Below are 144,179 nucleotides of genomic sequence, written 5' to 3' on the forward strand. Positions count from 1 at the left end.
CCCATTATAGCGCATATAAAACCGTTTTCAAGTACAGCTGATTTATTACTTTGTCATACCCTGGAACTAGTAGTCCTCTGTAGCTCAGCTGATAGAGCACGGCGCTTGTAACGCCAAGGTAGTGGGTTCGATTCCCGGGACGACCCATACACGAAAAAATGTATACACGCATGACTGTAAATCGCTTTGGATAAAAGCGTCTGCTAAATGGCTTATTATTATTAACTAGGGTCCGGAGTTTTTCCTGGTTAGGTTTGCCTACCAGATCAGGAAAAACTCTGGGGCCCAGGAAAAAACTCCTGTGGTGCCACCTTTAAAATCACCACACAATGTTACAAATTAAGAATTATAAACTGGGTGGGTTCGAGCCCTGAATGCTGATTGGCAGACAGCCGTGGTATATCAGACCCTATACCACAGGTATGACAAAATATATTACGTTGGTAACCAGTTTATAAAAGCAATAAGACATATCGGTGGTTTGTGGTATATGGCCAATATACCACGGCTAAGGGCTGTATCCAGGCACTGCGTTGCGTCGTCATTAAGAACAGCGCTTAGCCGTGGTATGTTGGCCATATACCACACCCCCTTGTGCCTTATTGCGTAAACATGTCATATGTATGGTCTACTATAATTTTTTTGTATCTCGAAATTTTGACTTACATATCTCAACATTTTGACTTAGTATCTCGACATTTTTAAATGGTATCTCGCAAATTCTAGATATTATCGACTAAATATAAACTAGTCCCATCTTTTGTCTTTTTGCGATCATGCGTAGAAGCATTGGGGACTGAAAATTGCATTACTCAAATCGTTCAACGAGTGTGAGCTGGCTAGCTTTCTGTGAGAGAAGTTCAGACTTCAACTACAGCTCCCAGAATTCAACAGCAATGCAGTAGGTGTATCCGGTGTCTTAAACTCATTTTACTTCCTCCCAGACATAACTACACGGGCAGCCTAAGAAAGAAAACGTAGCTAACTTTTAAAAGCAGTAATCAACAAGAGCTTATGGAGCATATTTTCATATTTTACAACAAAATCGGGGCATGTTGCTCGACGTGACTGAATATAGAAAAATCCGCGAAAAGTAAAGATTGAAACGCGTTGGCCGCTCAATAAAGTTTGTGCGAGGGCCTGTATAAACAACATGTCGTCCGCCTCGCAGGCATCCTCTAGGCGGCAATGGTGCTATCTCTGCGATCTGCCCAAGATGCCCTGGGCCATGCTCTGGGAATTCAGCGAAGCTGTTTGCCGGGGATGCGTGAACTACGACGGGGCAGACAGAATCGAGCTTCTAATTGAGACGGCCAGGCAGTTGAAGAGCAGCCACGGTGTTTTGGACGGAAGGTCCCCTGGCCCTCAGCAAGGCAAACCCAGCTCAGGTGGGCCAATGGAAGGAGGGAGGCAGCACGCAGAGCGTTTAGACAGGGGTAGGGGAGAGTATGGAGTTTCCCCCCGCCTCCCCAACGGTCTGCACAGAGCTGAGGATGTGAGTATGTCAGAGGGGAGCAGGCAGAGCCCCAACACCAGACGGGCTATGGCTGGGGCTGTACCTGCTCTACATGGGACAATACCTCATGCTTTGATAGCCCAGGGGTTAGTGGGGCCCCCTCACGGCTTGTTGGCCCCTGTTTTAGGCACCAGGGCTGGGGGCCCACAGATGGCTGGCTCCTCTGGCCCTATAATGGGTGATGTTGGCAGGCGTCAGGTAGGGTCAGCCATGTCGCTGGGAGCTGGCGCCTCTGCTCTGGTGGGTCTGGAAGCAGGCTGGAGGAATGGGGAGGTCATGGCTGAGCTAGCGGAGAGCGCCAGGAGCCGGGCAGAAGGCTGGCCCAACCGCCCCAAAGTGGTACGAGAAGTCCTGGTGACCCTCTGTGGCTGTGCCCCCTTCAGCGTGCGCTTCAGGAAAGACCACAACTTGGTGGGGCGCATCCTCGCTTTTGAAGCCGGTGCTGGGCCTGAGTTTGAGCTGAAGGTGTTTGTGGAGTACCCCAGCGGCTCTGGAATAGTCTTCTCTGGCATCACGGAGCTGGTCAGGCAGATGTTCCGCGACTCTAACAAAGATGCAGGCAAAGCAGTGAACTCTGGGCTGCGCTACGTGGAATACGAGAGACGGCAGGGCGCCGGGGACTGGCGTGCACTCACTGAGCTCCTGAGCGACGGCGTGCGTTCATTTAAGGAGCCACCGATGCCCGAGGTCCTTCCACAGTCGTACGCAGACAGCGGCATGCCAATGGCGCCTGCCGGCCGCTCTGCACCTCCAAAGGGCGCTGCACGGCGACGCAAAGCATCCCCGGGCTCAGAAAACGGAGAGAGTGAAGGAAGGCCCATGGGGGATCACCCAGCCAGGGATCCCTGGCCTCGAGGTGCCTATCCAGGCATGGAGCCCCTGGGCACAGGCATGCCCAACCCCCAGGACGGCCCGCCCCGCTCCCACAGCCAGCCCTCACCCATCTCGGCGCTCATGGGAGTGGCCGACAGCCTGAGCTCCAACCAAATGTCCCGAGATGGCCCCGGCATGTCCTCGGCCCACTCCTCCGCATCTGGCCGCCCAACCAGCGGTAGTCCCTCTTCAGCCTCTGCCGCAGTCTCCCAGGCAGTTATGGGCCAGGGTGCCCAAGGGGGACCTAGCACCACCAGCGCCGGGGAGTCCGGGAGCGGCACCCCAGGTGCCCTGCTCTGCTGCACCCTCTGCCGAGAGCGTCTGGAGGACACTCATTTTGTCCAGTGTCCATCTGTCCCGCACCACAAGTTCTGCTTCCCATGCACGCGCGGCTCCATTCGCAGTCAGGGCCCTGGAGGAGAGGTGTACTGCCCCAGCGGCGAGCGCTGCCCTCTGGCTGGATCCACCGTGCCCTGGGCCTTCATGCAGGGAGAGATCTCCACCATCCTTGCCGGAGACGGAGACGTGACGGTAAAGAAAGAGAACGACCCCTGACCCCCCAGTCCTATTGAGGTGAGAGGCTGATGACATCACTCTTTATATTTTTCCATAGATCTATTATAGTGATTGTGTTGCTAATAAAGATTGTAATTGTCCTCTTTCTCCGCAGCGGGTCAAACAACACTTTAAAAGCACTTCCCTGATCTATCTCACCCAGAAGGTTCATCACGTGTGCCTCGCAACTGAATCACCGCCCAAGCCAGGAGGCAACAGAACAACCTTCTAAACAAGTTAGGAGGGCACCAGAAACATCGGTCCAAGAGGGGGGCCACAAGTCTGCTTTTCTGGGCTGGGCTCATCTGCAGGGGTTCGTAGTAACAGTTTAAATAAGAGAAAATCCGGCAAACATTATTCTCCATGTCCAACACAGCAGCAGAGTCTATTCAAGAGGCCTTGTTTTAAAAGCCCAGGATTGAAAGCACAGGTCTGTTCTTCAATATGACAATCTCTCAGCGTTTCAGATGTTTCAATATATTATATTAAAACAACAAATATTTAGTTGCATACTGTCATACAAGTGAATGATACTGATATTGAAAGTCCATCATGGGTAGCCAGAACCATGCAATTATTTGGACAGGAAAAATAAAAAAGCCACAGTTATAACATTTTATTAACACATACACTGTCTCCTATGTATGCTCCTTTATTACATATATTGTATGTCAAAAATGTGAATTTACTTTCAATGCCTATGTAATTTCTACTTTTGATACAATACACATTTATATGTATGAGTTTATAGTGGTAAGAAGACCAAAGACGGCTTCGTGCGCTGTAATTGTATTGTATCTATGTATGCTGTACTCGCTGATAACCTCTGGCATCAGTCAATCTGTTTCATCTACCACAGAAGTAAGCTGGTTGTTTTTGTCTGTCTAATATTGACTTTTTCTGAAATCCTCCCAAATATATATGTATATATATATATATATATATATGTATATGTATATATGTGTGTGTGTACGGTAATATAATTAGCAACACATGCTTCAATGGTTAACCCACATACTCAAATGTGATCTAATGGGGTCAACTCTATAATAAATTACAGAATATTCATTGCTCATGTTTTTTTCTTGCTCCCTTTTTGGTGATGCAAAGCAACTTGTAATGATACGCTTTGTTTACATCTATTGCTGAAAATGGTTCTGTATTTACAGTGCATTCGGAAAGTATTCAGACCCTTTGACTTTTTCCAAATGTTACGTTAGACTTATTCTAAAATGGATTAAATAGTTTGTTTCCCTCATCAATCTAAACACAATATCCCATAATGACAAAGAAAAAAACGTTTTTTAGAAGTTTTTGCAAAAAATAAATAATTCACATTTACATAAGTAATTAGGACCATTTACTCAGTACTTTGTTGAAGGACCTTTGGCAGCGATTACAGCCTTGAGTCTTCTTGGGTATGACACTACAAGCTTTGCACACCTGTATTTGGGGAGTTTTTCCCATTCTTCTCTGCAGATCCTCTCAAGCTCTGTCAGGTTGGATGGGGAGCATCGCTGCACAGCTGTTTTCAGGTCTCTCCAGAGATGTTCGATCTGGTTCAAGTCCGGACTCTGGTTGGGCCACTCAAGGACATTGAGACTTGTCCCGAAACCACTCGTGTTCTCTTGGCTGTGTGCTTAGGGTCGTTGTCCTATTGGAAGGTGAACCTTCGACCCAGTCTGAGGTTCTGAGCGCTCTGGAGCAGGTTTTCATCAAGGATCTCTCCGTACTTTGCTCAGTTCATCTTTCTCTCGATCTTGACTAGTCTCCCAATCCCTGCCCCTGAAAAACATCCCCACAGCATGATGATGCTTCACCGTAGCGATGTTGCCAGGTTTCCTCCAGACGTGACACTTGGCATTCTGGTCAAAGAGTTCAATCTTGGTTTCATCAGACCAGAGAATCTTGATTCTCATAGTCTGAGAGTCCTTTAGGTGCCTTTTGTCAAACTACAAGCAGGCTGTCATGTGCCTTTTACTGAGGAGTGGCTTCCGTCTGGCAACTCTACCATAAAGGCCTGATTGGTGGCGTGCTGCAGAGATGGTTGTCCTTCTGGAAGGTTCTCCCATCTCCACAGAGGAACTCTGGAGCTCTGTCAGTGACCATCAGGTTCTTGGTCACCTCCCTGACCAAGGCCCTTCTCCCCCAATTGCTCAGTTTGACTGGGCGGCAGCTCTAGGAAGAGTCACAGTGGTTCCAAACTTCTTCCATTTAAGAATGATGGAGGCCACAGTGTTCTTGGGGACCTTAAATGCTGCAGAATTTGTTTGGTACCCTTCCCCAGATCTGTGCCTCGAAACAATCCTGTCTCTGAGCTCTATGGACAATTCCTTCGACCTCATGGCTTGGTTTTTGCTCTGACATGCTCTGTCAACTGTGGGACCTCAGACAGGTCTGTGCCTTTCCAAATCATGTCCAAACAATTGAATCTACCATAGGTGGACTCAAAGTTGTAGAAACATCTCAAGGATGATCAATGGAAACAGGATGCACCTGAGCTCAATTTCGAGTCTCATAGCAAAGGGTCTGAATACTTATGTAAATAAGGTACGTATTTTATTTTTTAATAAATTGGCAAAATGTTCAACAAAAACAGTTTTCACTTTGTCATTATGGGGTATGAAATCAAATGTTATGTCACATGCGCCGAATACAACAGGTGTAGACCTTAGTGAAATGCTTACAAGCCCTTAACTTATTTTTCTTAACCGCATTGTTGGTTAAGTAAAAATTAAAAACAAATAATTAAAGAGCAGCAGTAAAATAACAGTAGCGAGGCTTTATACAGGGGGTACCGGTACAGAGTCAATGTGCGGGGGCACAGGTTAGTTGTGTGTAGATTGAGGGAAAACATTTATTTAATCAATTTTAGAATAAGGCTGTAACGTAACAAAAAATGTGGGAAAAGTCAAGGGGTCCGAATGCACTGTATATGGCACACACATACCAGGAGCAATGCAGCAATTCTCAATTTATTTAATCTACAAAAAAAGGTATACAGCTATGATCTAATATATTGGCACCCTTGCACTTTACAATGGAGTGCAATGGTGCAGAATGTTCTGTTTTCAAAACGTATTGAATGGCTTTGTACACTGTAAGCACCTGCAACTTACCACAGGTGAGAAATTACACCGTAAACAAGAATCTCCTGCTTTCAACCAAATGAATTGGAATTCAGAATATTTTTGTCCACGCCATCTTTTTTACTTTGAAGTGAAAAATCTTCATTTCAGATTATTATTTTTTTTTGGGGTCCTGTGCAGTTCTTAAATACATGTGCACAAAGTTTTTTTAAATGTCAACTTATTTTAGAAGAAATTAAAGTGAATTGTGCAAGGGTGTCAATATATTAGAGCACAACTGTACTTAGCAATGTGTTAAAAGACAAACATATTTCAAACATGACTCTTTCCACCTATATGACTCTGCAGTTTAGAACTTTCAAATGATACCACAGTAAACCATCTACCTGTAAACAAACCGCTTGCATTTGGAGGGAAATGGGGTATAAAAAGTGCCAAGAGACCTTCAATACATGTAAAAAGAGCTCACATTTACATGACTGGTACCAAGCGTCACAACAACCAATTTCTAGGATTAGAATAAACCTCACCATAGATTATGTACTGTATATTGCAATAATATTTTTACAAACAAAAAGGAAGCCTGAAAAACACTGAATTTGGTGTCATTCCTTATTCATTTAGTTCCTTGGTTCATTAGGACCATGTTTATATTCCACTGACGAATATCCAGTGATTATGGTCAACTAGTGGTCAGCCATCAATGCTTTACATTGGAGTCACCCAGTGACCACTCGTAAGGCGCTTCTCCATCCAATGGCCTAGCCCCTCAAAAAGGGCTTCCGGTGTCCCGGAGGGCCTCTTGGGCCCCCTTTAGGGTCTCCCTCTTCACACACTTCCAGTAATTTGTGATGCCACGCTGGGGCTGCACCTGGGGAAATACAGACATCACATAATAAATGTTAAAAAGGTGCAATATGCAGAAATCGCTCGGCTAAAATTCTAATAGTTCGCCTAATTTCAGTTTGTGACAAAACAAGCAGTCATTGTGTAGAGAATTCCTTGTACTATCTAAAAATCACTGTGAAATATTTTTTCCATAACCAAAAATATTGTATTTTCAGCTGGTGTACAAAACCGAAAGTAAAAGAGCATAGAAATAGCGCACATAGAACATATCTACCACTTCTTAGACTTGCTTGCAATGAGAATGACAGATCTAGTGGCTGCGTGACCTGATCACCAGGGCCCTATCCTATCGGATAGGATTAAATGCATGGAAACAGAATGAATAGAACAGGAGTCTATTCAACATGTCGATCATGGACGACATGTTGCACAAACTTATTTTCCTGTTGTGGATATTGCAGTATTACAAAATTGAGCAGTCCAAATAGTGATTTAATATTCCCTTCTCAGGTGGGGAGTTACAAGCAGCTATTAACCCCCCCCCCCCTGTAATTTACGGTAGGCCTCCGATATGACAGCATATCTAGGAAGATTACATCATCGCAAACAACTTTTTAGTCTGTTTTAGGCTCCGACATAGATTACATAAATTGGTGGGGGAATTAACAGACAGCATAAAACCACACCCATGCGTTCTAAAATAATACATGCAGGAAATATTCAAAAGCACAGGTGAAATAAATGTCAAATATATTATTTTAGTTCAGAAATGTGAGGCAGATTGTACACAATGTTGCTGATAAGACTGGGGTTTTCATAAAGGTGAGTAGCCTAAAGTGAGAAACGTGAAAGGATGGGGAGGGAGCAGCACACGGGAGCAGCAGCTGCGTGCGGTTTTTCTGAAAGTTTTTTTGGTGCGTAAAGTAACATCGCAAATCGACCTGATCGAACAGGGCGGTTCGATTAGGTCATGCAGCCTCAGCCTAAACTTTATTTGTATAGCACAATTCATACAAAGACCGCAACTCACATCACAATCATTATTAACAAGTCAATTGGAGACTTGCATGAAAGTTCGAGTTAAGCGTGGATCTCAAGACCAAATAACGCCCTGAAGGACTGCTTCAACTGATAAATGCCCCATGTACCTTCAAGCCGCGCAGTACTCTGTCTTCCATCACTCCAATAAACTCCTTGTGGCTCAGACAGTTATCGCCGTCCAGGTCAAAGATCTTGAACACAGTGTCTAGCACGTTCTCCGAGAGGTCGTGCCCTGTGGCAATCTTCACAGCTCGCCTAAATTGGACTGCAGAGAATGGAAGGGAAAGAAACTATCAGGATAATGTACTTGGCTAAAGGGGCAATCAGCAGTTGCTACATCTATTTTTGGACTAATAAATGAATGATGATATGTATCCATAGAAGAATAACACTGAAAAATGTATCATGAGCTTAGTTCAACTGTGTACCCCATCAGAACCCAAAATATAAGCTTGTTTTACGCCAATGTTTGTAAACAAAGTAAATGTAAACAAATACTATATAGCCTCAAAACATTGTTAAAATGTTGATATCATGGATGGTCAGTCCTTCTGGATATAGATTTGAGAGTGGTTAAATTTCTTCAGCCCCATCCCTCAGCTTTTTACCGAAACAGGGGCAGGGAGTACGCTTTGTTATTGTTTCAACTGCTGAATGTTGCTTTAAAGTGATTTGAATGTGTAGAATCAGAATCTTTCAGACAAAATGCCCTTCCTACAAAAAAGAAAAGAAAAATGTAGAATAAGAAAATTACCCATTCCGATAGGTCGGTTGGCTTCACTTATCATTTTCACGGAGAAGGCAAAGTCCTCCAGGTTGTTGGTGAAGAGGCAGAATGCTTTGAACTCATCAAATGTGATGCTCTACAAGAGAAGAGGGACACATTTCCAAGTCATACATTGAGAAGTCACCCCTTGAGAGCCCCCCAAAATGTGTTATATTTCACAACTTCTTCGACCTGAAGGTACATTGACATAACTGCATATTATCCCTATCCGAATATTATCCCTTCCTTCATTAAAGTGACCCCATATCTGAATTTGTTGGATTGTGGAAAATGATTGGTTGGCAATTTGCAACCTCTCTTTCACCTATCACAACCCTTAATGATCTGTGACGACCTCCAGGAAACGAGGAAGGAAGGGTGGATTTTTCGAAGTATTGGAACAGGACCACATTTCCTTTTTACCTGGCCCGCGGGGATCCTCTTCCTCATGTTCTCCCAGTAGGCCTCGTTGGTTTCCTCGTTGGTGTAGTGCAGCAGCCACTCGGCAAAGTCCTCCCGCCGCATGGTGTCCATACCCTTGGAGAACTGCAGGAACTCCATCTCCTGCACCTCCTCCTGCAGGTCCTCCATGAACCTAGAGGAGACATCCAGAGTAGAGACACTGAACGTGACTAGGTCGGTTCTGGGCCCGTACTCAAAAAGTGTCTAAGAGTAGGATTGCTGATCTAGGATCAGGTTCCCCCTGTCCATGTAACCATATTAATTATGATCTAACAGGCAACAATGATTCTATATCAACACTCCTAGTCTGAAGTCTATTCATAACTATTCATACAGTAAGTCTATACTGAGTATCGGAAACATGATTTTACTAGGATTAGGTACACCTGTGAGGAAAAGGTAGAGTAGCTATACCGTTTAACACCAATGACACTACATGGTAACCCACAGATATTTTACCTGCAAAATCCCTTGTACTGAAGCTTGTTTTCACCATTCCTGCCAAAGAAGAAGGCCTGCAGTGTAGTGTTCACATCCTCCCCCTCTGCGATTGGTTTCTGTGAAGATGACATCAAGTTTCAACACTCCCTGCCTTTGTTATTACTGCAAGCCCCATCATACTTGAAATACGAGTAAACAATCAGTTTTCTAGCCGGTACACAACGGTTTACATTTAAATCATCGTATAATGACAGAGTTGGCTAGCCTTAGTGCTTTCAATGGGCATTTCCCCAAAGACAATTCAATGTCATCTATATCAAGTATTCTAAAAAAAGCTTTTCCAAAAGTCACAGATATGAATAAGGAGATTTCCGTCTTAAAAATAAAAAAAATTTAGAGTGTTGACTCACCACGTCTGTGTCACCTTTCTTAGGCACTTTCTCTTTTCTTTTCCCAATGATTTTCTTGAGCTTCATCATAAAACAAAGCAGCAACAATGATTCCTTGCATTATAATAATGCAGATACTAAACAACAAAAGATTCAACTAAAAACATTTACTACTAGTGAGAGCATTTCTTAGCTAGCTTACATTTTCTCAGAATGCGGGAAACTACTAATTCAGTTAAACTCACTAATAACACATACATACATACATACCTCTTACTCATCTGAATTATCCAAGAAATGTCAGCAATAACAGAGAATTGTTCATTAGTCAAAAGGTTATCAACTACCCACGATGCCTCACTCTAATATTAAAACTGGAGCCAGTATGAAACAGCAAACAGTGTGTGTTTGAGATTGACTACAAAGCGGTTGGACCACACAGAATCACACAGATCTACATATCACCTTGCATCCCAATTACTACTCATTATGTGATCAAGATCCCCTCAAACACACCGAATGATTATCCATGCTGCTCCTCTCTACTTTGTCAGGTGTGGAACTTGTCTTCTAAACCAAACCATAATCTAACTGGGAGAGGCATAACATGTTTTAACTCTAACCCTTGTGGTTCCTTGTGTTGCTGATTTTCACACCAGCCTCTGTTCTAAATTAGGGAATCAACTTTTCATTGGTTTGGTACAAAATTGTATAGTCACAGGCATTTATGTAGCCATGTATGCATATTGTATTGTGCTAAAGCCAACTCGCAAATACAGTATGTTTACAAGCTAGTTTCTGTGCCTTATAAAATGTGGTACCTCAGACAGAATGAATAGGCCAATGTTTTGACAGAAGGAACCAATTGAGGTGGGAGGAACATCAAACATGTGGCACAGACTTGAGGTACTGGCCATACAGTACCTCTGCGTTAGCATCAAGAGTGCATAGTACTCAGTAATTGTAGGAGCATTTATGTCAAAACTTCCAATTGGGTAATGTCCCTGTAAGGGGCGGCAATATTTTGGAGTGTGTATACTTGATATAAGATATACACAACTATATAATTTGATATACAATACAAGACTGAATACAGAATACTATATGCAACATAAAATACAATTCCATCAATTCCTTGAGAAGCACAACATAAAAAAAACATTTAAAGGGGCAATCTGCATTTGCTACATCCATTTTTAAAATGTAAAATTAATGATATGTAGCTATTGATTATTGAAGAATATTAATTATAAATTCCTCATGAGCTTATAAGTTCAACTGTCTATGGATGGATGGTCAGTCCTTGCATCGATCTCATGGATGGTCAGTCCTTGCATCCATGATCCGGTCTATGAATTTGAGAGTGGTTACATTTCTCTAGGCCCACCCCTAAGCTGTTTACCCAAAGCTGTGGAGGGGTACCTGTTTGCTGTTGTTTGAATTGCAGATTGGCCCTTTAAGGAACATTTTATAATATAGATTATAAAACATACCTTGAGAAACTCCTTTCTGTCCACATGCTCATTGCCATCAATATCAAGCATTTTGAAAGCTATATGAAATCCTGTGTGTGGCTCTGAAATAACAATGCATTTTCTGTTAGAAAATAACATCACAGGCTTATCTAGGTGCTGCTTGGACAGAACAAAGCAGCGGCAAGATGAGCGGTTAGTTTTCAATTGCTGTCCACTCCACAAGGTTAACAGCAGGGTCTTCTGAAATAATGATTCAAGCACAACATTGTTGGTGATTGGGCAACATTTTCATTTTGCTATGGTTCTCCTGATGCACACGACCCAGATGTAGTAAGATGTGTTGTGTAAGAATGGGAGGATGCTGGTTCCAAATGCATGTCATTGAAAGGGAGGGCTGTTTCCACTGTATGTCATTCTGGGTCTATAACTTACTGGTCAGAATAGTCAACAGGAACAGGTACTCTGTGTAGGATATCAGACCTGCAAGACACAAAACATGCCTTCTCTATAACACAAACATTTCAGTGAGTGTTCATTTAACCTGTTTAGATTGACACTCCCACATAGTGATAAAATACATATTTCCTGCCTGAAGTATAACTATCCAGCATCTTTTTACTTTGATGAAGCACATAGCACCAGTGAGGCTGTTTGACCATGGCATGAAAACGTACCATCGTCTCCGAAGTTTCTGAACAGACTGTTGCCTGCCTGGACCCGTGAGGCAGCATCCAGCATCTTATCCACCTCCTGCAAGTATCAGAGATTATACAAGAGAAACAACCAATAGTCATCTCTTGCTGTAATGCTCATGTTGATGGCATTGCACGATAAGACTAAAATCCCAAACACGTTCTGACAATGAGTTAACCCGATCCCAACACTCACCTTTTTGGTTAGAGCTTTCTTTTGTAATTTACCTAATAGCAGATGAAAGGAAAATAATGTAAAGCCCAGTTCTTGCCTGGAACAAAATTGAATACACTTACAGAGGGAGCTTGTGTAGCCATATGCCAATCAATTCAATTAATTACATCATGAAGTATTCCCTTTTCTACCAGCTAGGCCGTTTTACAACATGGACACTTTCCTTTGATACTACTGTACTTACGGTCAACATTCTCCAGCATGATTGAGAAGAGGAAATCCCTTGGTGTCATGTAGGGTTCCTCATTGTACGTCATGGAAGCAAACTGGTTGAAGCACATCCGTCTGGCAGACAGCTGCAACACTGGAAGCAACTATAATACGGAAGGAAGCATTAGCACGAAAAGGAGGACAAAGTCTAAAATAAAAGGGCAGTGCAAAGCTGAAAATTGGATAAGGTCATGGCTATAGAACGAATTGTCAGTACTCCTGACCAACTATTGTGGCACATTGCATGAATGTCTCATTTGGCTAACAGCAATTAGTTAATTAATACATTTTACTTGCTTCCACTATCAATTTATCTAGGCTACTGATTGCACAATTTCCCCATAGATAGAAAACATAGGTCTAACAACTGGATTGAATACTTTCTTGTGCACTGCTCGGTGTGGTGATGTAAGGGATGCCGATTTAGTAAGAACCGTCTACCTACTATGGATACACAGTGGGGTACGAAATTGACACCCTTGATAAAGATTAGCAAAAAATACTGAGCTATATTGTATGCTCACAAAAATTGGGAAATTATATTATACTAATAAAATTGTTCAGAGAAAAATATTTAGTTTAACAAGTAATACTTTTTTCCCTCAAAAAGGTAGGGGTCAGCACCGACAAGCAGCGACATCATCATGTCATCCAAACACATGGCAGACATTAGATTAATATAAAAAATTTAATTATTTGTGAGTGATAAAGATCATAATAAATCAGCCTCAGCAACAATTATTTGATTAATTCAATGGATGTTTGTGCACAAAGTTGATGACTAAAGTGTCTTATTAGGAATTTTCTAATCTGACTTCTCTATGTGACCGTCTATGGAAATTGTCTTTCCTGGCCGGGCGTCAGTTAAACTGCAATACCGAAGCAAAATTGTAGGAGCAGTCAAACCCGTGCTTCTAGACCGGAACCCTGGCCCCTTGGTTTGTGCTAACTTACGGAAGTCCAGAGAGGACATTAATAAAATAAAATAAAATCCCTCGTTATGTCGAGATCACAATTGTATTTATCTCATGATCACTACATAACAAAAGTTACAATACAAAATGATGCGCTGATCCACCGTGGCCTCTGCCGCCTCAGCCATACTTTCAATCTATCATCAATATGTCCACTCCTATATATAGTTTATCTCGTGATCAACAAAACAACTTGTTATGTCATGATCGAGATAAATAAGTTGTGATCAACATAACGAGATAAAAAAACATTTTATTCATATGTCCTCTCTGGACTTCCATACTAACACGCTAGTCTCCCTCAGCATAAGGATTGGCTAACGCTAATAAACTAGCATTAGCGCTCAGCATTCTTAAGCTATAGGGTGTCCGTTTTTTAACAGTATATTTAGTGAATGGGCACGCTAAGGATGTTGATCACAGGAGGTTGGTGGCACCTTAATTGGGGAGGATGGGCTTGTGGTAATGGCTGGAGTGGAATGGTATCAAATACACCAAACACTTGATTTCCATGTGTTTGATGCCATTCCATTCGCTCCATTCCAGCCATTATTATGAGCCGTCCTCCCCTCAGCAGTCTCCACTGATGTTGATATAAGTCATGATATCAGGAAAAGTGTTTATTTCCAGCGAGTGCATTTGATTGGTTTCGTTTCATTTCTGTAGCTAGCTTGGCTGGCTGGCTGGCTAGCTAGAGACCAAAGAGATAAGAACCTTTTTCTGACTGAAGCGCATATCTTCTGACAGTGACAGTGCCCCCCTGTGGACTGAAGCTGAACTTTACTACAACATATTTAACCCTGTTTAAAATTAGCAATGTTGAGGTGGTAGAACTGACTAAATGAAATTAATCATAGAGGTCTTATAACCTATGCCATACTTGGCTCATGTCTGTTATTCCCATATAGGCTATGTAACTATTCGTAAAAAAAATCACTGAGCCAATCACTGATACCCCTTCAAATTAGTGGATTGGTCCTTTTCAGCCACACCCGTTGCTGACAGGTGTATAAAATTGAGCACACAGCCATGCAATCTCCATAGTCAAACATTGGCAGTAGAATGGCCTTACTGAAGAGCTCAGTGACTTTCAACGTGACACTGTCATAGGATGCCACCTTTCCAACAAGTCAGTAAGTCACATTTCTGCCCTGCTAGAGCTGCCCCGGTCAACTGTAAGTGCTGTTATTGTGAAGTGGATACACCTAGGACCAACAATGGCTCAGCCGCGAAGTGGTAGGCCACACAAGCTCACAGAACGGGACCGCCGAGTGTCGGCCCTCGGTTGCAACACTCACTACCGAGTTCCAAACTGCCTCTGGAAGCAACATCAGCACAAGAACTGTTAGTCGGGACATGCTCAAGCAATGTGAAATATATTATTAGAAGAAGAATCAAAGTGTTTGTAGAGAATAACCATATAATTTAACCTACCTGATGTGTTTGTTTTCTTTTTATAGTGCTGGTGTGCATTACGCAAATTAGTCTACGAGTCATCGAGGAACATTTATTGGTTGGAATAACCAAAGTGATCAATTATCCAGGGGGTGAATTACTTCATGTATGTGTATTGTGTGAATTAAAGAAGTAGTTATGGCACAAGTTATTGAAGTGTGTGTTTATGTAAAAAACTTGTTTATGATATACAGTACCAGTCAAAAGTTTGGACACACCTACTCATTCCAGGGTTTTTCTTAATTTTTTACTATTTTCTACATTGTAGAATAATAGTGAAGGAATCAAAACTATGAAAAATACATATGGAATCATGTAGTCAACAAAAAAAATTGTTAAACAAATCTAAATATATTTTATATTTCAGATTCTTCAAAGTAGCCACCCTTTGCCTTGATGACAGTATGTCGAGGAAGATTGGTGTCAATTTCAAACAGAGTGAGCCAGACGCCAGTTTGAGTTCTGGAGGTGAAATGGAAGGGGTAGAAGGTGCTGTGAGGAGCTTGGAACCCAAGCCTTGCATTGATGAACATGGGTGTGATAAAGATAAGTTTGGTCCAGATGGAGTGTGATTTTTGAAGAGGGTGGTACCAGGCCTTTTGGCTGATCCATGGATGGTTTCAGTTTGGGTGGAAAAGATGGTGGGTGCTGTTGTGTCGGTGAAGGTAACCCGAAGCGGACTTGTGATGTTTGTTTCCGTTTCTTCAGATCAGAGGGAGCAGGCGCTCCATGCGACACAACTTGGGGAAAGACCTGTATCTTCCTTTGCGCTTAGGAACAGGGCACCATTGAAGGGAATGATTTCTGGGGTAGCGTTAAGTGTGGAGGTGGAGCAATTTTAGTTGAAGATTCCTGATGTTTGTGACGCCCGCTGTTTGGTGCGACGCAGATCCGGTGGGGAGCGTGGTGAAACAGAGGTGACACAGTCGGTTCTTTTGAGCTTTGATTCAGAGTCTTTACCTAACAAAGTAATGTTAGGATATAGGAGTTATGCTGTTAGAGCATTTGTGACGAATACACCGCAGTGTTATAGGTGTCATGTTTATGGGCATGTGGCAGCAGTGTGTAGGAGGGAGATTCCAAGATGTGGGAAGTGTGCAGAAGGACATGGGACAGTGGAATGTGTAGTTTCGGTGGAAAAAGCTGTGTGTGTCAACTGTAGGGGAAGGAATGGTGTACCACCACAACAAAACAAAAAAACTGTAGGGGTGCCCATGTTGCTGGGGATTGGAGGTGTCCAGTGCGAGAGGCAGGTTGAGGTGGCCAGGGTCAGAGTTGTGCAGAAGAAGTTGTATGCTGAGGCAGTGAAGAAAGTAAGAGGGTGGATCAAGGGAGAGGGATTCTGAGAGGATCCCTGTGAATAGTACATCTGTGCAAGAACAGAGGGATAGGCCAATGAGTGATGTTTCAGTAAGATTGTCTTCTTAGCGTTCATAGCAATGGTTATCAACTGTACCGCAGAGATGGAACATAAGTCACAGAAAATAGATGTAGTGGAAGTTGAAGAGAAGTACTTGGAGGCAGTGGCGACCCGTCATTCAGAGCAGGTGGGGCAGAGTTAATCATTGAGTTAATAAAGCCGCATACAAACATGGTCTCTTTTTAGCTTTCTTGAGTAAGGCAGCTCCAAAATGCAGGTGTTTCAGCCTAGCTCAGTGCTTTCTTTGGTGGTGGGGCAGCCAGCGGAAAATACGGAGCGTAGGTGTTGGTAATGTTCTCTAGTTGCACCATGATTAGCTCAGTGCTCTGTCACTCGTGGGGACAGTACGTCAACGCCAAGTCTTAGGGTAGAGTTCGAAAATTCAAGCCCCTTGGGTGCTGCCATAGAGTTACATTAGAAGTGCCCATCCAAGAAGGCTCAAGGTCATTGGCCACAGATAAAATGACGTCAATGCACGTTATATTTACAGTAGCTTTGATTGGATCATGTCAACATCATACTTTCAAAATCTTAGCTAGCAGTCATCATCATCAATCAAGTCGACAATCTACTGGCAAATCCTTTTTAATCCTTGTCATATGAAGATAAATAATGGAGAAATTATAGATAAAACGTGTCGGTGCTCATCGGCCATAAACATTACACAACAAGTTGGAAATCGCAAATTCAACAATTTGGAAGGAATCAGTGACTAACTGCAAGCATTGCAAAGCAGTCACTAGCCTGCTATTCAGTGGAGTGGCTGTGTAGTCCCAAATCTGGGATTAAGGGTCTATTTTCCAAGTTTAAAATGATAAACATTCAACATTGGCCATGCTGTCAACGAAGCATGAATTGTGCCGTGCTCAAAACAACTTAACTGAGAACTGCGAAAACTTGACTTCAGTGAGTTCAAGACAACTGGGAAGTCTGGAAAAAACGAGCTCCGACTGGGAAAATACATTTTGACAAAATTTGCCCACGAAGGACCGCCACGCCACCTTCCTGTTCAAGTGAGCACAGCACAAGGTGAGTCCAAAAATGTCTTGTATGCTGCTGCATAAATGATGTAATATGCCAGGGAGCTATGTATACAGTAGCTAAGAAAGTAATACTAAGTGTATGTTGTGTAGTAAGCTGTTAGTTGCCCATTTGCCTCACCCTAATAATTTGGTCTATTTACTACTCTTAATTTCGCCTACTGTTCTGACTTGGTGGTGCACATGTAGCCTATAACCTGTTTTAGAGAAACGTAATCATCAAATATTGTAAGAGCTTTCATTGTCTGCTTATATGCCCCCTTTACTTATCCTACGGTTCTGACTTGGTGTACAGGGAGAACACTAAGAACGGCCCATTTTCTGAATTCTGTCGCTGTACATTTCAAGAGTGCTAAACAAATAGTTATACTGACTACGGCCGTCCTAGCTCGCTCATTAATGTCTATCGAAATTACGGATTGCTTCTTATCCACTCATCGTCCCCTTATGCCATAGATTGTCAGTATTGTCAATTGTCAGTAGAAACCACATTTGTTTAAGCAATTCAGCCATATCAGCTATGTTTTTTTTAAAGGAAGTATATGCAGCTGAATTAACTGTTTCGCTACCAGACAAGGCTCCGCTGATTGCCAGGTGTAGCAGTGGTAAGGTGTTGGGACAGCTTTATGTAGGTCCTAACAGTTTGTGGGCACCGTTTGTCACCGTTATAGTGCAATTAATGTATGATTTAGTGTTGTGGCTTTGCTGGCATGCATCCCACTTTTTTTTCCCCCACCAAGATTTACATGCTAAAATCACCACTGCTTGGGGGTACGATATTTGGGGGTACGATATTTGACTTCAGAAGAGTTACAGGGTGTGATGAGTGGTAGTGTCCCGTCCTCTCGGGTCATTGGCCTGGGGTAGGATCAGATAGGGTTAAATTAGTGGAATAAGGTGGTGGGTTTTAATGAGTGTAGGGTTAGTTGGTAGGGTAATTAAAAATACATATTTTTTCATTTTTCCCGTTTCCCCTTTTGTATCACAAAGTGTAATGGATGTATACTATATTTCAGTTGGTGGCGGTAATACAACATATTGGATGCCAACAGCCGGTAAACTCCACCGAAGAAGAAGTAGTCGTTCAGTACAGTACCGTTTCTGTCGAATTCAACGTTGGGGACACTATTCTGTCGTACTGAACGCACCCCAGTATTCTCAAATGTTGATTGGATCAGAAAACAATGAGCTAGCTACCATATTTGTACGCAGCCTTAAATAGGCTACTTGTTTACTATGTTTACTTGTGCACTGTACTAATATTTAGTTGTGATAATGGTAGACGAGTGTAGCGAACAAATACTGATTCACAAGGCACTGACAGGTAGCTAACTAGCAAGAAACTGTCAAACATCGTGACTGACTAGCTAATTTTAGCTAGCTAACGTTACAGATATACATCCAGCTAGTTACTGCTGCGTCACTTTACCAAATATACTTTACCTTTTCCTCCTCGGCATGAACGGTATAGGGCAAAAACCTCTTGCTCGGTTCATAGTGATAATATATCAGTCCGCTTCCAACGAGAGACCCCAAAATGCCAGGTCCCAAGGCACGATGCAGCGATCTGTACGACCAAGGTCTCCTCAAAAAGTTTCTCAAAATTCCAGCAACACTTCCCCAGCTAGCCATTTTCCATAAACTGTCACACCCACTGGTCAGGTTCCAACATTCTTCTTCTTCTTCTTCTGTGGGTTTTATGGCAGACTACAACCCAAAAAGGTGATTTGCTGCCACCAACTAGACGGGTTGAAACCAAAAAAAGGTAAAAAGAAAATCCATACGTAATAGGGGAACTAACTTAATCCACACAAATAAAAATAGTACATTGACAAAACAAAACAAAACTCCCACTTCTTCCTTCTTTCAAATCTCCATATCTCCCTTCTCTGGCTCTAGGGCCTGAGAGGGTGGTACGGCTTGTGACAATATTCCATGTAACTCCTTTGCAGAGAAATCTTTCAGCCCCAGGAACCGCTCCGCCGCATCCACAATGATTTCTATCTTCCTGGACCTTCTATCCACCTTGGCAGTGCCATTAATCACCATAGCTATAAAGGCCACAAAGTCCACCTTCTTAACCTTTAAAATGTCAGGATCCTGCTGGTGAAAGGCAACCCCTGCAGCCTGCAGTGAAAGCCTATCCACCACCATGGACTCTTCAGGTGCACCATTCAAACCCTCAACCCTTTTAACAGCTGCTGCATATGAAATGCTCTGGACAGCCCTGACTTTGACCACCTCATTCTCTATCACCTTTGTGGGGCATTCGAAAGACGTGGCTTCATGGTTCCCACCACAATTGCAACATGTCACATTTTCATCACTTTTATAACACATGATATGATCTTTTCCACAACTTGGACATCACAGCTTCTCCCTTCTGCAAACACTAGAAACATGACCAAAAGCTTTACAATGATCACACTGCATTGGTCTTGGGATAAATGCTCTGACTCTGTAGTTAATATACCCTAACTGCACTTGAGTAGGGAGAGACTCCATATCAAAAAACAAAAGTACAGATATACTCTTCACTTTTTCTTAATTCACCACACGATTCATCCGATGTGCATCAATCACTCCAGTAATATTTTTCATCTCTTCAACATCTACTTCCCACGAGACACCAGATATAACCCTCTTGAGGGGTGCCCTGTTCCTAAGAGACACACACGACACTTCAAACTTATCAAATTGGTGAGACACAACACACGTTTTTTCTGATCCGCAGAAGCACAAAATATCTAAACAAGCCCGCGTCTCGTGATCCTCACAGCCTTCACTCTACCCTGCACTCTCTCCACCAGTTTCGATATCTCAAATGGATTCCTCAAGATTGGTAATTCGATCAGCTGCTCCTCATTAAGAAACCGTACTCCTACAAGATACGAAGTGACATTCTCATCACTTTACACTACTTTGCTCCGTTTTCATTCTTTTGGATGATTTCCAATTCTCCTTGATTCTACTGCCATTAGATTCAGAATCCACTTCATCATCCGCTTCCGCCATCTTTTTCTCTCTCTGCCATGGAAGTGTGTCACTGCAGTGTATCAGAGATGGTAGCCAGGTTCCAACAGTAGAGGATTGTGGGTGTAGTGAACCCTTCTTCTTCTTCTTCTTCTTCTTCTTCTTCTTCTTCTTCTTCTTCTTCTTCTTCTTCTTCTTCTTCTTCTTCTTCTTCTTCTTCTTCTTCTTCTTCTTCACAAATGTACTACTCACTGGGATCCTCTCAGTATCCCTCACCCTTGACACATCCTCCTCCACTTTCTTCACTACCTCAGCATACAACACCCTCTGCACTCTTCTGACTCTGGCCACTTCAACCTGCCTCTCTCACACCAGACACTTCCGATCCCCAGCAACATGAGCACCCCTGCAGTTAACACACACAACTTTATCCACCGAAACTACACAATCCTCTGTCCCATGCCCTCCTGCACACTTCCCACATCTTGGAATCTCCTTCCCACACACTGCTGCGAAATGACCATGAAACAGTGCAGTGGATTCTGCACAAAAGCTCTAACAGGATAACTGGTATATCCTGACATGACTTTGTCTGGTAGAGACTCTGACTCAAAATCCACTGGTTCAAACGGCGGGCATCACAAACACCAGGAAATTTCTACTTAAATTGCTCCACCTCCACACTTAACGCTACTCCTTTTGATGATGCCATGTTCCTAAGAGCAAAGCAAGAAACAGATCTTGACCCAAGTTGCGTGACACGGAGCACCTGCTCCCTCTGATCACAAGAAACATAAACAAATATCACAAGTCCACTACAGGTTACCTTCACTGATTCAACTGCCCCCAACTCCTTTCTCACCCACCCTGAAACCACAAATAGATCAGCCAAAAGGCAAGGGTCCACTTTCTCCAAAAATGTAACTCCTACTGGTCCAGATTCTTCTTTATCATGTCTGATGCCATTCTTCCTCAACATACATCTTCCCACTACACTCAGCTCTTCTTCTTCCTCGCTGTCTATAATCACATCTATCCGTTCACCGCGCTCTTGCCGCGCCTTCATCCACTGTATTGCTTGCAGAGCAGAGCCCTGATGGCTGTTCTCCAAAACCCTTCTGTTCCTTAGCACCTCTCCATGCTTCCTTCATCTTGCAAACATTTACCACACCGACGACTGACTACATTACCCCAACCACGCTTCTTAATATGGAAATTAATAATGTCCCATAAATACTTTAGCATTTGAAATTCTTCAGCATTTCACTTTGATAGGCTATCAATTTATGACGTGAAAATGTCTCAATGTATTTATTTTGTCTCAAAGAGTCTCTCTCTCTCTCACACACTCACACAAACACACCCTTTCTGGGCGGTGCGATGCTTAATAGGCTATACTCTATCTATCCTAAGGGAGTTGCAGTGATCCTCCTAGCTTCATTTTCCCCAGCAGATCCGAGCAGATTAGATGTGTTTGTTATTGGAAAGAGTTTCATTTCTATGAATTAAGTACTGTCTATCAACAGATAAACAGATTAACATATCTATTTACCATTAACAGATGGTTGTTCTAAGAATAAGGAAAGCCCACAAAATATATTATGCACTTCTCTGTTTGAGCATTGTTGTCTTCATCATGTACCAGTACCTGGGGTAAGTAAGATAATAATAATTTACTTATTATTCATTCTATGGCATGTTTTAGTGTACCTTGAAATGTTTTTAAGAGCATGAATTGAATGACTAAAATAAACGTTTTGTCTTCAGTTCAATGAATAGCCCTACTCTGAAGTACTTGTACTCTCACACAGTGCCCTTCTCTATCCAGTATGTAAAAAGGATTAATACAATTGTGTGTGGTTTCATACATATCATTTCTTGATAGCTGATAACACAAAAATAACTGCTTTTATCCATATTATCCATTTATAAGACAGGAGGACTAGGTCCCATCTGGAATTACACAACCTCTCCAAGCACAAGGCTATGACTAGGAGTAGCCTAGAAAGGAGTGCTACTTGTGTGACCTGTATTGTTCAATGTTTATTGACCCAAATCAATGTGGCATGGCTGATTCTTGTCTAGTACTGCGCCCGGTGGCAGGAGAATGAGCAGGAGAGTAGGCTTGAGTGCCAACTCATCCCAGTTCACCTTGGAGGGAGAACCTTTCCGTATTCTGGGGGGATCCGTCCACTACTTTCGGGTCCCTAGAGCCTACTGGAGGGACCGCCTGATGAAAATGAAGGCTTGTGGCATCAACACCCTCACTACGTATGTAGCATACAATCACTCAGGCAAAAATGGCACCCTATTCCCCATAAAGTCCACTACTTTTGACCTGCATCTGAAATGGCATGCTATTCATGGAGCACTACTTTTGACCAGAGCCCTATGGGCCCTGGTCAAAAGTAGTGCACTATAGTTAATAGGGTTCCAATTTGGTCGTAACTTAAGCCTACAGTATAATAGTTATTAATAAAATAAAATCTAATTTTATTTGTCACACGCTTCGTAAACAACAGGTGTAGACTAACAGAGAAATGCTTCCTTACGGGTCCTTTTCAAACAATGCAGAGTTAAAGGTATAGAAATAGTAACCTGAGGAATAAATACACAGTGAATAACGAATAACAATAAAGAGTCAAAATAACATGTCTATATTCAGGGAGTACCAGTACAAAGTCGATGTGCAGGGGTACAAGGTTACTGAGGTAGCCATGTACATATACTGTAGGTAGGGGTAAAGTGACTAGGCAACAGGATAGATAATAGACAGTAACAGCAGTGTATGTGGTGAGTGTGAAAGTGTGTGTGTGTGTGTGTGTGTAGCGTCAGTGGGCATGTGTGTGTGTGTGTGTGAGTTGTGTGTGTGTGTGTGGGTGTGTATGCCATCAGTTTGCATGTGTGCGCATGTTATGTGTGTGGGCGTATGTAGTGTGTGTGGGCGTATGTAGTGTGTGTGTGTGTGTGTATGTGTGTGTTGTAATAGTTCATGACCCTGGTCATTTGTTGTGCGATAATGAGGAGCATCCTGTTTCTCTTGCAGAGATGTACCATGGAGCTTACATCAGCCAGAGAGAGGGGTTTTTCACTTTCAAACAGAGTTGGATTTAGAGTAAGGACCCCTCCTGTTCCTCCTCTTCATCATTTATAGTTGAACGTTTGCAGCTTTCCATTGCTCTATACAAACACAAATAATTGTCTTGCATCTTATCTATCCCCCTGGCATTAATACTCAAATGACTGAAACGCATTGGGAATTTCCTTTTACATCATTTGGCATCAGGTGTCGTTATTACCCGAGCTGCCATGCTCATGGGAGTGAGTAGCAGATGCACTATCCTGACAACAGCCCAAATGCATCTTCACAACAACAGCACTTGCTGTGCAATTAATGGCACTGAGGTCAGGTCACATGATTCCCATGTTTCCAGGGGACTTGGGTTCACACCAATTTTATATGTCTATAGTTCACACTCATAGAGAATATTTGCATATCTGACACTCAAGTGAAACTTACACTCCAAAATCAGACCTCAGTCCAGAAGTGGACTCATTTTTATGTCTGAAAACAACTGACAAACTTTGGTTCGGAGTGATGTCCCTGTGTCTTGTTTTCCCAGAGCCTACATTAACCTGGCTGCTGAGGTAGGACTCTGGGTGATCCTGCGTCCAGGGCCGTACATTTGCTCTGAGCTGGACCTAGGAGGGCTGCCGAGGTCAGTCAGCTGTCTGTCTATCTATTTGTATGTTTGCCTGTTTTTCTGTCTGTCTGACCTTCCATTTTTAAACCAACGCATTTGGAGTTTGGTGGAATCGAGGCAAACAGAGCCATCCATTTTGAATAGGAGACTCTGCCCTACACTACTTTACTGTTGAATTGTCTGCTCTTAAGAGTCAGGACATTTCTGAGGCAACATTCCTCAGTAAATGTAATAAGGAGGTCGGAGCGTGTAAATGTGTTTTGCACAGAGGCCACTTGATCTAGCAACACAAGGTGCCATTTTGATTGTAATATGTGACTATGGGAACCAGGGTAAACAACTTATACTATACCCCAGGGAGGGGCGGATTGGCTGTCTTCTAGCTTTCTGTCCTCCTGGGAATATGACTCAACAGTTTCATGAACAGTGAGTTTAACTGACTACAACACCCCCAATTCTCTTTCTCCCTGGCAGTTCTAATACTACTTTTCCACTCTCTCTTCTTCCCTCGGTTAAGTTGGCTTCTTCGTGACGGGAGTATGAGGTTGAGGACTACTCACCCAGGATTTGCTGAGGCAGTCAATACGTACTTTGACAAGCTCATTCCAAAAATGGTTCCTCTACAGGTCATTATTTGGTTCCTATTCGAATATAACCTGGCTGTAGCCAAACCAAAGCTATAGCTATAGAATACATTAGCTGTAGAATTGTCCTATATCATTTGAAAATGTATTTTTTGTTTTTTCAGTTCAAGAAAGGAGGGCCCATCATTGCTGTACAGTTGGAAAATGAATATGGATCATTTGCAATGGATAACACTTACATGCCTTTCATCAAGGAGGTAAACACACATGCACACACACACACACACACACACACACACACACACACACACACACACACACACACACACACACACACACACACACACACACACACACACACAAATAATGTAATTACAGAATGTATGGCATTATCCAATTAGGTTTTATAATGTATGGGTCATGTCCAGTGTTGGTGCTCACTACTGTGTTTCTTCATAGGCTCTAAAGTCCAGAGGAATCAATGAGCTCTTACTGACGTCAGATAACCATGAGGGGTTAAAGGAAGGGGGTGTGACTGGAGGTACAGTTTATCATTACAGCAGACACACTTACAGTGTCCTTATTTTACACCGTCCTTGTGTCCACATTCACTGATCAAAGTTCTGCAGTCATTTTACAGTATATTCCTTTAATTCCAACCTATCTTCTAGTCATCAGAACAGTGAATCTACAGAAACTGAATCAGGGCGACATCAAGTATTTGAATGCTATTCAGGTACAACCCATTCTCTCCACTTGCTCCTCATCTTCATACTTGAACATTTTCAACAAATGCTGAACAAAGTTTATTAGGAAGATCAGCAAAGTATTTATACATTGGCCACCAATTAAAATGATAGCAGTCTGTATTGATCATGTGTAAGTTGTGGACTGTGTATTTATGCACGGCAGCCTAATAGCCCCATGATGGTGATGGAGTACTGGACAGGCTGGTTTGATGCATGGGGAGACCTCCACCATGTCCTCGCCCAAGAGGGTAGGGTTGTATTTTTAAGCTTACTTACTTACTTAGGCTTTGTCGTGACTAATGACGCATAAGTCCTCCAAATGGTCCCTCCATTTCTCCCTGTCCTGAACCTCTTTCCATGTGTTTACCTTCATCTTTCCAGTATATGCAGGATTCCGCAATGACTTAAAAGTAGCAGTCAATGAAATGACTAATATTCCTTTAGCTTATTCTGCAGTTGTACACATTTTTCAGACTGTGGAGTTTTTCTGAAGCTGCTATTCATCAACATATTTTTGTGCCTGTCATTTCCACATTAACATGCTTCTCCAAAATGTCAGTTATTAAATTGCTAGATATCTGCGATAAACATGAATGATCTCTTTGTTTGTCAGATATGGTTTCTGCTGTGCGGGAGATTCTGAGACGCGGCATGTCCATTAACCTGTACATGTTCCACGGAGGGACTAACTTTGGTTTCATGAGCGGAGCACTGATCAATCCAATCTACAAGGCACTAATCACAAGCTATGGTATCTTATCCAGATATTTATTCCACTTTTTAGCAGCATTCCAATTTACACTAGTGGCAATGTGTTTTGAAGTTTCCTCTCACAATTTAGTTTTGTATTGTATTATCTTGTATTACACATTGCCACCAATGAGTGGCAGTGTGGACCAACATGTCATGAGAGATCTTCCCTGTCCCCACTCCCCACTGATGATTGCTGTCATCCAGATTATGATGCACCTCTGTCCGAATCGGGGGAATACACACCAAAGTATCACCTTCTCAGGGATCTATTCAGTCAGTACCACAGTAAGTTGATCACTAAACTTAAAAATAATAATTAAATAGCCCGACTTTTGTCAACTTTAAGGGCTGGTTTCCAGGACCAATAGAGAATCCCCATTGAAAAGGTTTAAATCCAGGGTTAGTTTTACTGTAATCTGAGTCTGGAATACTGCCCTAAAAGTGTAAGGGAGATTGTGTGTGACCTCATTGTCTGATGACTCCCTTGGCCTTGTGTGTCGGAGGTGAGAAGCTCCCTGATATGCCGGCCCTGCGTTGGAAGGAGAGGTATGAGCCAGCCATCATGTACCAGCACCTCTCTCTGTGGGATGCCTTGAGCTTCGCTGGGGAGGTGAGTGTGCGTGTGCATGTATGTGTGTGTATGTGTGTTTGTGTGTGTGCGCGTGTGCTTGTGTGTGTGGGTGCTGGTCCGTGTGTAGGTCGGTCTGTGTGTGTGTGGGTCCGTTTGTGCCTCTGTGTGCATATGTGCATATGTGTGTATGTACTGTATATGTGGATATGAGTATGCATCGGTCAGTTCTACACCAAACGTACGCTTCATGACTGTGCAGTGTGTGTGTGTGTGTGTGTGTGTGTGTGGCTCTTTCTGTCTCTCTAGCCATTTAAATCACCAACCCCAGTCAACATGGAGAATCTCCCAGTGAACAATGGGAATGGCCAGTCCAATGGATATACCCTCTATGAGACCATTATAACCAGCGGAGGCTCCCTCAAGTCTGGAGACAATGTACGGGACAGAGCCCTGGTGGGTCTACACATCCTATAGACACCATGACTTGTTCAAAATATAGAGTTTATGACACAGTTATATCACATTTTATAATTGAAATGGTCCTGTTAATGTGGAAATCACTTATGATTCTCTTATGATACAGAAGTTGGGAAACTACAGTCACTTTTGAAGGCATTTATTTGACAGATGTAAGTTTGTTTCTAGGTGTTTGTGGACAGACACTACATCGGCATTTTCAAGCATCAGAATCTGCAGCTAGCGGTGCCTGATGGAAAGGTACTGCAAGATGAACATGAGGCCTACTGGAAGCTACTTTCAAATAGGACCTACAAGCTTTTCAAGCTTTCATAATCATCAACAACCAAACAGAGCCAAATAATGATTTAATATTCTAACTACAGGGAAAGCGGACATTGAGTTTACTGGTTGAGAACTGTGGACGAGTTCACTATGGGAAAGCTATAGATAAACAGCGCAAAGGTGCACATCTATTTTGACTATCCTCTCTTTACACTGTAACTAAATCGTATTATCCTACTGTAGCAGAAACTGGTAACAATGTACTTCTTTTCAGCTTTGATGCCTTTTTATTGTCTGTGTTGTATTGTAGGTCTCGTAGGTGACATTCTATTGAACAACACTCCATTGAGGGACTTCACCATATACAGTCTGGATATGAAAACCAGCTTTATTGATAGGTTTGTATATTTTAATTTTCAACTTGTAGTACTTGTAAACAATCAAGCTCGTAAAAAGTCATTTTTATGAGCTTGAGCACTACAGATACCAATCAAGCATACCAATGTTTGCATGTGAACATTTCATGGAACACATTTCTGTTGGTGGCCCACCCTTTGATGGTATGCATGTACATATTAGACAGTGTGGCATTAATATATTTGTGACTATACCTTGAGTAATATATATATTTCAGCCTCAACCAGGCACCTTGGAAGTCCCTTCCACACATTCCCAGTTTCCCTGGATTCTTCCTGGGAAGAATGTTTACCTACGGCTATCCAAGTGACACCTTCGTCAAGCTACCAGTGAGTAAATACAGTCATATTATACTGTGATACTTTGGCTGTGACACCTGCTTTGGTGTGCGTGCTTCTCTCTGATGCTATTGTATGTTTGTTATCTTGTTAGTGGAGCAGGGAAGTCAAGTGATTAAGGGACCGATTCAGACTTAGGAAATTTGTGACATTCCTACACGTTTTGATTAAAGCACTTTTCAGTATTTGGTATTCAGACTTACCTTATGCAGGTGCGCAACGAGCTCTTTGGGAGTGTCTCCCTTATGCGCACTGAATACATTTAATTAAACCGCTGAAAACCCTCCCACTTGCTGGCCAGTAGATTTCCTCATGGAGTTTTCATTCAATGGGGTTTTCAGTACAGTTATCTAATCCTTTTAAATACGGTATACCATTAATTTGAATTTTTTTAATAGACTCAATATAATATATCGAGATAACGGGTTCAGAATATTAGGGATCAATGAAAGAAAGCCATCTAAATATATGCATATTCAGAGCTTGAGAGGATCTGCAGAGATGAATGGGAGAAACTCCCCAAATACAGGTGTGCCAAGCTTGTAGCGTCATACCCAAGAAGACTCGAGGCTGTAATCGCTGCCAAAGGTGCTTCAACAAAGTACTGAGTAAAGGGTCTGAATACTTATGTAAATGTAATATTTACATTTACATTTCTAAAAAACGGTTTTAGCTTTGTCATTATGGGGTATTGTGTGTAGACTGATGAGGGAAAAAAACGATTTAATCAATTTTAGAATAAGGCTGTAACGTAACAAAATGTGGAAAAAGTCAAGGGGTCTGAATACATTCCGAATGCACTGTACGTATCATGTTGATATGATTTTCAGTTTGCTTACATATGACTGGTTTCACATTTGTCTCCAGCGATCATAAGTAAATATCATCTAAAAAAATTGCTATTTGTAATTACAATCCCCTTCTCCAAACTAATTTACCTAGCTCTTATCAATTTATACATTATAGTGCATGGAGAATGGTGTTATTTCTACAGCAGATGTTTTTCCACTTGGAACCGACTGGTGCTCGACCTTATTCATGGTTTCCTCATGCGTAAAGGTGGTGGAATTGTGAGGGTATTAAATCATGGTCAGAATATGGCGTATCTGTAGACACACCTCCGCCATAATTTTCTATGATCTCCACCTTTACATGCGTTTCCTCACGCTCAAGTTCAAGGTCAGAATACGCATAAAGATAAAAGTGCATAAAAAGGAATAAAGTTCCATTTACGTGCGTGTAACTCAGGACTGAATTCCCCCTAAGTGAATTGTAAATGGATACATTTTCAAAGAATGAACTAGAAAATCCCCTGAATAAAATGTGTGTGCTTGCTTGTCTTTATAGTATTTATGGTATTGAAATATATTTGGGGGGGCTTTCAGCAAGCACTTTAATTATTTATGAGGCTTAAACAAAATGGGATGACAGTAAAGTTATGATGTTGTAATGCCTATGATAATGTTTACAGGGCTGGGGCAAAGGGGTAGTCTTCATCAATGGTTTGAACCTGGGGCGCCACTGGTATATTGGCCCACAGCAAACACTCTACCTCCCAGGACCTTTTCTCAACAGTGGAGTAAACCAGGTAGGACTCACTACAAGCACTTAGTCAGCATCATTATGATAAGATAATAAGACATTAAAAGGGGATCAAACATGCTCTTAGGTTCTTAGTCTTAGGTTCACAAAGTTGTGTTTACTTACAGTCTCGTTCTGTTAACGTCATGTGTTTCTTCATCATCTTCATCAACATCATGATCATCATCATCATGCAGGTGATTGTGTTTGAAGAGCAGGAAGCTGACTATAAGATCACGTTTGAGGAGACTCCTGATCTGGGCATGGCTGTGGACATTCAGTAACTACATTCCCAAGCTACTGTACTTTTAATAAACAATAATAATGGATAATGGATCTTATTTTTTTAAATCGTTTTTTCTCTGGGACCCAAAATGCTGTACATTGTATGGGAATAACTCACCTTACAGTGGCTTGCGAAAGTATTCACCCCCCTTGGCATTTTTCCTATTTTGTTGCCTTACAACCTGGAATTAAAATTGATTTTGGGAGGGTTTATATCATTTGATTCACACAACATGCCTACCACTTTGAAGATACAAAATATATTTTATTGTGAAACAAACAAGAAATAAGACAAAAAAACAGAAAACTTGAGCGTGCATAACTATTCACCACCCCAAAGTCAATACTTTGTAGCGCCACCTTTTGCAGCAATTACAGCTGCAAGTCTCTTGGGGTATGTCTCTATAAGCTTGGCACATCTAGCCACTGGGATTTTTGCCCATTCTTCAAGGCAAAACTGCTCCAGCTCCTTCAAGTTGGATGGGTTCCGCTGGTGTACAGCAATCTTTAAGTCATACCACAGATTCTCAATTGGATTGAGGTCTGGGCTTTGACTAGGCCATTCCAAGACATTTAAATGTTTCCCCTTTAACCACTCGAGTGTTGCTTTAGCAGTATGCTTAGGGTCATTGTCCTGCTGGAAGGTGAACCTCCGTCCCAGTCTCAAATCTCTGGAAGACTGAAACAGGTTTCCCTCAAGAATTTCCCTGTATTTAGCGGCATTCATCATTCCTTCAATTCTGACCAGTTTCCCAGTCCCTGCCGATGAAAAACGGATGGTGTTCTCGGAGTGATGAGAGGTGTTGGGTTTGCACCAGACATAACGTTTTCCTTGATGGCCAAAAAGCTCAATTTTAGTCTCATCTGACCAGAGTACCTTCTTTCATATGTCTCCCACATGGCTTTTGGCGAACACCAAACGTGTTTGCTTATTTTGTTCTTTAAGCAATGGCTTTTTTCTGGCCACTCTTCCATAAAGCCCAGCTCTGTGGAGTGTATGGCTTAAAGTGGTCCTATGGACAGATACTCCTTCAGGGTTATCTTTGGTCTCTTTGTTGCCTCTCTGATTAATGCCCTCCTTGCCTGGTCCGTGAGTTTTGGTTGGTGGCGCTTTCTTGGCAGGTTTGTTGTGGTGCCATATTCTTTCAATTTTTTTATAATGGATTTAATTGTGCTCTGTGGGATGTTCAAATCTTCTGATAATTTTTTATAACCCAACCCTGATCTGTACTTCTCCACAACTTTGTCCCTGACCTGTTTGGAGAGCTCCTTGGTCTTCATGGTGCCGCTTGCTTGGTGGTGCCCCTTGCTTAGTGGTGTTGCAGACTCTGGGGCCTTTCAGAACAGGTGTATATATACTGAGATCATGTGACAGATCATGTGACACTTAGATTGCACACAGGTGGGCTTTATTTAACTAATTATGTGACTTCTGAAGGTAATTGGTTGCACCAGATCTTATTTAGGGGCTTCATAGCAAAGGGGGTGAAAACATGCACGCACCAGTTTTCTGTTATTTATTTTTTCGAATTATTTGAAACAAGTTATTTTTTTCATTTCACTTCACCAATTTGGACTATTTTGTGTATGTCCATGACATGAAATCCCCCCCAAAATTAATTTGAATTACAGGTTGTAATGCAACAAAATAGGAAAAACGCCAAGGGGGATGAATACTTTTGCAAGGCACTGTATCCATCTTGAGTAGAATATTGTTCATCATTTTATTGACGTAAATGTAATCCAAACTGTGGTTTATTTATTGAATCAAGGAACGAGAACAAGTGGAATCATTGTGGGAACTAACCAAGTCATCAACGTCTGTATGTGTCTTGATGACAAGTATTTTGGTTATAACAAATGGCATGTCATGTTAATGATAGCATTCTGGTGACTCTTACTTCCAAACAAAATGTTATACCTGTATCATCTGACCACTGATTGACAGGCTACAAGAGCTGCAGCAGTTTTATTTTAGCATTCATCATATTGGCAAATATGAGTTAGTGTGCTGTATATTTAAGTCATTTAGCAGACGCTCTTATCCAGAGCGACTTACAGTTAGTGAGTGCATACATTATCTTTTTATTTTTCATACTGGCCAACCCCGTGGGAATCGAACCTACAACCCTGGCGTTGCAAACACCATGCTCTACCAACTGAGCTACATCCCTGCCGGCCATTCCCTCCCCTACCCTGGACGACGCTGGGCCGTGGGTCTCGCGGTCACGGCCGGCTACAACAGAGCCTGGATTCGAACCAGGATCTCTAGTGGCACAGCTAGCACTGCGATGCAGAGCCTTAGACCACTGCGCCACTCGGGAGACCGTGATACTCGGGAGATATGTGCTGAGACCAGGACTGTATAGGATTCATTTATAAAAAAGAAAACCAATGCTATGATTTTGAACATAAATTACAATATCAACAAGAATAATTAACCATGTCAAACAAGGAAAGCAAAAAGATGCTGACATACTGAGTACATTTTTATGATCGTATATACATATAAATATTACAGTGGCTGTTTGCAAAGCAGACGTATTCCTTCTGTTGACCTTTGAATATCAAATCAAAGGTCAACAAGTAGCGTTTGGGGTCCAGACTGTTTAGAAAATGACATACTGTATCAAGGGAAGACCATTACTGGCATGTATCCTGTGACTGTACATGATGTAGTGTGTGTTGTGAAATAATAATATCTAATTGACTAGCTCTAAAAACAAAATTAGCATTATAACATTTTTTTAAAATAAAACGGTTTCACTGGCAAACGTCCTCACCTAATTTCTGTTGGAGACGTGAAACAATTTGATGCATACAGTATTTGACACCAAAATGAACATAGGCAACAGAGCCTGGTCTTAAAGTGCTGATATAATCAGTAGTGTTATATGATCAGTAAAACATGTGCAAATGGACAAAAACAAACAACAAACAACCAAAACTGGCATTACAGTACAGGTGTTAAGCTAAATCATCGTATTTGGGTGGAATGTGCAACACAGACTACTCTGATGACTACTCTGATGACTACTCTGATGACTATTCTGATGACTACTCTGATGACTATTCTGATGACTACTCTGATGACTATTCTGATGACTACTCTGATGACTATTCTGATGACTACTCTGATGACTATTCTGATGACTACTCTGTGGATGGATGGTTGTGTCTGTGTGCATGTGCGTGCACGCATGCGCACCAGCTCATGTATGTGTGTGCATGTCTGTGTGTGTGTGTGTTTGTGTGTATGTGTGTGTGTGTGTGTGTGTGTGCACAGGCATTTGTATGTGTGTACACTGTGCACACATATCTGTGTATGTGTGTGAGACGTGTTTGTGTGTGTGAGACGTGTCCTAATTAGTGATTTGAGGGAGCGGAGCTGTCTGAATAGCTCAGTGTTTTACAGTGGGACGTGAGAAGGGTTCATGTCCTCTCCAGATCAGTCTGTCAGTCAATGCTGACTCGAGTCAGACAAGGACCCCTTTATCCACCCCAAGAACAGTCCGCTCCATGACAAAGGGAGCCCAATCACCAGTAAACAAGGGCCATTCGGGGCCCCTGATTGGTCATGTTTGGTCCAGTACCTGGTTTTGAGGATGTTGATTGGATGGTTGCTTTGTGTCGGCTGGGTTGAGGATGCTTCTTATTGGCCACTGTATGAACCGCTGACAGTAGTCTGAACCGCCAACAGTCTTTTGTCTTAAGCTGCACTCTGGCGACTGGCTAGCTCCACGTGTTCAGCTTCCATCGATGCATCAGTAAAGCGCTTAGCTAGATACAGTATCACCATCCTCTATGAATCTATGCTTTGATATTCTACGCCTGTATTGATACGTGGCTGTGTGCTGCTTGTAGTAGACAAGGTGGCTGTCTGACTCCCTTTACAGTGCTATTACTGTAAATACATATTTCACTCCGATCCTGCCTGCCTGCCTGGAGCTTGTCTTTTGTCAGTCCATTTGGAATCCCAGCCATATATTTATTACCTGTAATAACTCATTGGTATTTGGGCTTAGGAGATGGGCAAAGAAAATACATAATTAAGAAAAAATGAATTCATCGTTACATTCTCATTACTACCAAACATGGAGAGAATTGTTTAGACAAATGGTTTTGAAGAGGGGTTCCGGAAACCATAGACATTAAACCATAAAAATAGCTTTTTAGTATGGATCATCTGTCAAGTTTTTATTTAATGAAATCATAACATCCCTGTTATACAAATTCAGATAGATTCGGCAAAGGTTTACTCTACGAATAATAATATAATATTAAATGCTTTAATATAATAATAATAATAAGCTCACAGAAGCTCAGAAAGACAGGTTGGCCCTCAGACATAGGGTTGTAAAACTTTGGGAAAGGTACAGTAATTTTTCAATCTTACATAATCCCAGTCACTTTAAAGCTTTCTTATTACCTGTGTTGGAAGACGTTTCATATCTCCACGTTGGAGTCGGTAAATCGCTTTCTTTCCCTCATTCACCAGAACAGGCTTCTCTGTCCTAGTGTGCCATACAAGTACCTGGGGGGAGGTTCAAGTGAAAAGGTTGGAAAAGGTACAGCTGAAGCATTGCTTTACCACTTCAAAGATTGCACAAATCTTTGAACAACTTTTTTTATCTTTGAAGATATGTGTGAATTGTTGTAGAGAGCGGAAGAATGATTCACTTGCTAGTTTCACCCTTATATTCAAACATGGTCAACATTTGCTGAAGGGACATAAGGTGCGGAACTGTGTGTGTGTGTGAGTGCGTGCGTGAATACAGGTGAGATGCAAGGGGGCTAAAACACATGGGTTTATGAAACAACATGCATTTTCTAAAGCATTTGATCGGAAGTACATTTCACGAGGCAAAATGTGGAAAATGTTGAGGAATAAAGGCCTTAGCGACTGAAAGCCTATTGAAATCCATACAGTAAGAGCATTATTCTCCTCCATTTACAGTAGAAAATAACAACTAAAAGTTTGCTTCAGCGACTTCCTGTTCAGTGCATACCACTACACATGTCATTATTTGTTACGACCACATTCTCAGCGCACCAAACTAGTTGAAATTAAGTCACTACAACAAGATTACAACGTCAGTATAATATCAGCTGTAACCGATATAATTGTCTACTTGTCTTGTACTGGTCAACAGTCACAACACACCTCTTTAATATAATAATAGTATATGCCATTTAGCAGACGCTTTTATACAGAGCAACTTACAGTAGTGAGTGCATATGTTTTCTTATGGGTGGAATCAAACCCATAACCATAGTGTTGCAAGCACCATGCTCTATCAACTGAGCCACACAGAACAACTATCAGATCCTCACCTTAGTGCAATTAGCAGCCTTGGGCTCCAGGTCATTGAGGGTGACCAGCTCCCGCAGTAAGCTGCTCTCCTGGTATCCTCCCTTGACTCCCCACAGCTTGAAGTAGGCCTGAGGCTTAAAGAGAATGAGGCGGAGGTTCACCGCAAACCCAGCCATGTCTATGGCAAAGGGTCGGTGGGGGTCAAACACAGTCTTCCATCCATACACCTTGCCCACGGTGTTGACCTTAGGGGACTCGTAGCGCAGGCCGCCCACAAAGGCTACAGGCCACACCGACACCTTCCTAGTTGAACGCATCTACACAAGAAGGAGAGAGAGGGTTGAGCCCATAGAGAATTGTGTTCTATATGTAATTATATGGTTGAACCATTGGTTGGAGAAGGATTACTATGTGATCAATAAGTATTGATTTTCCAGTATATTCTATGAATTTATTTGAGGAAATAGCTATTTTATCATGCACAAATAGGCAGGTGTCAAGTGATGCCTATGTTTTTAGGCTGTGCATTTACCTACTGGCATACTGTAAGGATTCATGTTCTTTATGTCATTATACAGTTAGTGCGCACTGAAGCCACACATTTTGCCTATTTCGGTAACTCAAGAGGAAACAACTCTGTACTGCACAACATCTCTCCCTGTTCCACTCACCTCCTCAAACAGCTCCAGACTGTAGGTGTTGTCATCATCTGCAAAGTAGACGATACCTGGCTGGCTGTGTCTATTGTTGGAGCTGAAGGTCTCCCGGAGCCAGCGCAGGGCCAGGTTCCTCTGCATGGTTCCCCGGGGTATCCTGGGGTCCCTTGTGTCCCCACGCAGCTTATAGGTCCTGGGTGTCTCCACGTTGAGGTGAGTGTAGTTCAGGCTTGTTTCCCGGAGAAGCCTGGTGACCAGCGGGGTTCGTCGCTGAGAGTCCTCCACCAGGATCCAGTGCAGGTTAGGCACGTGGAGGAAGGTGTTGGCCAGACGGGTCAGCTCCGCCTTCTGGACCGGCCGGCTGTAGGTTGGGGTGACGACGTGGAGGGTGGGGAGGACATCAGACCAGGGCGGCTGGCGGCTGTAGACGTATTCGGTGCGCACCACCTCCACAATGTCCTTGTTGTTCTCAGAGGAGCAGTGCTTCTTGAGGGTGAAGGTGTTCCGGGAGTCTCGCCGACTCTCATGTCTGTCATCTAGGAGAAGGGAAAGAAAGCTGGTGTTGTTGGTATAATAAACGATTATAGACTGTTTAGGATCTGTACTTTTCCATAAAGATGGCGTGGAGAGAGGGGCAACATCTAGTCGCGCAAATAGTTGAACATAGTTGTACAGTTGGACACTTCTTAGCCATCTGTTATGGTTTGAACGAACGTATCATTCTGAAATCTAACTCCATACTCTTTTGCTAGACATGTAATCTACTTGTGACATGTAATCTCCTCGTATACTCATCACTCATTTATAAAGGAATTAATTAGTTGTCAGACTAATATGAGTCAGTTTAAGGTGTGAATAGAGAAATAGAGAAATACACTACATGACCAAAAGTATGTGGACACCTGCTCGTCGAATATATAATTCCAAAATCATGGGCATTAATATGGAGTTGGTCCCCCCTTTGCTGCTATAACAGCCTCCACTCTTCTGGGAAGGCTTTCCACTAGATATAGGAACATTTGCTGCGGGGATTTGCTTCCATTCAGCCACAAGTGCATTAGTGAGGTCGGGCACTGATGTTGGGCGATTAGGCCTGCCTCGCAGTCGGCGTTCCAATTCATCCCAAAGGTGTTCGATGAGGTTGAGGTCAGGGCTCTGTGCAGGCCAGTCAAGTTCTTCCATACCGATCTCGACAAAACATTTCTATATGGACCTCGCTTTGTGCATTGGGGCATTGTCATGCTGAAACAGGAAAGGGTCTTCCCCAAACTGTTGCCACAAAGTTGGAAGGACAGAATTGTCTAGAAGGACAGATTTTTATGCGCTCCCATTCTTTGAGCTTGTGTGGCCTACCACTTCGCGGCTGAGCCATTGTTGCTCCTAGCCGTTTCCACTTCACAATAACAGCGCTTACAATTGACCGGGGCAGCTATAGCAAGCCAATGTTTGTCTATGGAGATTGCATGGCTGTGTGCTCGATTTTATACACCTGTCAGCAACATGTGTGGCTGAAATAGCAGAATCCACTAATTTAAAGGGGTGTCCACATACTTTTGTATATATAGTGTAATTCAATTATGTGGACCATATATTTTCTTCTGATAGAGCTCAAATTGATCGCGACCTCATGCCACGGTCTCACAAAATGACAATAACATTTTCCTTCAGACACTGGTGAGATTTTCAGCTCATTATGAACAAAAACATTTGCCCATTGTCTTAAAAGTCTTGCAAAAGAGAATGAAGCATATTCTCATTAAATGTTAAGTGGGGAAAAATGCCCAAAAAATCTGCTGTAAAATCAGGGACATGTGTAGACTTCGTTCTTTTTAATCATGTCTCTAAAGTGTACTATATTAAGAGGAGCATCCCAAAATAAGCATAGATATAAGCAAAACAATTGTTTTCCTTTACTAGAGAGACTAACCATGAAACCCCCCTAGGGAAATGGAGGAACGACTTTTACCCTTTTGAGCAGCTAGCAAGGGGTTGATGGCACTCTGATGCCAAACAGTGATGAGTAGCGTCCAAGGCAACACGATCAACACGATGGCCAGAATGTCTCGTCTCTTCGGCATCTCCGAGGTCAAACCTGAGCCACGTCATTACCTGCAACACACAACAGATTGGGAGTGTTAAAAAGGCTGTACAGAACTTTTACCTCTGGAAGTGTCGTTTTGAAATTGGCAACAAATTAAGTCTACTTCCAGGCATGTTAACATGTCGTTTTCCACTGTTTTGACATGCAATGATTATTGTCAGCCAATTGACCTGCTAAGGCTAAGAGGTAGGCCTGTAAGCCGTGGTTAAACTGCCAGTAACTGCATGACTCATGTACTCGTGCTCCATGCATGCCTCATCCCTTCTCATCAGAATATATATATATATATTTGTTTACCTTGGTTCATTTTAACCATTTACACTGCAGACTGAATTAAAAGACAAATTATCTAAGTTCTAAATATGGATAAAAAAAAATAAAAAATCACAATCCTGAATTTGTGTTTTAGCCCAATGGCAGCCCCATCATTTTGCTTCCCAGCAAACATGCCCACATTGGCACGATGTGGGCCCAATGCGGGCAAAAATATTGGCCCCATGTAGGCTGCCAACATTGGGCCAATGCGACCTTTGCTGGGCTCACCCGTGTTGGGCTGATGTGGAATTGCTGTGGGCTAGCCCGTGCCCACCTTGCCCACCGAATACCCACATGGGGCCAATGGAGTCATGTTTGCTGGGTTGGTATTAATCTGACAGGTCGATGGGGCTGGGGAATTACAAACATAAAGAATGTAGTAATATAACCTTATATTTTGGGTTATGATAGGGTAACACAGTTATACTAAGCTCATGCAGCATTTATTAGTTATATCCTTCAAGAATCAATGGGTGGCCTTGAGATGACCTGAACAGCAGAAAAATCACCACATTGTGCCTTTAAGGGCAATACCAGGTGTTATTTCTGGATGGCTTTCTGAACCATGGCTTCAGTATAAAGTGTTGAACTTAAAGAATTAGTGACAGCAATTCTCCACTTTTCAAACGGGCTAGATTTATCCAGTTCATAGAGCCAGTGAATGGAGCGTGGTGGAGCTAGCTGCCATCTAATGGGCGACCATTGTGGCAACGTGAATTCTGTTTGAAATGCTAACCCTCCATTGAGGTTCTGCTATAGCTCCCAGGTGAGTTCTGCAGAGATAAAGCATTTGCAAACGAACCTGCTGCCCCACCAAAGCCATTGCACCTCAGAAAATATGTCAGAGACGGCTGCAAGCTTTCATTTCTTTCTGCCTTATAAAAAAACAAGCTGGAACACTACATATAAAGAATAGCTCATTTTGCTAATGATCTGAGAAAGCATAAAGTCATTGTATTCTTAGGTTTTTGAATGACATCTGAGGTTTAAATAGTTATTGTGCAGGTTCATAGCATAGGTACTTCACTCTCTGTGCAGATTATCTAGTATCAGTTGGTGCAACATTTTGACTACTTATACTATTGGCAACTAGTGGAAGGAGAAATGGGGAGGACAATAAACCCTAAATCTGAAAATTATAGCTCATGAATGGCTGTAGCAAGAACCAACAGCATGGGAACTGCTGTTCGTCAAAATACAGAGCGGTAAGCATAGAAATGCCAGGTGTTTCTTAGATCATGATATGCTACATTAGTGACCTCCGGGTATGGACAGACGAAAACTGTCGGCTTAAGGTATTACCCTGTGACTTCAATCTATTAGTAGAATCTGGTTTATTTAGAATTAAAGGGATAGATTAGGTAAGGTAAGGAAACAATAGTATTGTAATTTTGGTGAACTATTCCTTTAAATCCACAAATATGTTTGACTTAAAATCATTTCTGTGGGCTCTTTCTGTCCAGCCCTACTCATATGCAAACCAACCAACTGTTTTGGTGGAAAGGATGACTGAAACACAAATACTGATCGCTTGGCTCCCCAAAAGCGCGATTAGCACATTTCACAATTAAACACATTTAAATGCATCAACATAAAAGGAAACAGAGAGAAGGCGTATTGGGCTCAGAGATTGTCTATTCGGCTAGGTCGGATATATTCCATAAGTCAAATACTCCTCTTTTAATTAGCACCTATCTCCGACCAAAACAGGAGGGATAAATAATGCACAAAAAACAACCACCCACCCTCTTTTCATTCTCCTCACCTTTCACTGTGTGATGAAGACAGATAGGCTTCTTGTTAATCACAGCTCTTTAGATGTAATTCATCCTTGATTAAAGATGATAAACCTCAGTCTGGGAGATCAAAGGGACACAGTATCTAATTATCGCGCTAGGCGAGTCGTGATGGGGGTCCCTTTGTTAATTAGGTATCATTAATATCGGGAGGGTAATTTACATTACAGAGCATCCTGGCAATCAACTGTTTAAGACGCTGTCTACATGAAAAATGGAAACCTCTGACTGAGACACAAACATTACTATAAATCAAACCTTATGAAAGCTCTGAGCCCTAATGCAACATCATTATCGCCTACATTACGCATCAGAACAGTATCAGCACAATGTAATATTATGGCCAACCTGTGGAAAGAGAATTGGCCTGTAATCCTAACACCAAACTGCTGCTTTCAACTGGTTGATGGTATGATAACAGTTATGTTAATGTCTACCCAGCAAACATGACCCCATGTGAGTATTCGGTGGGCAAGGTGGGCATGGGTTAGCCCACACCAGCCCATCATGTGCTAGCCTATACAAGCCCAACACAGGCTAGACCATACCAAGCCCACACCAGCCCAACACAACCACACCAAGCCCACACCAGCCCAACACTGGCTAACCCAGCATGGACTAGCCAACACCAAGCCCACACTAGCCCGACACAGGCTAGCCCACACCAAGCCCAACACGGGCCAGACCACACCAAGCTCAACTCGTGCTAGCCCACACCAACTCCACGCCAGACCAACACAAGCTAGCCTACACCAGCCCAAGACAGGCCAGCCCACACTTAGCCCAACATGGGCTAGTGCACAACAATCCCACACCAGCTCAACACGGGCTAGCCTACAACAGCCCAACACAGACTAGCCCACACCAATCCAACACGGGCCAGCCCACACAAAGCCCAGCACGGGCTAGACCACATCAAGCCCAGCACGGGCTAGCCCACACCAAGCCCAGCACGGGCTAGCCCACACCAAGCCCAGCACGGGCTAGCCCACACCAAGCCCAGCACGGGCTAGCCCACACCAAGCCCAGCACGGGCTAGCCCACACCAAGCCCAGCACGGGCTAGCCCACACCAAGCCCAGCACGGGCTAGACCACACCAAGCCCAGCACGGGCTAGCCCACACCAAGCCCAGCACGGGCTAGCCCACACCAAGCCCAGCACGGGCTAGCCCACACCAAGCCCAGCACGGGCTAGCCCACACCAAGCCCAGCACGGGCTAGCCCACACCAAGCCCAGCACGGGCTAGACCACACCAAGCCCAGCACGGGCTAGACCACACCAAGCCCAGCACGGGCTAGCCCACACCAAGCCCAGCACGGGCTAGCCCACACCAAGCCCAGCACGGGCTAGCCCACACCAAGCCCAGCACGGGCTAGCCCACACCAAGCCCAGCTAGAGGCGGGGGCTCATTAGAATATTTGGGCCGTGGTTTGCAGAGAGTTATTTTTGGGCAACTGTTACTGACAGTGTCATTCCAGTTTAAGTGTTCTGTTGTGTGATGCCCAAATTATTTTTTATATTGTACACCTTGCTAATGATTGAGTCTTTAAAAATATAAATAAGTGCATGTGACATATGAGAAACTTAACAGTTTCTCTTGTAAAAATATATGTATGATAGTTTCAACTTGGTTGTCTTTCTGATACAATGTATCACGTTCCCTAAATACCTTTGAGGCTTGAGAAATATGCAATTTATGCATTGAATTGAATGTAATAAATATATTATTAATAAATAAATTCACATTAAATAGAAAAGGCGCATCGGCCCGATATGGGGCCAATATTTTAGCCTGTATTGGGCCACATTGTGCCAATGTAGACATGTTTTCTCTGTATCTTCTTGTCGTTGTTGCAAGCTATCTGACCATTCAGAATCATAACAAAGCACGGCTTCAGCACCATCAATGCACGCGCATCATTTTCGTGACGTTGTCAGCCAACCCATCTATAGCACAAAGATAACGGCCATGTTCGAGAGCATCAAAATCGTGATGTATCATGGGTAAATTGTGACCAACTGACTGATCTACAAATAATATTGAGTGGTTATTTATGATGCAAGTGAACACGCCCAGCATTGCTCCAACATAACACTGCATGACAAGCCTAAAGCTACCATACTGTGCTTTATGATTATGTAATCACTTTGATGTGATATTAGAGCAACCATGACTAATATGTACATTAATTGTTAAAGGGATATTCCACCCTTTTTCAACATCAAATTCATTATCTTCAGCACCACCCCAATATCAAATTGTGAAAACGGCAGGTTGCTATGTTTTGTAGTAAAAAAGATAGAACATAAAGTGTTTCCGATGACATAATCCGGTGGCACTGATGACATCATCTGGTTTGCATCATGTGATATTAAACAACTATGAACAAGCGAAGGTTAGTAAAATGTGTTGCTATTTGTCATTAGCCAAATTTCTAAGACCCGTGTCTGTTTTTTTGGTTGGCAAATATAAATAGGTAGAATTAAAAACAGACTATGAACTTAAAATATAAGATGTTACTGTTTTAAGCAGATATTTGATGATAGTATATTAAGTCTAGTTGTATTTACAAGGAGAATTTAATCATTATAATTTCCACAAATTTACAAGGGAGGCCAATTTTTCACTTCCTACCTGGTCCAGCTTCCACTGTACAATTAGTAACAACATGTACACACATCTTGTAAATGAGGCCCCTGGTCTGTAACTTCACATCTGCTATATCTAGAAAAGCTGCCTGCCTGACCTCAGAAGAGGTGCAGGGGGATTCTCAAGTACTTATTTTTGTTTACAGACTCCATTTTGGGTGGTAAGCAAAGCACATACAGTGGGGAAAAAAAGTATTTAGTCAGCCACCAATTGTGCAAGTTCTCCCACTTAAAAAGATGAGAGAGGCCTGTAATTTTCATCATAGGTACACGTCAACTATGACAGACAAAATGAGAAAAACAAATCCAGAAAATCACATTGTAGGATTTTTTATGAATTTATTTGCAAATGATGGTGGACAATAAGTATTTGGTCAATAACAAAAGTTTCTCAATACTTTGTTATATACCCTTTGTTGGCAATGACACAGGTCAAACGTTTTCTGTAAGTCTTCACAAGGTTTTCACACACTGTTGCTGGTATTTTGGCCCATTCCTCCATGCAGATCTCCTCTAGAGCAGTGATGTTTTGGGGCTGTCGCTGGGCAACACGGACTTTCAACTCCCTCCAAAGATGTTCTATGGGGTTGAGATCTGGAGACTGGCTAGGCCACTCCAGGACCTTGAAATGCTTCTTACGAAGCCACTCCTTCGTTGCCCGGGCGGTGTGTTTGGGATCATTGTCATGCTGAAAGACCCAGCCACGTTTCATCTTCAATGCCCTTGCTGATGGAAGGAGGTTTTCACTCAAAATCTCACGATACATGGCCCCATTCATTCTTTCCTTTACACGGAGCAGTCGTCCTGGTCCCTTTGCAGAAAAACAGCCCCAAAGCATGATGTTTCCACCCCCATGCTTCACAGTAGGTATGGTGTTCTTTGGATGCAACTCAGCATTCTTCGTCCTCCAAACACGACGAGTTGAGTTTTTACCAAAAAGTTCTATTTTGGTTTAATCTGACCATATGACATTCTCCCAATCCTCTTCTGGATCATCCAAATGCACTCTAGCAAACTTCAGACGGGCCTGGACATGTACTGGCTTAAGCAGGGGGACACGTCTGGCACTGTAGGATTTGAGTCCCTGGCGGCGTAGTGTTTTACTGATGGTAGGCTTTGTTACTTTGGTCCCAGCTCTCTGCAGGTCATTCACTAGGTCCCCCCGTGTGGTTCTGGGATTTTTGCTCACCGTTCTTGTGATCATTTTGACCCCACAGGGTGAGCTCTTGCGTGGAGCCCCAGATCGAGGGAGATTATCAGTGGTCTTGTATGTCTTCCATTTCCTAATAATTGCTCCCACAGTTGATTTCTTCAAACCAAGCTGCTTACCTATTGCAGATTCAGTCTTCCCAGCCTGGTGCAGGTCTACAATTTTGTTTCTGATGTCCTTTGACAGCTCTTTGGTCTTGGCCATAGTGGAGTTTGGAGTGTGACTGTTTGAGGTTGTGGACAGGTGTCTTTTATACTGATAACAGGTTCAAACAGGCGCCATTAATACAGGTAACGAGTGGAGGACAGAGGAGCCTCTTAAAGAATAAGTTACAGGTCTGTGAGAGCCAGAAATCTTGCTTGTTTGTAGGTGACCAAATACTTATTTTCCACCATAATTTGCAAATAAATTCATTAAAAATCCTACAATGTGACTTTCTGGATTTTTTTTCTCAATTTGTCTGTCATAGTTGACGTGTACCTATGATGAAAATTACAGGCCTCTCTCATCTTTTTAAGTGGGAGAACTTGCACAATTGGTGGCTGACTAAATACTTTTTTTCCCCACTGTACCATGGATGTCATTATGTGATAGGACTGAGTCAAGACAAAACCATGACCTTGTTCTTCCTCACTAATCAGTGATGAAAGAGGAATAACAACAACAACAACAACAACAACAACAGTGTTTTCTCTTGTGTCAGTATTCTAAGGTGTGAATGGACTATAAAGTGTATCATACTGGCATAATATACACACACACACAAACCCACACCACTGATTTTAGCTTTCAGACACATTTCAACGCTAGCCACAGGTCATAATAAGGGTATTATTAAAATCTGCAAAAAGTAAATAAATAAATAAATAAAATTCTGCAAGCTTAAAAAGACAGACAAGCAGAGCCAGTCCAGTGTAGATATATTAAATGTTTATATTCATGATGTGAACTCAGCTTGTTTTACATGCAAAGCTTTTCTGAGGGACAGAATAATATCAAAGCACATCACACAATACAAAACCCCTCTCCGAGGAGATTGTGATGGAATGAGAAAACCCCCCAACACAAAACACAAAACACATACAGTATCTGATTTATCTGACAACAAACCAACTTACTTTTTTCACTGTTACTCCTTCGTTACACTTACTGTATTGATGTTTGTAAATGCTCACTAGCTCTTGTGCGCTTACTGGTGATGCCAATTAATAGTTACACCCTTTTCAACTTTGTGATGCCTAGATATAGTAGATGTGCAGATTGAATCTAGCTGATAGGTACTGCAGATATAACAGTCAGGCCACTTTTTCAAATGCTTGGCAGCTACAGGACTTGGCAGCTCTGGAGTTTGTCCTCTGACTGCCATAGATTTGGGGGACTTGCAGCGAGTCTCACTGTGAGCTCCATGGTGACAGAGACATCACGAAGAGCCTCGCACGCACGGGCACACACACATGCACACACACACACACCACATACACACACACACACACACCGTGAAGGAGCTGGACAAGGACCAAACCATAAACCACACTGGAGGAAGCAGGGATCCTTACTAATGGGCACCACTGGCGTTGGACGTGTACATGTGGAAATGGCCCGATTACTGTAAGCAGGCCACCCATAAACTCTGGTTCGACCGTGAGAGTGGTTCAGTCGGCGAAACGTTTGCGGGTCTTTTAATCAACTGCGGACAATTATCAAGGCAGCCATATTGCCTCTGCTGTGAACTGCCTGTGGCAATACTATACAGGCTCTCAGCCACGAAGTCAATATGATGGCTGTAAAGTCAAATCATTGATGGAGGCATTCCCCACAACCTTGAGTTCATGTATATTACCGGTATACAATATGGGTGGATTGCACAGGAGGCTGTTGAGGGGAGAAAGGCTCATAATAATCGCTGGAATGGAGCGAATGGAATGGCATCAAACACCTGGAAACCGTGTTTGATTTATTTGATACCATTCCACCTATTCCGCTCCAGTAAATACCACGAGCACGTTCTCCCCAATTATGATGCCATCAACCTCCTGTGGTGGATTGTAGTTTGAGGAACCAAAAGGGTCATCTTGCTGATGAATGTATCCTGATCATGAATGCATTCATGTTTTGCAGCTCAATCTGAAGTCTAGAAATCAAGATAGGCACTTTATACTACAACCATTTTTTTAAAGCTTCAAATTGAAATAGAGCCAATCCATCAAGTCACAACGAAGTACAGATGTACTCTCTTAATTTGATCTCGCGCAGCATGAAATGTAAATTGTAGTCTATTCGAGGTTTAACAGGAGGGAAAGGAAAGGGGGCTCATTTAACACTTAAAAAGACTGAAAGCTCCTTATCATCTATTTAATGAACAGCACCAGTTCACCCAAACTATATATAACTGACAGCTTCTGATATCAAAACACTTAGACAGGGGTCTTTTTGTGTTAAATCCCAGTCTCAGTGGGGAAATCCACACCGTTGTCGGCATTAACGGCCGTCACATGGTGGGAGTAGGACAGGAAGGATGTTTAGGTGAAGGTTATAAATATGTCAGCGTGGAAGACGGAGGATTGTTGTCCATTCTAAATGTTAAAGAGAAAGGAGACCAAGGCTTTGGTTTTATTATGAGAAGCGCACATACACATGCAGATGTCCTTTTGCATGTACACAGCATGCCACAGTATCATGGAGGGTTATCAGTGCCAATTCTAAAATACAATACTTATTTAAAATTGGCACTGCCCTCCATAATGCTGTGACATGCGGTGGCATGCTATGTCGTGTGCAAAAAAAAGACAGCATCTGTAGGCTACCTACAGTAAGAAAAAACTATGTATTTGGGAGCCTACGAGGCTCTGGATACTGGACACAGTGGCCCTGTTTCCCCTACTGTGGATTCCCTTTTTAAAGGTCCAATGCAGCTGTTTTTATCTCTATCAAATCATTTCTGGGTAAGAATTAAGTACCTTACTGTGATTGTTGTCAATTAAAATTGTCAAAAAGATACACAAATAGCTTCTCAGCAAAGAGCAATTTCTCAAGCAGAGAATTTTGCTAGGACTGTCTGGTAATGGTCTGAGTGGGGAGGGGAAAACTGAAAACCTCTGTTATTGGACGAGAGATTTGGAACTCTCTTTCTTATTGGTATATTAACTAATTTACTGCATGGTGATGTCACAATGGAAGGCCAAAACACCATCCCACCAAAACAGGCTCAATTTTTGGTGGTCTTTTCAACATCAAAAAGGCATTATCATAATTTTCACAATTTCACAGTATTATTCCAACCTCATAGTATGGAAATATATATAAAACACAGGAAAATCACATTTTTGACTGCACTGGGCAGAAGGAACCAATCACTGTGTTCCCATGAGTGGTCTGTATGGGCATCCAAGCAGTTACAGAATCATCACTGCACAACATCCCTGTTACTATGCAGATGTAATTTACCCGGTAGCATTAAACTTTTCACACAAAACATTGAAATGTACGTATTATAAATACTACCTATTTGTGCCATGGACCTATACAGCAGCTACCACATAACATGTGGTTAAAAGGTCAATCCAATTGGATCAGTCCCTGAACCTGGACAGCAGGTTAAACATTCTTGACTTATTGAGATCATAGAAATAGAATCTCCTGAACAGACATCCCCATTGGAGTCAACATTCTGTAATAGTGGTCATTATTTTCCTGTGGTTGAGATTAGGACTGATTCTAAGATAAGAGGCAAATCAAATCAAATGCCACAGTAACTCAAACATGAATGACTAGTCATACTCACAAGGACATTGGATCTCCTGCTTTTCTCAGGGAGGCAAATCCTGTGGTGTCTGTGGTGATGGTGCTATAGTGTGTCAGATGGAACCCATAAAGTCAGCTTCCTCATCTCTCCCCAGTGAACTAGACAAAGTGATTTGCCCCACTGAGGAGCTATGAGTCTGAGCAGGCGGATCCGGGCAGTGCGTCCGGGTGGGAGTATTCGATCCACAGGCAGCAGGGTACTCGTCCTCAATGCCAGCCCCTGTGGAGACAGAAGAGGTCATCCCTCTGGAAGAATGCTGCTTCTCATTCCTAAAACAAAGGCTGGGATTGTTGAAAGCTGACGGAAAGGGAAGGGGGTGGGGGGGAGGGGTGGCATGACATGGTGGGACAATGGAATAAATCACATAAAAAATGTCACAGCCCTCTGAATGGAATTTTAGGGATGAGGCATTGAAAAACGAAGAGAGTGATGCATAACGTTCAGGTCATTCATCTGCAGTTCAAGCAGCAGTCACATGGGTAGTCAGACAGACAGTTGTGCCATTTCTTTTCATACGCTTTCATTTCCTGACGAGCGTTATGAAAGGGCCACATTCTGAGCAGACTTCCTAAAGCCCCCGAACTGCCTCATATTTGACATGGTAAAAATAAGCATCTAATCTAAGGAATTTCACAGATGGTAAAAAAAAAAAAGGCTATATGAGAGGCAGTACAGTGAGACATTTCTAAATTGGATCGAGATTGGATTGAAGAACATGCTGATAGGGGTAATTTAGCAGGAAATTAGCTAAATACTTTTGGCATGGGGATTAGAATACTGTTGTTTCTCTGAGGAGTACATGCAGCAGGTGTTTTGAATGAGGAGGAAGTGTCTGAGAACTCCCTGCCCTGTGAGCTACTGTATTACAGTGTGTGAATCAAAGGCTGAATCAGTCTATAGACAGCGTCTGTAAATGGCAATGTGAAATAAAAGAGTACCCAGAATGAATGAATTATACATTTTAAGATCAATTGTTCATCAGTGAAGTAGTATAAAATGATATTGAATGATGTTGTATTGTATATATGCTTTGGACTGGTCATGACGGGAGATGATGGAAGGCAGCTCACAAAATAAGATTACAGGATGACAGAGAGGAGGGTATCCTTGAAAAACTCCAACATTGATTCTGCCTGTTGTCTCCTGTGGGATGACAAGCCTGTCTCATTTCCTTATCCCAAAAGATAATACAATCAATGACAAATGTTATAATTTCATTTCATTAAAAAAAGGCTTTGTAAACCTTTGTGTGCGAGAACGTCTTCTCTTGAATGACGCTTTATATTCCAACCAGTGTTGGGGAGTAGTTTCCCTACATGTAATTCAACTAGCAATTTAACTACATTCTGCAGTAGCTTGGTGGTAGTTTAACTAAATTCAAATCTTCGCAATATTAAGCTGATCTACCCCACCCCCAAAAAGATCAAATCTTCGTGGTGTTTTTCAGTAGTTCATAACTTGTTTGCCATGTAGCGGTGTATCTAACTACTGGAATTACCCACTACATATTTTGCCCCCTCAAAATACTTTTTCAAACACAAAAAACCTACATCTTTGGCAAAAGAAAACCTGGCCACTGGACTAACTTGATGCACTCACTCTCTGACTGTCACACAGATCTCACTACACTATTAATATCTGACTCCAGAGAGTGGTGTTCTTACAGTCATGTTTCTTACCTTTGTATTATGACAATCAGTCACTACTTTTTCAAAGTAACTTTAGTTAAACAAACTATATTTCTCTTAAAGGTTCCTTTACTGTAGCTCAACTTCTTCCAGTGTGAAGTAATTGGTAGCTTGGTAAACTATATTTTCAAAGTAGCTTTCCCAAAACTGATTTAAACACACATGAATCACTAGAAAATATGTGTTTTTTCCTCATCCAACCTCGACCAGACAGATGCCTGGTCTCACGTCTTTCCATTGCCTTGAGTCCATTCACTCAAATCTTCTAATAAAAGGAGTTGGATGCTCTTAAAACAAGCTCTGTTCATAGTAAAGGACCAGGGAAACTTACAAGAGTTTCAGGGAGGGATAACAAACCCATCACTACACTGTAAATACCACCCATTCTTCGCTCTAAGTTGGGAAAGTCTTAAAAGTGTGTGTCTGCATTCCTGTTTCAGTGAAACTCCTAATTTGAACCGTAGCAAATAGAATGTTTTGACAACAATTGGTTTCTCCAACATTGCCTAGTTAGAATGAACAAAGAAATGTGTTGCAGAACTGGCCATAAAGTGGGGATGCGGTAGCACTGACCTTTACACCCTGGCCTCTACCACCTCTTTACACGCCGTCATTCTCCCATTGCTTGTTCATTACAGCTCTTCCTTCGCTCACAGTCTGTATCCCTGGTATTATTCCTCCCATTGTAAAGGGATATAGCCATGGTCAGCTGGTCTTGTGCCCTCTCTGTGGTCCCAGTGGCAATAGAACACCTGCAATTTATCCAGGAGGAGCAGCATCTACACCTGCTCAAAGTACTTTCCTATTAGAGCACTAGCGTGCTGCACTAAATGTGATGCTTTAGGTCTGGGTGATAGAGTACTTTGTCATGCTACACGATACCAGAAGTACATTCCATAGAAATAGAATGACTCAAGTCTTCTATTCTTTTGTAGTTTGAGACAATTTAAATAATTGTTAAGGATGTAAAATTAGTAATTGTTTTCTGACTGTTTTTCAGAGGCACTGAGTATCTGATACATACTCTTGAGTTGAGAAGCTTAGGTACAGAGAGCAACATATTCTATCTATGTGGCATTTCTCAAGACAGAAGATCCTAAACACAACTTACAGCATGATTTAGGTGAACTGGAAAATCAACTGCTACACATAAAATCATATTTGGAGCCATATTGGAATTCCAACATTTCATCTTCTTTCATCTGTCTCAGCCCCATATAACACATACAGTATCTCTTCCTCTGATAAATGTCTCTCCATGCTCTATCATATCATTCAGGTAGGGTATGAGAATACAATGAACCATGACCAATGTCTGCCTTCTGTCAAGGTTTCTGAATGAGGCAACACATTGGTAGCTGAGTACTCTATACTGTAATGATATGTAACTAATAGTAATCATATTCTCAGATCACTTGGATTTCCTGAAAGGTATAGTATATATACAGTGCATTCGGAAAGTATTCAGACCCTTTGACTTTTTCCACATTTTGTTACGTTACAGCCTTATTCTAAAATTGATTAAATAAAACAATTTCCTCATCAATCTACACACAATACCCCATCATGAGAAAGTGAAAACAGGTTTTTAGAATTTTTGCAAATGTATATAAAAAAAAAAAAAACTGAAATACTTATTTACATAAGTATTCAGATCCTTTGCTATGAGACTCGAAATTGAGCTCAGGTGCATCCTGTTTCCATTGATCATCCTTGAGATGTTTCTACGACTTGATTGGAGTCCACCTGTGGTAAATTCAATTGATTGGACATGATTTGGAAAGGCACACACCTATCTATATAAGGTCCCACAGTTGACAGTGCATGTCAGAGCAAAAACCAAGTCAGTAGAGCTCCGAGACAGGATTGTTTCGAGGCACAGATCTGGGGAAGGGTATCAAAACATTTCTGCAGCATTGAAGGTCCCCAAGAACACAGTGGCTCCATCATTCTTAAATGGAAGAAGTTTGCAACCACCAAGACTCTTCTTAGAGCTGGACGCCCAGCCAAACTGAGCAATTGGAGAAGGGCCTTGGTCAGGGAGGTAACCAAGAACCCGATGGTCACTCTGACAGAGCTCCAGAGTTCCTCTGTGGATATCGGAGAACCTTCCAGAAGGACAACCATCTCTGCAGCAATCTACTAATCAGGCCTTTATGGTAGAGTGGCCAGACGGAAGCCACTCCTCAGTAAAAGGCACATGACAACCCGCTTGGAGTTTGCCAAAAGCACCTAAAGACTCTCAGACCATGAGAAACAAGATTCTATGGTCTGATGAAACCAAGATTGAACTCTTTGGTCTGAATGGCAAGCGTCACGTCTGGAGGAAAACTGACACCATCCCTACGGTAAAGCATGGTGGTGGCAGCATCATGCTGTGGGGATGTTTTTCAGCGGCAGGGACTGGGAGACTAGTCAGGATCGTGGGAAAGATGAACGGAGAGATCCTTGATGAAAACCTGCTCCAGAGCGCTCAGGACCTCAGACTGGGGTGAAGGTTCACAACGACCCTAAGCACACAGCCAAGACAACGCAGGAGTGGCTTTGGCCCAGCCAGAGCCCGGACTTGAACCCGATCTAACATCTGTCAAGATGGTGCCAAACATCTGTCTGTCGGCGCCATCTTGATGGCAAGATGGCGCTGACAGACATGGAAGCTCTGCTTCTAGCGCCTAAGCAACTTTGCAGTATTTTTGTTTTTTTGTTTTGTTATTTTTAACATTATTAGGCCAGAATTTTTTTTGTGTTATTACATACAGCCGGAAATAACTTTGGGATATCAGAGCGGCGGTAACTCACCAGCATTACAACCAGAAATATGACTTTTCCGAATTGGATCCTTTGTTAAGACCCCCCAGGGCAATTGAACTGATTCCAGAGGCTGATCCAAAACAACGCCGGTGGAGAAGAGGTATCCAGAGTGGACTTCTAGTCCGACTCAGGAGGCACGCACACCATCCACCGCTTCAGAGTATATTACTCGCTAATGTTCAGTCTCTGGATAATAAAGTAGACGAGCTCAGGGCGAGAATCTCCTTCCAGAGAGACATCAGTGATTGAAACATACTCTGTTTCACGGAAACATGGCTCTCTAGGGATATACTTTCTTCGTCCATACAGCCAATTGGGTTCTCAGTACATCGCCCAGACAGGAATAAAGAACTCTCCGGGAAGAAGAAAGGCGGGGGTGTTTGTTTCATGATTAACTACTCATGGTGTGATTGTGATAACATACAGAAACTCAAGTCCTTTTGTTCACCCGACCTAGAATATCTCACAATCAAATGCCGACCGTATTACCTCCCAAGAGAATTATCTTCGGTTATAGTCACAGCCTTGTATATTCCCCCTTAAGCCGATACTGTAACGATCCCGGCAGTCTGAGTCGGGTCCTGTCTGTGGACTAGTTTTTCTGCTCGTGATCTCCAGTTTCCCGAGGGTTCTGGAACGCTCCGGGGAGCTCTCTTGATTTCCGCACCTGCATCCCATCAGCAATCTGCACACCTGGTCCTGATCATCACCCTTCTTAGGCTCTGGCCTAACATCCATTCCCTGCCGGATCGTTAGCCATGAACAGTAGGTTTACCAGAGTATCAGTCTTAGAGCTTCTAGCGTTAGTTTTGTTGTTTTTGCACCTTGTTGGTTTGTTGTTTACTTACCTCCGTTTTGTTCCATCTGCAGTCACTCGTCCGGAACCTTCATCCAACCTCTGCCTGGTGGTCGGCGGCTGCCGAGCCATGATGGGATCAACCACTGCACCCCCCAACAACTAATCAACGCCGCCCGCTCTGTTCCCTGGATTATTCAGCATCACTCTTGAATTTGTAAATAAACACTCACCTTAGTTTCAACTTACCTTGTCCTGGTCTGCTTCTGGGTTCTGGCTTTGTAACTCGTGACAGAACGATCCGGCCAGTAATGAACCCAGCGGACCTGGACTCTGTTCGCCATGCCATTACCCATCAGGAGAAGATGTTGGGCCATCATAGCACGGTACTACAGGAGATCGCGTTGTCAGTTCGGAACCTTTCTACCGGTCTGACGGAGGTCCAGAACCAACGCAAGTTTCCGGTGGAGGATCCACTACCGGTTTCACCCATCTCGCCTGCCGCTTCTGGAGCTGTGTCCTTCCGTGAGCCCAAGGTTCCGATGCCGGATAAATATGAGGGGGAGCTGGGAAGATGCCGTTCCTTCCTTATGCAGTGTGGATTAGTGTTCGATCTACAGCCCTACTCTTATGCCACAGACAAGGCTAGGATAGCCTTTGTGATTGAGTTGCTGCGTGGTCGAGCGCTGGAGTGGGCTTCAGCCGTTTGGGAACGACAGGATCCCTGCATGGCTTCATACCAGGGGTTCACGGCCGAGATGAGGAAGCTCTTCGACCATTCCGTCCGAGGGAGGGACGCAGCTAGGCGCCTGTTTTCGCTTCGCCAAGGAACTCGCAGCGTGGCCGACTTCGTGATCGAGTTCAAGACGTTGGCTGTGGAGAGTGGGTGGAATGAGGAGTCTCTGCAAGCGGCCTTTTACCAGGGTCTGTCGGAGCAGCTCAAGGATGAGTTGATCTCCTATCCGAGCCTAGTGACCTGGACAGCTTGGTAGCCTTGTCTATTCGGGTGGATAATCGAGTCCGAGAGCGAAGGAGGGAGAAGCAATGGGTTCCGTCCAACCGATCAGCTTCTCAGGTTCCAGTCGGGTCGGGGATTGGATCAGAATACGTCGATCATCGGCCACCACACAGGATTAGTGGAGAGGTTCTGTCTCCCGATTCTGAACCCATGCAAGTGGGGCGGCACGGGTTAACCAAGGAGGAGCGCCAACACAGACGTAGGACTAACTGTTGCCTCTACTGTGGTGGTTCGGGACATTACCTCGCCACTGGTTCCCGGCGGTCGTCAGACTGCGCGGCTCGCTAAAGTTGGGAGGACTTTTAGCGAGCCAGTTTCGACCTCTCAATACCTCTGTCAGACCCCGTTTCCCGGCCACCCTTATGAACAGGAATCAGAGCTTAGCGATTAACGCTTTTATCGATTCAGGTGCCGATGGAAGCTTTCTAGATGCCGAGTTGGTGGAACAGCTGGGGCTTTCCAAGGAGCAATTGCCGGAAGCCATTGAAGCTACCACTCTGGACGGCAGTAGTCTGGCACGTATCACGATGAGGACTGAACCGGTTAAGATGCTGTTGTCGGGGAATCATTCTGAGATGATTTCATTCTTCATTCTGCCGTCTTCCCATGTTCCTCTGGTCCTTGGATACCCCTGGCTGAAGGAACACAATCCCACGTTCGATTGGGTGACGGGCAAGGTAACGAGTTGGAGCCTTGATTGTCATGCTAACTGTCTCAAGACTGCCTGTCCCCATTCGGTTCCCAGTCAGGTGATTGAGGCTAAACCCCCAGATTTGTCCCTGGTTCCCGAGACATATCACGATTTGGGGGAAGTTTTCAGTAAGCAGAAGGCTCTGTCACTCCCTCCCCACCGACCATATGATTGTGCCATCAACCTGTTCCCTGGAGCTGTCTACCCCAAGGGAAGGTTATACAGTATCTCCCGACCTGAACGTGAGGCTTTGGAGACCTACATCAAGGAGTCCCTAGCTGCTGGTCTCGTTCGTCCCTCGTCATCACCCCTGGGGGCAGGATTCTTCTTTGTGGGTAAGAAGGATGGCTCTCTTCGACCGTGTATTGATTATCGGGGGTTGAATGACATCACGGTCAAGAACAAGTATCCCCTGCCCTTGATGAGTTCTGCCTTCGACTCCTTACAGGGTGCTACGGTGTTCACCAAGCTAGACCTACGCAATGCGTATCACATGGTCCGGATCAGAGAGGGGGACGAGTGGTTGGCGGGTTTCAATACACCGATGGGTCACTTGAGTATCAGGTGATGCCGTTTGGACTGACCAATGCTCCAGCGGTATTCCAGAGTATGGTGAAACGACGTCCTGAGAGATATGATCGGTCTCTTTGTGTTTGTTTACCTGGATGACATTCTGATCTTCTCGAAGGAACCTTCCGACCACGTCCAGCATGTCCGGCAGGTTCTGCAGCGATTGTTGGAGAATCGCCTGTTCGTGAAGGCCGAGAAGTGCGAGTTTCACGCCCACACGACATCCTTTCTCGGGTACATCATCTCCAGGGGAGAGATTAGGATGGACCAGGAGAAGGTTAGAGCGGTTCTGGAATGGGCCCAGCCCGGTACGAGATTGCAGCTCCAGAGATTTTTTGGGGTTTGCGAATTTCTACCGCAGATTCATCCGGGATTACAGCCGTGTGGCCGCTCCGTTAACTGCCTTGACTTCCAGTATCAGGACCTTCAAGTGGAATCCGGAGGCGGATCGAGCGTTTCTGGATTTGAAGAGGCGATTCACCAACGCACCGATTCTCTCTCAACCGGACACGGCCCGTCAGTTCGTCGTTGAAGTGGGACGCGTCTGATGTGGGAGTTGGCGCCATCCTGTCGCAGCGATGCTCCACGGACAGTAAACTCCATCCCTGCGCCTACTACTCTCGTCGCCTTTCGCCTGCGGAGAGGAATTACGATGTGGGTAACCGGGAGCTTCTCGCGGTGAAACTTGCCTTGGAGGAGTGGCGCCACTGGTTGGAGGGGGCGGAGCAACCGTTTATTGTCTGGACTGACCACAAGAATCTTGCTTACGTGCAATCGGCTAGACGTCTCAACTCCCGTCAGGCCAGGTGGTCGTTGTTTTTCGGACGATTCAATTTTTTCCCTGACGTTCCGACCTGGATCTAAGAACGGCAAGGCGGACGCCTTGTCCCGGATGTTCTCCAAGACGGAGGAGAGTGGGTCCAAGACCGAGACAATTCTCCCCCGGAACTGCGTCGTGGGAGCAGTTATGTGGAAGATTGAGGAGGAGGTGATGGCGGCCCCTTCGGACTCAGCCCGGTCCGGTAACGGTCCACCCGGTCGGTTGTTTGTGCCTGAGTCGGTTCGTCCTGCTGTCCTCAAATGGTCCCACGCCAGCAAGATGGCTTGTCACCCTGGCGTGGCTCGGACGATGGCGTTTCTTCGCAGACGTTTTTGGTGGCCTGCCATGGCCGAGGATACTCGGGGTTTTGTTGCTGCCTGTCCAGTGTGTGCGCAGAATAAGAGTACCAATCGGCCCAGCTCTGGACTACTTCACCCCCTTCCTATTCCCCGGCGACCATGGTCGCATCTGGCCCTGGACTTCGTCACTGGGTTGCCCGCTTCTGAGGGGAACACGGTCGTTCTGACTATCGTGGACAGATTCAGCAAGTTCGCCCACTTTGTGCCAATTGCCAAGCTTCCCTCTGCCTCGGAGACGTCCGAGATCCTGGTTAGGGGAGGTTTTCAGGGTCCACGGTTTGCCCAGTGATATCGTTTCCGACCGTGGCCCTCAGTTTACCTCTGCTGTCTGGAAGTCCTTCTGTTTGGCCATTGGAGCTACAGTCAGTCTCACATCTGGTTTTCACCCCCAATCCAATGGTCAGGCGGAGAGAGCCAACCAGAAGATGGAATCCACGCTACGCTGCCTGGTCTCTTCCAACCCCACCTCCTGGGTCTCTCAGTTGCCTTGGGTTGAGTATGCCCACAATACTCTCCCCTACATCTGCCACTGGGATGTCTCCCTTCCAGTGCCTGTATGGCTACCAACCTCCCTTGTTCCCTTCTCAGGAGAAGGAGCTCTCAGTGCCCTCTGTTCAGGCCCATATTCGTCGTTGCCACCGGACCTGGCATCGGGCCAGAAAGGCACTCCTTAGAGTTTCGGACCGGTATCAGCTCCAGGCGAATCGTCGCCGGATCCCCGCTCCCACCTATACCATCGGAGATAGGGTCTGGTTGGCCACACGGGATCTTCCATTACGGACTGAGTCTAGGGAAGTTGTTACCCGAAGTTCATTGGTCCGTTTGTGGTGGAGAAGGTGATCAATCCAGTGGCAGTTCGACTCAAACTACCGAGGACGCTCAGAGTCCATCCCACCTTTCATGTCTCCTGCCTCAAGCCTGTTTTCCTCAGTCCTCTGTTGCCTCCTCCGCCTCCTCCTCCTCCTCCTCGGATGATCGGAGGTGGTCCTGCCTACACGGTGCGACGCATCATGGATTCCAGACGGCGGGGCCGGGGTTTCCAGTATCTCGTGGACTGGGAGGGGTATGGTCCTGAAGAGAGGAGTTGGATTCCGCGGCGACAGATCCTAGATGCTGACCTCATCCGTGACTTCTACCGCCTCCATCCTGGCGCTCCGGGGAGTCCGCCCGGTGGCGTTCGTCGGAGGGGGGTACTGTAACGATCCCGGCAGTCTGAGTCGGGTCCTGTCTGTGGACTAGTTTTTCTGCTCGTGATCTCCAGTTTCCCGAGGGTTCTGGAACGCTCCGGGGAGCTCTCTTGATTTCCGCACCTGCATCCCATCAGCAATCTGCACACCTGGTCCTGATCATCACCCTTCTTAGGCTCTGGCCTAACATCCATTCCCTGCCGGATCGTTAGCCATGAACAGTAGGTTTACCAGAGTATCAGTCTTAGAGCTTCTAGCGTTAGTTTTGTTGTTTTTGCACCTTGTTGGTTTGTTGTTTACTTACCTCCGTTTTGTTCCATCTGCAGTCACTCGTCCGGAACCTTCATCCAACCTCTGCCTGGTGGTCGGCGGCTGCCGAGCCATGATGGGATCAACCACTGCACCCCCAACAACTAATCAACGCCGCCCGCTCTGTTCCCTGGATTATTCAGCATCACTCTTGAATTTGTAAATAAACACTCACCTTAGTTTCAACTTACCTTGTCCTGGTCTGCTTCTGGGTTCTGGCTTTGTAACTCGTGACAGATACCACGACCACCCTCAAAGAACTACACTGGACTTTGTGCAAACTGGAAACCACATATCCTGAGGCCGCATTTATTGTAGATGGGGATTTTAACAAAGCGAATATGAGGAAAACGCTACCGAAGTTCTACCAACACATTGACTGTAGCATTCGCTCTGAGAAAACATTAGACCACTGCTACTCAGCTTTTCGAAATGCCTACAAGGCCCTCCCCCGCCCTCCCTTCGGCAAATCTGATCACGACTCCATTTTGCTCCTCCCTTCCTATAGACAGAAACTCAAACAGGAAGTACCCATACTAAGGACTATTCAACACTGGTCTGACCAATCGGAATCCAAGCTTCAAGATTGTTTTGATCACGCGGACTGAGATATGTTCCGGGTAGCCTCTGAGAATAACATAGACGAATACACAGATACGGTGACTGAGTTAATCAGGAAGTGTATAGGAGATGTGGTACCCACTGTGACTATTAAAACCTACCCAAACCAGAAACCGTGGATAGATGACAGCATTTGTGCAAAACTGAAAGCGCGAACCACCGCATTTAACCATGGAAAGGTGACAGTGAATATGGCCGAATAGTTCTTCCTTCTGTAAGGCAATCAAACAGGCAAAATGTCAGTATAGAGACAAAGTGGAGTCGCAATTCAACGGCTCAGAAACGAGACGTATGTGGCATGGTCTACAGACAATCACAGACTACAAAGGGAAAACCAGCCACGTCGCTGACACCGACGTCCGGACAAGCTAAACACCTTCTTCGCCCGCTTTGAGGATAACACAGTGCCACTCACGCGACCCACTAACAAGGACTGTGGGCTCTCCTTCTCCGTGGCCGGCATGAGTAAGACATTTAAGAGTGTTAATCATCACAAGGCTGCCGGCCCAGACGGCATCCCTAGCCGCGTCCTCAGAGCATGCGCAGAGCAGCTGGCTGGAGTGTTTACGGACATATTCAATCTCTCCCTATCGCAGTCTGTTGTCCCCACTTGCTTCAAGATGTCCACCATTGTTCCTGTTCCCAAGAAAGCAAAGTTAACTGAACTAAATGACTATCGCCCCGTAGCACTCACTTCTGTCATCATGAAGGGCTTTGAGAGGCTAGTTAAGGATCATATTACCTCTACCTTACCTGACACCCTACACCTACTCCAATTTGCATACCACCCCAACAGATCCACAGATGATGCAATCTCTATTGCACTCCACACTGCCCTTTACCACCTGGACAAGAGGAACACCTACGTGAGAATGCTATTCATTGACTACAACTCAGCGTTCAACACCATAGTGCCCTCAAAGCTCATCACTAAACTAAGGACCCTGGGACTAAACACCTCCCTCTGCAACTGGATCCTGGACTTCCTGACGGGCCGCCCTCAGGTGCTAAGGGTAGGTAACAACACATCTGCCACGCTGATCCTCAACACGGGGGCCCCTCGGGGGTGCGTGCTCAGTCCCCTCCTGTACTCCTTGTTTACCCATGACTGCATGGCCAGGCACGACTCCAACACCATCATTAAGTTTGCCAACGACACAACAGTGGTAGGCCTGATCACCGACAACGATGAGACAGCCTATAGGGAGGAGGTCAGAGACCTGGCCGTGTGGTGCCAGGATAACAACCTCTCCCTCAACGTGATCAAGACAAAGGAGATGATCATGGTCCAAACACACCAAGACAGTCGTGAAGAGGCCACGGCCACGCCTTTTTCCCCTCAGGAGACTGAAAATATTTGGCATGGGTCCTCAGATCCTCAAAAAGTTATACAGCTGCACCATCGAGAGCATCCTGACTGGTTGCATCACCACCTGGTATGGCAACTGCTTGGCCTCCGACCGCAAGGCACTACAGAGGGTAGTGCGTACGGCCCAGTACATCACTGGGGCCAAGCTTCCTGCCATTCAGGATCTCTGTACCAGGCGGTGTCAGAGGAAGGCCCCAAAAATTGTCAAAGACTCCAGCCACCCTAGTCATAGACTGTTCTCTCTGCTACCGCACGGCAAGCGGTACCGGAGCGCCAAGTCTAGGTCCAAGAGGCTTCTAAACAGCTTTTACCCCCAAGCCATAAGAATCCTGAAAATCTAATCAAATGCAGTACTGTATTTTGAAGGACAAAGACATGACAGAGGCCACAGACAGACAAAGGAGCCGACTTGTCTTTGTCGATTGAAACCGCTCTTGCGACTCCAATACAAACCCCACTATCACACTTAATGACAGTTGCTATGGCAACAAAGGGAACACAGCTCCAGGCAGCGAGTGGGGGTTCTGGGTACCGGCTTGTTCTGTTCCTCTCTGCTCCCAACTCCTGCTACTCCTCCTTACTGTTACTGTTACTGTTACTGTTACTATTACTATTACTGTTACTGTTACTGTTACTATTACTGTTACTGTTACTGTTACTGTTACTGTTACTGTTACTGTTACTATTACTATTAATGTTACTGTTACTGTTACTGTTTCTATTACTATTACTGTTACTGTTACTATTACTATTACTATTAATGTTACTGTTACTGTGACTGTTACTATTAATGTTACTGTTACTGTTACTGTGACTGTTACTATTACTATTACTATTAATGTTACTGTTACTGTTACTGTTTCTATTAATGTTACTGTTACTGTTACTATTACTATTACTATTACTATTACTGTTACTGTTACTATTACTATTAATGTTACTGTTACGATTAATGTTACTGTTACTGTTACTGTTACTATTACTATTAATGTTACTGTTACTGTTACTATTAATGTTACTGTTACTGTTACTGTTACGATTACTGTTACTGTTACTATTACTGTTACTGTTACTGTTACTGTTTAATAAATGAGGAAACCACAAAATGTGTAGAATACAGAGCTGGGCCAGTTTAGCATAATTATTTATCACGTGTGTTTGGCTCTACTACTTCTTTCACTTTAAAACAGACAAACAAAAGAGTACATTGCAGACTCAGGACAGGTCATTTAACAAGTATTGCCGAAGGAAAACAAATTCTGTGCATTACACCAAGACCCCAAAATACACAGAGTTGAGAAAATATACAGTTGAAGTCGGAAGTTTACATACACTTAGGTTGGAATCATTAAAACTTGTTTTTCAACCACTCCACAAATTTCTTGTTAACAAACTATAGTTTTGGCAAGTCGGTTAGGACATCTACTTTGTGCATGACACAAGTCATTTTTCCAACAATTGTTTACAGACAGATTATTTAACTTATAATTCACTGTATCACAATTCCAGTGGGTCAGAAGTTTACATACACTAAATTGACTGTGCCTTTAAACAGCTTGGAAAATTCCAGAAAATGATGTCATGGCTTTAGAAGTTTCTGATAGGCTAATTGACATCATTTGAGTCAATTGGAGGTGTACCTGTGGATGTATTTCAAGGCCTACCTTCAAACACAGTGCCTCTTTGCTTGACATCATGGGAAAATCAAAACAAATCAGCCAAGACCTCAGAAAGTTTTTATAGACCTCCACAAGTCTGGTTCATCCTTGGGAGCAATTTCTAAATGCCTGAAGGTACCACGTTCATCTGTACAAACAATAGTACGTAAGTATAAACACCATGGGACCACGCAGCTGTCATACTGCTCAGAAAGGAGATGCGTTCTGTCTCCTAGAGATGAATGTACTTTGGTGCGAAAAGTGCAAATCAATCCCAGAACAACAGCAAAGGACCTTGTGATGATGCTGGAGGAAACAGGTACAAAAGTATCTATATCCACAGTAAAACGAGTCCTATATCGACATAACCTGAAAGGCCACTCAGCAAGGAAGAAGCCACTGCTCCAAAACCGCCATAAAAAAGCCAGACTACGGTTTGCAACTGCACATGGGGACAAAGATCGTACTTTTTGGAGAAATGTCCTCTGGTCTGATGAAACAAAATAGAACTGTTTGGCCATAATGACCATCGTTATGTTGGGAGGAAAAAGGGGTATGCTTGCAAGCCGAAGAACACCATCCCAACCGTCAAGCACGGGGATGGCAGTATCATGCTGTGCGGGTGCTTTGCTGCAGGAGGGACTGGTGCACGTCACAAAATAGATGGCATCATGAGGAAGGAAAATTCTGTGGATATATTGACGCAACATCTCAAGACATCAGTCAGGAAGTTAAAGCTTGGTCGCAAATGGGTCTTCCAAATGGACAATGACCCCAAGCATACTTCCAAAGTTGTGGCAAAATGGCTTAAGGACAACAAAGTCAAGGTATTGGAGTGGCCATCACAAAGCCCTGACCTCAACCCTATAGAACATTTGTGGGCAGAACTGAAAAAGCGTGTGCGAGCAAGGAGGCCTACAAACCTGACTCAGTTACACCAGCTCTGTCAGGAGGAATGGGCCAAAATTCACCCAACTTATTGTGGGAAGCTTGTGGATGTTTACCCGACACGTTTGACCCAAGTTAAACAATTTAAAGGCAATGCTACCAAATACAAATTGAGTGTATGTAAACTTCTGACCCACTGGGAATGTGATGAAATAAATAAAAGCTGAAATAAATCATTCTCTCTACTATTATTCTGACATTTCACATTCTTAAAATAAAGTGGTGATCCTAACTGACCTAAGACAGGGACTTTTTACTAGGATTAAATGTCAGGAAATGTGAAAAAACTGAGATTAAATGTATTTGGCTAAGGTGTATGTAAACTTATGACTTCAACTGTATTGTTTTAATTCTTCTACATATTTTCCACATTACAGGTGGAGCTGCAAAGGGCTGCAGATAGATTGCACAAACTCAATTATCCTGAGCAAACATTTTCTTTCTCACGACCAGAACAGCGTGGCGGACTGGTGGTGTTGCACCGATGCTCACAAACACAAACACAACCACCTGGGCAGATGCATTCTGAATTAATAAGTCAAAACAGTGCAGCCTTGTCTTATACCCCTGAAATCGATAGTGAAGTGTGTGCACTTGTACTAAAATGAGTCATGTTTAATTTCGTTTGGAGCGTATGAAGGAGCTAGCAAACCCAGGCAGGAAGGTGACAGCACATAAACATTTGTTTCTTGTCAAGCTTGATCAACCAGAGCCGTTGTGTTCCACCCTCATTGCTCTGCCCTCAACTTCTGGACTTGTCTCCGTGCTGTTTGTTGCTACTTGGCTATCTGCCAAACTTTTTGGTTTTTACTGTTAATACATCTACAGTGGGGCAAAAAAGTATTTAGTCAGCCACCAATTGTGCAAGTTCTCCCACTTAAAAAGATGAGAGAGGCCTGTAATTTTCATCATAGGTACACGTCAACTATGACAGACAAATTGAGAAAAGAAAATCCAGAAAATCACATTGTAGGATTTTTAATGAATTTATTTGCAAATTATGGTGGAAAATAAGTATTTGGTCACCTACAAACAAGCAAGATTTCTGGCTCTCACAGACCTGTAACTTCTTCTTTAAGAGGCTCCTCTGTCCTCCACTCGTTACCTGTATTAATGGCACCTGTTTGAACTTGTTATCAGTATAAAAGACACCTGTCCACAACCTCAAACAGTCACACTCCAAACTCCACTATGGCCAATACCAAAGAGCTGTCAAAGGACACCAGAAACAAAAGTGTAGACCTGCACCAGGCTGGGAAGACTGAATCTGCAATAGGTAAGCAGCTTGGTTTGAAGAAATCAACTGTGGGAGCAATTATTAGGAAATGGAAGACATACAAGACCACTGATAATCTCCCTCGATCTGGGGCTCCACGCAAGATCTCACCCCGTGGGGTCAAAATGATCACAAGAACGGTGAGCAAAAATCCCAGAACCACACGGGGGGACCTAGTGAATGACCTGCAGAGAGCTGGGACCAAAGTACAAAGCCTACCATCAGTAACACACTACGCCGCCAGGGACTCAAATCCTGCAGTGCTAGACGTGTCCCCCTGCTTAAGCCAGTACATGTCCAGGCCCGTCTGAAGTTTGCTAGAGTGCATCCAGAAGAGGATTGGGAGAATGTCATATGGTCAGATGAAACCAAAATATAACTTTTTGGTAAAAACTCAACTCGTTGTGTTTGGAGGACAAAGAATGCTGAGTTGCATCCAAAGAACACCATACCTACTGTGAAGCATGGGAGTGAAAACATCATACTTTGGGGCTGTTTTTCTGCAAAGGGACCAGGACGACTGATCCGTGTAAAGGAAAGAATGAATGGGGCCATGTATCGTGAGATTTTGAGTGAAAACCTCCTTCCATCAGCAAGGGCATTGAAGATGAAACGTGGCTGGGTCTTTCAGCATGACAATGATCCCAAACACACCGCCCGGGCAACGAAGGAGTGGCTTCGTAAGAAGCATTTCAAGGTCCTGGAGTCTCCAGATCTCAACCCCATAGAAAATCTTTGGAGGGAGTTGAAAGTCCGTGTTGCCCAGCGACAGCCCCAAAACATCACTGCTCTAGAGGAGATCTGCATGGAGGAATGGGCCAAAATACCAGCAACAGTGTGTGAAAACCTTGTGAAGACTTACAGAAAACGTTTGACCTGTGTCATTGCCAACAAAGGGTATATAACAAAGTATTGAGAAACTTTTGTTATTGACCAAATACTTATTTTCCACCATAATTTGCAAATAAATTCATTAAAAATCCTACAATGTGATTTTCTGGATTTTTTTCCCTCATTTTGTCTGTCATAGTTGACGTGTACCTATGATGAAAATTACAGGCCTCTCTCATCTTTTTAAGTGGGAGAACTTGCACAATTGGTGGCTGACTAAATACTTTTTTCCCCACTGTACCAACATCTTAGTTTTTTCCTCGCTCAACTTTTTTCATTCAACTTTTTTACCCAGGACGCTTTATCTGGACATAGTTCTACAGGACCTCCACCAGCTGAAAAAGCTAAGTAGTAACATTAGCATTATGTCATCTAATTGCAGTCGCTGTACTCATAATATACAGGAGAACTATCGTCTTATGGTGAGGATAGCTGTGTTACAAGCACAGCTTCAGATGCAATCGTTAGGCAAGGGCAATTTAAGTGTAGGAAAGGATGGAACAGCGTCTGTGCCACCAGTAAGTACAGATAGTAGTATAAATCCCCCCGCACACTCCTCTGACAATTTTCTCAAGAAATGCTGTCGGCATGCTCAACCGGTGTTGCTTATTCAGCCGACAGAAACTAGATCTTATCTGTCGCAAAGATATCAGTTTGTCTCTGTGGATGGTTTGTCCTTTGACAAATCAATTGTACGTTTCGGCATTCCTCAACGTTCCGTTTTAGAACCACAATTGTTTTCAACACAACAAAGGAAACGAAACGTGAAGTCCTAAGGTAGAATACACAACTAACCTTACCAGGAACAAAATCCCACAACTAGACAGTGCCAATAGGCTGCCTAAGTATGGTTCCCAATCAGAGACAACGAGCGACAGCTGCCTCTGATTGGGAACCACACCGGCCAACATAGATCTATACATGCTAGATCCCACACATAGAAAAAGCACAACAAGGAATATACACACTCTGACTCAACTTATAAGCGTCCCCTGAGTCAGGGCGTGACAGTACCCCCCCCAAAGGTGCGGACTCCGACCACACAACATAAACATAACAGGGTAGGGATCCGGCTCAGGGCGTGACGACCTCTCACTCTCCGCCTCCCTGTTGCGCCCCTGGTCTGGTCTGGACCTCGGCGCGCTGCTTCCCCTCTCCTTCCTCCCACGACACGCCAGGCCCTGTCTGGACCCTGGTGTGGGAGATCCCGAACTTGGAGAGGGGCTGACGTCATGGTCTGGACTGGAGCCGCTGACCGGAGCTGGACTGGGCACCGGTGGAGCGGACTGCTCTGGCTCCGGAGTGGAGCCGCTGACCGGAGCTGGATCAGGCAGGCACGGGCCGGGCTGGCGACGCGCACCACTGGCTTGGTGCGAGGAGCAGGAACGGGCCGGGCCGGGCCGGCGATGCGCACCACTGCCTTGGTGCGAGGAGAAGGAACGGGCCGGGCCGGGCCGGGCTGGGCTGGCGACGCGCACCACTGGCTTGGTGCAAGGAGCAGGAACGGGCCGGGCTGGCGACGCGCACCACTGGCTTGGTGCGAGGAGCAGGAACGGGCCGTGCCGGGCTGGCAACGCGCACCACTGGCTTGGTGCGAGGAGCAGGAACGGGCCGGGCCGGGCTGGCGACGCGCACCACTGGCTTGGTGCGAGGAGCAGGAACGGGCCGGGCCGGACTGTTGACGCGCACCACTGACTTGGTGCGAGGAGCAGGAACGGGCCGGGCTGGCGACGCGCACCACTGGCTTGGTGCGAGGAGCAGGAACGTGCCGGGCCGGACTGGCGACGCGCACCACTGACTTGGTGCGAGGAGCAGGAACGGGCCGGACCGGACTGGCGACACGCACCACTTGCTTGGTGCGAGGAGCAGGACTGGGTTCCTTTATTAACCCCCGCTCCTTCTGCTGCCTAACCAGCTCCTCTCGCCGTGCCTCTACTTTTTCCTTCTCCCTTTTAGCCTCCTGTAGCGCCTCCCTCTGACCGAATAACTCCTGCTCCCTCTGAGCCAACAGCCCCCGTAACATGGTGGCCTCCTCTCCTAACCTGCAGATCCGCCCTTTCACGGCCTCCTGCTGCCTCATCGTCCACACCATGTGCCCCCCCAAAATTTTTTCTTGGGGTTGCCTCTCGGGTCTCCGTCGTCGGCACTGTTGGCGCCGTTTCTCCTCTCCTACCTGGGCAGCCTCCTTCATTGCCTTCCGATAACGGACGGCCTCCTCCTCCGTAATTCTTCCCCAACCGAGGAGGACATCTACTAATGTAACCTCCTGTTGAGTCCCAGGCGTTTGCTCCTTCTCGGCACGCTGCTTCGTCCTCGTTTGGTGGGATCTTCTGTCACGTTCGTTGAATGACGGGTCAGACCAAGGCGCAGCGTGATATGCGTACATGTTTATTGAAATTTAAACACACGACAACACAACAAAGGAAACGAAACGTGAAGTCCTAAGGTAGAATACACAACTAACCTTACCAGGAACAAAATCCCACAACTAGACAGTGCCAATAGGCTGCCTAAGTATGGTCCCCAATCAGAGACAACGAGCGACAGCTGCCTCTGATTGGGAACCACACCGGCCAACATAGATCTATACATGCTAGATCCCACACATAGAAAAAGCACAACAAGGAATATACACACCCTGACTCAATTTATAAGCGTCCCCTGAGTCAGGGCGTGACACTACCGCACCTGCTGTCTCGACCTCTGAATGCTCGGCTATGCAACCTATACAACCACTGATTATTATTTGACCCTGCTGGTCATCTATGAACGTTTGAACAGCTTGAAGAACAACCTGGCCTTAAATGGACACATACTCTTATAATCTCCACCAGGCACAGCCAGAAGAGGACTGGTCACCCCTCAGAGCCTGGTTCCTCTCTAGGTTTCTTCCTAGGTTCCTGCCTTTCTAGGGAGTTTTTCCTAGCCACCGTGCTTCTACATCTGCATTGCTTGCTGTTTGGGGTTTTAGGCTGGGTTTTTGTAAAGCACTTTGTGACATCTGCTTTATAAATACATTTGATTGATTGATTGATGACAGCTCACCTCACCTCCACACTGGTGTAATATTGCGCTGGTGTGTAAAGTTCATGGCAGATATCATGCATTTATAATCATATCATAATGTATTATTGAACTAGTCAATAAAACAGTAAATAAACGCAGGGAATTTAATTATCTCAGTACATTTTTGAGATCATCATGGGAGATATTATTAGATATGGAGTTTCAACTTGAGCTGTCGGAGAGTTTTGAAAGCTACGTTTTCAATGAAAACATAAAATCTTAGACCTCAAAGTCGGAGTCAAAGTGAAAGAGCATCTCTTCTTCTTTCTCTCCCCTTCTTTCAAAAGAGAAGCACACCTCCCTACACTTGTCAAGGTTCTGACTGTGATTTATATCAGGGGTGTCAAACTCACTCAAACTAATTTTTTTTCCTTTCAATGAAGACCTAGAAAACCAGGTGAGGGGAGTTCTCTACTAATTAGTGGCCTTAATTAATCAATCAAATACAAGGGAGGAGCGAAAACCTGCAGACACTTGGCCCTCTGTGGAATATGTTTGACACGTGATTTACATTGAAAATGAACGTGTCTGACATCTGAAGCCTGACTGCGTTGGTGCTTAGATTTTCTTGTTATTCCAGAGGCAAGAAAGGAATTATGGAACATACAGTACATTCATTTTTATATAGCTTATAGTCCCTATATAATGTATAGTCCCTGTATACATACACATGTAAGCTTATTCATGTGGAACAATCCATCAAAGATCACTAGCTTTGCATCTTCTATCCTATTTCTCAGAACCTGAAAATGAGACAGAGTATGAGTGAAATGTGTGAAAGAAGGAGACAAACCCACGTCACACACAATCAAGTTGTCACGGATTCAGCTGAGGCTGCTCCTCCTCCTTGCTCGGGCAGGCTTCGGCGTTCGTCGTCCCCAGAGTACTAGCTGCTACCGATCTATGTTTCGGTGTTTGTCTTGTTTGGCCTTTATTGTTTACACCTGTTTCCAATTATGTTGCATTGTATTCCCTTTATAACCCCCTGTCTCTCATTGTGTATTGTGTGTGATTGGTTTTCGTTAGGTCGGCAGTTGCTTTTGTGTGCGAGTTATTGTTCCTCCCTGTTTGGAGGTTTGTTTTGTACTTTGATTACTGTGTGCAGTAAAGTACGTCTGCCAGTAGATCGGTGTCCTGCGCTTGACTTCGTTTACCGCATACACGTCACCCTGACAGAATCACACACCATACATGGAGTCAGCAGGAGCGGCGGTACCAGCTGGATCAATGGAAGAACGCGTCGAACAACAAGCGGCCATGATCCAGGCTCTCGGCACCGCCATGGAACGGGTGGTGAGCACAATGGAGCGATGGGAAAGAGGAGGTCTGCCTACACCTCCTCCGACGATACCACCACCATCGGCGATGCCCATCGCTTCACCTCCGGGGTCCAGTGGGATTCTGCTCTCGCTCCCGAGGGCTTATGATGGCACAGCTGCCGGGTTTCAGGGTGTCCTGCTCCAGGTTGAACTCTACCTGGCAACCATCCACCCAGTGCCCTCGGGATACGAGAGCGTGTCCGCCCTCATCTCCTGTCTGTCCGGCAAGGCGCTGGAGTGGGCCAACGCCGAGTGGGGGGGAATAGACGCCGCTACGGTCAACTATGCAGAGTTCACCCGCCACTTCAGGGCAGTATTCGATCATCCACCAGAGGGTAAAGCGGCGGGTGAGCGTCTATTCCACCTCAGACAGGGGAGGAGGAGCGCACAGGAGTTCGCCCTGGACTTCCGGACGCTGGCTGCCAACGCGGGATGGAATGAGAGGACCCTCATCGACCACTACAGATGTCGCCTGAGGGAGGACGTGCGTCGGGAATTGGCCTGCAGGGACACCAACCTAAGCTTCGACCAACTGGTGGACATGTCAATTCGCCTGGATACCCTGTTGGCTACCCGCGGACGTCCGGATTCAGGGCCGTCCATTCCATCCCCCAGCACTTCCGAGCTGACCCCTATGGAGCTCGGAGGTGCTGGTACTAGGGAGACCAGGAGAGAGACCAGGAGAGAGGCCGTCCCCTGCACCAACTGTGGCCGCAGAGGACACACTGCTGGTCGGTGCTGGGGAGGGTCTCCTAGGAATCGAGGTAGTAGGCAGCGCACTGATGAGTCATTCCAGGTGAGTAGGCACCCAACTCACCCAGAGCTCCCTGTTGCGCATATGTGTATTAAAGTTGTGTTTCCCGAGGTTTCTCCTCATTCCCAGCATAAGGCGCTAGTAGATTCAGGCGCAGCTGGGAATTTTATTGATCGCCAGTTCACCTATAAGTTAGGGATTCCCATTGTACCAGTTGATGTGCCCTTCCCTATCCATGCCCTAGATAGCCGCCCTTTGGGGTCAGGATTGATTAGGGAGGTCACAGCGCCTCTCAGGATGAAAACGCAGGAGGGCCATGAGGAGATAATTTGTTTGTATTTGATTGATTCTCCTGCGTTTCCCGTGGTGTTGGGGCTTCCCTGGTTAACATCTCATGACCCCAACATTTCATGGCAACAGAGGGCTCTCAAGGGATGGTCTGATCAGTGTTTTGGGCGGTGGGTAGGTGTTTCCGTAGGGGCAACGACGGTGGAAAGTCCGAACCAAGTTCCCACCATGCACATTCCACCTGAATATGCCGATTTGGCACTTGCCTTCTGTAAAAAGAAGGCGACTCAATTACCACCCCATCGACAGGGGGATTGTGCGATAGACCTCCAAGTAGGCGCTGCGCTTCCTCGTAGTCATGTGTATCCTCTGTCTCAGGAGGAGACGGCCGCTATGGAGACATATGTCACCGAATCTCTGAGACAGGGATACATACGGCCGTCCACTTCCCCTGCGTCATCGAGTTTCTTTTTTGTGAAGAAGAAGGATGAGGGTTTACGCCCGTGTATTGACTACCGTGGTCTCAATCAGATCACAATCAAATACAGCTATTCTCTCCCTCTGATTGCTAATATGACAGAGTCATGACACGGGGCGTGATTCTTCACAAAATTGGATCTCAGGAGCGCGTGCAACCTGTTGCGCATTAGGGAGGGAGATGAGTGGAAGACAGCATTCAGTACCACCTCGGGTCACTATGAGTACCTCGTCATGCCATACGGTTTAATGAATGCTCCTTCAGTCTTCTAATCGTTTGTGGACGAGATTTTCCGGGACTTGCATGGACAGGGTGTAGTGGTGTATATTGATGACATTCTAATATACTCCGCTACACGAGCCGAGCATGTGTCCCTGGTTCGTCGGGTGCTTGGTAGACTGTTGGAGCATGACCTGTATGTGAAGGCGGAGAAATGTCTGTTCTTCCAGGAGTCCATCTCCTTCCTGGGACACCAGTTGTCCGCATCAGGGGTGGAGATGGAGATTGACCGCGTTTCAGCTGTGCGCAATTGGCAGACTCCCACCACGGTGAAGGAAGTGCAGTGGTTCTTGGGTTTTGCCAATTACTACCGGAGGTTTATCCGGGGCTTTGGACAGGTAGCAGCTCCCATTACCTCCCTGCTAAAGGGGGGTCCGGTGCGTCTGCAGTGGTCGGCTGAGGCGGACAGGGCTTTTAGACATCTGAAGGACCTGTTTACCTCGGCTCCAGTGCCAGCACATCCGGATCCCTCTTTGGCATTCCAAGTTGAAGTGGATGCGTCCGAGGCTGGGATCGGTGCTGTACTGTCTCAGCGCTCGGGCACGCCACCAAAACACCGCCCCTCTTTTCTAAGAAGCTCAGTCTGGCGGAGCGCAATTATGACGTGGGGGACAGGGAGCTGTTAGCTGTGGTTCAAGCCCTGAAGGTGTGGCGGCATTGGCTTGAGGGGGCTAAACACCCTTTTCTCATTTTGACTGACCATCGTAACCTGGAGTACATCCAGGCGGCGAGGAGGCTGAACCCTCGCCAGGCAAGGTGGGCTATGTTTTTTACCCGATTTGTATTTACGCTCACCTATAGACCAGGGTCACAGAACGCTAAGGCTAACGCCCTGTCCCGACTATATGACACAGAGGAGAGGTCCATTGAGCCCACTCCCATACCGGAGTCTTGTCTGGTGGCACCGGTGGTGTGGGAGGTTGATGCGGACATCGAGCGGGCGTTACGTACCGATCCTACTCCCCCACAGTGTCCAGAGGGTCGGAAGTACGTGCCACTCGAGGTTCGTGATCGATTGATATATTGGGCTCACATGTCACCCTCCTCTGGTCATCCTGGTATTGGTCGGACAGTGCACTATCTTAGTGGGAAGTACTGGTGGCCCACTTTAGCTAAGGACGTGAGGGTTTATGTTTCCTCCTGCTCGGTGTGTGCCCAGTGTAAGGCGCCTAGACACCTGCCCAGAGGGAAGTTACAACCCCTACCCGTTCCACAACGGCCGTGGTCTCACCTATCGGTGGATTTTGACACGGACCTTCCCCCCTCCCAGGGGAACACGACGATCTTGGTCGTTGTGGATCGGTTTTCGAAGGCCTGCCGTCTCATTCCTTTGCCAGGTCTCCCTACAGCCCTACAAACTGCTGACGCCCTGTTTACACACGTCTTCCGGCACTACGGGGTACCTGAGGATATAGTGTCTGATCGGGGTCCCCAGTTCACCTCTAGAGTCTGGAGGGCGTTTATGGAACGTCTGGGGGTCTCAATTAGCCTTACCTCAGGTTTTCACCCCGAGAGTAATGGGCAGGGGGAGAGAGTGAACCAGGATGTGGGAAGGTTTCTGAGGTCCTATTTCCAGGACCAGCAGGGGGAGTGGTCGGGATATATCCCCTGGGCAGAGATAGCCCAAAACTCACTCCGCCACTCCTAAACTAACCTTACGCCTTTTCAGTGTGTGCTAGGTTATCAGCCGGTCCTGGCACCTTGGCATCAGAGCCAGATCGAAGCCCCTGCGGTGGACGAGTGGTTTCGGCGCTCTGAAGAAACCTGGAACGCTGCGCATGTCCATCTACAGCGGGCTATCAGGCGGCAAAAGGCGAGTGCCGATCGCCACCGCAGTGAGGCTCCGGTGTATGCACCGGGAGATCGGGTCTGGCTCTCGACCCGAAACCTGCTCCTTCGCCTGCCCTGCCGGAAGCTGGGTCGGCGGTTTGTGGGGCCATTTAAAGTCCTGAGGAGATTGAACGAGGTATGTTATAGGTTACAACTGTGTTCCATGTGTCTCGTTCCATGTGTCTCTCCTCAGGCCGGTAGTAGCTGGTCCACTCCAGGAGAGTGAGATACGAGAGGCTCCTCTGCCCCCACTGGACATCGAGGGGGCTCCGGCGTACTCAGTCCGTTCCATCTTGGATTCGAGGCGTCGGATGGGGGGCCTGCAGTATCTCGTGGAGTGGGAGGGGTACGGTCCGGAGGAACGGTGCTGGGTCCCTAGGAGGGACGTCCTAGATCCCTCCATGTTGAGGGATGACCACCGGAGTCATCCGACTCGCCCTGCTCCGCGTCCTCCTGGCCGTCCCCGAGGCCGGGGTCGGCGCACGGCTGGAGCCGCGCGTCAAGGGGGGGGGGGGTACTGTTACGGATTCAGCCGAGGCTGCTCCTCCTCCTTGCTCAGGCAGGCTTCGGTGTTCGTCGTCCCCGCAGTACTAGCTGCTACCGATCTATGTTTCGGTGTTTGTCTTGTTTGGCCTTTATTGTTTACACCTGTTTCCAACTATGTTGCATTGTATTCCCTTTATAACCCCCTGTCTCTCATTGTGTATTGTGTGTGATTGGTTTTCGTTAGGTCGGCAGTTGCTTTTGTGTGCGAGTTATTGTTCCTCCCTGTTAGGAGGTTTGTTTTGTACTTTGATTACTGTGTTCAGTAAAGTACGTCTGCCAGTAGCTCGGTGTCCTGCGCTTGACTTCGTTTACCGCATACACGTCACCCTGACACAAGTAAATGAGATCTTACACAAGGAGTCACATGACTTGCCATGGACGTGATGAGATCAGTGATGGCTGGATATGGGATGAGTGATTACATAGCTACAGCATGTACAGTTTACTGTAGGCAACAAAACCCTAATATATCAAGAGGATGTAGACATTTCATAGCCCATGTTTTTAAGCCATAGCATGCAGTACTGCCGCTTTCTTGCCTGCTATCACTTGCTGTGTAGAGATTCCAGTCACAGGAGAGTTCCTATAATTGTAAACATAGCATGGAACCTGTCTCTTACAGGAGATCAAAATCTAATCAAATCAAATTGTATTTGTCACCTGCGCCGAATACAACAAGTGTAGACCTTACAGTGAAATGATTACTTACAAGCCCTTAACCAACAATGCGGTTTTAAGAAAGAATACCCCCCCCCAAAAATCACAAAAAAATACAATATATAATAATACAAAATAAAGGTAACAAATAAGAAAAAAAAAGAAAAAAAAAGAGCAGCAGTAAAAATAACAATAGCGAGGCTATATACAGGGGGTACCGGTACCGAGTCAATGTGCGGGGGCACCGGTTAGTCGAGGTAATATGTACATGTAGGTAGAGTTATTCAATAACTATGCAAAGATAATAAACAGAGAGTAGAAGCAGCGTTAAAGAGGGGTGGGGGGGCAATGCAAATAGTCTGGGTAGCCATTTGATTAGATGTTCAGGAGTCTTATGGCTTGGGGGTAGAAGCTGTTTAGAAGCCTCTTGGACCTAGACTTGGCGCTCCGGTACCGCTTGCCGTGCGGTAGCAGAGAGAACGTCTATGACTAGGGTGGCTGGAGTCTTTGACAATTGTTAGGGCCATCCTCTGACACCGCCTGGTATAGAGGTCCTGGATGGCAGGAAGCTTGGCCCCAGTGATGTACTGGGCCGTACGCACTACCCTCTGTAGTGCCTTGCGGTCGGAGGCCGAGCAGTTGCCATACCAGGCAGTGATGCAACCAGTCAGGATGCTCTCGATGGTGCAAATTGGGTACAGAAGCCCCTGCAGTTGAATGTTTCTCTCTGACAGTGAAGGATAACTGGTTAGTGCGTTTTAGTCCAAGACTAGGCTTAATGTGTCTTAGTAACTGGGAAAATATAACAAATACAAGAGAGGACAAAATAAGTGGCACTTCCTTTCTTTCTTCTTTAGAGTAGTCACTTTCCTTATAGATTTGCTTAGTGGTTTTAGGGCAGGTGACAATAGATAACACGAATTCAATATATATGTATGCAGTTTGATTCCAATTCTGTTTTGGCTGTGAAAGACTACACACAGAGAGAGAGAGAGAGAGAGAGAGAGAGAGAGAGAGAGAGAGAGAGAGAGAGAGAGAGAGAGAGAGAGAGAGAGAGATGTAAGAGTCTTCCTGCTACTGTGGTAGTATGACAGAAGTAGCTAAGCACAACCCTTGCTCTGTGTATTGCTTATGCAGAATTCCCTCTGCTTGAGGCTGGAGATACCTCTCTGATCATCCTCAGAAAGATGGCTTTTAACTTCAGGCAGCGCTACCTCAAAAGAACGGAATCAAAAGCACTTGTTTTGAACACACATCAACAGCTCAGTGTACAGTAGGCTTACAGTAGCCTGGAGAGAAGAGGAGTTTAAAAAGTCCATGATGCTTCTAATCTAAAGCAATAGCTTCACCAAGTTCTAGTTTCTTATCCTCCAAAAGTATTTGACCTTTTATTAAAACACTGTTTTTGCACGAGGAGATATGGGAACACGTGTTTGCGGGAAAGATTAGAGTTCTTATCTGTTCATCAAACCTCTGCTCTAATTAACATCAACGCATATCTAAATATTAGATCAAAGCTATTTGCATATAAGTGTTCAGAAACATATTCTACTCTTATTTACAATAAAAGTGACTGCAAAGGGTCAACGTGCAAAGGGTTCTACCTAGCACCAAAAAGGGTTCCCCTATGTAGACAAGCCGAAGAACCCAATATGGTTCTACTTAGCACCTTTTTTACTAAGAGTGTAGTAGGCGGAGTTTACAGAGGATTGACACTAATACAACATTCTGATAACTGCTTCTGGAAAACCTGAACAAAAACGACCATTACGTTTGCATTTAGGATTGTAGGGATTATGATGTTCCTTACAAAAATGGATGCTCGGTTCAAATAATGGCCATCCATCTTAACAAAGATCCACAGAAAGTTTCAAATTGACTGGGGAAGGAAAAACATAACAATTCCGTTCCATCAGAAGTTAGGAACTTAAATCATTTGATTGTCAGTTAATAAGGTCTGTGTGATGAGTGTGATTAGAAGGAGTCAGGTGCAGGAGGGTAAATCACTGAATACAGAGTTTATTCCGTTGTACACAGTTGCGCTGGATAGCGACAACAAAATACAGGCACAGGGGAATAATCTACCCCGGCAATACAAGGTACGAGTAGCTCCACCGAGCTCCACTCAACTCACATAAAACAATCACCCACAAGGACAAGGGGGCAGAGGGAACACTTATACACGGACTAATGAGGGGATAAGAACCAGGTGTGTGTAATTGACAAGACAAGACAAATGGAATGATGATATATGGAGCGGCAGTGGCTAGTAAGCCGGTGACGACAAACGCCGAAGCCTGCCCGAACAAGGAGGGGAGGCAGCCTCGGCGGAAGTCGTGACAGTCTGAGGGCCCGAGGCTGGGTTTCTACTAAGCTAACATGTGGAATTGTTTTAAAATGGTCATACCAAGGATAATTTAGCTATTGCATAAAAAAAAGTATACATATATATATATATATATATACAGTGAGGGAAAAAAGTATTTGATCCCCTGCTGATTTTGTACGTTTGCCCACTGACAAAGACATGATCAGTCTATAATTTTAATGGTAGGTTTATTTGAAAAGTGAGAGACAGAATAACAACAAAAAAATCCAGAAAAACGCATGTCAAAAATGTTATAAATTGATTTGCATTTGAATGAGGGAAATAAGTATTTGACCCCACTGCAAAACATGACCACTGCAAAACATGACAAAACATGACTGCAAAACCCTTGTTGGCAATCACAGAGGTCAGACGTTTCTTGTAGGTAGCCACCAGGTTTGCACACATCTCAGGAGGGATTTTGTCCCACTCCTCTTTGCAGATCTTCTCCAACTCATTAAGGTTTCGAGCCTGACGTTTGGCAACTCGAACCTTCAGCTCCCTCCACAGATTTTCTATGGGATTAAGGTCTGGAGTCTGGCTAGGCCACTCCAGGACCTTAATGTGCTTCTTCTTCAGCCACTCCTTTGTTGCCTTGGCCGTGTGTTTTGGGTCATTGTCATGCTGTCCCCTTAGCAGAAAAACACCCCCAAAGCATAATGTTTCCACCTCCATGTTTGACAGTGGGGATGGTGTTTTTAGGGTCATATGCAGCATTCCTCCTCCTCCAAACACGGTGAGTTGAGTTGATGCCAAAGAGCTCGATTTTGGTCTCATCTGACCACAACACTTTCACCCAGTTCTCCTCTGAATCATTCAGATGTTCATTGGCAAATGTCAGACGGGCCTGTATATGTGCTTTCTTGAGCAGGGGGACCTTGCGTGCGCTGCAGGATTTCAGTCCTTCATGGCGTAGTATGTTACCAATTGTTTTCTTGGTGACTATGGTCCCAGCTGCCTTGAGATCATTGAAAAGATCCTCCCGTGTAGTTCTGGGCTGATTCCTCACCGTTCTCATGATCATTGCAACTCCACGAGGTGAGATCTTGCATGGAGCCCCAGGCCGAGGGAGATTGACAGTTATTTTGTGTTTCTTCCATTTGCGAATAATCGCACCAACTGTTGTCACCTTCTCACCAAGCTGCTTGGCGATGGTCTTGTAGCCCATTCCAGCCTTGTGTAGGTCTACAATCTTGTCCCTGACATCCTTGGAGAGCTCTTTGGTCTTGCCCATGGTGGAGAGTTTGGAATCTGATTGATTGATTGCTTCTGTGGACAGGTGTCTTTTATACAGGTAACAAACTGAGATTAGGAGCACTCCCTTTAAGTGTGTGCTCCTAATCTCAGCTCGTTACCTGTATAAAAGACACCTGGGAGCCAGAAATCTTTCTGATTGAGAGGGGGTCAAATACTTATTTCCCTCATTAAAATGCAAATCAATTTATAACATTTTCGACATGCGTTTTTCTGGATTTTTTTGTTGTTATTCTGTCTGTCACTGTTAAAATAAACCTACCATTAAAATTATAGACTGATCATTTCTTTGTCAGTGGGCAAATGTACAAAATCAGCATATTTTATATATATATTTGACCAAACATTGAATTTGGCCTTACTGCCCATAGAAACGCATTGAATAACATATTCATACCTGGCAAAACACATTGAAGTGAAGTGTCTCTCCTATATCTGAGAGATATAAGAAAGGTCAATATAAGAAAGGTCAGGATTTATATTTAAAAAAAAGAAGACATATATAACCCCTTTTTTTATGGGATGTCTCCTGGTCTGACAAACACCGCTGTAGCTCTGCCACCTTCCACCACAGATGCGGAAGGCCGACATTGGCGGATGCGCTAGATTGAGATGCAGCCCATGCAAAAAAAACATGCATATATCTCTAGCTTAAACAGACAGATTTTTTACGGGGATATTTTATTATGCTGATTCGATTTCTGAGGAGGCGCGGACATCAACTCTAGGGGGTTGTTGTCCAATAGTCACCAATTATTACCAGCTGTAACTCTTGATGATAGCGAGATAGCTCTGGTAATAACTTTAGATTCATTCAGAACAACATGATTAATAACCCCTAAGCAAAGCAAATACGTTCTGTTGACTACAGTGTACACAGCTACTTCAACTCATTAATCCAAGATCTCAGTTTCTGTATAGCTCTTATCAATCAGTAAATATATTGATAAAAGTAACATGAAATCAGGTTTAATGAAGGCTGATATGGTTTAAAATCTCTCCTACAATGTAGGTACACTTTTGTACAAAAATACTTTCACAAGATTAATTCTAATATGTTAAAAACACAAAATCTATATTTTCAATCTACTTGCAATAAACTTGCAAACTGAAAATGCATTTTAAACAAGTTTAGCTCTAAATGAGTTTGCTGAAGCACAGCGTTTATTACAAAGCAACACAATATTTAGAAAACATTTTTATGTACATTTTCAGTAGGGAAATAGTTTATTCTGATTAGAACATGACACATACAGGATGCTAACTGTAGACCCATTGGGCTGATGACACATAATACTTTTGTCTTCAACATGTCCCTTGGTGACGACAACAAAATAACACAGAAGAAATGGAGGAGTTCAGCATCTGTACATGGTTGTGTCCCTCTTCGCTGTGACTGTTGGAGTTGACTCGGACAGCAGCAGGTCAGAATGAAAGAAACCCCCGCAGACAACACGCAGACTGAAAGACTGAATAGATTAACCACTAGCATCTCCAAGTGATAAAGGGCTTGGACAAAGGAGGCATCGATGAAGAAAGAAAGAAGATTAGAATTTACCTTAAGTCTTAATTGTAACTCCAGTTTGACAGCATTCCCCTTGCTGCATAGAATCCAATTCAGTCCATTAAATCCAGTTTGCTCTCCTATGTTTTCAAGCTCTGTTCCACCTCCAAGACAGACATTTCATTTCATTTCATGCCAACATTGCAGCTGACGTTCCTGTTGAAATGTTCAACCCCGAAATACACCTGGCTGAAAGGAGAAGCAGAAAATACTCCCAAGGCTCACTCCGTGCTCCGGTTCACATGCATACAGAAGTGGGAATAGATAAGGCAGAGCATTCTGTAGTATACAGTACGCACTCTTTTGCTTACTCTCTCTTCTCAGCTCTCTCCCTCTCTTGCTTGCTCTTTCTCAACTCTCTCTCAGCTCTCTCCCTCTCTTGCTTGCTCTCTCTTAGCTCTCTCTCTGTTCCTCTCTCAGCTCTCTTGCTTGCTCGCTCTCCCTCCTCTGTCCCTCTCTCCCGCTCTCTCAGCTCTTTTTCTCTGTCTCGCTCAGTGCTGGTGCTGATGATTAGCTGAATCTGACAGAGGGGAGAGAGAGAGAGGCAGACACAGTGAGACATCTGTGAGTGTGTTTATGTGGGACTAACAGAGTATCTCTTCCCAGGCAAGGACCACCCCCCACCTCTTGTAGAAATGAGTTAGCTGATGGCATGTACCACTCGCGCACAGAGCGGGGTGGGTGGCCTGGCAAAAGAGAGAGATATAAAAAAATTGAAAAAGAAAATGTTTCTCTCTTGACTCTCAGACAGGGTTTTTGTTCAATCAATAATTTCGGAAGCACTTGTGTATTATGTGTCTGTTTTAAAATGTGTTAAAACAAACACATAATACACTGCTCAAAAAAATAAAGGGAACACTTAAACAACACAATGTAACTCCAAGTCAATCACACTTCTGTGAAATCAAACTGTCCACTTAGGAAGCAACACTGATTGACAATACATTTCACATGCTGTTGTGCAAATGGAATAGACAACAGGTGGAAATTATAGGCAATTAGCAAGACACCCCCAATAAAGGACTGGTTTTGCAGGTGGTGACCACAGACCGCTTCCTGGCTGATGTTTTGGTCACTTTTGAATGCTGGCGGTGCTTTCACTCTAGTGGTAGCATGAGATGGAGTCTACAACCCACACAAGTGGCTCAGGTAGTGCAGCTTATCCAGGATGGCACATCAATGCGAGCTGTGGCAAGAAGGTAAGTTGTGTCTGTCAGCGTAGTGTCCAGAGCATGGAGGCGCTACCAGGAGACAGGCCAGTACATCAGGAGACGTGGAGGAGGCCGTAGGAGGGCAACAACCCAGCAGCAGGACTGCTACCTCTGCCTTTGTGCAAGGAGGAGCAGGAGGAGCACTGCCAGAGCCCTGCAAAATGACCTCCAGCAGGCCACAAATGTGCATGTGTCTGCTCAAACGGTCAGAAACAGACTCCGTGAGGGTGGTATGAGGGCCCGACGTCCACAGGTGGGGGTTGTGCATACAGCCCAACACCGTGCAGGACGTTTGGCATTTGCCAGAGAACACCAAGATTGGCAAATTCGCCACTGGCGCCCTGTGCTCTTCACAGATGAAAGCAGGTTCACACTGAGCACGTGACAGAGTCTGGAGACGCCGTGGAGAACGTTCTGCTGCCTGCAACATCCTCCAGCATGACCGGTTTGGCGGTGGGTCAGTCATGGTGTGGGGTGGCATTTCTTTGGGGGGCCGCACAGCCCTCCATGTGCTCGCCAGAGGTAGCCTGACTGCCATTAGGTACTGAGATGAGATCCTCAGACCCCTTGTGAGACCATATGCTGGTGCGGTTGGCCCTGGGTTCCTCCTAATGCAAGACAATGCTAGACCTCATGTGGCTGGAGTGTGTCAGCAGTTCCTGCAAGAGGAAGGCATTGTACAGCCTAGGCATGTACAGCCTATTTATTTGTCTGCCCTCTTTTGACAGGGGTGACATTTAGAAGAAATACAAGATCTAACAAATTCAAACCTAACCTTTACAAATACTGTACAGTGGCCATACATCAAGATACTCATATGAATTGGAAAAGGGCTCAAGGTATTCAAATATTTTACTAAACTTTGTGTGACATTACAGAACCACCAACAGAGAGAGTGTGATGATTTAATCCAAAATCGGTCAAAAATTGAGCTTCACTGATATGGCAGGCTGGCAGCTTTTCCGTTGAAGCCAATTTGAAGTTCTATGAACATGCCCTACATTATACTTATTTGTAGTTACTTAACCTGTATTTATAAAGGGAGTCAACATTGAGAGCATCTTGACTGGCTGCATCACTGCTTGGTATGGCAATAGCACCGTCCTCAATCGTATGACGCTACAGAGGGTGGTGCGGACAACCCAGTACATCACTGAGGCCAAGCTCCCTGCCATCCCTCTATATCAGGCGGTGTGATATAGAGCCACTCAAGCCATAGACTGTTCTCTCTGCTTCCGCACGGAAAGTGGTGCATCAAGTCTGACACCAACAGGCTCCTGAACCGCTTCTATCCCCAAGACATAAGACTGCTTAATAGCTAACTACAGTATATAAATAGCTAACAAAATGGCAGCACAGACTGAGTTGACATTTTTGCACTGTCTCTATACACACTCACGCACACTGACACTCCAACACACACACAAACACTCACTTCATCATTTTCTCACACACACACATAATATGCACATACAGTGGGGAAAAAAAGTATTTAGTCAGCCAACAATTGTGCATGTTCTCCCACTTAAAAAGATGAGAGAGGCCTGTAATTTTCATCATAGGTACACGTCAACTATGACAGACAAAATGAGGAAAAAAAATCCAGAAAATCACATTGTAGGATTTTTTATGAATTTATTTGCAAATTATGGTGGAAAATAAGTATTTGGTCAATAACAAAAGTTTCTCAATACTTTGTTATATACCCTTTGTTGGCAATGACACAGGTCAAACGTTTTCTGTAAGTCTTCACAAGGTTTTCACACACTGTTGCTGGTATTTTGGCCCATTCCTCCATGCAGATATCCTCTAGAGCAGTGATGTTTTGGGGCTGTCGCTGGGCAACACGGACTTTCAACTCCCCTCCAAAGATTTTCTATGGGGTTGAGATCTGGAGACTGGCTAGGCCACTCCAGGACCTTGAAATGCTTCTTACAAAGCCACTCCTTCGTTGCCCGGGCGGTGTGTTTGGGATCATTGTCATGCTGAAAGACCCAGCCACGTTTCATCTTCAATGCCCTTGCTGATAGAAGGAGGTTTTCACTCAAAATCTCACGATACATGGCCCCATTCATTCTTTCCTTTACACCATCAGTCGTCCTGGTCCCTTTGCAGAAAAACAGCCCCAAAGCATGATGTTTCCACCACCATGCTTCACAGTAGGTATGGTGTTCTTTGGATGCAACTCAGCATTCTTTGTTCTCTAAACACGACGAGTTGAGTTTTTACCAAAAAGTTCTATTTTGGTTTAATCTGACCATATGACATTCTCCCAATCCTCTTCTGGATCATCCAAATGCACTCTAGCAAACTTCAGACAGGCCTGGACATGTACTGGCTTAAGCAGGGGGACACGTCTGGCACTGCAGGATTTGAGTCCCTGGCGGCGTAGTGTGTTACTGATGGTAGGCTTTGTTACTTTGGTCCCAGCTCTTTGCAGGTCATTCACTAGGTCCCCCTGTGTGGTTCTGGGATTTTTGCTCACCGTTCTTGTGATCATTTTGACCCCACGGGGGTGAGATCTTGCGTGGAGCCCCAGATCGAGGGAGATTATCAGTGGTCTTGTATGTCTTCCATTTCCTAATAATTGCTCCCACAGTTGATTTCTTCAAACCAAGCTGCTTACCTATTGCAGATTCGGTCTTCCCAGCCTGGTGCAGGTCTACAATTTTGTTTCTGGTGTCCTTTGACAGCTCTTTGGTCTTGGCCATAGTGGAGTTTGGAGTGTGACTGTTTGAGGTTGTGGACAGGTGTCTTTTATACTGATAACAAGTTCAAACAGGTGCCATTAATACAGATAACGAGTGGAGGGCAGAGGAGCCTCTTAAAGAAGAAGTTACAGGTCTGTGAGAGTCAGAAATCTTGCTTGTTTGTAGGTGACCAAATACTTATTTTCCACCATAATTTGCAAATAAATTCATAAAAAATCCTACAATGTGATTTTCTGGATTTTCTTTTCTCAATTTGTCTGTCATAGTTGACGTGTACCTATGATGAAAATTACAGGCCTCTCTCATCTTTTTAAGTGGGAGAACTTGCACAATTGGTGGCTGACTAAATACTTTTTTTCCCCACTGTACATTCATACTGACTACACACACGCACACCCACTCACATACAATCATGATTTCCGCTGCTGCTATTCTGTTTATCATATATCCTGATGCCTAGTCACCTTACCCCTATACATATCTACCTATATCACTCCAGTATCCCTGCACATTGTAAATATGGTACTGGAACTGACTGACCCTGTATATAATATGATTACTTACTTTCTCGTGTTCGCATTATTTCTTATTTTGTATTTCTCGTGTGTTTTTGTTCCACCTTATGTTATTTTTAGTATTACATTGCTATTGATTACTGATTACTTACCTTTACTACTATAGCCCAGTCCCTCCAGGATTCCGCGATTCTGCGATCGCATAATTTAATGCAAAAATCAACCAATCAGCGCATATTATGCGAGAGCTCGCAATTTTGACCAATCCCTGCACTTTTAGCGCATAAAATGGTTCAATCAAAAGAGGGTTTGTAATTTTGACCAATTACTGCACTGTTACAGTGGAAAATGGCCCAATCCAACCACACATACAACATTTTTTCCCCCTGGCCTATCAGCGTATTCACGTGCGAAGATAATAATAATAATAATAATAAGCCATTTAGCAGATGCTTTTATCCAAAGCGACTTACAGTCATGCGTGCATACATTTTTGTGTATGGGTGGTCCCGGGGATCGAACCCACTACCCTGGCGTTACAAGCGCCGTGCTCTACCAGCTGAGCTACAGAGGACCACTGATTGTTGATGGCTGACAGGCAGTACAATGAACAGAAAACAATCTCATTTGCCAACAAAAATAACAGCTAAAGACCGTGCGAAACAATTTCCAAATGTTTTACAAGAAAATGGGGGGAAATTGTTTTGCACTCCGTGCAACGTTGTGCTGGAACACAAGAGAAAGTCGACAATCAACAGTCACTTCGAATCAGCAAAGCATATGAGAATGTCAGAACAGTTCCCACAGCAGCGGCAGATCACCATGACTGAAGTGGTAGCAGGGAAGACTGTGGCAAGCGCTGAAAGAATCAAGGTGAGTGACATTTTACTCAAACTTTTACTCCGCTAACCTTGGCTTTAGTAGGGTGGTTGGCACTCTGCTCTCCCCAGTCTGTCTATGGAGAGCGCTGCTCAAAGCACTGAGTGCAATTTGTCAGCTTTGCGGTTTTAAACTCTCTGTAAAACTTAATACGGATCACGAAAGCACAATCTTTCTGGATTTTTTTTAGAAATGGTAATACTGTTTTAAAAGTACATATCAACCACAACTCCCTATTTTTACATTTTCTGTTCTTTATCTCCCTTTCAGAAAAAATCACAATCTCAAGAATTTTGAATACAATTTATGCGAAAGAAATATCGATCCTCAAATTGAAAGCGATTGATCAGCTTTGAATCTATTTGTTGTTTTTTTGAGAGAGAGAGAGAGAGAGAGAGTGTGAGTGGGAATGGGAGGTGCATCTCGTGTTGATAGCAAGCCCCAAGCCTGATGGAGATGAGAGGTGTGTGTAAGTGAATGTGTGAGTGGATTAGGACACACAGATATATATTTTATCTAATTAATTGGTGCAATTGTTATTTTTCAGATTTGTGAAGATTGGGTATGCACTTGCACAGCAGTCAACATGCCCCTTTCCAAAAGTGATCACCCCTCAATGAGGCAGTTTCTGAAGGAGAAAGTAATCATCAATGGAGGTGCCATCCCTGGATACCACCAGCTACAGGAAAAGTACTTGGGAGATGAAGTGAAGAAAGAACTCAAGCAACATCTTGCAGGGAAGCCAGTGGCAGTCATCTTTGATGAAACTCCAGATGTTGTAGGAAGATGTGTACTAAACATCCTCATTGCACCACTTGAAAGGATATCTCGGGGAGAATGATTGCCTACCTCGCAGAGACAGTGTTTCTGGAGCAGTGCAACCATTCAACAGTTTCCATGGCGGTGGTGAAATGTCTACAAGACTACAATATCTCCAATGATGACGTCATTGCCTTTGACACAGACAATGCTGCGTACATGAAGAAAGCCTACAAAGCTGCACTTCAGTCATTGTTCCCAAACTCCCTGCACATAACATGCATGGCTCACATCATGAATCTGATAGGGAGTGCTTTCCGCAAACCTTTTGATCAGCTGAACGCATTCATGCTAAGTTTTTCGCAGGTGTTTTACCAGGCAGGGGCATGCAAAAGAAGATACCTTACCTTCCTCACCACCAAACTGGCAGGACGGAAGAGAGCAACTATGGCTCCCAATATATGTGCAACATGCTGGAACTTATGGATCTCAGCAGTGCAGTACCACTCAGAGCAGTTTGGCCTCTACAAGGGGTTCATAGAGATGGAAATACAGGTATGATTTAAATCTACAGTTGAAGTCGGAAGTTTACATACTCCTTAGCCAAATACATTTAAACTCAGTATTTTCACAATTCCTGACATTTAATCCTAGTAAACATTCCCTGTCTTAGGTCAGTTAGGATCACCACTTTATTTTAAGAATGTGAAATGTCAGAATAATAGTAGAGAGAAAGATTTATTTCAGCTTTTATTTCTTTCATCACATTCCCAGTGGGTCAGAAGTTTACATACACTCAATTAGTATTTGGCAGCATTGCCTTTAAATTGTTTAACTTGGGTCAAACGTTTCGGGTAGCCTTCCACAAGCTTACCACAATAAGTTGGGTGAATTCTGGCCCATTTCTCCTGACAGAGCTGGTGTAACTGAGTCAGGTTTGTAGGCCTCCTTGCTCGCACACGCTTTTTCAGTTCTGCCCACACATTTTCTATAGGATTGAGGTCAGGGCTTTGTGATGGCCACTCCAATACCTTGACTTTGTTGTCCTTAAGCCATTTTGCCACAACTTTGGAAGTATGCTTGGGGTTGTTGTCCATTTGGAAGACCCATTTGCGACCAAGCTTTAACTTCCTGACTGATGTCTTGAGATGTTGCGTCAATATATCCACAGAATTTTCCTTCCTCATGATCCCATCTATTTTGTGAAGTGCACCAGTCCCTCCTGCAGCAAAGCACCACCACAGCATGATGCTGCCACCCCCGTGCTTCATGGTTGGGATGGTGTTCTTCGGCTTGTAATCAACCCCCTTTTTCCTCCCAACATAACGATGGTCATTATGGCCAAACAGTTCTATTTTGTTTCATCAGACCAGAGGACATTTCTCCAAAAAGTACGATCTTTGTCCCGATGTGCAGTTGCAAACCGTAGTCTGGCTTTTTTATGGCGGTTTTGGAGCAGTGGCTTCTTCCTTGCTGAGCGGCCTTTCAGGTTATGTCGATATAGGACTCGTTTTACTGTGGATATAGATACTTTTGTACCTGTTTCCTCCAGCATCTTCACAAGGTCCTTTGCTGTTGTTCTGAGATTGATTTGCACTTTTTGCACCAAAGTACGTTCATCTCTAGGAGACAGAACGCGTCTCCTTCCTGAGCGGTATGACGGCTGCGTGGTCCCATGGTGTTTATACTTGCATACTATTGTTTGTACAGATGAACGTGGTACCTTCATGCATTTGGAAATTGCTCCCAAGGATGAACCAGACTTGTGGAGGTCTACCATTTTCTTTCTGAGGTCTTGGCTGATTTGTTTTGATTTTTACATTTACATTACATTTTAGTCATTTAGCAGACGCTCTTATCCAGAGCGACTTACAGGAGCAATTAGGGTTAAGTGCCTTGCTCAAGGGCACATTTACGTCATTTAGCAGACGCTCTTATCCTCACCAATTGGTGCATTCACCCTATAGCCAGTGGGATAACCACTTTACAATTTTTTTTTTGGGGTAGAAGGATTACTTTATCCTATCCCAGGTATTCCTTAAAGAGGTGGGGTTTCAAATGTCTCCGGAAGGTGGTGAGTGACTCCGCTGTCCTGGCGTCGTGAGGGAGCTTGTTCCACCATTGGGGTGCCAGAGCAGCGAACAGTTTTGACTGGGCTGAGCGGGAACTATGCTTCCGCAGAGGAAGGGGAGCCAGCAGGCCAGAGGTGGATGAACGCAATGCCCTCGTTTGGGTGTAGGGACTGATCAGAGCCCGAAGGTACAGAGGTGCCGTTCCCCTCACTGCTCCATAGGCAAGCACCATGGTCTTGTAGCGGATGCGAGCTTCAACTGGAAGCCAGTGGAGTGTGCGGAGGAGGGGGGTGACGTGAGAGAACTTGGGAAGGTTGAACACCAGACGGGCTGCGGCATTCTGGATGAGTTGTAGGGGTTTAATGGCACAGGCAGGGAGGCCAGCCAACAGCGAGTTGCAGTAGTCCAGACGGGAGATGACAAGTGCCTGGATTAGGACCTGTGCCGCTTCCTGTGTAAGGCAGGGTCGTACTCTCCGAATGTTGTAGAGCATGAACCTGCAGGAGCGGGTCACCGCCTTGATGTTGGCGGAGAACGACAGGGTGTTGTCCAGGGTCACGCCTAGGCTCTTCGCACTCTGGGAGGAGGACACAGCGGAGTTGTCAACCGTGATGGCGAGATCATGGAACGGGCAGTCCTTCCCATGATGTCAAGCAAAGAGGCACTGAGTTTGAATGTAGGCCTTGAAATACATCCACAGGTACACCTCCAATTGACTCAAATGATGTCAATTAGCCTATCAGAAGCTTCTAAAGCCATGACATAATTTCCTGGAATTTTCCAAGCTGTTTAAAGGCACAGTCAACTTAGTGTATGTCAACTTCTGACCCACTGGAATTGTGATACAGTGAATTATAAGTGAAATAATCTGTCTGTAAACAATTGTTGGAAAAATGACTTGTGTCATGCACAAAGTAGATGTCCTAACCAACTTGCCAAAACTATAGTTTGTTAACAAGAAATTTGTGGAGTGGTTGAAAAACGAGTTTTAATGACTCCAACCTAAGTTTATGTAAACTTCCGACTTCAACTGTACATGCATTCTACAATTGCTTAAGTTATTGTCATTTTAATCATTGTAATTATGCAGAAAAAGGGGCCTACATATTTTGTAAACCGTGATGGCATTTCACAGTGAGTATAAGTAATATTTCTTATGTTCCACTTTTTTATTCCTTGTCATTGACAGGTGTGTGGCCGAAGTGCACCATAGTCTGTAGAGAAACTCCATGATATGCTACAAGACCAAGAGCTGGTTCAGTCGCTGCAGATTCAGCTAAACATCATGGCAGACAAGTGCAAAGTCATCCTGCTGCTTCTCGACATCTCCCAGAGCAGACGCCCCGTGACAACAAAGATCTTTCACTATTTAGAGGACTTGCAGATGAACATTGCAGCCAACAAAGATCTACAGTATGAGGCTTGTTCACACTACTTTGACGCAGTTGACGACTTGCCCTTTTCTGTGAAAACAAAAATCTTGAGCACTGTTGAAGAGGCATACAGCAAGGCAGAGGAAAAACTTACAAAGTAGATGTCAGATGGACAGCCTGCCATGGAGTTCCTCCAAGAAGTTAGGGTGTTTGATCCATGTCACATTGCGTTTCTGGATGACAGAGTGTCCGGCTACAAGGCTATTCCAGGCTTCAGTAAGGTACCGAGAGATGAACTGGATGCCTACTTGACCAATGTAGGACCAGCAGCACTGAGAGCCACAGTGAGTGGGGTGGTGGATTTGGATATCGTCTGGGATGGACTTCAAGAGAGACTTCCTGTGCTGAGCACCCTGGCCAAACGCTACAAAGATGAGCGAAGCAACAGTATCTACAAGCTTGTGTTGTCCAGCCATAGGCGATCAACCTCTAACAACAACCTACGAGCCTTGGTCTTCATGTACCACAACCAACGACTCCGCAGTGGAGCAATTGATATGGAGGAGGATAGGGAGGATGAAATGGATGATTACATTGAGATATAGACCTAGATGAGCCCCCCCCTTTTTTTTTGCTTTATATGACATTAACGTGAAAAACAGCATTGCAAAATGTATTGTAGAATTTCAGAAAAGCTGTCACAAAATCAAGCATTTTTGGCTGCAGAAATCACTCAAAAACATCCCGAAGTCCTGGAGGGACTGATAGTCCATACAAACGCATTGAATAACACATTCGTAAATGGCAGAAAAGACAGTCCAAATTTTTTTATCATAAGGAATAAGGTTTTGAAGTGTCTGTCCTATATCTAGGAGATATAAGAAAGCTCAGGAAATATTTACGTTTTTTTGGACACATATTTAACCCCCTTTTTTTTGTTGCCACAAAACCACCACCATACTTCCATTAATTTGTATGGGTTACCTTCAGGCGAGTCCCATGGGGCATGTGGGGTTTGTAGAGCAAAGCAATGGCCGTCGTGTTTGTGGGAGTCTCCCCTTTCCATTAAGTGGTCATATTAGCTAGTAGGCCAAACCGTTCGGCCGCTAGACATTTTTGGGATTTTTGGATGTCTCCTGGTCTGACAAACAGCGCTGTAGCTCTGCCACTTAACACCACAGATGCAGTAGGCCTGGATTGAGACGCGGTCCATTCAAAAATATATATATCCATAGCTTAAACTGACGGATTTTGATGGGGATTTTTGTATTATGTTAATTCATTTGACACTGTAGTGTATTAGGATTATGTATTTGTTAATGGTTTTTCATGAAGAAATGGAATGTTGTTTATGTTAGTTCAAAAGTAGCCAGTTGTAGGGTGACGCCCCAGGGGAGACAGGTGATTGGACAGCAGAGGGAGCAACCCATATTTTTACATTGTTTATAAGTACAGGCTGGAGGCAGGGGGTGTTAGAAACAGACAGATTAGTTTGGGACGCTGTTTCTCCAGACACTGCGGGTCTGTAAACTTATGCTGACATCTTGTGATATGAATAAATCTTCTAATCAAAGTGCAGTCTAAGCGGACTCTTTGTTTGACAGCAATAACCACCAGCATCCCACTTCTGACACAATAGACGACAAAATGGAGGCTCCGCTGAGATTGGCCAGCATCTTCCCTTTGTTTCATTCATGAGCAGCGAGGTGACTACCCCTCAAGCCAGCTATAAGGTGAGATTCCTCACAAATTATTGGGCGTTGTTTGGCTAGCTTATGGATGTGCGCTGGTGAAGGTGTACCATGTAAATTACTTGGGTTGGTGCTGATGTGGTGTTATGGCTGTCGACTAAGGGTCTGTAATAATTATTCAAAAATTTGGTTGCATGGGTAAACGGCAAATAATAGGAAGTCTAGAACAATTGATTGGTAGTGAATAAAGGCAGATATACGTATACATTAGGGCACTGCACCATTTAAGACCCCGGGGGGGCCATCTATGATGGGCCGAAAATCCGTTTGCGCGTTAGACGTGCATTTGGTGTGTTCTAAAAAAACTCGGGTTGATGAGATTTATCTGATTGTGATTATTGCTCATCTTTCATCCGACGGGGTGTCTGCTTGGGGTAATCTCTCAGTGGATGGTCATTGAACCCACGGCATCACAAACGGTAGAGAATAGACAAAGAAAAGGGCAGTGAAGGTACCTGTTGCGTGGTGCAAGCCACAGGTTAGCTAAAGGCTACTGCTAATGCTGATGCTAAATGCTGGTTGTGTTTCATGCCACATTGTACATAAAGGCTAAATGCTAAATGCTAAATGCTAATTGTGTTGCGTGCTACATGCTAACGGGTGACCTAAGGGGGGCCATTGCGATGGAATAAGCCTCTTAAATTATGTTTGTGTGTGTAGAATTCAGAGTTCTATGCAATATGTGAGATCTGTTAAGTGTTATTGTTTGACTATAAGTGTAAAATAGAGGGGCTGGGATAGAATGCTGGCGTTCTATTTTCTGGAAATCGTTAAATGTATTTGCGCATGCGTTTAATTTTACGACACTACAAAACGGGGGAGGTTACGGCACGAGATTATGAGACGTTTTGTTTTACGGCACTAGACTACAACACGTTGTTTGCTAAAACTACAACTGGGGATTGTGGGTAAATGGGTCATATTTCTGTTAGACTGGGCTGCAGGGGGAGACAGAGAAACACACAGAAAAAGGGGAGATTTGGACACGAATCTTCTAGGTGTTAAAGCGGCTATGGTTTGAAAATGAAACTATTTGTTGAGATGTAGTGAATTTATAAATTAGATATATGTTGACGGATTATAATAAATTGAATTAAATGACGGATTAAAATAAATAAAAATGTTATTGAGCTATTTAGTCCTGAGTTAAGTCTTAGAGCGAATAGGAGTGGGGGAATATTGAATGTGTATAACTCAGTGTATAAACTTTAAAAGGCATGTCTGTCCCTTTTTGTTCCCTTGTCATATGAGAGGCGATAGGACGAGAGGAGTGTCAGAGGAGAAAGAGAGGAGGGGCTGACTGACGTGACAAGGTGTGACGCGGCAGAGGATCAGATATCAGGCTAGTTTACAAAATCTTCCCCTACAGGATATTTGATGTTATGACAATTTCGCAGACGCTTGGCAACAGACTGATCATTTGAATAAAATTTGCATTTTGGAGTCTCTGTGCATCACTGGGCTTGATTAGGGGTTCGGTTGGAAATCAAGTACTGACATTATTCTGTGAAATTAAGATACTTGGGTGCATATTAAACAATGGAATTTATGAGTATTGTAGGGTTGTAGGATTGGAAGTCTGTGGTTTTTGGGATTGCTGTGAAGTTGACTACTTGTATTTACTGTCCGGATGGGTTGTGGTAAGATAGCCACTAATTGATAAATTGGTAAGGTAGGATATAGAAATAAAAAATTGGTTTTAATTATTCATAATTTTTAATTGATTTTTAATTGATTTTTTGTATTTTAATTAGAAATATTTTTTGAATAAAATTTGTAATTGAATTTTTTAATATTCATATTTTTATTGATTGATTAAAAAAATAATTTTTGGGGGGGTTGTTTAGGTTATATTAATAATTAAAGGGGGGAAGCCATAGGCTATATAGTCTAAAATAAAATAATTCACAATAAAGGAATATCAAGAGTAGTTACAATGGGGAGAAAGGACAGCAAGGCTATGAAAGTCATTACACTGGTGGATATAGTTGAAAATAGTAATCCTTTAGTTAAGGGTATTGCGAGGTTATCCGGCAAATGGAACAAACGTTGGCCTGACATTGAACAACCATGGCCAGTGGAAGGGACTCTTAACCCTGACGTCATCAACATCATGAAAGTGCTTCTGTCAATTTACAAGGCAGATCAAAAGAAGGGAAAACAAAAGGAACGACGTAAAGAAAAGAGACAAAGGGAGCTGGGTGTTCTTAAGCTGTTTGAAGATGAAGGACAAAAACTGATGAAAGATACCAACGATAAGAGAAGCAAAGGTATAGAGAAAAGGCTAAAGGAAGAGAAGTCGACAGAAAAACTAAGGGCAGAAGTCAGTATACCTTTCTCACATACGGATTCAGCGAAAAGACCCCCACCTTATGAGAAGGAAGTAGAGCTTAGGGATGCTTATCCTCAGCTTCCAGTGATCCTCCAGCAGGGTGATTATTGCATCAGAGATGAAGATGAACGAATAATAGAGAGAGGACAAGCAGAAACGACCATAAAAATGCATCCAAACTCCAAAAGTAAAAAGAAAACGAGATGTCTGGAAACTAAGGGTGGAATGAGGTTAAGTAGGATGAAACTGGATGAGGACGATGATGATCAGAGTGATTCAGAGGGGATCATGGGTGGATATGATCCTGTGATCAAACGGAGGTTGGCCAGAACGGAGAGAAGGGGTGAGGAAGGTTTGAAGAAGAAGGATACAATATATTCTAGTTCTGATAAAAGCAAAGATGAAGAAAGCGATAAAGAGGAGACTAAAGGTGCTGTGTATTCAAAATGAGTTTATCCTACAAGGACTGGCACAGAAGAAATAGAAGGAGATATAGACCGATGCTTATCAGACCTGGAGAACGCGAGGACTTTAGGAGAGGTAAGAGAGCTAGAGGAAGAACTCAAGACGCTGAGGATACAGAAGGAGAAACTGCGGAAAAAAGAATCCAAAGAAGGTGAGGGAAAATATGCATTAAGGCCAAGGAAAGAGGCCACGAGTAAAATGACACCAGTTATCATTAGAGGTCAAAACTTTGAATATAAGCCGTTGCAAAATACCGATATGTCAAATATACTTGAGAAGCTGCCTATTCTTCAAAATGGGGCCTATCCTTGGATTTCTAAATTGGAAGAAATTACGGTGGGAACGCAGTCAGCCATAGGAGACGTTAAGAGACTTTTGGCTAATCTCATTGGGATTCCAGATATGGAAGAAGTCTTTCAGAGAGCTGGACTCATTAGATATGTAGGGACTGCAGTGAACGATCCTGAATTGTTGGCTGCAAGTAGGAATCGTCTGTGGAGAGCATTGAAAGATACATTTCCAACAAATGTGCATCCTGATAATATTCTGATTGACCCACTAGGACAACAAGAAAATCCAAGAGCCTATGTGTCAAGAGTTCATCAAGTGTGGAGAAATATTACTGGAAATGATCCAGATGTGAGTCAAATTGAGCAGTCAATTTTGAGAGCTAAACTGCAAATGGGACTGCCCTCACCAGTAAGGAGCAAACTGGCAGAAGTGGTTGGACTTGGAAGCATGACAAAAGGTGTCTATACCGATCATATAGCCCATCAAGTGGATCTGTACAGGAAAAAGGAACACAACCAGAAAGAATTATTGGGAAGAGATGCATTGTGTAAGTTGAACTGTACAATAAGATGTACACCAGACGGCTGTCTGGTAGAAATGCCAAAGGAAAAGGTTTACCAAGTGTTGATGATGACAGAGATGGATTTGTCTTCAGTATTCTGGATTGGAAATCTCAGTGAAGATTTTATGAAGCAGGCTAAGATATGGGAGAGATTTATTGTTGCAAATATGCCGGATGCGAGGCTTCCGGAATATCCATTCCATTGTACGCTCAAGTATTTCAAGAAGGCTGCCCAACCACACTCAGAGGAATGGTTGAGTCATCAACCGAAGAATGTTCAATTTAGCTCAAGTTGCATTATTTTAGGACCACAAGGAGCAGCTATGAAGATAAACACAGACGACTATCTGAATAAAGAATTTGAGATTGAGAAGAGTGTGCCACATGTTACCTTGTTGGTTTCGGAAGGCTATGAGCAGAAGCAAATAGGAGAAATGATGACAGAAGCAGAGAAACTTATTTTCAGACCAATGAAAGAGAATTTGGCGATCTGGAGAAGTGAAGATCAACGATTTTTTTAAATAATGATTTCGGCTCAAGGACAAGGAGAGCCACAAGCGGTAGGAATGACACATGAATCTATTTGCAATATGAAGATGGATTCAGACTCTTTGAAAGAGGAGATGTTGCAACAAGTTCCAGAAGGGTTGTGGTCTCAACACAGTACCGATATTGGACTTGTGAAATCAGCCCAACCTGTGAAAGTTGAACTTCGAACAGGAGCCAGACCTCCATGGAAAAATCAGTATCCATTGAAAGATGAAGCAATCCAAGGGATTGAACCACAAATTGAAGGACTTTCGAAACAGGTGTTTTAAGGACAACAAAAAACCCTCGGAGTAACACGCCTTTGTGGCCTGTGGAAAAACCAGATGGAACTTATCGTGTGGTTCATGATTTGAGAGCAGTAAATGAGGTAGTGACTGACTTTCCAGCAGAAGTGCCAGACCCTCATACCTTGTTAGCCCAAGTTCCTCCTGATGCGACACATTTTACGGTGCTAGACTTATGTGGAGCATTTTTTAGTGTTCCACTTAGTGTAGAGAGTCAGAATTTATTTGGGTTCACATATAAGGGACAATTCTATGAGTACAGTAGAATGCCACAGGGGTACCGGCATTCTCCTCATATCTTCAATAAAGTACTGAAGGAGGATTTGGTAGGGATAGATCAGATATTGCAGAGCACTGTCATTCAGTACGTGGATGATATAATGGTTTGCTCACAAAATAAGGAAACATGTCATAGAGACTCAATTAAATTGCTACAGGTATTGGCAGAAAAGGGGCATAAGGTTTCACAGAAAAAGCTGCAATATTGCCAGGAGAAGGTTGTGTATTTAGGTCAAAACATAACACATGGCCACAGAAATATTTCGGACAGGCAAGTGGAAACTATTCGTAAGGCTCCAAAGCCTAGAACGGTCAGAGAGATGATGACATTTCTGGGTATTGCTGGTTATTCCTCAGCTTGGGTGGAGGGTTATACTAGTTTGATGGCACCTTTGAGAGCTATGGTTAGGGGTACTGAGAGTGGTCAACTCCATAGCAATCTTTCCTGGACACAGGAAGGCCAGGTGGCATTTGAAACGATCAAACAGAGGTTGCAGGAGGCACCTGCACTTACACTACCAGATTACTCAAATAACTTTTTGCTTTATGTGTCTACTTCTACTGGAGGTAGATATGCGTGTGCGGTTCTTTGTCAACCGACAGGCACGGGGACGAATCCTCAGCCTATTTCCTACTACTCTACTGCTTATTCAGAGGTAGAACTAGGGTTACCACTGTGCTACAGAGCAATGGTGGGAGTATATTCAATGTATGACAAAGCATCATCGGTCACGATGGGCTACCCAGTAACAATTCTTACCCATCATAGTCTCAGAAATCTTCTGAACTATGGGAAATATACATTGACTATGCCTAGGCTCAGAGACTATCATAGGCTCTTAGAGCAGGAAGATGTCACCCTAGTGAAGTGTGATACAGTAAATCCAGCCGAGAGTTGACCAACTTCAGAGGATGGTGAGCCACATGATTGTGTCCAAGAAGCAGAGAGATATTCGAGGCTTAGATCAGATTTACAAGCCTTTCCATTACGTGAGGCAGACCTGGAGTATTGGACTGATGGGTCTTGTTATCGGGTGGGAGAGAAATTATGTGCTGGTTATGCAGTAGTTAGAGGCAGAGGAACTGGATTTGTTGTGGAAAAGGCTGAAGTAATACCACAGCCTGCGTCTGCACAACTTGCTGAACTTGTGGGGCTAACAGAAGCATGTTTGTTAGCAGAAGGAAAGCGAGTAACGATATACACTGATTCAGCATATGCACATAGTGTATGTCATTTGTTTGGGGCAGTATGGAAAGGTCGAGGGTTTAAGAAAACGGATGGTTCTCCGATACAACATCATGCGCAAATAATGAAACTGTTGCATGCTATGATGAAGCCTAAAGAGATAGCGATAGCTAAGTGTGCAGCTCACAAGACAGATATGTCAAGAGTGACACAAGGGAACAAAGCTGCTGATGAAGCTGCAAAAGCCGTCGCAGGAGCAGATAAATTGGGAAAAGTTTTTCTGGTCACTCATGGAGTGGACTTGGAAGACAAAATTACGCTTCAGGATGTAATTTTGATGCAAGAAGCTGCTTCTATGATCGACAAACAGCTATGGCTAGACCGAGGAGCGGTCAAAGATGCTACTGGTCTGTGGAGAAACCATGAGGGGTTGATAGTAGCGCCTCTAGACCTCTTAGGTCTGATGATTCAGGAAGCACATGGGTTAGCTCATGTTGCGAGGGGGGAGGTTAACAGAAAGATCACAAAGGAATATGGTTTCTGGGCTCCATATTTGTTTGAACAAATTGATTATATGATAGGAAGGTGCACTATCTGTCTTAAAAATAATGTTCGAAGAGGGATAACTGTTCATCCGGGTTACATTCCTACACCAAGGGGTCCTATGCGTGAGTTGGTTATTGACTTTGTTGATATGATAAAACCAGTTGATGGGAAAAGATACATGTTGGTGGTTGTAGATAGATTTTCACGATGGACGGAAGCTTGTCCAACCAAGCGTAAGGATGCTCAGTCGGTTGCCAAGTTCTTGTGTAAAGAAGTCATAAGCAGGTGGGGATTACCCGATTGAATATCCTCAGACAATGGAAGGGAATTTGTGGATAAATCAGTTAAATTGATGTTGCAAAAATTGGGAATTAAGCAACGTCTTGGAGCAGTTTATCACCCACAACGTCAAGGGATGTGTGAAAGAATGAACGGTGTCTTGAAAAATCGCATTGTGAAGATTTGTCAACATACAGGTCTAAACTGGATAGCGGCGCTTCCTTTAGCACTAATGGTGTGTCGCTCAAGTGAGTTACGTGATCTACGTATGACACCCCATGAGTTGGTAACAGGAAGAAGGATGCCTATGCCTTGTTTGCGAACAAGCGGAAAGGGTCCAAGCTTGGCTCTGTTGGAAGATGAAATGAGAGCGTACGTTACATATATGGCCAATTTTCATAAAAAGTTGTCCACATATGTTTCTGACAGGCAAAGACAAGAAGAGGTGCAGGAGGCGCTTGAGGAGGATAAGAGGAATACAGTACAACCGGGAGACAAAGTATTCGTAAAGGTATTCAGAAGGAAGTGGTATAACGAACGTCGTGAAGGACCATTTGAAGTGGTTCGTAGTACTGGAACAGCTGTCCAGGTTAAGGGGTCTCCTACGTGGTATCATTTGTCACATTGTGTTAAAGCGCCTACAGAAGAGGTGCCACGCGCGCAGAGAGAGGATGGAGATAGGGGAGAACAGGAAGAGGGAGAGATTGTCAATGTTGGGGATAACGTTGATAATGTTTACACTTCTGATGATGCCAGAGATGACTATGCAGGGGATGGAAAGGAAAGGGGATTTGGGGAAATTGATTTCCAATACGTCCCAGAAGCAACAGGGAATATTTCAGTGGAATGTGAAGCAGCAGAGACCACCAAGGGCAACTCTGTTACAGGAGAAGCTAGTGATTCAGTTAGACAAAGTAGGCCTAGACCAGTTAGGAGAAAAGTCAGACCAAAACGTTACGAAAACTAGGGATGAAGTAACAACAATAACATCAACACTTCAGTCTGTTAGAACAACAGTGGGAAGCAATTTAACTCTTTCAACATTGACAGTTATTAAAGCCATAAATATATCGCATTTGATTACAAGGGAACCAATAGCTCCAGCACCAAGTTTAGAAGAAAAGACTGTTATTAAGGTTAGGAGGGGTGAGACAGCTAATCTTCCGTGTAGCTGTGAGAGATGGAGTGGGGGAGGGGACGTTCCTCCCACATGGAGAGATAATTATGGAGAAGAAGTATTGTTATCAGGACCAGATGTAGAAGCGGTGCCCCCTAGTCAAAGGAAGTATATTTTGTACAACAATATGAAGGGGAAGAGGGTTATGAGTGATTGTTCACTTATTTTGCGTAATGTTACTGAGAAAGATCAGGGAGAATATATGTGTACTTATCTAGTGCAAGCATTAAAATTTGTTCCGGTTAAGAATTATTGGTTAAAAGGCTATGTAATTCGTAAAGTAACGCTTATAATGGAAGAGTTGAGGTCTGTTGTAGCCTCCACAGTCACCAAGGGAGTTCAGGAGAAGTATGTTACAGTAGCCACTCCAACAGTAAATAATACACAGAAAATATCAGTAACTTTCTCACTAGAAGTAATTAAGGGTGTTAATTCATCGACTAAATCAACTACTTTAATGGTAACTTTGGAAGGAATTAATGGTATGACGGCAATAACAAATGTAGGAAGTAGGACACCGACACTGACAACAACTTTTCTGAAATTAAAGGATGTAGCAGGAATGACTCAGCAAATAGTGGTAGAGAACAATATAGATTCATCTGAAATAGTGCAAGATAATATCATGGAGGTACAGGATGAGTTCTTTGAGTTCAACATAACATCAGAAGATACATCTGATCAATACCGCTCGTTAGGGAAAAGAGAAGCTAAATGGAAAGCATATGGATTTGATTCTTCTGTTTTGAAGATTAAAGATGAATGGGCAGGTAGAAATCTTTGGTTCCAGCAGTTAACTCATTCTGTAAGATCAGTGAGGAATCTTGAGGGTCCATGTCTGTTGAGAATTCCGGCACCAGAGACGTGGGGTTCCATTTTAGAGACAGTTGCTCAACCTCTATCAAGTATGTGTCAATCTTATGCTTTGTCATGGCTGTTGTATCAGCAACGAGCATTAACAGATAAAGTAATGTCATTGTCAAAACATTTGTTTAGGCCTAGGTTTAGGTGTTCTTGGTTAAATGAATTACCCCATGTAAATTTATTAGACGGTAAGGAAAATCAGGTAACAGCGAACCCTGAAGCATTGGAGGTGAAAGCAGTGAGGGCTAAAAGTTGTTTTTGTTCTAATAAAACATATGATGGAAAGGGTATGTTCATGGGAATATCAGATTGTGATGATTATATGATGACTTTGGATAAGCATGAACATAAGATTAGAGATGACAAATATAATGTAACTTTTTATGTACCAGTTAGTAAGAAGAGCAGGACTTTGATGGTGAAAGATCAGCTTTTGCCTGGCAATGTGACTATTGGGAATTTTAGAGATATTTGGTGGGTTTGTGGTGATAAAGCATATATATTCTTACCCTATGGATGGACAGGATGTTGTTACATGTCAACGTTGAAGCTTCCATATGAGGCTTTTACCATTAAAAGAGGGGTAGCACCGGACACAGATAAATCTAAAACTAGAGTTGAAAATAGGGTGAAAAGAGACATGGCGACATTTCATAGTCTTGAAGCCTACCATTGGAGAATAAGTCTGGGAGAGAAGTGGGGACTCGGTCTTTTTCCATGGTATGGTGTAACATTTTTAGCTGATCATATTGATAATATTACCTATACTTTGCAGGGATTTGCGAATGAAACAATAAGAGGGTTTAACCTTCTTTCAAATACTCAAAGAAGTCACAGACTGACGCTGTTGAAACATGACATGGCTCTGGACTATATTTTAGCAAAACAAGGTGGCTTATGTTTGGCTATGAATCTGACGGGGGATGATTGTTATACTTTGATCCCAGATAGTTCCGATAATATCACGAGTGTTATAGATGCGTTGAAGAATATAAGGGATGCATTTGGTAGATCTGAAGGAGCTGGATGGTCAGCGAAGTCTTGGTTGCAAGATCAGTTAGGCCCAGTAGGAGCAGTGATGGTTCAGATTTTTGTTGCAGCTCTGATAGCGTTGTGTGTGATGTTTTGCTTTTGTACTTTGTTACTGACCTTTGCGAAAGCTATGATATTAAGATGGGTTGGAGTTGTGATGCCTGGAGACAACACTCAGATGCCGTTGTTGACTGTTCCTGATCTGGATGAAGATGGACAAGGGGGTCTGGATGGAGTATTAATGGATAAATATCCTTTTTGATTATTTGATCATTTTTCAATTTTTTTTCAATATTAGTGTGATTTTTAGTATGATTTTATGAATCAAAGGGGGGAATAGGATAATGTGATTCATACATCATTTATATATCATTTTTATATTCTTAGTTGATATTGATGTTTTAATTTGAAAGTGTTTGTTTTGCAAAATATACTGTTTGGTCTTTTCTTTTCTTCCAGAAGCATTTGGGGGAAAATGTAAAGATTGAAATACTCAAACAAGGACAATATGAAAGGACAATGACTGGAGGAGATGGAACAAGGAAGGTGTGGAAAGGTTCTCATTCCATCATCAACAATGCATTGGAAGTCGAGACTACGGGGGAGATGAAGTGTAGTGGACTACATTCCAGTGTCTGCAATGAAATATAGACATATTTGCATGTGTAATACATAATTTGTGTCATAGTCTTAGGTATACATTTTTGTAGAATGATAGTTGATGTTATTGAATACATGTGGGGAACTTAGATGTTTTTGTTTATTTCGTGAATGCTTAGGGACAGGGAGTCTAGGCAGGGATAGAAGTCCACTATAGGGTCCGATGGGTTGACCAGCCTTGGTGTGGACATTTTGGATAGTATTTTGTTTGCAGGGGCTTACATGTATATTTAGTTGCATCATAGTTTCAAATGCATTTATAAAGATTTATGAAGTCATCGGGAGTACCTAGGTGGTTGCCTGGGGCAGAGGGACCGTGAGAGAATTTTACTGTCTTGATTGATGGATGGATTTGGAACGAAGGTTGTCAGACAGTTTTTCGCTCTCACACTCCATAAAGATTTGTTCATATTTCAGAGTAATGTATTCACACTCCATAAAGATTTGTTCATATTTCATAGTAATGTATTCACACTTCATAAACATTTGTTCATATTTCATAGAAAGGTATTTACACTCTAGAGAAAAATGTTTTTTTGGTTTAATGTTAAAGATACTCAATAAGATAAATTGTTACTTGTCATAATCCTGTTTTGTTTGTTTTCGAGACTTTTAGTTCGTCTCGAAGGGGGGAATGTAGTGTATTAGGATTATGTCTTTGTTAATGGTTTTTCATGAAGAAATGGAATGTTGTTTATGTTAGTTCAAAAGTAGCCAGTTGTAGGGTGACGCCCCAGGGGAGACAGGTGATTGGACAGCAGAGGGAGCAACCCATATTTTTACATTGTTTATAAGTACAGGCTGGAGGCAGGGGGTGTTAGAAACAGACAGATTAGGTTGGGACGCTGTTTCTCCAGACACTGCGGGTCTGTAAACTTATGCTGACATCTTGTGATATGAATAAATCTTCTAATCAAAGTGCAGTCTAAGCGGACTCTTTGTTTGACAGCAATAACCACCAGCATCCCACTTCTGACACAATAGACGACAACACACAGGTGCATCAATCTGAAACTTGAAACTAAGGTCTCTTTTTCAAGTGAGCCCTGTAAACAACATACAAAATGCAAAATACAAAATGCATATAGATAAAGAAAACACGTACAAGTACATAAAACAGTCCAAATAAAACACAGCCATATTTGTCATCAGAAGTCAATTATAAGAATACCTACATTCCTCTGTGAACAGGTCGCTTCCCACTGGGCAAAAACTGGTTGAATCAACTTTGTTTCCATGTCATTTCAACCCAAAAATTCAATGTGATGTGTTACGCACTCCTCTCGGAAGAGGGAACGCAACACCATGCTACAACTCAACTCTCCGTGGTGTGAAAGAGGTATGGGACTGTAGGTGTGAGTAAGGATGACAAAAGCTAGAGAATACCGTTAACAGGGAATTTATTCCTTCGCACGGTAAGTTTGGGGAAAAGGGGCTGGACGGAACCAAAGCAAAGAAAGTAAATATCAAAGCCCCCTCTCCTACCTTACCTGCCTACCCACTACTTACTTAACTAGCACCACCTGGTGCACTAACCAAAATACAAGGGATGGTCCGCCCAGGTCTTTCCTAGTGTGCATAGACAGTTAACTTCTACGGGTAATGTATGCCCGCGGGCCTCTTGCCTAAGCACTCCCTGGGTGCCTTCCCCTTCCCCCCTTGGGAACAAATGAAACAGAATAACACAAACTGGTTCACAACAAAACCTGAGAAAAAAAAAACGAACTCAGGACATTAAAGAAACTCTCTGAGCAACAAACTAACACAAAACATTACAAATCGGTTCTCAGAGCAACAACAACACAGTACATACCAAACTCTTAGCATACAACCAACATGCTGTAACTCTCAGCAATTCTGGTTCCCCTTTCCTACCTTTTCTGAGCAACTGGGGCTTATATAGCCTCAGGAGGAGTTGGTAAATTGGAGACAGCTGCGTCCTGACGAGGGCGCGGTGTCAACTCAGCGGGGTGGTGGCACAGGAATCCTCATCTCTCCCAAGTGGACATTCTCAATATTTCCCCTGACCCATCTGTCTATCTCCTCATTTGAATTCCATGCTGTCACAGTCACTAGCCCATTTAAGCTTAATATCCTTGTCATCTATCGCCCTCCAGGTTCCCTTGGAGAGTTCATCAATGAGCTTGACGCCTTGATAAGTTCCTTTCCTGAGGATGGCTCACCCCTCACAGTTCTGGGGGATTTCAACCTCCCTATGTCTACATTTGACTCATTTCTCTCTGCCTCCTTCTTTCCACTCCTCTCCTCTTTTGACCTCACCCTCTCACCGTCCCCCCCTACTCACAAGGCAGGCAATACGCTTGACCTCATCTTTACTAGATGCTGTTCTTCTACTAATCTCACTGCAACTCCCCTCCAAGTCTCCGACCACTACTTTGTATCCTTTTCTCTCTCCCTCTCCTCCAACACTACTCACTCTGCCCCTACACAGATGGTAATGCGCCGTCGCAACCTTCGCTCTCTCTCTCCCGCTACTCTCTCCTCTTCCATCCTATCATCTCTTCCCTCTGCTCAATCCTTCTCCCTCCAATCTCCTGATTCTGCCTCCTCAACCCTCCTCTCCTCCCTTTCTGCATCCTTTGACTCTCTATGTCCCCTATCCTCCCGGCCGGCTCGGTCCTCCCCTCCAGCTCCGTGGCTTGATGACTCATTGCGAGCTCATAGAACAGAGCTCCGGGCAGCTGAGCGGAAATGGAAGAAAACTAGACTCCCTGCGGACCTGGCATCTTTTCACTCCCTCCTCTCTACATTTTCTTCATCTGTTTCTGCTTCTAAGGCCACTTTCTACCACTCTAAATTCCAAGCATCCGCCTCTAACCCTAGGAAGCTCTTTTCCACATTCTCCTCCCTGCTGAATCCCCCCCCCCTCTCTGTGGATGACTTCGTCAACCATTTTGAAAAGAAGGTTGACGACATCCGATCCTCGTTTGTTAAGTCAAATGACACTGCTGGTCCTGCTCACACTGCCCTACCCTATGCTTTGACTTCTTTCTCCCCTCTCTCTCCAGATAAAATCTTGCGACTTGTGATGGCAGGCCGCCCAACAACCTGCCCGCTTGACCCTATCCCCTCCTCTCTTCTCCAGACCATCTCCGGTGACCTTCTCCCTTACCTCGCTGATCAACTCATCCTTGACCGCTGGCTATGTCCCTTCCGTCTTCAAGAGAGCGAGAGTTGCACCCCTTCTCAAAAAACCAACACTCGACCCCTCTGATGTCAACAACTACAGACCAGTATCCCTTCTTTCTTTTCTCTCCAAAACTATTGAGCGTGCCGTCTTTAGCCAACTCTCTTGCTATCTCTCTCAGAATGACCTTCTTGATCCAAACCAGTCAGGTTTCAAGACTGGTCATTCAACTGAGACTGCTCTTCTCTGTGTCACGGAGGCTCTCCGCACTGCTAAAGCTAACTCTCACTCCTCTGCTCTTGTCCTTCAAGACCTATCTGCTGCCTTTGATACTGTGAACCATCGGATCCTCCTCTCCACCCTCTCCGAGCTGGGCATCTCCGGCGCGGCTCACTCTTGGATTGCGTCCTACCTGACCGGTCGCTCCTACCAAGTGGCGTGGCGAGAAGCTGTCTCCGCACCACGTGCTCTCACCACTGGTGTCCCCCAGGGCTCAGTTCTAGACCCTCTCCTATTCTCGCTATACACCAAGTCACTTGGCTCTGTCATATCCTCACATGGCCTCTCCTATCATTGCTACGCTGACGACACACAACTAATCTTCTCCTTTCCCCCTTCTGATAACCAGGTGGCAAATCGCATCTCTGCATGTCTGGCAGACATATCAGTATGGATGACGGATCACCACCTCAAGCTGAACCTCGGCAAGACGGAGCTGCTCTTCCTCCCGGGGAAGGACTGCCCGTTCCATGATCTCGCCATCACGGTTGACAACTCCGTTGTGTCCTCCTCCCAGAGTGTGAAGAGCCTTGGCGTGACCCTGGACAACACCCTGTCATTCTCCGCTAACATCAAGGCGGTGACCCGATCCTGTAGGTTCATACTCTACAACATTCGGAGAGCACGACCCTGCCTTACACAGGAAGCGGCACAGGTCCTAATCCAGGCACTTGTCATCTCCCGTCTGGATTACTGCAACTCGCTGTTGGCTGGGCTCCCTGCCTGTGCCATTAAACCCCTACAACTCATCCAGAATGCCACAGCCCGTCTGGTGTTCAACCTTCCCAAGTTCTCTCACGTCACCCCGCTCCTCCGCACACTCCACTGGCTTCCAGTTGAAGCTCGCATCTGTTACAAGACCATGGTGCTTGCCTATGGAGCTGTGAGGGGAACGGCACCTCCGTACCTTCAGGCTCTGATCAGTCCCTACACCCAAACGAGGGCACTGCGTTCATCCACCTCTGGCCTGCTGGCTCCCCTACCTCTGCGGAAGCATAGTTCCCGCTCAGCCCAGTCAAAACTGTTCGCTGCTCTGGCACCCCAATGGTGGAACAAGCTCCCTCACGACGCCAGGACAGCGGAGTCACTCACCACCTTCCGGAGACATTTGAAACCCCACCTCTTTAAGGAATACCTGGGATAGGATAAAGTAATCCTTCTACACGAGTTGAACTTACGGGAGAAGAAACTGACGGGTCGATCCACTCCATCTTCATCTTCCTGCAAGAGAACCGCACCCACCCCCACTATACTAGCATCTACCTCCAACTTAAAAGGTTTGTCAAAGTTGGGGGCGGCAAGCACTGGGGCACTACAAAGTAGCGCTTTAGCGGACTCAAAAGCATAGTTACAGTCCTGGGACCACATAAATGGTAAGGGGAGCTACTACCGTCGAGAAATTCTTACAGAATGTACGATAGTACCCTACCATCCCCAGGAATCTGCGCAACTGGCGGCGATTCGTGGGAGCAGGAAAAGCAACAATTGCTTCCACTTTGCCAGTTACTGGGCGCACTTGACCTCGTCCCACTTGTTTCCCTAAGTAAGTCACAGTAGCCTTCCCAAACTCACACTTGGCCAAATTGAGGGTTAAAGAAGCATTCTCCAACCGCTGAAACACACTTTTCAAGGTGGCGAGATGATCAGACCAAGTAGACGAATGAATCACCACATCATCAAGGTAAGCAGTACAATTTGGCACATCGGCAAACACAATGTTAACTAGCTGCTTAAAGGTAGCAGGTGCATTACACATTCCAAAGGGCATCACAGTGTATTGTACGAAGTTATCTGGCGTAACGAAAGCCGAGATGTCAGAAGCTCGAGAGGTCAGAGGCACCTGCCAATAACCTTTTAGCAAATCTAACTTGCTAACATAAGCAGCAGAGCCAATTCTATCAATGCAGTCTTCTAAGCGAGGTAGAGGAAAATAATCAGACTTTGTAACGGCATTTACTCAACGATAGTCCGTACATAAGCGAGACGTACCGTCAGGCTTAGGAACAAGAATACACAGAGAACTCCAGGAGCTGTTACTGGGTTTTGCCATGTCATTCTGTAATAAATAAGCTACTTCACTTTTCATTACCTCCCTTTTCTTTGCATTAACTCGGTACGGATGCTGTCTTATGGGAGCCGCGTTCCCCACATCCACGTCATGTTCCAAGATGGACGTTGACTTGGAACGTCCTGAAACACATTGAGAAAACTGTTTATCAATAGGATAAGATGCTTAGTTTGCTCGTTATCCAAATGTTCCATTTGAGAGGGTAACTTTTTCAACATCTCTGAATTACATAAGCGTTCACACTGCTGTAACGTATGGCGCAACTCCAACCCGTCCTCCTTATCCTCCTCTAGGTCCAAGCCAGGCTTCAGCACAACCGCAGCCACACTGGAGACGGCGGCCTGGACCGGCTTACCTGAGGAACTGTTGGGAGAATCACGCACATAATATGCTTTCAGCATGTTAACATGACACACTCGGGAAGAACGCCTCCGATCTGGGGTCTTTATTACATAATTGGTGTCACTGAGTTCCTTTTCCACAAGATATGGTCCAGAAAAACGTGCTGACAGAGATGAGCCAGGGTTTGGCAAGAAAACTAAAACTTGATCCCCTGGTGCAAAAGAACGGCCAACAGCCTTTTTGTCATAATGCAACTTCATGCGTTTTTGAGTAGAGGAGAGAGACTTTTGGGCTAACGCACATGCAGCGTGCAGTCTCTCACTTATCTTACTGACATAATCCAACACATTTTTAGGGGCACTACTGGGTGTAGGAGATAAGATATGCTCCTTCAACACTTTCAGCGGACCCCGTGGGGTGTGTCCAAACACAAGGTCAGCAGGGCTGAACCCTAAGGACTCTTGTATTGTTTCCCTACTAGCAAATAGGACAAAGGGCACCCCCTCATCCCCAATCAGTACTGGTATCCATGCAATACTTGCGTAGCATTGCCTTCAGCATCTGATGCCAGCGTTCGAGAGCCCCTTGACTCTCCGGATGATACGGACTAGAGACCTGATGGGAAATACACAGCGTCTTCAACACATTAGAGAACAGCTTTGACATAAAATTGGATCCCTGATCAGTTTGGATTACTTTAGGGAGTCCAAACGTAGAGAAGAACTTTACTAGTACATTCACGACAGTCTTAGCCGTTATTGTACGGAGAGGAATAGCCTCGGGGTATCGAGTAGCACTTGTGGGGATCTATTTTCTCATAACTGGAGGGATGAATAGCTTAGAAGGAATGCATTGGTGATTAAACATAGAAGGTTTGTACTGTACTGATATAAATTGTTTCACATAACAAGCTGTGATTCATGTGAGGAACGTTAGGGAGTAGGGGGAGATAAGAACTTGTGTCTCACAGTACCCGAACACTGCCTCTTTGTGATCTGTGAACCGTCCAAGGATGTGTACTGCAAAAGTGCTGACTTTCTGGATAAGTTGCAAAACAACTAGATGCCTGGCAACAGTGTGCAACAGTGGAGTGCCAAGGGGCTGGGCCCAGCCTGTGCGCCAACGGATAGGCTGAGTAAGTCTAAACCACGCTCAGTCTCTACTCTGATTGGCCAGCAGGGAGCGGGAACTATCTCTGTCAGAGTATTTTAAGAAGAACTCATAACAATGGCTTAGTTCTCTGAGTGCCCTGCGTGGTATTTCAGTGAGCCCGTATACGAACCATCATACTTATCATACATACATTTTGCATATAATAAATTTAGCTTGGATTGAATATCTCTTGATTATGTTTTCTCTTATTCCAATACCAGATTTGAATTACGCAATTTCTAACACACTGCACATTATTGTTAGTAAGAACTGGTTACCTGACCTGGTTTTCGGCAACGGACCTACACAATCAATTATCACTTTTTCAAACGGTTCCCCCACTACAGGAATCAGGCAGAACGGCGCACAAGGAACTGTTTGATTCGCTTTCCCAGTAAGTTGACATACGTGACATGTTTTACAAAATTGGACAACGTCAGACTTCAAACCTGGCCCCCAAAAAATGTTGAAGGACTCGGTTATAAGTCTTCGTGATCCCCAAGTGTCCGGACCAAGCCTGGTCATGGGCGAGTGACAGCACCTGCTGTCGGAACGGTGTAGGAACAACCACTTGACACACTTCACTCCAGTCACTAACGGTGTCATGAGCTGCCCATTTACGCATAAAAACTCCTGCTTCCATAAAGTAGGCAGTCTCCTTAGTTTTAGCTTCCTCAATGGACATTACCGAAGTAAAACACTTGCGAAGACTGGTGTCTCTCTTTTGACATTCAATCACCTTCTCAGGGGTGACAGACAAAAGAATGTCATGTAATTGGGGCGCGATTTCACTTTCCCCTGCCTTAGTTTTTACGGGAGTAAAAACTGTCGGCATTGCAGAAGGAATACTCGGTGCATTGTCTTCTACCTCAACCTTCTCAAAAACGGAACTAGCCACATCTCCTAGCTTGCGAGATTGTGCCCTCGTTAACACACAAGCTGGAAAAACATGTGGAAATGCTTGAACCAGCTTATCATCTGCAACTCTGATTTCTGGGTTGTCTACTACCTCTAACACAGGAGTGACGTTACCACCAGCAATATCATTCCCTAGTAACAATGTCACTCCTTTTACTGGCAGTGTAGACACTACACCAACACGGAAACATCCTGATACCAAGTCTGACACTAAGTGGACCCAGTGTAATGGAACAGGTACTGTTGTTGTCTCGATCCCTTTTAATATGACATGCGAGCCACAATACGTTTCAGGAGACCAGGGTAAAGCATCAGTAACCATTACTGACTGCGCCGCCCCGGTGTCTCGTAAGATTTGAATGGGCTTTTGATCAGCTTGTTCTCCAGTTAAGGAAACACAACCGGCAAATATAAAACAGAGCATAGACAGGATCCGGTTTCTCAAATGCTGAGTCAATAACTCGGTCCAACGGACGAGCCAAAGACTTGACTAAACCCATACTTTTCATTTTTAGGGACGGTGACAGGGACTGTTTCGGTTTATTTTTCAAAACCGGGCAGTCCGCAATCACATGACCCTTTTGGTGACAGTAAAAACATTCACGGACTTCATGAAAAGGCTTAGGGTTGTCAGAGGAAAAGCGACCTGAACAAGGCACTGATGATGTAATCGTTCGGCCTTCAAAACGAGACGCACCAAAGACAGTCTTGTGTGTCAAAGCGTACTCATCTGCTAACACTGCTGCCTGGGCCAATGTCACCACTTTCTGTTCATTTAAATGAACTACAATTCTATCAGGGAGGTTGCTTTTAAAATCCTCTAACAGCATCAACTCCCGAATATCAGCAAAGGTGTTAGCTTTGCTGGCTGAACACCAGCGATTAAACAGAGACTCTTTGTCCCTTGCAAACTCAACAAAAGTACGGTGAGATGTTTTTTTGTGGTTCCTGAAGCGCTGTCTATAAGCTTCAGGCACCAACTCATAAGCCCGCAACACGGTAGTTTTAACTGTATCATACTGTAAACGGTCTTCCAGGGAGAGAGCAGCTACTACTTCCTGGGCTTTCCCAGACAATTTACATTGTAACAGGAGCGGCCAAACCTTGGGTGGCCAATGTAGCGCAGCGGCCACACGCTCAAAGAAATAGGAATCAACTTCCGACTCTCGGAATGGAGGGACTAACGCTATATTTTTACTTACATCAAAGTGGGCTTGATGATAAGCAGTTTGTGGAGTCGCACTGAAGCCAGCGTCTAGCTCCAGTTGTCGGATTCTCACCTCCTTTTCCTTTTCAATTTCCATTTTCCTAATTTCAAGTTCAAACTGCATCTGTCTCTCTTTATCTTTTTGCTCAATTTCTAACCGGGCCAGCCTCACCTTTAGCCTAGAGGTCCCGCTTGAACGACCTGAAGCAGAAGATAAAGGATCGAATCGGGGCAATGTAAAGGGGGTACGAGCATTCACTCTCTCATTAAACCCTCCCTGACTAGCACCAAAAGCTCCGACTTTAGGGCTTTCTCAGGGACAACAATTCCATAATGGTGAGCAATAGCGAAAAGATCTGTTTTCCGAAACCTCACCAAACTATCAACAGAGGGCGCTTCAATGAACTTGGAGATGGCTGAGGCAGCCATCTTGAATACAGCAGCCTCCTGAATACACACAAACTAAGCAAGTCACCCAAACTCACAACCTACCATCACACCTCAATCACAACTCAGAGAGCTCAGTGCAGCAGGGTCCGGTGGGTTTAATGAAATCCCGGACGAGCCCCCATTATGTTACGCACTCCTCTCGGAAGAGGGAACGCAACACCCTGCTACAACTCAACTCTCCGTGGTGTGAAAGAGGTATGGGACTGTAGGTGTGAGTAAGGATGACAAAAGGCAGAGAATACCGTTAACAGGGAATTTATTCCTTCGCACTGTAAGTTTGGGGAAAAGGGGCTGGACGGAACCAAAGCAAAGAAAGTAAATATCAAAGCCCCCTCTCCTACCTTACCTGCCTACCCACTACTTACTTAACTAGCACCACCTGGTGCACTAACCAAAATACAAGGGATGGTCCGCCCAGGTCTTTCCTAGTGTGTATAGACAGTTAACTTCTACGGGTAATGTATGCCCGCGGGCCTCTTGCCTAAGCACTCCCTGGGTGCCTTCCCCTTCCCCCCTTGGGAACAAATGAAACAGAATAACACAAACCGGTTCACAACAAAACCTGAGAAAAAATAAACTAACTCAGGACATTAAAGAAACTCTCTGAGCAACAAACTAACACAAAACATTACAATCGGTTCTCAGAGCAACAACAACACAGTACATACCAAACTCTTAGCATACAACCAACATGCTGTAACTCTCAGCAATTCTGGTTCCCCTTTCCTGCCTTTTCTGAGAAACTGGGGCTTATATAGCCTCAGGAGGAGTTGGTAAATTGGAGACAGCTGTGTCCTGACGAGGGCGCGGTGTCAACTCTCCAATCATCAATGTTTTTCAAATCAATCAGCTGCTTGTTGGGGAATTTCAGGAACCCATTTCCTGAAATACCTACATGAAAATACACAAACCACAACATAGAAACTGGGGAACGTAACAGATGATGTTGAATCAACGTGGAAAACTGATTGGATTTGAAAAAATTAATCAACGTAAGGGAATTTCATATTTCTTTCACCCAACTTTTTACCTAAATCCAATGACATTTTTGTTGATTTCACGTTGAATTCACATTAATTGACAATTCAACCATGTGTAAATCAAAACTAGATGTTGAACTGACGTCTGTGCCCAGTGGGTTATGATGTCTTCAAGTGAACGAAAGGCACTAAGGAGTCTAATTTGAGAGTATTTAGAAATTCATTCCAGGTATGTGACACGTACAAACTAAAATATGTTTTACCTAGGTCAGTAGTGACAGAACGGATTTCAAGAATTAGCCATTCCTGGGAGCGAGTGAGGTATTTCGTACTTCTGTATATCAGGAGCGATGTGGGGTATTATGGTGGTTTTTGCAGGAAAGCTTTGTAAATTAACACAAGGCAATGCTGTGTTCTCTACATTGACAGGGTTAGCCAGCCCTTTTTCTGAGACAGATTACAATAATGCATGCGAAAACATGGTTGCGCTAAGGGTCAGTAAATGAGAGGAAATTGTAGATAAATAAATCGTAATTTGCACAATAAGTGGCTTCAGAAAGTATTCTAACCCTTTGACTTTTTCCACATGTTGTTATGTTACAGCCTGAATTTAAAATGGATTTAAAAAAAAAAATATCCTCATCAATCTACACACAATACCCCATAATGACAAAGCAAATACAGGTTTTTAGAAATTTTGGCAAATTTATTAAAAATAAAACACTGAAATATCACATTTACATAAGTATTCATGCCCTTTACTCAGTACTTTGTTGAAGCATCTTTGGCAGCGATTTCAGCCTTGAGTCTTCTTGGGTATGACGCTACAAGCTTTGCACACCTGTATTTGGGGAGTTTCTCCCATTATTCTCTGCAGATCCTCTCAAGGTCTGTCAGATTGGATGGAGAGAGTCGCTGCACAGCTATTTTCAGGTCTCTCCAGAGATGTTTCAAGTCCGGGCTCTGGCTGGGCCACTCAAGGACATTCAGAGACTTGTCCCGAAGCCACTCCTGCGTTGTCTTGGCTGTGTGCTTAGGGTCATTATCCTGTTGGAAGGTGAACCTTCGCCCCAGAGGTCCTGAGCACTCTGGAGCAGGTTTTCATCAAGGAGCTCTCTGTACTTTGCTCTGTTCATCTTTCCCACGATCCTGACTAGTCTCCCAGTCCATCCCGCTGAAAAACTTCCACACAGCATGATGCTGCCACCACCATGCTTCACCGTAGGGATGGTGCCAGGTTTCTTCCAGACGTGACACTTGGCATTCAGGCCAAAGAGTTCAATCTTGGTTTCATCAGACCAGAGAATCTTGTAGGTGCCTTTTGGCAATCTCCAAGTGGGCTGTCATGTACCTTTTACTGAGGAGTGGCTTCCGTCTGGCCACTCCACCATAACAGCCTGATTGGTGGAGTGCTGCAGAGATGGTTGTCCTTCTGGAAGGTTCTCCCATCTTCACAGAGGAACTCTGGAGCTCTGTCAGAGTGACCATCGTGTTCTTGGTCACCTCCCTGACCAAGGCCCTTCTCCCCCGATTGCTCAGTTTGGCCGGGCGGCCAGCTCTAGGGAGAGTCTTGGTGGTTCCAAACTTCTTCCATTTAAGAATGATGGAGGCCACTGTGTTCTTGGGGCCCTTCAATGCTGCAGACATGTTTTGGTACCCTTCCCCAGATCTGTGCCTCGACACAATCCTGTCCCGGAGTTCTACGGACAATTCCTTCGACCTCATGGCTTGGTTTTTGCTCTGACATGCTCTGATGATCAATGGAAATAGGATGCACCTCAGCTCAATTTCGAGTCTCATAGCAAAGGTTCTGAATACTTATGTAAATAAGCTATTTCCGTTTTTTATTTGTATTACATTTGCAAAAATGTCAAAAAAACTGTTTTCGCTTTGTCATTATGGGGCATTGTGTGTAGATTGATGAGGAAAAAAAATATTTAAGAATAATGCTGTAACGTAACTAAATGTGGAAAAAGTCAAGGGGTCTGAATACTTTCCGAAAGCATTGTATTAATTAAAAATAAAAAGCTGAAATGTCTTGAGTCAATAATTATTCAACCCATTTGTTATTGCAAGCTTAAATAAGTTCAGGAGTAAAAATGTGCTTAACAAGTCACATAATAAGTTGCATGGACTCACTCTGTGTGTTATAATAGTGTTTAACATGATTTTTGAATGACTGCCTCATCTCTGTACCCCACACATACAATGATCTGTACGGTCCCTCAGTCGAGCAATGAATTTCAAACAGAGATTCAACCACAAAAAACAGGGAGGTTTTTTAATGCCTCACAAAGAAGGGCACCTATTGGTAGATTGGTAAAAATAAAAATAAAGCAGACATTGAATATCCCTTTGAGCATGCTGAAGTTATTAATTACACTTTGGGGCAAATCCAATACAACACAGTACTGAGTACCACTCTCCATATTTTCAAGCATAGTGGTTGCGGCATCATGCTATGGGTATGCTTGTAATTATTAAGGACTGCATAGTTTTTCAGTATAAGAAAGAGAGAAACAGAATGGAGCTAAGTCAAAATCCTAGAGGAAAACCTGGTTCACTCTGCTTTCCACCAGACACTGGGAGATGAATTCACCTTTCAGCAGGACAATAACCTAAAACACAAAGCCAAATCTACACTGGAGTTGCTTACCAAGAAGACAGTTAATATTCATGAGTGGCCGAGTTACAGTTTTGACTGAAATCTGCTTGAAAATCAATGGCAAGACCTGAAAATGGTTGTCTAGCAATGATCAACAACCAATTTGACAGAGCTTGAATAATAATTATCCCTTTTTTGTGATATCCAATTGGTAGTTACAGTCTTGTCCCATCGCTGCAACTCCCATACGGACTCGGGAGAGGCGAAGGTCGAGCGCCATGTGTCCTCCGAAACACAACCCCGCCAAGCCACACTGCTTGCTTAACCCGGAAGCCAGCAGCACCAATGTGTCAGAGGAAACGCCAAACAGCTGGCAACCGAAGTCAGCATGCAAGCACCTGGCCCACCACAAGGAGTCGCTAGAGCACAATGGGACAAGGACATCCTGGCCGGCCAAACCCTCCCCTAACCCAGACAACGCTGGGCCAATTTTGCGCCGCCTCATGGGTCTCCCGGTAAGCTGCGACACAGCCTGGGATTGAACCCGGGTCTGTAGTGACACCTCTAGCACTGCGATGCAGTGCATTAGACCCCTGCGCCACTCGGGAGGCCGGAACCTGAATAATTCAGAAAGGAATAATGGACAAATGTTGCTCAATCCAGGTGTGGAAAGCTCTTAGAGACTTACCCAGAAAGACAGCTGTAATCACTGCCAAAGGTGCTTCTAAAACTATTGACTCAGGGGTGTGAATACTTATGTAAATGAGATATTTCTGTATTTCATTTTCAATAAATTAGCAAACATGTTTTCACTTTGTCATTATGGGGTATTGTGTGTAGATCTATTTTGAATTCAGGCTGTAAGACAACAAAATGTGGAATAAGTCAAGGGGTATGAATACTTTCTGAAGGTAATGTAGCTGTAGAAAAAATCACAAACATTGGCTTAGCTAAATAGCTTTTGGGGATATCACAATACACTATGGATAGTCTCTGAAATCAAAGAGCAAGCTATTACAATTGAGCAAATGACAGTTCCACGTACATGTCATTCTCTATGACTTGAGTATTGCATGTCTCATTTGATGGAGAGCCTCAGTGTTAGAGAATCCCTCTCTATGTGGATTAGCTATGGCTGAACAGCTTGCCTTACCAGGAGCACAACAAGTTGGTCAAAGTGCCCAGGCATTTTGTAAGCGTTTTGGGGCAGACAGACCTAAACATTCCCTGGAAGTGGCTCTTTAGAGAGGTGATGGGAATATGTAGGGCAAGGCCATACAGATACACAGTGATCTCACTCTCTTCAATAGATATCAGGGAACCGAAGAAAAGATAAGAGACAAATGTTAAGCATTTGGCCGCAGCCAATTCCTTGGTTAATTTAAGGCTGATGCAATATTTTTTTAAGAGGTGTCGCGTTTAAACCATTTCAGCACTGAGTTATTCAGGTACTCTCATACAGTAGCTCAAAATTGTGAGGGTAGAATGGCTTCTCAATCCTATAGCTCTGATTACGATCAGCAAATGGCTAAAAAGCAGAAGTTATGGTGGACATTTTTGTGTATCCTTTTCAGTTGTGTATCCATTGTGTATTTCAGGTAGTGTTTTTGCAATGCGAAAGCATGTTCAAGGCAAGGAATCTTTATCTTTACTTTTCTTAGTTCAACAGTGTTCCTTTTGCATACCCATCATGCACCATGTCATTCCCCAGTTACCATGGGATTGGTGAAAACAGTGTTAGTGAAAAGGAATAGAAAAGAGATCAAGGCAGGGTACGTTGCAATGACAGGGATAAGAAGCTCAGCCAAGCTGAATGCTACGGTATTTTGTCTGAGTGTCTCAGGGGGCAGCCTACAGTTTGTGTTAATTCACCCTTCACAAAAGGCCTTGAAGGAAGGCTCTCCCCGACAGCCAACAAATTGCTTTTCCAGCTCAATTGGTATTCTCAGAGGGTGACTCTCCAGCCTTTATTTGTCGTAAAAATGAACACACACACATCAAATCAAATCAAATTGTATTCATGCTTTGTAAACAACAGGTGGAGACTAACAGTGAAATGCTTACTTATGGGCCCATTCCAGCAATGCAGAGAGAAAGAAAATAGAGAAATAATAGAAAAGTTTAAAAAATGTAGTAATAAATACACAATGAGTAACAATAACTTGACTATATACAGAGGGTACCAGTACCAAGTCGATGTGAAGGGGTACGCAGTAATTTAGGTACAGTGCATTCGGAAAGTATTCAGACCCCTTGACTTTTTCAAAATGTTGTTACATTGTGGTCCTCTGTAGCTCAGCTGGTAGAGCACGATGCTTGTAACGGCAAGGTAGTGGGTTCGATCCCCGGGACCACCCATACACAAAAATGTATAAAAGCGTCTGCTAAATGGCATATTATTATTATTACAGCCTTAATCTAAAATTGATTCAATTAAATGTTTTCCTCATCAATCTACACAAAATACAACATAATGACAAAGCAAAAACGGTTGTTTTAAAGTAAAAAACAGAAATACCTTATTTACATAAGTAATCAGACCCTTTCCTATGAGACTCGAAACTCAGGTGCATCATGTTTCCATTGATCATCCTTGAGATGTTTCTACAACTTTATTGGAGTCCACCTGTGGTAAATTCAATTGATTGGACATGATTTGGAAAGGCACACACCTGTCCACATAAGGTCCCACAGTTGACAGTGCATATCAGAGCAAAAACCAAGCCATGAGGTCGAAGGAATTGTCCGTAGAGCCTTGAGACAGGATTGTGTCGAGGCACAGATCTGGGGAAGGGTACCAAAACATTTCTGCAGCATTGAAGGTCCCCAAGGACACAGTGACCTCCATCATTCTTAAATGGAAGAAGTTTGGAACCACCAAGGCTCTTCCTAGAGTTGGCCGCCCAGCCAAACTAAGCAATCGGGGAAGGGCCTTGGTCAGGTAGGTGACCAAGAACCCAATGGTCACTCTGACAGAGCTCCAGAGTTCCTCTGTGGAGATGGGAGAACCTTCCAGAAGGACAACCAGGCTCTGTCGCCGCCGGCCGCGACCGGGAGACTCATGGGCGGCGCACAATTGGCCCAGCGTCGTCCAGGGTAGGGGAGGGAATGGCCGGCAGGGATGTAGCTCAGTTGATAGAGCATGGCGTTTGCAACGCCAGGGTTGTGGGTTCGATTCCCACGGGGGGCCAGTATAAAAAAAAAAATGTATTCACTAACTGTAAGTCGCTCTGGATAAGAGCGTCTGCTAAATGACAAAAAAAAAAAAAAAAAAAAAACCATCTCTGCAGCACTCCACCAATCAGGCCTTTATGGTAGAGTGGCCAGACGGAAGCCACTCCTCAATAAAAAACACATGACAGCCCGCTTGGAGTTTGCCAAAAGGCACCTAAAGACTCTCAGACCATGAGAAACAAGATCCTCTGGTCTGATGAAACCAAGATTGAACTCTTTGGCCTGAATGCCAAGCGTCACGTCTGGAGGAAACCTGGCACCAAAGCTTGCAGCATCATGCTGTGGGGATGTTTTTCAGCACCAGGGACTGGGAGACTAGTCAGGATCAAGGGAAAGATGAACGGAGAAAAGTACAGAGAGATCCTTGATTAAAATCTGCTCCAGAGCGCTCAGGACCTCAGACTGGGGCGAAGGTTCACCTTCCAACAGGACAACGAACCTAAGCACACAGCCAAGACAACGCAGGAGTGGCCCTTGAGACCAGTCTCTGAATGTCCTTGAGTGGCCCAGCCAGAGCCCGGACTTGAACCTGATCGAACAGCTCTGGAGAGACCTGAAAATAGCTGTGCAGCGACGCTCCCCCTATAACCTGACAAAGCTTGAGAGGATCTGCAGAGAAGAATGGGAGAAACTCCCCAAATACAGGTGTGCCAAGCTTGTAGCGTCATGCCCAAGAAGACTCGAGGCTGTAATCGCTGCCGAAGGTGCTTCAACAAAGTACTGAGTAAAGGGTCTGAATACTTATGTAAATGTGATATTTCCGTTTTTTATTTTGTATACATTTGCAAACATTTCTAAAACCCTATTTTGCTTTGTCATTATGGGGTATTGTGTGTTGATTGATGAGGGGGGAAATAATTTAATCAATTTTAGAATAAGGCTGTAACGTAACAAAATGTGGAAAAAGTCAAAGGGTCTGAATACTTTCCGAATGCACTGTATGTGATGGTCAAAAAAGTTAGTGTAAAAAGGGTCAATGCAGATAGTCCAGCTAAGTATTTAACTAACTACACTGAACAAAAATATAAACGCAACATGCAACAATTTCAAAGATTTTACTGAGTTACAGTTCATATAAGGAAATCAGTAAATTGAAATAAATTCATCAGGCCCTAATCTATGGATTTCACATGACTGGGTATACATATACAGTGGGGAAAAAAAGTATTTAGTCAGCCACCAATTGTGCAAGTTCTCCCACTTAAAAAGATGAGAGAGGCCTGTAATTTTCATCATAGGTACACGTCAACTATGACAGACAAAATGAGAGAGAAAAAATCCAGAAAATCACATTGTAGGATTTTTAATGAATTTATTTGCAAATTATGGTGGAAAATATGTATTTGGTCAATAACAAAAGTTTCTCAGTACTTTGTTATATACCCTTTGTTGGCAATGACACAGGTCAAACGTTTTCTGTAAGTCTTCACAAGGTTTTCACACACTGTTGCTGGTATTTTGGCCCATTCCTCCATGCAGATCTCCTCTAGAGCAGTGATGTTTTGGGGCTGTCGCTGGGCAACACGAACTTTCAACTCCCTCCAAAGATTTTCTATGGGGTTGAGATCTGGAGACTCCAGGACCTTGAAATGCTTCTTACGAAGCCACTCCTTCGTTGCCTGGGCGGTGTGTTTGGGATCATTGTCATGCTGAAAGACCCAGCCACGTTTCATCTTCAATGCCCTTGCTGATGGAAGGAGGTTTTCACTCAAAATCTCACGATACATGGCCCCATTCATTCTTTCCTTTACACGGATCAGTCGTCCTGGTCCCTTTGCAGAAAAACAGCCCCAAAGTATGATGTTTTCACTCCCATGCTTCACAGTAGGTATGGTGTTCTTTGGATGCAACTCAGCATTCTTTGTCCTCCAAACACGACGAGTTGAGTTTTTACCAAAAAGTTCTATTTTGGTTTCATCTGACCATATGACATTCTCCCAATCCTCTTCCGGATGCACTCTAGCAAACTTCAGACGGGCCTGGACATGTACTGGCTTAAGCAGGGGGACATGTCTAGCACTGCAGGATTTGAGTCCCTGGCGGCGTAGTGTGTTACTGATGGTAGGCTTTGTTACTTTGGTCCCAGCTCTCTGCAGGTCATTCACTAGGCCCCCGTGTGGTTCTGGGATTTTTGCTCACCGTTCTTGTTATCATTTTGACCCCACGGGGTGAGATCTTGCGTGGAGCCCCAGATCGAAGGAGATTATCAGTGGTCTTGTATGTCTTCCATTTCCTAATAATTGCTCCCACAGTTGATTTCTTCAAACCAAGCTGCTTACCTATTGCAGATTCAGTCTTCCCAGCCTGGTGCAGGTCTACAATTTTGTTTCTGGTGTCCTTTGACAGCTATTTGGTCTTGGCCATAGTGGAGTTTGGAGTGTGACTGTTTGAGGTTGTGGACAGGTGTCTTTTATACTGATAACAAGTTCAAACAGGTGCCATTAATACAGGTAACGAGTGGAGGACAGAGGAGCCTCTTAAAGAAGAAGTTACAGGTCTGTGATAGCCAGAAATCTTGCTTGTTTGTGGGTGACCAAATACTTATTTTCCACCATAATTTGCAAATAAATTCATTAAAAATCCTACAATGTGATTTTCTGGATTTTCTTTTCTCAATTTGTCTGTCATAGTTGACGTGTACCTATGATGAAAATTACAGGCCTCTCTCATCTTTTTAAGTGGGAGAACTTGCACAATTGGTGGCTGACTAAATACTTTTTTTCCCCACTGTATGCATCTGTTGGTCACAGATACCTTTAAAAAAAGGTAGGGCATGGATCAGAAAACCAGTCATTATCTGGTGTGACCACTATTTGCCTCATGCAGCGCAACACATCTCCTTCACATGAAGTTGATCAGGCTGTTGATTGTGGCCTGTGGAATGTTGTCCCACTCCTCTTTAATGGCTGAGCGAAGTTGCTGGATATTGGTGGAAACTGGAACACACTGTTGAACACGTCGATCCAAAGGATCCCAAACATTTTCAATGGGTGACATGTCTGTTGAGTATGCAGGCCATGGAAGAATTGGGACATTTTCAGCTTCCAGGAATTGTGTACAGGTCCTTCCAACATGGGGACGTGCATTATCATGCTGAAACATGAGGTGATGGCGGCAGATGAATGGCACGACAATGGGCCTCAGGATCTCATCACGGTATCTCTGTGCATTGAAATTGCCATCGATAAAATGCAATTGTGTTCATTGTCCATAGCTTATGCCTGCCCATACCATAACCCCACCGCCACCATGGGGCACCCTGTTCACAACGTTGACATCGCCCACCCGACGCCACACACGCTGTCTGCCATCTGCCCGGTACAGTTGAAACTGGCATTCATCCGTGAAGAGCACACTTCTCCAGCGTGCCAATGGCCATCGAAGTTGGATTCGACGCCGAACTGCAGTCAGGTCAAGACCCTTGTGAGAACGACGAGCACACAGATGAGCTTCCCTGAGATGGTTTCTGACAGTTTGTACAGACATTCTTCAGTTGTGCAAACCCACAGTTTCATAATTTGGCCAGGTGGCTGGTCTCAGATGATCCTGCAGGTGAGGAAGCTAGATGTGGAGGTCCTGGGCTGGTGTGGTAACACATGGTCTGCGGTTGTGAGGCCGGTTGGATGTACTGCCAAATTCTCTAAAACAACGTTGGATGCGGCTTATCGTAGAGAAATGAACATTAAATTCTCTGGCAACAGCTCTGGTGGACATTCCTGCAGTTAGCATGCCAGTTGCACTCTCCCTCAAAACTTGAGGCATCTGTGGCATTGTGTTGTGTGACAAAACTGCTGTGATGAGGTGATTTGAAGGAGTCAGGCGCAGGAGGGTAAATCACAGGATAACAGGATTTATTCTGAACCACAGAGTTACGCAGAAATGCGTCAAAACACTCCAGTGCGCAAAACAGGCACACTGGAAAATACAAGGCATACGGGGAATATTCCCGGCGATACAAAATACACGGAGCTCCACCGAGCTTCTCTCTGCTCCACAATAAACAATCACACACAAAGACAAGGGGGCAGAGGGGACACTTATACAGGTACTGATGAGGGGATATGAACCAGGTGTGTGTAATAAACAAGACAAAACAAATGGAGTGATGAGATGAGAAGCGGCAGTGGCTAGAAGGCCGGTGACGATGAACGCCGAAGCCTGCCCGAACAAGGAGAGGTGGCAGCTTCGGAGGAAGTCGTGACAACTACACATTTTAGAGTGGCCTTTTATTGTCCCCAGCACAAGGTGCACCTTTGTAATGATCATGCTGTTTAATGAGCTTCTTGATATGCCACACCTGTCAGGTGGATGATTATCTTGGCAAAGGAGAAATGCTCACTGAAATGGATGTAAACAAATTTGTGCACACAATTTGAGAGAAATCTGCTTTTTGTGCCTATAAGTGTCTATAATTCAGTAAAGGATTCATACTTTTTTTTCTACTTTTGATGTATTGATGCCGTTTTTTGTTTTTGTTTTCTACCTTATGCACATTGAGCATGGGAAATGCACTCCACAAAATAAATATTATTATTAAGATGCATACTATACAGTAGGTATACAAAACATCAGGAACACCTTCCTAATATTGAGTTGCACCCCCCTTCGCCCTCAGAACAGCCTAATTTCATCGGGACATGGACTCTACAAGGTGTCGAAAGCGTTCCACAGGGATGGTGGCCCATGTTAACTCCAATGCTTCCCACAGTTGTGTCAAGTTGGCTGGATGTCCTTTGGGTGGTGGACCATTCTTGATACACACAGGAAACTGTTGAGCGTGAAAAACCTGGCACCGTTGCAGTTCTTGACACAAACCGGTGCGCCTGGCACCAACTACCATACCCTGTTCAAAGGCACTTACATTTTTTGTCTTGCCCATTCACCCTATGAATGGCACACATACACAATCCATGTCTCAATTGTCTCAATGCTTACAAATCCTTCTTTAACTTGTCTCCTCCCCTTCATCTACACTGATTGAAGTGGATTTAACAAGTGACATCAATAAGGGATCATAGCTTTCACCTGGATTCACCTTGTCAATCTATGTCATGGAAAGAGCAGGTGTTTTTAATGTTTTGTATACTCCGTGTACAACCACACACAACTACACCTAGCTGGCTGACTATGTTAACAGTCTGTCTCTAGAGACAGCTATGGAAGTCTGTGGTGTCCGAAAGGTAAAGACCACTAAAAGAAAGGACAATACTAAGTTCCTGATGCCCAAAATGCTAGAGAGAGGGGGTGTTTGCCAGATCTGGCACTCTGTGGGCTGGAAAAGATGGCCATGTATGTAGCGATGTAAGGAATCTGGGTGGCGATGTAAGGAATCTGCTGATGCTTATTCCCCCCAAGGATGCACTTTCTGCTGTGGAGTGAAAGGACAATATTTGTACTTGAGAGAGGACAATAGGGACAGACAATGCAGAGCAGTGCTGTGCTACTCCAATAAAATAAAATGACAATTTACCAATGATCTTCTGTTGTGAAGAGCCACGATCATGTTTTTTTTTCAGGGTGCATTACAGTGATTCAACATGCACTAATGAATTGCTTTACCATACTTAGTGAGGATCTGAAGACAGGCCACCAGAATTGATTTTCCCTCACTATGAACAGCCATGATCCTCTTTATGATTCAAAGATCATCGTGACTTTTAAATTAATTCCCCACCCGCTCACACTGAAGTGACTTTGTGTTGTGCTCACCTTCTGACACTATAGCTTTAAATTACACACCCAGATTGAAGGCTTACTAATATACTTTAAGAATTATTGTTATAGGCTCGCAGAGCCGTCGCTAGCCTTTTGGGGGCCCTATGCAAGATTTGGTTGTAGATAATATAGCTTTACAGTACCTTCAGAAAGTGTTCACACCCTTTTACTTTTTCCACATTTTGTTGTGTTACACCCTGAATTTTAAATTGACTGAATTGAGATTTTGTGTCACTGGTTTTGTCACGATCGTCGTAATGATTGGACCAAGGCGCAGCGTGAAATGCGTACATCTTATATTGAGTACTTACACACAGCAACAAAACGAAAAGTGAAGTCCTCGGTCATAAACACAAACCTACACGGAACAAGATCCCACAAATGACAAGTGCACAACAGGCTGCCTAAGTATGGTTCCCAATCAGAGACAACAAGACACAGCTGCCTCCGATTGGGAACCACCCCGACCAACACAGAAACACACGATCTAGAAAATAACACATAGAAAACAAAACATAGACATTACACATATAAACTAACACCCTGGCTCAACATATAAGAGTCCCCAGAGCCAGGGCGTGACAGGTCTACACACAATACCCCATAATGTCAAAGTGGAATTTTGTTTATAGAACATTTTAGAAATTAATAAAATATTAATAGCTGAAATGTCTTGAGGCAATAAGTGTGGGGTACAGAGCCCCTTTGTTATGGCAAGGCTAAATAAGTTCAGGAGTAAAAATTGCATAATAAGTTGCATGGACTCGTTCTGTGTTCAATAAGTTTTGACTACCTCATCTCTGTACCCCACACATACAATTATCTGGAAGGTCCTTCAATCAAGTAGAGAATTTAAAAACACAGATTCAACCACAAAGACCAGGGAGGTTTTTCAATGCCTCGCAAAGAAGGGCACCGATGCCTACGCCTAGCAAACAGTTTTTGAAATTATATGAGAAAAAAATATTCCATTTTATTTGGAACGGCAAGCCAGACAAAATTAAACGGGCCTATTTATATAATGAATATGAATTCGGAGGACAGAAATTATTAAATATTAAAGCATTAGACCTATCACTAAAAGCTTCAGTCATACAAAAGTTATACTTAAATCCGAACTGGTTCTCTAGCAAATGAGTAAGATTGTCTCACCCAATGTTCAAGAATGGCCTTTTTCCCTTTATTCAGATTACAACCTCTCACTTTCAGTTATTTGAAAAGGAAATCATCTCCCAAATATCACTATTTCTAAAACAAGCCATAGAAAGTTGGTTGCAATTTCAATTTAATCCTCCAGAAAAGACTGAACAAATAATGCAACAAATATTGTGGTTAAAACTGCTCAGGGATTTCACCATGAGGCCAATGGTGATTTTAAAACAGTTGCAGCATGGCACTTACAGTGGCTTGCGAAAGTATTGGCATTTTTCCTATTTTGTTGCCTTACAACCTGAAATTAAAATTGATTTTTGGGGGGTTTGTATCATTTGATTTACACAACATGCCTACCACTTTGAAGATGCAAAATAATGTTTTTTTGTGAAACAAACAAGAAATAAGACAAAAAAACGGAAAACTTGAGCGTGCATAACTATTCACTCCCCCAAAGTCAATACTTTGTAGAGCCACCTTTTTCAGCAATTACAGCTGCAAGTCTCTTGGGGTATGTCTCTATAAACTTGGCACATCTAGCCACTGGGATTTTTGCCCATTCTTCAAGGCAAAACTGCTCCAGCTCCTTCAAGTTAGATGGGTTCCGCTGGTGTACAGCAATCTTTATGTCATACCACAGATTCTCAGTTGGATTGAGGTCTGAGCTTTGACTAGGCCATTCCAAGACATTTAAATGTTCCCCTTAAACCACTCAAGTGTTGCTTTAGCAGTATGCTTAGGGTCATTGTCCTGCTGGAAGGTGAACCTCCGTCCCAGTCTCAAATCTCTGGAAGACTGAAACAGGTTTCTCTCAAGGATTTCCCTGTATTTTGCGCCATCCATCAATCCTTCAATTCTGACCAGTTTCCCAGTTCCTGCCGATGAAAAACATCCCCACAGCATGATGCTGCCACCACCATGCTTCACTGTGGGGATGGTGTTCTCGGGTGATGAGAGGTGTTGGGTTTGCGCCAGACATAGCGTTTTCCTTGATGGCCAAAAAGCTCAATTTTAGTCTCATCTGACCAGAATACCTTCTTCCATATGTTTGGGGAGTCTCCCACATGGCTTTTGGCGAACACCAAACGTGTTTGCTTATTTTTTTCTGAAAACAAAGACTTTTTTTCTGGCCACTCTTCCGTAAAGCTCTGTGGAGTGTATGGCTTAAAGTGGTCCTATGGACAGATACTACAATCTCCGCTGCAGAGCTTTGCAGCTCCATCAGGGTTATCTTTGGTCTCTATGTTGCCTCTCTGATTAATGCATTCCTTGCCTGGTCCGTGAGTTTTGTTGGGTGGCCCTCTCTTGGCAGGTTTGTTGTGGTGCCATATTCTTTCCATTTTTTTATAATGGATTTAATGGTGCTCCATGGGATGTTCAATGTTTCTGATATTTTTTTATAACCCAACCCTGATCTGTACTTCTCCACAACTTTGTCCCTGACCTGTTTAGAGAGCTCCTTGGTCTTCATGGTGCCGCTTGCTTGGTGGTGCCCCTTGCTTAGTGGTGTTGCAGACTCTGGGGCCTTTCAGAACAGGTGTATATACAGTTGAAGTCGGAAGTTTACATACAGTTAGGTTGGAGTCATTAAAACTAGTTTTTCAACCACTCCAAAAAATTATATTTAACAAACTATAGTTTGGCAAGTTGGTTAGGACATCTACTTTGTGCATGACTCAAGTCATTTTTCCAACAATTGTTTACAGACAGATTATTTCACTTATAATTCACTGTTTCACAATTCCAGTGGGTCAGAAGTTGACATACACTAAGTTGACTGTGCCTTTAAACAGCTTGGAAAATTCCAGAAAATGATGTCATGGCTTTAGAAGCTTCTGATAGGCTAATTCACATAATTTTAGTCAATTGGAGGTGTACCTCTGGATGTGTTTCAAGGCCTACCTTCAAACTTAGTGCCTCTTTGCTTGACATCATGGGAAAATCTAAAGAAATCAGCCAAGACCTCAGAAAAATCATTGTAGACCTCCACAAGTCTGGTTCATCCTTGGGAGCAATTTCCAAATGCCTGAAGGTACCACGTTCATCTGTACAAACAATAGTACGCAAGTATAAACACCATGGGACCACGCAGCCGTCATACCACTCAGGAATGAGACGCGTTCTGTCTCCTAGAGATTAACGTACTTTGGTACGAAAAGTACAAATCAATCCTAGAACAACAGCAAAGGACCTTCTGAAGATGCTGGAGGAAACAGGTACAAAAGTATCTATATTCACAGTAAAACAAGTCCAATATTGACATAACCTGAAAGGCCGCTCAGCAAGGAAGAAGCCACAGCTCCAAAACCTCCATAAAAAAGCCAGACTACGGTTTGCAACTGCACATGGGGACAAAGATCGTACTTTCTGGAGAAATGTCCTCTGGTCTGATGAAAGAAAAATAGAACTGTTTGGCCATAATGACCATCGTTATGTTTGGAGGAAAAAGGGGTAGGCTTGAAAGCCGAAGAACACCATCCCAACCGTGAAGCACGGGGGATGGCAGCATCATGCTGTGGGGGTGCTTTGCTGCAGGAGGGACTGGTGCACTTCACAAAATAGATGGCAAAGGAAGGAAAATTCTGTGGATATATTGAAGCAACATCTCAAGACATCAGTCAGGAAGTTAAAGCTTGGTCGCAAATGGGTCTTCCAAATGGACATTGACCCCAAGCATACTTCCAAAGTTGTGGCAAAATGGCTTAAGGACAACAAAGTCAAGGTATTGGAGTGGCCATCACAAAGCCCTGACCTCAATCCTATAGAAAATGTGTGGGCAGAACTGAAAAGGCGTGTGCGAGCAAGGAGGCCTACAAACCTGACTCAGTTACACCAGCTCTGTCAGGAGGAATGGGCCAGAATTCACCCAACTTATTGTGGTAAGCTTGTGGAAGGCTACCCGAAACGTTTGACCCAAGTTAAACAATTTAAAGGCAATGCTACCAAATACTAATTGAGTGTATGTAAACTTCTGACCCACTGGGAATGTGATGAAAGAAATTAAAGCTGAAATAAATCATTCTCTTTCCTGTTATTCTGACATTTCACATTCTTAAAATAAAGTGGTGATCCTAACTGACCTAAAACAGGGAATGTGTACTAGGATTAAATGTCAGGAATTGTGAAAAACTGAGTTTAAATGTATTTGGCTAAGGTGTATATAATCTTCCGACTTCAACTGTATACTGAGATCATGCGACACTTAGATTGCACACAGATGGACTTTATTTAACTAATTATGTGACTTCTGAAGGTAATTGGTTGCACCAGATCTTATTTAGGGGCTTCATAGCAAAGGGGGTGAATAAATATGCACGCATCACTTTTCCGTGATTTATTTTGTATACTGTTTTGAAACAAGTAATTTTTTTCATTTCACTTCACCAATTTTGACTATTTTGTGTATGTCCATTACATGAAATCCAAATAAAAATCAATTTAAATTACAGGTTGTAATGCAACAAAATAGGAAAAACGCCAAGGGGGATGAATACTTTTGCAAGGCACTGTAAGTGATACTGCAAAAAATGTGGCAAAAAAATGAACTTTTGTCCTCAATACAAAGCGTTATGTTTGGGGCAAATCCAACACAACAAACCACTGAGTACCACTCTTCATATTTTCAAGCATAGTGGTGGCTGCATCATGTTATAGGTATGCTTGTCATCGGCAAGGACTAGGCAGTTCTTTAGGATAAAAATAAATGGAACAGAGCTAAGCACAGGCACAATCCTTGAAGAAACCTGGTTCAGCCTGCTTTCCAACAGACACTTGGAGACAAATTCACCTTTCAGCAGGACAATAACCTAAAACACAAGGCCAAATCGACACTGGAATTGCTTACCAAGACGATATTGAATGTTCCTGAGTGGCCTGGTTACAGTTTTGGCTTAAACGGCTTGGAATTCTAAGGCAAGACTTGAAAATGGCTGTTTAGCAATGATCAACAATCAACTTGACAGAGCTTGAAGAATTTAAAAAATAATAATGGGCAAATATTGTACAATCCAGGTGTGCAAAGCTCTTAGAAACTTTTTTTTTAATTTTTTTTTTTAATTTTTATTTATAATTTTTTTCTCTTTTTTTTTCGGGGGGATGGATCAGCTTAATATTGCAGATAGATTGTATCTTCTATCAATGTAATTGTCTGCATCACTTCCAATCCCCCATGTTTTTTTTATTTTTTATATATATATTCCCCTTTATTACTTTTCAACCCCACCATCCTTTCCCTACTTGGAGTAAATTAGTGAACAACAACGCCCAGGCCTCTACTTCCGGTCTATACTTACTATCTACACCTTATGGACAGAGTTAATTTTACAATAATTCTATATCTATATCTATATATATATATATATATATATTTATTTATTTTTTTGCTCCTGAACTTCTTCTACTCTCAACCTCTCCGATCATTTTCATGATGTCCATCCGGTTTGCTTCTAAATGCCATATCTTTCTAACTGTGCTCTTTCCCAAAAGCTCCCAACATACAACCTATATACTTATTATGGACACAGTATGCTTACATTATTAGCTATCTTTGTTATTATTTGTTGTTATTTGTTATTAGTCCCATCCTTCAACTCTATTCAATACCTCCCATCTATCTCTTAACACCATCCATATAGGATTTCTATTTGCCATATATATTTCAACCATACTGTGATGTTTTACAAAAGTTCTGAACCTTTCTATTCTCATTGCTTCTACAGATTGTGAATTAAAAATAAACATTTTTGCTAAAAGTATTATTATATTATTGATTGATTGACTATGACTTTTCAGATCACCCAGTAATGCTATCTGCAAGGTTAGTTCCAGGTAAATATTGCAATCCTTTAGCCATTCCTGGACCTGTGTCCAAAAACAAGCTACAAATGGACAGAACCAAAACAAATGATCTAATGATTCTATCTCTTCACAGCAAAATCTGCAGAGCTGGGAAGATTGTATCCCCCATATAAATAACATTCTATTGGTAGCAAGAATTTTATATAATAATTTAAATTGAAAGATTCTAATTTTTGAATCCGGTGTCGTTTTTGCGTGTCAGTTCATAAACACTATGCCATGGGATCGGTACGTCAAAGATCTCTTCCCAACTATTTTGCAATCTATATGGGACTGCTGTCAATCCTTTGGTCCTTAAGTGAAACTGATATACTTTTTTATTTATCACAGTTTTCCTTAACCAATTATGTTCTTTAATGCAAGGCCGACAGACAAGTTCCTTACTTTCTCCCCCTTCAACTTTCCTCTTCCACTTTTGCGGTAAGGCTGCAATTATTTGGTTGTAATTTTGGGTAGAGCAGACATTTCCATATGTTTTTGTTAGCTGCATGTGCGACATAACTCCACCAGTCCTACCGATGATATCATTTACGAAGATTATACCTTTTTTAAACATTCTGTCAAAAAATAAAGGTTTTTGTCAATTAGTATATTTGAATTTAACCACAATATTTGTTGCATTATTTGTTCTGTCGTTTCTGGAGGATTAAATTGAAATTGCAACCAACTTTCTATGGCTTGTTTTAGAAATAGTGACATTTGGGAGATTATTTCCTTTTCAAATAACTGAAAGTGAGAGGTTGTAATCTGAATAAAGGGAAAAAGGCCTTTCTTGAACAGTGGGTGAGACAATCTTACTAATTTGCTTGAGAACCAGTTCGGATTTAAGTATAACTTTTGGATGACTGAAGATTTTAGTGATAGGTCTAATGCTTTAATATTTAATAATTTCTGTCCTCCGAATTCATATTCATTATATAAATATGCTCTTTTAATTTTGTCTGGCTTGCCGTTCCAAATAAAATTGAATATTTTTTTCTCATATAATTTAAAAAACTGTTTGCTAGGCGTAGGCAAGACCATAAGCAAATAGGTAAACTGGGATAATACTAAAGAGTTAATCAGGGTGATTTTTCCACAAATTGACAGGTATTTTCCTTTCCATGGTAGTAAGATCTTATCTATTTTTGCTAACTTTCTATTAAAATTTATTGAAGTGAGATCATTTATTTCCTTTGGGATATGTATTCCGAGTATATCCACATCACCATCAGACCATTTTATTGGTAAACTACATGGTAATGTAAAAATTGTATTTTTAGTGATCCAATACGTAATATAGTACATTTGTCATAATTTGGTTTTAATCCAGAGAGGTTAGAAAATGTATCTAGATCCTCTATGAGGCTGTGGAGGGATTCTAGTTGTGGATCTAAAAGAAAACATGAATCATCTGCGTACAATGACACCTTTGTTTTTAAGCCCTGTATTTCTAATCCTCTGATATTATTATTGGATCTGATTTTTATAGCTAACATCTCGATGGCCACAATAAATAGATATGCCGATAGTGGACAACCTTGTTTCACTCCTCTTGACAGTTTGAAACTTTCTGAGAAATAGCCATTATTTACTATTTTACACCTAGGGTTACTATACATGATTTTGACCCATTTTATAAGAGATTCTCCAAAATTGAAATGCTCCAGGCATTTATATATGAATTCCAGTCGAACTTTATCAAATGCCTTTTCGAAGTCTGCTATGAATAGCAGGCCTGGTTTCCCATATTTTCCATAGTGTTCTATTGTTTCCAATACTTGCCTTATATTATCTCCAATGTATCTTCCATGTAAAAAAACCTGTCTGATTAGAATGAATAATATCCGACAATACCTTTTTAATTCTATGCGCTATACATTTTGCTAGGATTTTTGCATCACAACACTGAAGTGTAAGGGGCCTCCAATTTTGTAAATGGACTGGATCTTTATATTTTCCACTTGTATCCTGTTTCAGTAATAATGAGATCAGACCTTCTTCTTGAGTGTCAGATAATCTACCATTTACATAGGAGTGGTTAAAACATGCTAATAACGGTCCTCTTAGTATATCAAAAAAGGTTTGGTATACCTCGATTGGTATGCCATCCAACCCTGGAGTTTTCCCGGACTTAAAGTCTTTAATTGCATCCAGAAGTTCCTCCTCTGTAATTTCACCTTCACATGAGTCTTTCTGTGTGGCTGTTAATTTGACATTATCAATAGGAAAAAAATCTCTACAATTAGCTTCAGTTAGAGGAGATGGAGAACGACTGAAAAGAAAACATATGCTTAAAATACTTTGTTTCTTCCTTCAAAATATCATTAGGTGAATTATGGGTGACTCCGTCAATTGTAACCAGTTTCATTAAGTTATTTTTGGTAGCTCTTAGAAACTTACCAAAAAAGACTCACAGCTATAATCGCCGCCAAAGGTGCGTCTACAAAGTTTTGACTCAGGGGTGTGAATACTTATGTAAATGAGATATTTCTGTGTTTAAGTTTCAAGATTTCTAAAAACATGTTTTCACTTTGTCATTATGGGGTATTATGTATAGATGGGTGAGACAACAAAATATATTTAATTAATTTTGAATTCAGGCTGTAACACAGCAAAATGTGAAATAAGTCAAGAGGTATGAATACTTTCTGAAGGAACTGTATGTCAACCATGACCCATGACCCATTGATGTATGCTTATGTACCCCAAAGCATTACATTTAAGGCGCAATCTTATGCTCAGCCTTATTGTCTATTTGCATTATGTAGGCCTACTTCAACTCACAAACATTCTTTTAATTCGCTAACTCTTAGGATTTTCCAATTCAATACTTACCATGTGGTGACATGTCATGGAAATTAATAAAACATATCCAGAGACCCAGTGTTGATGAGATCAAATGAGATGTGAAACTAGGGGTGAGACACTGTTGTATGTTGGATTCAAAACAATTCGACCCCACTATCATTGTTATTTCGGTCCCCTGTTGCAGTGTCTTGGTGGATGGAAGTGGATTTCATTACCTCACCAGAGGGAAACACAACAGCCATTCTCCTGTCTGGGATTCTTATTGGTAGCCATCTCAGCGAGTTCACCTGTTGACAGCAGACAGACAGACTACACCAGAGGCTAGAACCTCCCTCCTTTGCAACCTCCCTAACATGGGGGTGCTCAGTGGAAAAAAGTACACCAGCCTTATTTCCATACCATCCCACAACATGAAGAAAGAAAAGTGTTTAATAATGAGAACCAAAGCAAGGAGACTTTTATCTTGTGAGGAGGCTGTAAAATTGTGTAACTTGCTTCAGCTCTTTAAAATACTTTTTATGGCAGTGGATAGGATAGCTTTGTGGCAGTGAATAGGATAGCCTGAACATGTGAAAGTTGGTTTGGTGTCTTTAGCTTGAACTGCTCAAGAGTTACTGTTGGTGGGTTATTTTTATGCTAATTTATGCAAATGTATATAGTTATAGTCAACACCCATTTTAAGAATTTGAAGTTAGGATAGCCTGAACATGTGAAAGTTGGTTTGGTTTCTCTAGCTTCAACGGTTCAAGAGTTACTGTTGATATTCAGTCGATGACCCCCGGATTCTATGGGATGCCACCAAAGGTTTTATTAAAAATAATGCAACTGCATTTGTATCTAGGTTGAATAAATCACAATTAAAGAAGATATCCGTTTCGGAAATGTTGTTAACTGTGTTGGAGCATTCTCAACAAGCACTATTTTCAGACCAGGTAGCTATTACTCTTTCCAAAGTCAAGACAGAACTTAATTTATTGATAAGACCGAGAGCAGAATTTGCCATCCATCAAGTAAGACTCAACCATTACTTCCACGGTAATCGCCCCAGTCGTTTACTGGCGAACAAGCTATGCAGTAAGGATCAATTAGCTGACATAGCAACTATTTAAGTCCTTTCTAAAAGAATTAAGAACTCCTCTTCTCTCAACAGAGAAAGCCACCTTGCTGGGAGCCCAAATCTCTCTCAATTAAGTCAAAATGGCATTTGATAGCATGAATAATGGCAAATCACCTAGATGGGACGGCATTCCTCCTGAGGTCTATTTAAAATGTTGGAATCAATTATGTCCATTATTGCTAAAAATGATTAATACAGCTGCTCACAAAGGTCAATTTGGTAGAGATGTGTATCCAGCACAAATTTAGCTTTTACTAAAAAAAGGTAAGGATGCCACCCAGTGTTCTCACTATCGCCCCCTATCTTTAATAAACACAGATATTAAACTGTTTTCTAAAATGTTGTCGCCCTGTCTCGAGGATTACCTACCCAAATTGGTCCACATGGACCAAAGTGGTTTTGTTAAAAAGCGTTTATCCTCGTATAACCTCCGTTGACTATTACATATCTTAGATGCTTCGTCAGAAACAACAGCTCCTTGGGCTGTATTATCTGTTGATGCAGCTTTTGATAGACTAGAATGGTCATATCTCTGGTCTGTCTTGGAACATATGGTATTTGGCTCCAATTTCATTCATATAATTAAAATACTATATGCCAATCCCTCAGCCATAGTTATGAGGCAATATCTGCTCTGCTCTGTTCAGAAGCACTAGAAGCAGCAGACAAGGCGATCCAATTTCACCTTTGATATTGTTATTATCTATAGAACCACTGGCCCAGGCAATTCGTCAATTGAAGGAAATAACACACATTTCCCAAATTCTACTGATCAATTCATCTCATCATACAGACGATATTTTGCTATATCTAGACAATGTATCTCAATCGCTCCCAAATGCATTGAAGATCATAGATAAATTCAGCTTCATCTCCAGCTATATCTACTTATGGAATCCCAATAATTTCCCATTTTAAGTATTTGGGAGCAGATATATTTCCTTCCTTAGATAAAACCATTGCCAGAAACATTAACAGACCTCAAATCAATTAAATCCAACCTCAGTAGATGGAATAATATCCCAGTTGCTTTAACAGGCAGAATATCTATTGTCAAAATGGATATATTGCCACGGTTTAAGTTCTGTGGTTCAATGCTTCTCATGGCTCCCCCTTCTGGCATTTGGGATAAAATGTATAGTGTGATTAAAAAATATATACTGCAAGGTAAACAATCGTGGATAAAATTAACACATTTACAAAGAGGGAAAGACGTAAGAGGACTATCCGTACCAAACTTGAAATTGTATTTCCAGGCACTAGCATTTTGCCCCATCCTGAATTGGTTTAGACACGATTCTTCTGTCCCCAGACTGAGTATAGAGAGAAATATGGTATCTCCTATTGCCCTGGTAGAGGTGGTCTTCACTGATATATGCCTTAAACAACATAAACTACGCTTTGGTCCTATTATTGCTTACACAATTTCTGTTTGGAGCTAAATTTAAAAACAGTGTAACTGGGAATCAAAATGGCATGCCCATTCTCCAATATTACACAATAATGCCTTGCGATCTGGGGGCGGCCTTTTGCATCACCCTAATGGTCCAAATGTGCAATCCGTACCCTTACCGATATCATGGACAGTAATGGTTTGAGAACATTCCAAGATTTGAAAGATACATTACATACAAATTAGCAGGCAACTTCTTTTTTCTATATTTACAACTTAGGTCAGCTATTCTGGCCTATGGAGTCCCTTGGGAAACCCAACTACCGAACCATCCAATGATGAGATTTATAAATAAATTATCTGGGCTCCCGAAAGGACTGATCTCTATAATATATAAACAACTTTTGGAAAGCTCATATTCTGAGTATGGTCCACAGATCGAATTGAATCTGAACCACCCATTAATTGGAACAGAATATGCAAAAATTATATGCATCCCGTAATTTATACATTTCAAGTTTGTTCACAGACTGTATTTAACGTCAAGAAAATGTTTTACAATGAAATTGGGCCCAACTCCCAACTGTTCACTGTGTCCCCTAAATGAGGTAGGCACATTATTTCATATGATGTGGGAGTGCCCTGCAGTTAAATGCTTCTGGGGCAAAGTTATTATTGGTAAGTGCATGGCGCTAGGTGGGGTGGGAGACATGGTTTCCGGGTGGGGAGGGAGTATGTGGGCGGGTAGATGGGGGCTGAGGGGAATGGTTTGGGGTTATCTTTGTATATACACTACCGTTCAAACGTTTGGGGTCACTTAGAAATGTCCTTGTTTCGAAAGAAAATAAAAAAAATTGTCCATTAAAATAACAACAAATTGATCCGAAATACAGTGTAGACATTGTTAATGTTGTAAATGGCTATTGTAGCTGGAAATGGCTGATTTTTAATGGAATATCTACATAGGCGTACAGAGACCCATTATCAGCAACCATCAGTCCTGTGTTCCAATGGCACCTTGTGTTTGCTATTCCAAGGTTATCATTTTAAAAGGCTAAATGATCATTAGAAAACCCTTTTGTAATTATGTTAGCACAGCTGAAAACTTTTGTGCTGATTAAAGAAGTAATAAAACTGGCCTTCTTGAGACTAGTTGAGTATCTGGAGCATCAGCAATTGTGGGTTTGATTACAGGCTCAAAAACAAAGAACTTTCTTCTGTTCTGAGAAATTAAGGCTATTCCATGCGAGAAATTGCCAAGAAACTGAAGATCTCGTACAACGCTGTGTACTACTCCCTTCACAGAACAGTGCAAACTGGCTCTAACCAGAATAGAAAGAGGAGTGGGAGGCCCCGGTGCACAACTGAGCAAGAGGACAAATACATTAGTGTCTAGTTTGAGAAACAGACGCCTCACAGGTCCTCAACTGGCAGCTTCATTAAATAGTACCCACAAAACACCAGTCTCAACGTCAATAGTGAAGAGGCGACTCCAGGATGCTGACCTTCTAGGCAGAGTTGCAAAGAAAAAGCCATATCTCAGACTGACCAATAAAAAGAAAAGATTAAGATGGGCAAAATAACACAGACACTGGACAGAGGAAGATTGGAAAAAGTGTTTTGGACAGACAAATCGAAGAACATTTGTGAGACGCAGACCAAATGAAAAGATGCTGGAGGAGTGCTTGATGCCATCTGTCAAGCATAGTGGAGGCAATGTGATGGTCTGGGGGTGCTTTGGTGGTGGTAAAGTGGGAGATTTTGTACAGGGTAAAATGGATCTTGAAGAAGGACGGCTATCACTCCATTTTGCTACGCCATGCCATACCCTGTGGACGGCGCTTGATTGGAGCCAATTTCCTCATACAACAGGACAATGACCCAAAGCGCAGCTCCAAACTATGCAATAACTATTTAGGGAAGAAGCAGTCAGCTGGTATTCTGTCTATAATGGAGTGGCCAGCACAGTCACCGGATCTCAACCCTATTGAGCTGTTGTGGGAGCAGCTTGACCAAATGGTACGTAAGAAGTGCCCATCAAGCCAATCCAACTTGTGGGAGGTGCTTCAGGAAGCATGGGGTGAAATCTCTTCAGATTACCTCAACAAATTGACAACTAGAATGCCAAAGGTCTGCAAGGCTGTAATTGCTGCAAATGGAGGATTAAATACACAAATTCTTTGACGAAAGCAAAGTTTGAAGGACACAATTATTATTTCAATTAAAAAGTCATTATTTCTAACCTTGTCAATGACTACATTTCCTATGCATTTTGATATATTTCCTATTCAAACTCATTTCATGTATGTTTTCATGGAAAACAAGGACATTTCTAAGTGACCTCAAACTTTTGAACGGTAGTGTATTTCTTTGATAGCTTTTCTGTACCTGTAACCTCCCCCCCTCTCCCCCTGTTGGTTACAAAATAAAGTGAATGTTGGTGAGTTCATTTATGCTAATTTTTGCAAAAGTAATAGTTATAGTTGATAAAGATTCAAAAGAATTTGAAGTTAGGATAGCCTGAATGTTTTAAAGTTGCTTAATTGGCCATTTCCAGCTACAATAGCCATTTACAACATTAACAATGTCTACACTGTATTTCGGATCAATTTGTTGTTATTTTAATGGACAATTTTTTTTATTTTCTTTCGAAACAAGGACATTTCTAAGTGACCCCAAACGTTTGAACGGTAGTGTATATACAAAGATAACCCCAAACCATTCCCCCCCTCAGCCCCCATCTACCCGCCCACATACTCCCTCCCCACCCGGAAACCATGTCTCCCACCCCACCTAGCGCCATGCACTTACCAATAATAACTTTGCCCCAGAAGCATTTAACTGCAGGGCACTCCCACATCATATGAAATAATGTGCCTACCTCATTTAGGGGACACAGTGAAGGACCATTTTGAAAAGCTACCTCTGTATTCCTATGGTTATTATTAGAACCCATGTTAATTTATGCAACATTTAAATGGTTATAGTTCAAAAAGTATATATATTATCAAAAATCTTTTGACAAGCAATCTAAGTAGAGTTAGTCTGAACCTCTCAATGTAGGTTTGGAGTTGATTGCTCAGCGTTTCCCAAACTCAGTCCTGGGGACTCCAAGGGGTGCACGTTTTGGTTTTTGCCCTAGCACTACACAGCTGATTCAAATAATCATAGCTTGATGATGAGTTCATTATTTGAATCAGCTGTGTAGTACTAATGCAAAAACCAAAACGTGCACCCCCTGGGATCCCCAGGCCTGAGTTTGGTAAACGCTGTGATAGCTTAAACAAGTGGTGTCAAACTCATTCCTTGGAGGGCCTAGTGTATGCAGGTTCTTGGTTTTTCCTTTCAATTAAGACCTAGACAACCAGGTGAGGGGAGTTTTTTACTAATTAGTGACCTTAATCAATCAAGCACAACCATTCTTGTCTATAGACCTTTTTTTGCAATTTAAATGCATTGGTATCCATAGCAATGGCTCTGTTTGGGCTGCTCAATGACGAGACATGAGAGAGCTGTTAGCTGGCGTTGTCTGCAGATGTACCCACATTTCTATTATATGTAAATAGTTTATGATTAGTGAATGCCATAATGTAGTTATTTGTTACATACTTCTCCCTATTAGCTGAAATCATATTTTTTCAAAGCTATTTTAGTTGTCGCGCTTGCTGTTTGGTCTGAACAGATTCACAAATCTGGGAATTTGTCGCGCTATGCAGACGTTGTATCCCTCTGAGGCATGTGTTGCTAGGCAACCCCCTGCACTTGCCTGGGCAGGCCTGCTCCCTCCGTGGCTAAAGGCAGTGTGCTAATAAATGTTTGTGCTATGAAACTAAATAAGTTCTGCACTCTGACCAACAAAACGTCTTTGCTAGATTCATGATAGTGTTGTAAGACAAAGCAAGGAAATAACTTATTTATTTCAAAAGTGATGTAGCTTTATTGGAATTTGCAGCTGTTGTTGCTGTGAGAGTGTGATTTGAAGGAGTCAGGCGCAGGAGGGTAAATCACAGAATACAGAGTTTATTCCGTAGTACACAGTTACGCTGGATAGCGTCAACAGTCCAGTGCGCAAAACAGGCGCACTGGAACAAATACAGGCACACGGGGAAAATATACCCTGGCAATACAAAGTACAGGTAGCTCCACCGAGATACACTCATCTCACATTAAACAATCACCCACAAGGACAAGGGGGCAGAGGGAACACTTATACAAGTACTAATGAGGGGAATATGAACCAGGTGTGTGTAATTGACAAGACAAGACAAATGGAATGATGAGATATGGAGCGGCAGTGGCTAGAAGGCCGGTAATGCCGAACGCCGAAGCCTGCCCGAACAAGGAAGGGAGGCAGCTTCGAAGGAAGTCGTGACAGTTGGTAAATAATTAATCTGCTAGCTTCTGATATGACTGATATGTCATACCCTCAAAGTTTTTGTCTAAAGTGCAGGGTAAGTGGTCAAAATAGCAGATTCATGTTAAAAGTTGCATTGTTGCATTCACAGTGAATGGAATTTTGGAAGTCATTATGTCACAATGGAAGCTTTAGAATGTTGAAGAAATCCCATGAAAGTGGATGATGTTTAATAAGTTTAATACAAGTTTAATAGTTTAAGAAGTATAAATAGAATGAAAAAGTTATATGCAACTATTCCAGACCAGTCTACACTATCGAAAGTTTGAATGGTGTTTCTAGCTTAAATGGTGTAAGAGGAGTAGCACGCAGAAGAAGAAGAAGAATAGTAAGAAGAAGTATGAAGAAGATGTTGTGACTTTTGCTTCGCAAGTCCCACCTACCTACAGTAGGCAGAAATTGCTGTGTGGCTGGGGATAAGTAAAACATTTTCCAGCAAAAATACCCCAACATATTTAAGTGAAAATTTGTGCAATCACATTGCACCATTTAACACAGGATAAATGTGACCAAAAAACACCACAAATTTCCCTTGACAAATAAGGCCGTTATTATTGCCAAGTAGGCAGCGCAAGTGCACAACTACACAACTGCTTACAACAACACCGCTGACAAACAGGCTGACTGTCTGAGTCCGACAGTAAACAAACATAATGAAATACACAACATGTCTATAACCAGGTTTCCATCCAACCATTTCATGTGGATGAATTACCTGACACATGAAAAAGTCACGACTGGGCTGATGGAAACAGGAAATGCAGTTACAATTTGATAAATGCCAACAGACAATTTGTTTGTTCGACATGGTGGAATCTTTTTGTGTCTGTAAAATAATTTATGCGAGGAATGGAAGTGGAAAGGCCTTTATGCCCAAATATTTATATAGTAACCATCATATCAAAAGTAAACTTGGAGTCACATGATAATATGTTGTGTCGTCCTCCCACTACGACTCGGGAAAGCATGCAGTTTTTTAGGCTGATGAACTTCACAGGGTGGTGAAAGTGCACAGTGATGAGCTTGATGCTCCTTTCCAATAAATATCAAGGGTCTTATTCTGATGATCAATGCTTGGCTGCCATTTGACAAATGCAAACAATTTAGCTCTTATCCATAAAAATCGCATCATGTAGTACCCGCACTGTATCTGTGAGATGTTGGCTACGTGCCAAGACCAGCTCACGTGCCAAGACCAGAGTGGGCAAATTTGCTATAAAGCGCAATCGTTTTTGTGACAATATCATCAGTAGAGTTCAAAATGCGTTCGAAACCCATTTAAATTGTATTTTTCACTCGGTACATGGGAATTTAACCGCAAAAGTTATTTTTATGTGCACTACCTGTTAAATTAATTTGTATTTTAAGAATAATGACTAAAGGATTTCACCCCAAATACAGTATAAATGTGTGAACGGTGTTAGAGTTATAATGTAGTGGCAACCCACTAACAGAGGGGGGCAGGACTAAACATTCCAGGGTGAAGGGGACTGAGAAAACAGGTTAAAAAAAGCCTCCTAAAGGTGGGCGGAGCAAAGTGCCTTTGTGTGTCAAGGGGTATAAAGCAGGAGTGTATGGGTTTTGGCGCCAGAGCTCTCCATGAATAAAAATACTGATCATTCTTGCTGGTTGTGGACCTTGAATCATTTATGATTAAAACCAGGACCTTACAACCCCTGGTAATGATTCAAGCTTAGGTTGAATTAGAGATAGAAATTCTCGTGACAAGTGGTCCTTCGAGCGGAGCTTAAAATACGTCTTTGTCGTTCTAAGGACACCGAAACCGTGCACGGGCGGGTGATTGCATCCGTGGAGAATAGTCCTGGCCTTCGACGTTAAGGTTATAAACAGGCTGGTGATTAATCTTCTGAACGATAAAGACGTTAACGAGTTTGAAAAAGCATTTAAATCCAAACTGCAAGGAAAAGGTCACTAATTTTTATTCATGTATTTTGGTGTAATTATTTGATCTTGTATAAGAATAGTAATTCTTGTGAAGGGCAGAGAATAGTTACCAAAATCTCAAAGGAAATAATTATTATTATAATGGAAGGAAGGGGGGTCCGGAATTGACCCTAGGTAAATAGCTATTACCAAAATAATCTAGTTAATATTGAGATTGTACGAGATACAGTCTTTACAATATAAACAGGAAGGGAGATAATTATCATCGTGTAAGATAGATAAGTCAAAAGTCGCATAAACAACTGGGGATTTGCTCTAACTCTGTCTATTTCAAGAAACTGGAGCAGTTACGACCTCTAGGTTACGGATAGTGTTAGAAACAAATCTTTAAATGTTGTACACGTGTGAGACTTAATGATCCATCGAAATACGTGATAATTGTTTCAAGGAGGGACTGAATTAGATCGCGTGAGAAAAAATGGTTGTCCGATCCCTTTCATGAAACCGGAGTTACAAAAAAAAAAACTCTGGGTTACGGGTTAGATAATTTAAATGGTTAATTACAAAAGCAGATCATAACATTGGCTCAAGAGACGCACCTAATAATAACTCCTAGGAAAATAATTCTGGATTGAATTATTACTAAACGGGGGGATTTCTTATTTTTCCACCATGGGAAATAAATATTCTAAAGAGGTCCGAGAATTAACGGGGGATGAAAGATATATGTTAGGAAGAGATCGAAGAAATATGTTTTATGGATCCATTTGGGAGAAGAGGTATGGATTTATTGGGCATCTCGATGTGGAAAAGTTAGAAGTTATGATTAAGCAGATGCATGTAAACTGTGGAGCGGATTTGAAGAAACAGCGAGGGAGGGCTAGAGACAGCGAGGGTATTTTGGAAGCGCGAAGGAGAGAGGAAGTGCTTTAACTGTAACAAAGAGGAGTATTTGGCAAGGGAGTGTAAGGCCCCGTGTAAATACTGTAACAGAACAGGTCATAACCATCGTGACTGCAGGGGTAAAGGAAAGGGCAGTGTCGGAGATAGGACAGTCTATTTTTTGGTTCAACGGGTAAAATGTTTGAAGAAATGATTAGTGTCGATTAAGAATTGGCTAAAAACACCACGAAGCGACTATTTGAGAGGTACCTATACATTTCCAATGATATATAAGTATGAACTTTCTCACCCAGACGTAGACGTACGTCATGAGTGAGAAAGTAGAGAACATTTACATTTGCATTTTTGGTCATTTGGCAGAAGCTCTGGTCCGGAGCGACTTGCGGGGAGCAGTGGGGGTTGGGTGCCTTGCTCGGGGGCACATCGACAGATTTTTCGCCTGGTCGGCTCGGGAATTGGAGCCGGCGACCTCTCGGTTGCTGACACAGTGCTCTTGGTTACTGGGCTACCAGCCAGCCGATATGAGTTTAAGGTTGTGCCGTTGTTTGATTAGGTGATAAGGTTATGTGATAAGGTTTAATGGGTAATCGGACCATAACTAAAGTGGTTATAGAAGTAATGTATAAATAGTAGAGAGCCAATAGAGGGTTCTATTGAACTATTATGTTTTGTTGGGCATTTGAATGGCATAAGGTGAAATCTGTGTGTATGAGGGAATTCAACGGCTGGTATGAATGGTAACCGGATACTACTTAGTATTTGGTTGGTTAATGCTGAATGGAAGATTTGAAGCGTGGTTGGGGGTTAAATAGGAAGACACTTATTCAATAGGGAATGGGTTGCATTAGATAGCTTTAGTAGTATTCTAGATAGATCTATGAAAATATGTTACAAGTACAAATGACATTATTTCCTAAGAAGGAAGATTTGTAGGGAAGGTCCCCGCGCCTCCCCCGTAATGTAGGAAGGAGCAGGGGAGGGGGGGAGAGGTGAGAGACAGTACATAATTCAGATGATAGGAATATCATTAAACGTATGCTTATCAACGATATCAAGTATTTGTTTTATTAATTAGGGCAGAATCAGAAAGAACAGTTAAAGAAATTGAATAAGCGAACTAAAATGGCGATAGAGCTGTGAAAATTGAGTGGAGGACAAAGGAGAATAATTTATGGTTCTGGTTGGCGGGAAAAAATAGAGACAGTCCAGCGAGTTAAGATTGAGCTGGAACATTTCAAGTAGAGGTCTAAAGACTTTACTGAAAGGAAGTGCTTTGATGAATTCAAATGGCATATTATATTATATTATATTATTATTATATTGTATGAAAATAAATGGTGGATTCTAAAAAAAAAAAAAACAGTTTCGTTACGTGAATGGGACATCGTTTTTACTATTAGGATGATGGATTGAAAAAACATTGGTTATAAGTATGAAGTTAAAGGTAAAAATAACTGAATTGTGTAATAGAAGGGGAGAGAGATTTTCCTAGGGGGTTGATCAAATAATTGATAATGGATCATTTGAGATGAGATCACATGTAGCAGATTTAGGGTAATCAATTAAATAATCATTGTATACTCGAGGAATTTTGAGTGGTTTTATGGATTAGTTATGAGGAATTAGATTGATACAAACATTATTGATGGGTTAGGACTGGGGATATCTGTATCATGGTTTGTGTGTACTACCATCTTTAGATTACTGATGGTAATTGAAGGTTAACAAAATGTATAACCAGGAGAAAGAGATTAGTTTATCTCATTGGAATGTTGCTCAGGGCGAGGGGGAGCAGTAGTGAAGTTAGGCAGTATTTAGGTAATAAAAGTGAGCTACCAAATTAAGTTGAGCCTGGATATCTTTGATTGTTGTTTTTCAATTGGGTTTTTCAAATAAAAAACAACACACCCAGCATGATGTTTATAAAGGGTTGTTATGTTGAATTTAGGGGATTTTCAACAGTTCATAGGTGGTGTTTACTATGCTGTGGGATGGAACGGTTTGTTGGGTGATATTTGAAACTAAATTAATGCAATGAGCTGCAGTAATCAGAGGAAGGTACAATCTAAGGCGAAACAGCTATTGCCTAGATCATTGATTTAGCAATAAGATCAGGAAGATAGGGACTAGATGTAAAAAAATGTTGATGAAGAATGATTAGCTTTTTGGTAATGATAGACTGCTGTAAAGCTTGGGTACTCCATTATTGATAGATTAATTATTAATGACTAATTATTACACCCTGAAACTGTGTATAATGTGTTAGAAATGTGTGAGTGTAGGACCAGTAAAGGCTATGGCATTGAGCCACTATTTAGCAATGTGAGTAAGAGTTA

At 43.3% G+C, this 144,179-nt stretch overlaps 4 protein-coding genes across 5 annotated transcripts; 2 read left to right on the forward strand and 2 right to left on the reverse strand.

Annotated features, from left to right (window-relative positions):
• The first annotated feature begins 707 nt into the window (after positions 1-707).
• LOC121579291 (interferon regulatory factor 2-binding protein 1) lies at positions 708-4,010 on the forward strand. The gene is made up of 2 exons (XM_041893762.2): positions 708-2,962; positions 3,060-4,010. The coding sequence occupies exon 1, from the start codon at positions 1,154-1,156 to the stop codon at positions 2,942-2,944; it is 1,791 nt and encodes a 596-aa protein (XP_041749696.1). The 5' UTR covers positions 708-1,153; the 3' UTR covers positions 2,945-2,962; positions 3,060-4,010.
• A 1,893-nt stretch (positions 4,011-5,903) lies between these two features.
• On the reverse strand, positions 5,904-19,153 carry LOC121579292 (calcium uptake protein 2, mitochondrial). Its single transcript, XM_041893763.1, has 12 exons — positions 18,926-19,153; positions 12,568-12,697; positions 12,345-12,376; positions 12,131-12,206; positions 11,889-11,936; positions 11,475-11,557; positions 10,003-10,062; positions 9,611-9,708; positions 9,113-9,284; positions 8,678-8,786; positions 8,031-8,188; positions 5,904-6,904 (listed from the first exon to the last, which is right to left on the reverse strand). The coding sequence occupies exons 1-12, from the start codon at positions 19,112-19,114 to the stop codon at positions 6,803-6,805; spliced, it is 1,257 nt and encodes a 418-aa protein (XP_041749697.1). The 5' UTR covers positions 19,115-19,153; the 3' UTR covers positions 5,904-6,802.
• A 2,764-nt stretch (positions 19,154-21,917) lies between these two features.
• Positions 21,918-30,288, forward strand: LOC121580167 (beta-galactosidase-1-like protein 2). 2 transcript variants are annotated; one of them, XM_045224574.1, is made up of 19 exons: positions 21,918-22,108; positions 22,541-22,726; positions 23,502-23,570; positions 24,079-24,174; positions 24,677-24,785; positions 24,908-25,000; positions 25,203-25,284; positions 25,415-25,479; positions 25,656-25,740; positions 26,106-26,243; positions 26,450-26,530; positions 26,749-26,855; positions 27,123-27,269; positions 27,462-27,533; positions 27,659-27,737; positions 27,868-27,955; positions 28,192-28,303; positions 29,784-29,900; positions 30,091-30,288. In XM_045224574.1, the coding sequence occupies exons 1-19, from the start codon at positions 22,017-22,019 to the stop codon at positions 30,175-30,177; spliced, it is 1,905 nt and encodes a 634-aa protein (XP_045080509.1). In that variant the 5' UTR covers positions 21,918-22,016; the 3' UTR covers positions 30,178-30,288. The 2 variants fall into 2 exon arrangements, with proteins under 2 accessions (XP_045080509.1, XP_045080510.1); XM_045224575.1 differs by having other exon boundaries at positions 27,123-27,251.
• Positions 30,289-33,289: 3,001 nt separating this feature from the next.
• On the reverse strand, positions 33,290-79,785 carry LOC121579293 (galactosylgalactosylxylosylprotein 3-beta-glucuronosyltransferase 1). Its single transcript, XM_041893765.2, is given in 7 exon segments — positions 33,290-34,651; positions 34,653-34,712; positions 35,513-35,809; positions 36,164-36,684; positions 38,115-38,257; positions 48,002-48,241; positions 79,432-79,785. Coding segments are annotated over 5 exon segments (1,017 nt in total). The 5' UTR covers positions 38,227-38,257; positions 48,002-48,241; positions 79,432-79,785; the 3' UTR covers positions 33,290-34,624.
• Positions 79,786-144,179: the final 64,394 nt, after the last annotated feature.

This window comes from Coregonus clupeaformis, chromosome 13 (genome assembly GCF_020615455.1).
Source record: "Coregonus clupeaformis isolate EN_2021a chromosome 13, ASM2061545v1, whole genome shotgun sequence".
NCBI lineage: Eukaryota > Metazoa > Chordata > Actinopteri > Salmoniformes > Salmonidae > Coregonus > Coregonus clupeaformis.

Excerpts from the sequence above, each read along its gene's own strand:
- LOC121579291 (XM_041893762.2), top strand. The coding sequence starts at position 1,154 with ATGTCGTCCGCCTCGCAGGCATCCTCTAGGCGGCAATGGTGCTATCTC.
- LOC121579292 (XM_041893763.1), bottom strand. The coding sequence starts at position 19,114 with ATGGCTAGCTGGGGAAGTGTTGCTGGAATTTTGAGAAACTTTTTGAGG. Across the intron at positions 11,937-12,130 it reads CAGAAACTTCGGAGACGATG|GTCTGATATCCTACACAGAG; the intron begins GTACGTTTTCAT and ends TGTGTCTTGCAG. Across the intron at positions 10,063-11,474 it reads ACAGAAAGGAGTTTCTCAAG|CTCAAGAAAATCATTGGGAA; the intron begins GTATGTTTTATA and ends TTTATGATGAAG.
- LOC121580167 (XM_045224574.1), top strand. The coding sequence starts at position 22,017 with ATGGTTGTTCTAAGAATAAGGAAAGCCCACAAAATATATTATGCACTT. Across the intron at positions 22,109-22,540 it reads ATCATGTACCAGTACCTGGG|TACTGCGCCCGGTGGCAGGA; the intron begins GTAAGTAAGATA and ends ATTCTTGTCTAG. Across the intron at positions 26,856-27,122 it reads CCTTGAGCTTCGCTGGGGAG|CCATTTAAATCACCAACCCC; the intron begins GTGAGTGTGCGT and ends CTGTCTCTCTAG.